The sequence below is a fragment of the Lytechinus variegatus genome, chromosome 11, assembly GCF_018143015.1.
Source record: "Lytechinus variegatus isolate NC3 chromosome 11, Lvar_3.0, whole genome shotgun sequence".
Lineage (NCBI taxonomy): Eukaryota > Metazoa > Echinodermata > Echinoidea > Temnopleuroida > Toxopneustidae > Lytechinus > Lytechinus variegatus.
The window spans coordinates 17953133-18059146 of NC_054750.1; the positions used below are offsets into that span (position 1 = coordinate 17953133).

At 37.2% G+C, this 106014-nt stretch overlaps 3 protein-coding genes across 3 annotated transcripts; 1 reads left to right on the forward strand and 2 right to left on the reverse strand.

Annotated features, from left to right (window-relative positions):
* Positions 1 to 853: 853 nt before the first annotated feature.
* On the reverse strand, positions 854 to 38055 carry LOC121424020 (U6 snRNA-associated Sm-like protein LSm4). The gene is made up of 5 exons (XM_041619592.1): positions 37931 to 38055; positions 33153 to 33194; positions 31905 to 32003; positions 31226 to 31397; positions 854 to 1507 (listed from the first exon to the last, which is right to left on the reverse strand). Exons 1-5 carry the CDS (start codon positions 37931 to 37933, stop codon positions 1425 to 1427), a joined length of 399 nt encoding a protein of 132 aa, XP_041475526.1. The 5' UTR covers positions 37934 to 38055; the 3' UTR covers positions 854 to 1424.
* Positions 38056 to 38268: 213 nt separating this feature from the next.
* Positions 38269 to 48775, forward strand: LOC121424292 (diphthine methyl ester synthase-like). The gene is made up of 6 exons (XM_041619921.1): positions 38269 to 38488; positions 41037 to 41161; positions 42712 to 42820; positions 43588 to 43748; positions 46470 to 46576; positions 47301 to 48775. Exons 1-6 carry the CDS (start codon positions 38354 to 38356, stop codon positions 47519 to 47521), a joined length of 858 nt encoding a protein of 285 aa, XP_041475855.1. The 5' UTR covers positions 38269 to 38353; the 3' UTR covers positions 47522 to 48775.
* Positions 48776 to 55004: 6229 nt separating this feature from the next.
* LOC121423893 (zinc transporter 7-like) lies at positions 55005 to 85809 on the reverse strand. Its single transcript, XM_041619424.1, has 11 exons — positions 85616 to 85809; positions 72926 to 73027; positions 71949 to 72062; positions 67324 to 67411; positions 66021 to 66141; positions 61498 to 61623; positions 60593 to 60664; positions 60224 to 60359; positions 58960 to 59050; positions 57141 to 57290; positions 55005 to 56719 (listed from the first exon to the last, which is right to left on the reverse strand). The coding sequence occupies exons 1-11, from the start codon at positions 85690 to 85692 to the stop codon at positions 56672 to 56674; spliced, it is 1125 nt and encodes a 374-aa protein (XP_041475358.1). The 5' UTR covers positions 85693 to 85809; the 3' UTR covers positions 55005 to 56671.
* Positions 85810 to 106014: the final 20205 nt, after the last annotated feature.

Here is a 106014-nt window from a genome sequence, read left to right on the forward strand (position 1 = left end):
GTCCTACACCACACAGGTTGAGATCTTGCATTATATTTAATACAAAAACATATATTTACAAAAGACAGTTGACACATAATGTATACTTCTGATACCACGATTCACATCAGAGGAATAGGATATGATTGAAACTGTGTACTGAATGTCAAGCAAATGAAAAATGTTTTGGGAAAACAATGAATACACGTGTCTCTGACTTGCAAGGAAGTACACATTGAAATAAATCAAAATATTAACCCATTGCCAAAACATTATCTCTTCTATCCAGGGGGGGGGGTGCTTCATATAGCTGTTAAGAACAACTGGTGGACCTTTTTTATGCCCTAAATAATCACCAATGAACATTTAATGGTGAACATCATTTATACAGAAAGGATCATCAGTCTTTCTTAAAGTAACTCTCAGCATATGAACAGTTTTATGAAACGGGGCCACCTGGTTTTTAACAAATCAATAATTTGATCCCATGTCATATATCACATTGTAAGGGAGAAATATGAGGATTCCTATTTGGTCCAAGTGCAACTTACTTAAAAAGGGATTTCACACTTGGTTGTGTGATCATTGGTTACAATCTATAACAAACATAATCACAATGGTCGCAAATGATTGCACAATCAATTGTGTAAGCCCCTTAATTTTTTTGAAAAAACAATATATAGTTCTTACCTATATCATTCAAAAAAACTAGATTCAGTATAGAAAAAAGTAAAAATGATATTTGAATAATGAATTTTCAGATATTTGGTACTGGGTTTCTTCTGCACCGGTCGCAAACTATGAGTAATTTTTAAAGAAAAATTTGCTAACTTTTCCCCGAAAATAATTTACATTTTTAATACTCAAAACGGAATACCTATCAATTGTAGCTATCTGGGTTACTTTGGTACAAGCAGCTATTGGGTCATTACACACTCGTATCAACCAAATATGATGGTGTACATTTGAGATCTTACTTTTAACTTGCATTGGAAAGATATGAAATAGGCCTTAAACCTTGGCAAGAATGCCTTTTGAAGTATGATTAAAGGTCAACGTCATCGTGTCGTTTCTGTTTCATTTGGGTTGGCAGTTACAAATTGTTCTGGTTAGTAAGCAAATAATCACTGTTGGTGAAGGTGATGGGTAAGTCACAATCATCATTGATTTTTATCTTAGGGGTCACAGATGATGGAAATCAAAATTATTGAGAATATGATTTGGCACCACAAAGAGTTACTAATCTTGCGTAAATATGGGTATTACTTTCAATCAACTATGAAACATTACCTAACTGCAATGTGAAAGATTTATAAGGGTACCTCTCGTTAATACTGTCCAAGTGTTCAGACTGTTACCCAAGGGGAGAGGAATTCCTAAGGATGGATCAGAAGTATTCAAGCTAACATAAATCACAAACTACACTGATAAATGATGATGATCTGCTATGACTTTGGTGGTCCTCCTCTTCCACCCCTCTTGCCATCACCTCGTCCTCCTCCACGACCACCACCTCGACCAAATGCACCTGCAGCAAGGGAAATAAAAACAAGAAAAGATGGAAGTTGTCATTTAGTCTCATTGAGTTAAGAATAGGTTGACTTTGGCAATTCAGTTTTATGGAGTCCCCATTTTCGACTCAGTCACCCTTTTTGATCATGCAGTGAAAGCTTTCCAAAAGATTTGCTCTATAAAAAAGGCTTTTAGGGAAAGTTTTAGATTAAAAATGAATCAACATTAAATGCTTTTACAGTGCACACAATATCTTTTCTACATGGGCATGTGTTAGTCCCAAAATGAACTAAAACAAATTCTTGTATATATTTTGTGTGTGTGTGTGTATATATATATATATATATATATACATATATATTTTTTTTTTCTTTATTATTATTTTTTTTTAATAGGAAGAGGACAACTAGCATTGTATAGAAAAGTGGACATGAATTCATAATCAGTCTGGAATCAGATCTGAATTAACATTACTTATCTCTCACTATTTGCTCATTATTTCCATTTTCATATAAAAAGTTTCCTCTCTTGCTCTCTTTATATGTCATTGGGACAGGGTTGCAAGTTTCATGATAACTTTTGACACAATGGACGCCAAGGTGCAAAGAAAATGCCTTCTTGAATACCAGAAGCAGGTGACTGCCAAAGGGGTGAGTGAATCATCAGATTCTAACACTTTGATCCTAACTTTTAGGTTGGTCTATGAAGACCACTCTCCGTGATTAGTCACTGTCCAAATAGACCCAAGACCCCAGGAAAGTATGAAGAGGGGAAAGACCCCTCCCTTTGACAGTAGCTTATCACATTGGTATAGAATACAATCACCATTTCACATTCTGATTCCAAATTTGGAGTTGGTGATGAAGGCCACTCTTCTCCATTAGTCATCATCTAAATGGACAGAGACTCCATGAAAGCACAAAGAGGGGAAAGGACCTAACCCTTTGACAGTAGCTTCATTTATAACGATACCACCTCCTTGAGAAAAAAAATCAAAGTTTCATATTTTTGACTCCAACTGAAGTTGACCATGAAGTAAGCCAAGTTTGAAGTTAACCACTTCCCTCCTGATTCATCATCTAAAGAGAAGGAAACTCCAGGAAAGGAAAATACTAGAGAAAGGAAAGACTATCACCCTTTCATATTAGATGATAACATTCACTGAGACGGCAACAATCACTTGAGAGTAGAATCATCATTTGACATTTGTTTTCTAACCTTAAAGGGGTGGTCCAGGCTGAAAATATTTATAGCTAAATAAATAGAGCATAATTCACTGAGCAAAATGCCGAAAATTTCGTCAAAATCGGACAACAAATAGCAAAGTTATTGAATTTTAAAGTTTAGTAATATTTTGTAAAAACAGTCATCATGAATATTCATTAGGTGGGCTGATGATGTCACATCTTCACTTGTTCTTTTGTATTTTATTATATGAAATTAGGTTTATTCAATTTTTTTCCTACAAGAACTAGAAAAATTGGATTGACAACTGATTTAGTGCATTAGATATTTATTGCTGCAACTTTTTTCATCACAAGGGAGACATGCTATTCACACAAGTATGAAATAATGAAAAAATATGATGTTATGTAATAACATAAGAAAACGGAAAGTGGAGATGTGACACCATCAGCTCGCCTAATGAATATTCATAACGACTGTTTTCACAAAATATTGCTAAACTTTAAACTTCAATAACTTTATTATTTGTTATCCGATTTTGATGAAATTTCAGTGTTTTGCTCAGTGAATTCTACTCTGTGTATTAAGATATAAATATTTTCAGCCTGGACCACCCCTTTAATTAATATGGACGAGGAGCCCACTCTTCATCATTAGTCACAGTTCAAACAGAACAAGACTCCAGGAAAGTACACAGAGGGGGAAGGACCTCACCCCTTTGCCAGTAGCTTATAACATTGACCAAGATGGCATCAATTACCTGAGGGATTTGTAGTTCAACATGGGATAAAAGAATGGCTGGATTGTTTGGGGTGGCATTCAACTTCCCCCAAACATGTCAAGCTCAAGACAAATTGCATCCACAAGTCAAACAGAAGTAAATGGACAAATGACCACTGGTGTTTATTAATCAAACAGCTCCAGGAAGGAGGGGTCATCGGGGGTCAAACATGGGGAAAAGCTGGATCTGGTGGACTTACTGCAGCATGCAGAGGACTCTTTCCTCTTTATACATATAGTACATACAAGACTCTCTTACCAATACCATCACAAAAAGTTGCATTTTGAACAATGTTATTTCCATAAAAATTACATATCTTGCTCCTATCTCATATAACAAACACTAGAAACTTTTTATTTCACTTTTAAATTCCTTAATTTATTATAAAGAGATCAATCAACAAAACAGTCAGTTGTCAACAATTATCATCATCACAGGAACAAAAACTAAGGTAGGTCGACCACAGAAATAACATCTTATATTTCTAATGTGATATACGCCTACAATGCAAAATATCAATCTCCGAATCAAGCTTTTCTCTGATAAAAATATCATTGTGTTGGTGCAAGAATGCCCTTATCACCACAATTTTGTTCATCGCATGCACACAAAAAAGCCCTAAGCAGCATGCATAAGGGCATTGCATAATGGCATTTCTGCCCCGATGGGGTGTGCAAAAATGTTTTGTTAAGGGCGTTCTTGCACTGACACGACGGTATAATCAAGTCATAACATAATAAGAACAATTAATTGGAACAAAATAAATTGGATGACAAGTTTCTGTATGTATAATGAATATTGTGCATAAAATGAATTTTGTAGGAGGGACAAATCAAATGCATTTTGTCATTGAACAAGGCCTTTTTTCAAGTTAAATGATACATATGTGTGCACTGGTGGGCTTATGTGTGATAGTGATTTCAAGTTCAACATTCTAAATTATCATTTGCTCAATCCTTGTCTGAAGTAATACCCTTTTTACACAGTACAGGGTTAGCGATAGTCCGGGGCTAAGAAAATCCTGTGTAAAAAGGGTATATCTTGATTTATAGCTGTTAGATATAACTGATTCACCAAAATTGTAATGTTATTTCAAGATAACTTGGACTTCTCCAGATTTCTAAAATACTGGAATTATCAATCATAATATGCTCCTACTGCACAAGCGTATTATCAGAAATATGGCCAATATTGCCCTCTGTTTTTTACTAAATTCCCATGGGCAAAACCTGGGGAGGGCAACATTGCAAATGTTTACCTCGTTGGTCTCGGATTGAAAGTAACGAGTGAAATATGACTTTTATTTATCCGTTAAATGGCTTGTATAGGTAATTATACGATCTAAACAGATAAAGAAAAATCAGACAAAACACTGAAAATTTGATCAAAAGTGGACAAGGAATAACAAAGTTATGGTATTCTAAAGATTTACATTATTTCGGTGAAACAGCCCTAGGCATGTCTTCATGAATATTCAGTGAGCATATTGATGTCATATCCACACTCGTTTCTTTTCTATTATACAAACTTAGGTTTATTCACTTGATTCTATCATGAACAGAAAAAAAATTGATTGACAACTGAGCATTAGATATTTATTGCTGCAACTTATTTCATTATAAAGGAGACACCTTGTTCACACATGTATGAAAAAATGAAACACCATTGACTTCATGTAAAAATATAAGAAGGAAAGTGGGGATGCGACGTCATCAGCCCACCTATAATGAATATTCATGATGATGTGCATAGAGCTATTTTCATTAAAAAATCATCAAAGTCATAATAACTTTGTTGTTTGTTATCCGATTTTGATGAAATTTTCAGCATTTTGCTCTGTGAATTTTACTCTATTCATTAAATATAAATATTTTCAGCCCGGACAATCCATTTAAAACAAGGAAGTGAGAGTTAGAACAAGCCATAATGCTAAATGATACCTTGGATGTTGTCTGGTAGAACCTTGTGATGACACTTGGCACCACCCTTTCCTTATTGAGTACTGAAATCAGGTGCCCCCCCCCCCGAGTGTTGAAAAAGCACCACCAAAATACAACTCCTCTGTGAGATATTTTCCAGGGGGGGGGCACCTCCATAGACGAGTGGATACCATGCGCAACCATGAGGTCTCAAAAAGCACCCTTAACATGTATTTTCCATATTCTGAAAATGCACCCCTTCCCAAGTATTGATGTGTGAAACCCTACCCTTAACAAGTATTGAAACAAAATGATACTATTGGCCAATATTCCCTGAATTAAACCCCTAAACAAGTACAGCAATATTTCAATTGTTATGTCACGGACGTCGGTCGTCTGTTTTACCTTTACCTTTGCCTACATCAATGGGTTTAGTACAGCCCCAAATCGTACTCTAAACAAGTAGTGTTGACTGTTGGGGCAAAAAAGTACATCCTTCATAAAACTTATTAGTTTTTTTATACCCTCGCAAATTTGACCCTAAACACATAACTTTCCTAGCGAAACTGACACCCTTTTTTCATTATTTTAGTGTTTTGACACCCTTATTACGTTATGTACGTAACATGCCCTATCTTGAAAAAGACATCCTTTTAACGTGTTTTTCTGGTCGCGCATGGTATCCACTCTTCAATGTAAGTGGCACCCAGGGGGGGGGGGTATTTTCAGCAAGAACATGGACAAGTACCAGTAGCTGCTTGAAAAAAAAGACTGTATAAAGATTCATCAGTGAAAACAGAGATACTGTATTTCAAGATGCCAAAAAAATAGAAATAGAATATGTTTCCTCCCTGTTCCAAATATAATACAACTTGACCCATCTAAAGCCTTTCATAGGTACTGGAGCAGAATTCATTCTATTCATATCATCAAGCCACTGCCATAGCGATGAAAGCACATCATCATTCCAAAGGAAAAATTCCTTTTTCTGACGTTCCTACGAGAACTCTAGCCTAATAAAGAATTTGTTTGTACCTGCCTCTATCGAGCATGGAGATCTCCATAATCTCCTCGTAATCGACTTAAAATCCTGATATAATTGCTGTCAGGTCATACAGTATCAACTTATAATCGATGAGAACAGATGATCAAAGTCAAAGAGGGGAATCATCATTGGAATTCGAAGTATAGGTTAAACTTGGGACTGATAATAGTGGTTACTAAGGAGTTGATATGGAAGCTTACAGTTATAGGTTACTTAAAATAACACTTGCTTCAAGGGTATAGTATTTATCTATTAAAAATACAAGAATTTTAAAAGTCTTTGATCTTAACAACACATTTCCACTTTTCATGTCTGTTTTCTTGCATCAATGAGAAATTATGCCTATATGATAATAATCCTTATAAGGTAAACCATGTGCACATGATTACATATTACAAATCAATTTAATAATCAATAACATTAGCAAATGCTAGAAGTCTCTTAAAAAAAAATCTTCGCAAATTGAAATATTAATTAAATAGTTTTTAACAGTGGCATGTCACTGACAATAAGCTTCATGAAATAGGTCTGGGGTTCACAGAGTTGCTCTTTGCTACATAAGCACCATCAATAAAAGTTTGCAGATCATTGTCTAGTTTGTACCTATCTTTCTGGTGTTAAACTTAAAGTTTATTCACCCCTCCCGATGATCTGTTACCCCCATCTCATCCCAATCTCGTTCCCCTCAGCCACCACGCTCATTTCTGGTCTTGAGTAACAAGTTTGCTCTCCCCCCCGCCCCCGATTCCGTCATCCCCATCTCGTTCCGCTCAGCCACCAACATATGTCTACAAGCTGTCCTAACATGCGATCTGAATTTCAATTGGTTTCTGAAAGGGGATCCTGGCCCGGGACTTGTGGTCGGGTTCAGCCCAGTTCGAGAGGAAATAATTGAACAAGCCTTGAACTTTGTGCTCGCGTATGATGAAATCTGGTAGCCTTAGAACTTCTTCAAGGGATATATCTTAGCAATGAAAATATTGTATTTTAAAATATAATATGAAATACAAAGTAATATCAAAATATGAGAAATAATCTCAAGTCAATTGGCTGGCCTGAAAATATCCCACTGCAACAACAGTTTTCATCTAACGTTAGAATATTTCACTGCCTTGAAGTTGATAGAAGCTCAGCTACCTCGGTTGGTAGAGTATGCATGTCAGGTCCTGGGTTCTACTCCTGGTTGGTTGGAACAATAACATTTTCTTTTATTTTCTATCTTTGAATATACATAACTTTTTATCAAGCTCATGATTTTTTTTTAAATACTGCTTTGTGTCAGCACCTGCTTGTTCTCCTTCCCAGTAATGAAGATTCTCTGAATCTCCGGGCCAAGTTCTCCCCATTTTTTGTAAAATTATTAAACCACTTCTCCCCCAAAACTATGATTTTACCAGTGTCTAGTCCAGAAGAGGGCTAGTCAGGTTAAGGACACCGCACACCTTACGACCCGACTGGTCGACGACTGGCTTGCGACTTGGTGTGGGGAAATGTGACGTATCACAGCTCTTGTCAGCTTGAGCATCGCAGACCGGTCAGAGACAAGTTGCAAGGAAAATCGTGAGGATTTGACATGTTGAATCCTTATGACTGGATCGCAAGCTCAATCCAATCAGTCAGCAGAGTTTCACGATGCTTATATGATAAACAACACGCACACGCAGTTGTAAGCACTTCCTCAGTTGCAGTGCCAAAAAGCAAAAAGCGCATGTGTGAGTCGCAGATCGAATCGCAAGGTGTGCGGTGTCGAGGCTTATGACTACCTTGCGATTCATCTCCCCCACTCAGTCGCAAGCCAGTTGCTGACCAGTTGGTTCGTAAGGTGTGTGGTGGCCTTTAGAATATTACTCTTCTTAAGATAGAGCTAACTGGGACTCATCATTGACCATACTCCGTAGTAGGGTTCATGATCTTATATAGAGAATGATAAAAATAAGGTAGTTTTAAGGCCACCGCACACCTTACGACCCGACCGGTCGCCGACTGGCTTGCGACTGGGTGAGGGGAGATGTGACGTCACGGCTCTTGTCAGCTTGAGCGTCGCAGACCGGTCAGAGACAAGTCGCAAGGAAAATCGGAAGGATTTTACATGTCGAATCCTTATGACTGGATCGCAAGCTCAATCCAACCTCCAGCCAATCAGACAGCAGATTTGCATAACGCATATTATGATAAACAACGTGCATACGCAGTAGTAAGCGCAATATCTCAGATGCTATGCCAAAAAGCAAAAAGCGCATGCGTGAGTCGCAGATCGGATCGAAAGGTGTGCGGTGTCGAGGCTTATGACTGCCTTGCGATTCATCTCCCCTCATTCAGTCGCAAGCCAGTCGCCGACCAGTCGGGTCGTAAGGTGTGCGGTGGCCTTAAGACAGATTCAATCACCAATATACCTGTTAATTTACCATAAATTGTTCAGGTCTCAAAATTATTTTTTGCAACCATACCCACCTGAACCAGACCCTTTCAGAGAAAGTTATCAAAGTTATGGCCATTTGCAGTTTGATTCGAGGTTTGAGCAGCAAGAAGGGGCACACAATTCAAAATCTTTAGTTCAGCAGAACAACTCACAATGCCTGGGCCGCTAGCATAATCACTGGATGGGATAATTCTTGTCATTCTTGTTGCCGGCTTTCACATTGTGAGAATGCAAGCAACCTTGGAAAAAAATGCCTACGAAAGTTCTTGCAATTTTGCATATATACCCATTTAACAAGTATTTTCCTTTAAGGAAAATTACAAGTTATTTTCTTTTGGGAATATTACAAGTAATTTGTTTTTAGGAATATAACAAGTAATTTAATAATAATAATATTCCGCATTTATATAGCGCTTAACACATTGGAACAACGTCTTCAGCACTTTACAGATCTTACCCCAGTCTTCGGATCCTTGCATGCCCGCATAGAATGTATGCACCTTCTCCACTCCCTGGGGAGCATTCCAACAAGCGTTCCAAGATTCAATTGCTAAGCATACTACATAGGCTTTCGCATCCTACTGGCACCCATTTAACTCCTGGGTGGAGAGTGGCAAATTGTGGATTGACAACTTGCCAAAGGACGCTAGGCCATGGTGGGATTTGAACACACGACCCTCTGATTACAAGGCGAGAGTCAGAACACCACCCCAAAAGCTATAACACGGCACTTTCACAATATACAATCTGCGTTCATATTGGCATTAAAGGAGAAATATATTGATTATGAATGTGGTCTTATTATATATCAATGGAAAGGTAATGATGTGGGGATCATCAGTGGGTCATTCAAAAATACCGAAAATAATACAAAAAGGTGAAAATCGCCGATTAAAAAACGCTAAAATGCCCCTCCGAAATATGCCTCGCATCGGTCTCTGAATTGACTGGAATTTGATGACGTCACTGTCTGTACGAGAGGCGTGATTGGCTCTCCCACGTGAAGCTCCACTTGCATGCAAAACCTGTTTCGTGGGTACGTTTTCTCCACACTGTAACTGAATACTTCTACCACGAAATGAAAGAAAACCCAGAATTTTATCCGAGATTTGGATTTCCAAATTGATGATTTTAAAGATGAAGAGAATGATGATGAAGTGAACAACACAGTGACGTAGTTGGAGGTAAATTTGGGGGAACTATGCCGATGATGATGATGAAAATTCAACTTGCCTGACGATCACAAGTCATTCGCTACCAACTCATGCAGCTGCTGCTACAAGTGCTAGCTATACACCACGCGGGCCAAATTAAATCCATGAAAATGAATAACCACATCCAGACAGAGTCTATCATAAGAAGGAAAATAATGATATAACTGTACTTACAAACAAGTGAATAATCCGAACCTGAAGGCAAATCAACTCAACGAATAGCGATATGCACCGACGATAAACTTCATTTGGCTGGGATAGATTGTCACTCGTTCTGTTATATGTAATTTGTAACTCATTAATTTGACAAAATTACGAAACTCGGGGAATTATTTATATATATAGAAATATAGTAACATCTCTTATTATTTTTTGTATTACGATAAAACCTGTTTTGAAGGAAAAAGTTGAGGTAAACTAAAATTACATGTAAAAGATCATCCCCCAACATGCGTAGCTTGTATGTCATTGCAAACAAACCATCTCAAACATGCACGTATTCCTTCCTTGCTCGCCTTGCTGATTGAGAGCTGTGCAACACGTGCATAGATCTATTCTCTCAGTCTCAGCCAAGGCGAGCAAACAATACGGCATGTGTTGTTGTGATGGTTTGTTTACGATCACATAATGCTACGCATGATGGCCGGGGATGATCTTTTACATCTAATTTTAATTTACCTCAACGTTTTCCTTCAAAACAGGTTTTATCGTAATTCAAAAAATGATAAGAGATGTTACTATATTTTCATATAGATAAATAATTCCCCGAGTTTCGTAATTTTGTCAAATTAATGAGATAAAAGTTACATATACAGAACGAGTGACAATCTATCCCAGCCACATGAAGTTTATCGTCGGTGCATAACGTCTGCTGCTATTCGTTGAGTTGATTTGCCTTCAGGTTCGGATTATTCACTTGTTTGTAAGTACAATTATATCATTATTTTCCTTCTTATGATAGACATGATAGACGGTGTAGTTAGCACTTCCAGCAGCATGAATTGGTAGCGAATTGGCATGGACATGACTTCACTTGTGATGGTGTTGCAAGTTGAATTTTCATCATCATCATCGGCGTAATTCCCCCAATTTACCCCCAACTACGTCACTGTGATGTTCACTTCATCATCATTCCCTTCATCTCAAAATCATCAATTTGAAAATCCAAATATAGATAAAATTCTGGGTTTTCTTTCATTTCGGGATCGAAGTTATATTCAGTGACAGTGTGGAGAAAATGTACCCTTGCAACAGGTTTTGCATGCAAGTGGAGCTTCACATGGGAGAGCCAATCACGCCTCTCGTACAGACAGTGACGTCATAAAAAATCCCCAATTTCGCGGACGTAATTCTGCGTGTTTGAAGCATTCAGAGAGAGAACTTTAAACTATCAATTAACTGAGTTTCATCGGTCTCCATGATAAATGATGTACACCATCGTGTTCTCCTTATTTTCTCCTTCATTGTGATATATGATTCTCCATTTTTACGATTTTCAATATAGTTCTACTTTAAATACCTGGTATTTTCTGATCGGGGTAGATCAGGGTAAATATCCTGATCAGTGAATACCATTACCAAGTATTCTCCAGATGGTTTCAGACCGCCCTGGAAGTTCGTCACCTGGGTGGAGAGTGGCAAATTGTGGATTGACACCTTGCCAAAGGACGCTAGGCCATGGTGGGATTTGAACACACGACCCTCTGATTACAAGGCGAGAGTCAGAATCGCTACACCACGGCGCTTCCACAGGATACAATCTGCGTTCATATTGGCATTAAATACCTGGTATTTTCTGATCGGGGTAGATCAGGGTAAATATCCTGATCAGTGAATACCGGGTATTCTCCAGGTGGTTTCAGACCGCCTCGGAAGTTCGTCAGTTCCAGGTATTCTCTGATTTACCTCGATCAGAAAATACTAGGTAAAATGTGAAAGCAAATTACGCGTAATCTCCCCGAAAGAAAATACCCACTAGGTACTTGTAAAATTTACAAGGACTTTCGTGGGGATTTTTCCAAGGTCGCAGGTAGTTTGGCAATGTGAAAGCAATTTACGGGAACTTTTAGCCCAGCGGGTAGTTGGGCACGGGCACCGTGGGTGGCTGCTGAGCTAGTGATTTTGAATCTTGCGCCTTGCCTGCTTATCAGACCATACTGCGCATGCTCATAACTTTAGAAACTTATCCCGAAGGGTATGTTTCGGGGCGGTGTGAATTCAGGAATAATTAATGGGTATTTTTTAGCCTAAAAAGTTCTCGTAATTGAACAGGGATTCTTATGATCGAGGCGGTTTGAAACCACCTTCTGTTTAGAGTATACCAAGTATTCTGTTTTTAGATGGTCTAAAAACACCGATATGGAGGGGACAAAAATATTAGGATTGGAGAGCAATATCTGTCCCTCCTTGTAGATGTCAACGAGGGGACAGTTGAGCTTGAAACCCACTTCCTGAAGACCCGCTGGGAACCCCAGCCAGGGTCCAGCCAACACCAGGGATATCCTGCTGACTTGGACAAACCAACTGACATTTATTAGAGGATTGTGCAATCGGGATGGATTACAGTTCCATATTCAGGGCTTTCCTCACCATCTCAAAAAAAGACCTTGGAAGATTTCCAGTGTCAAGTTTCTGTGAATGGATCTGTAAATACTTTCCTCAAAAAACAAATCAAGCAATGTTGGTTTGATTAGATTTTGTTTTATTACAGAAGTCACGTCATGAATTGTTTGTTCATGAATTGAATATTTCTGGTATAAACTCCAGTTTCCACCGCGAGTTTCCAGAGTTGTAACATTAAAAACAAATATTTCATACTCAAAACCAAACTTCATTAAAAAAAGGGATTTGTTTTAAAAGGTGCCAAACCTACTTTCTTCATTAGAAAAGTTGCAGGTGCCTGCAGTCTCTATGGCAGTTGAAAAATTTGTTTGCAATTTGTTTGTCTCAGGGATCGCATAACAGTTTTGTAAGCATGTGGGGAGGGGGCTGACCATGCAAAAAAATCATAGCTACATGATCAGATAGCACTTTCACACTAAACACAATTTTGGAAAAAAAGCGAGGGGATGAAGCCCACAGCCTCCCCCCCCCCCCCCCCCCCCGTTTCCGCAGCCCCTGTGTCTCTCTTTAAAACTAGTTAGCTTGATGTTATAGTAACTCTCAAATATTCTCAATTGGCAGCAGATATTTCTTCATCTCCTCCAATCACCCGCTTCCCACCTGAACTTTCCAGCAAAGCGCCAGAAGATGTTCGGAGGAAAGATTAGAGGTACCTTGATCAGGTGAACCTGTCTGAAAACAAGTCGTCAGACACAAAGGGCAAGAGTAGCGACTTGAGTTTCTTGAGTAAGAAAAGAATTAACCTTGTCTCTTTGTTACAGGAGAAGGGGCTCGATTATGCTTTGAGCACATCAACAGAAAACAAGCATGTCTGTAAAACTATACTTGTATAAAGGTGGTATAGGGTTATAGCCCTGCTTTTTCAAGATGGGTCATTAAAGGGGAACATCCATCTTAAAATTACCGTACAGGGGAGGGGTAATAAACCCAGAAATCTACAAAATAACCCTTATAAAATGTTATAAAAAAGGGGTCCTGCCTTGTAAAAATAGACTTGTAGGTATTGGTAAGGGGATAAAAGGGTATAGCTAAGCTTCGGCAAGTTTCATGCCAATTATCCTTCAGCTATACCTCTGCACATGCTACTTTCAGAAGAGCATCAAAAACAGCAGATTTCTTTCCATCCTTGGGCATAGATACAAAACAGATGATATTCATTTTGGTGTAATTTATTAAATTTGAACTCAACCTTGAATGAAACATCAATGATGGATACATTGTGACAAAGTCCTACTAACAGGTTGTCAAAAATAGGAAAAGGCATCTCCGTATATGCGCAATTCAAGTCTCAGTAATTGGCCAAACTCTGCATGAAATTCAATTTGTATTAGCTCTAGCTGCTGTGGAAAACCTTCACAGATCAGGTCGGACGAAAACCAAAATGATACTTTTGGGGGGAGGAAAAATAAACTTGTTAAAAAACATTTTATCAGTGATATGTGAATCAGTTAATATAGGGCCGTCTGCACCATCCCGAGTTTTCAAATTAGCGCGCTATTTCTGATCTGGCAAAATATCCTGATCTGAACAATCTCGAGATTATTTGCAGTGGAGACGCAATTATCGCACTAGTTCGTAGGATTAATCTCGAGAATGCATTCTCTAGTCAACTTGGGATTATTTGCAAAATAGCGCGCTATTTTACGAATTATCGCGGTAATTCGTCGGTGCAGACGCACTCAGGAGTATTTATTCACGGCGTCAGAACATAATGCATCGATGCCTCGCTCGAGCAGGAATCGCTCTTCTTGCGATGGTGGAGATGGGGTTTCTTGAATCTCGAGATTAATCGCAAAGAGGGCCGATCGGGCTAAAATCTCGAGACTGAGCAAACTCGGGATGGTGCAGCACTGCTTAAAGAGTCCCTTTTTAAATGCATCGTTCGATTGACAACCAGTATACCATAAATTTTTTTTTTTCAATCTCCCCAATAAAATTTAATTCTTAAAAAAAGATCATAAAATAATGACTGCTTTCTATGAAGCTTGGTAATAATACATAACCACTAACCAGTGACCGAGATGTTATCTTTAAAATTTAATTAATTGAAATAGCACGTGAGTAAAGAACTTCTGATGAATGCATGAGTTGCTAATTTGATAAAAATTTGTTACTTTTTCATTTCACCCACCAGAAATTCTCATTTTCTTCTTATTATAAAACACCAATGTCACATTGAGGAGTGACATCCCTAAAGTGAGATTGGGAAAAGGGTAGCCAAGATATGAACCCACAATGCCATCATTTTTTTCCCAAATATGAGCACATAATTTACATGCATTTTCAAGAATTTTGTGTAAGTCTAAAAATGTCTACTAATACTATTGACCTGATCATAATTATTTTCATCATTATTATCATCATCATTGTCATCATCACCACCACCAACATCATCATCATCGTGTGCTGTACACTCCATATCCTTTTCTTTCATCCATTAAAGGAAATCACATTGTCATATTCTTCTGTCAGGGCTATGATCCACAGGGTGATTTATAAAGTCATGGAAGACGAAAGGGTGATTTACCTCTGATAGGGGAAAAGAATGTATTATTCCTCCAGTATCTCAGACAGGTAAGGGAATAATACAATGAAAGAAATCTCTTGTCAGAGAAGAATGATACTCCTCCAGACCACCAAGATACACAATAGAGACAGAGACATCAAGAGAATACAAGAATTCTTTGTTCCTTGACAAATGTACCTGGTGTGGAGTCGACCATTTACCCACTGTCGGAGCTTTCACACAAATATTTAATCTGCATAAAAACATTCAAAATTCATACTGAATCAGTTCTAATGATAAGGACAATATATAGTTGGCACTGGTAGAGTGCCCAGCTCATGAACAGGAGGTCAGGGGTTCAGTTCCCAGCTGGGTCAAACACAAAGTCTCCACACAGTCTAACAACCCAGCCGGGTTCACTCACTGTCAAACATTTTGTGTACAAACTACAAAGCAGAGTATTATTTGTTGATCGGTGACCTTCCTGGTGCGACCTTTCAGACAATAACTTGTAGCATTCTCAAATTGATTAATGATAATTTACGGCTAAGCCTTGTATTGTAGGAAACCTATCAAAATCACATAATTCGCATTTCATCTCATTTTCCATTCATATGCAGTCACTGACTCTCTTGTCCTTACATCCTTTTCTCTAAATTGAATATTGTACCACACCTCTCCTTTTCTGGTGTCAATATTCTTAAGAAATCTCTCCCTTTTGACTCTTTGGAATACATTCTCCCTCTATTTTAATATTTTGTTTATTTTTACCCCCATCTCCTTCCTTCATATCTCCTGATTCTATGTCCTCTTTTCCTTGTTCTTTCTGACCGTCCTATTCAAACATTTCTTTCCTTCCTTCCCTCTTCCTTCCTTCCCTCCTCCTCCTTCCACCTCCTCTTCTTCTTCTTCTACTTCTTCTACTTCTTCTTCTACTTTTTCTTCTTCTACTCTTCCTTCTTCTATTCTTCTTTTTCTCCTCCTCTTCCTTCTTTTCTCCTCCTCATCCTCCCCTTCTTCTTTTCCTTCGTCCTCCCCATTCTCTTTCTCCTCTTGCTCACTCTCTATGTCTGCCTTCATCTCATCTCCAATATACTTTGTCTATCCTTTCAATAATTATGGACCCCGTTGGTTAATTTACTACTAATACATGACATTGAAGTGTTTCTCTTCAAAATGTTGATCGGTGTTCAAATCCCATATCAAAGGTAAAACAGTATATTTCATTCAACACCTGTTAAAAACACAAAATAAAAAAATAAAAACAATTATTTTCTGAAAGAAAATTCTCCTCCCTCAAGGGATCCAATTAGCACTTGAAATATTCTTATGAGTGACAGACAAGCAAGTCAGAAGAGAAGCACTCTTCATCAAAATACAATCCACCAAACGATTCTCTTTAAAAAGTATGTACGGCACTTACGTTGCTCTAACACTGACTCAAAACCAAGAATACACGGTATTCTCTGATCAGGAAATTTACCATCAGATAATACATATACAACATATTTTTGCTAAAGTGTGATAGCAAAGTACTTGTAAATTGTAATATTCCTAAAAGAAACAGAAAATAACTGTTAATCATTTAAGTACTTGTCAAAATTACGAGAAATTAAGAGAATAATCATGGAAAAGTTTTCCAAGATTTGCAAGTTTTCTTTATTGTGAAGGCAAATTATGAAAACTCTCTAATTCAAGTGAGTACATTATGCTGAAAAGGGTCGCCACGCTTGGTTGTGGCTAGCTGAACATGCAATTTTTAATAATGTGTCTCTTGAACTACTCAGACAATAATATTGTGGTCTTTGTGGATGCTCAAAACTTGTAAAACTTAAAAAACAATTTATTATCAAGCATTTTGAAGCCTGAACAAGTTCTTTTAAGTTTAAAGGCATTCTGGTGATTAAGTCGGTCTGAAAGCACCAATATAACTTTTCCTTTTGCCTCAATAGACTTTCAATCAAGAGAAACCATTTGAAGTGTTTTTCCCTCAATTCTAAGACAACCGTTTCTATTTCTACATATTTCCAGATTATATAGTTTCAAACTACACAAAAATATGCACTTGAATATTTCTACTGCCAAATTGATAGCTTTTACTACAAAGTTATACAGATTTCAAGTGTCTGTATGACAGCTTTCAGTATTTTTAAAGATCCTTTTTCTATTTCTACATATTTCCAGATGATATAGTTTCAAACTACACAAAAATATGCACTTGAATATTCCTAATACCAAATTAATAGCTTTTACTACAAAGTTATCCAGATTTCAAGTGTCTGTATGACAGATATCAGTATTTTTCAAGATCCTATTTTGCTATGCCATATAACTATCGCAAGAGTTTATGAAGCCTTCCAAGACTTGATAAAGTACTGTTGTATTTCATTGATAAACTGAATTTAATAAGTTTTCTTTTCTGCATACAGTATGTAATGTAATGGAACCCCTTGTACGCCATCAAATTTGAAATAAATTTTGCAATCAAATAAAAAAATATTGTACAACGCCTACTTAGCTTGTTGTAACAACATTCGTACCGTTGCACAAAAGACGTACCATCCAAAATGTACTGTTGCATGGCTTTAGGAGGTGACGTCACAATACGATTTAATTCATTGCGCTCAGTAAAAATGAAGGAACTATATGGAAATTTAAACTATATTTTGAATACCGGTAATCAAAGTTAACTCACTGAAAAAAAACAATGGTTCTCAGATATGTGGTCTTCTATAAAGCAGATCTTTATGATTTTTGTTGTTCTGATTTCATATTTTCCTCATGAAAAGACATTAAAGTTTCCTTTTTTATGTATACACCTAATATACATCTATTTTTTTTTAATTCTGACATTCATGAGTTCCAATGCTTTATGGCATGTTATGGTGGCTTGAGCACCTTTAAAAATTGTGAAAGCTCTGAATCACTTCTGTGTGGTATTCATCACTATCACATTCATGCATGCTCACAGGTCCACATCCGTTGAAGAAAACATGCCCCCTCCTCTCTTCTAACCCATCCCACCCCCATCTCTTTCTCTCGAACCCTCATTCATCATTCATACTCTCTTTATCATTATGAAGCCAGGGCCCCATCTTACAAAGAGTTGTGATTGATCCTACCAATCGCAACTATGGATGGCCAGCAACATCAACATGTATTTATATGCATGTTTGTTTAAAATATTTTCTAGCTACATGTATAATGTATATTCATGCATTGTTTCCTTAAAAATTCACTGTGCTTCTCTTTGTTTACAAAGGACATTGTGCAAATTTCCTGTAGAAAAATTTATGACACTGATGGATTTCCAGAGTTACAATTGATGATCAATCGTAACTCTTTGTAAGACGGGCCCCAGGTCTATGTAACACAAAGATTAGTGATCAATTGCTAAATGAACCGACCAATCAATATCAATGTTACATGCGCATTTGGTTTATTATTCTAACCAGGAACCAATCAATGTGGTTCTTTTTCATTTGCAATTCATCGCAAACCTATGGGTTATGAAGCCCAGATTACCTTACGCTAGAGCCCCCCTTCTATCGTCATCTATTATTTGGACTTATCGTTTCTAGAGTAAAACCATGCTCTCTTTCTTTTTCTCTCTTCCTTCCTTTCTTCCTTTTCTTTTTTTATATACACATTTACTTGTTTTCTTCTCTTCCCCTGCTTGTTCTTTCCCCCTTTTTTTCTGTAGTTATGATTTTTGTTTCTCTTGTTTTTTTCCTTTTTTTTCATTTTCTTCTCTTTTATTTCTCAGCCTCCACTTCATCTCTTACTTCTCTCCCTCCTCCAATCATCAAGTTTCTCTCCCTATCTGCATCTTGAGAAATCGATATTTCTCACATTTTCACACCCCCCCCATCTTCCTCTCCCCTTCCCTCCCTCCCTATTCCTTTTCCTAACGCAATACATCCTTGTCGCATACCATCATGTCCATATGACACCGGTCCCTGGCTTGACATCGGCATGCCCAGATAAAACAATGGAGAATGATGGGATTACATCCATGGCTGCTGCCCTCGTGTGGGCTTAACACAGCAGACGAGAGGAGGCGGGCAAGCTGTAAAATAGGCGTCTTAGCTTGGATATACCACTAAACCCCTGTGTCGCATTAGATGGTGTCCCCCAAGGCAGAATACGACCATGAACATATAAATAGGAGTATGAATCAGAGCAGTCAACGTGTAAAAAGAAAAGGTATCTTATTATAATTCAGAGCTCTAAGATTTGGTTCTTAGGCAAGGCAACTATCTACATATTGCTACTCTCCACCCAGGGGTACCGCTATAAGGATGCGAAAGTTAATGTAAAAGCCAATACAGCATACATAGCGATTGAGCTTGGAAGCTACTAATGTAATGCTCCTCAGGGAGTGGAAAAAGTGCATACATTTTGTGCCGGCAAGACATAAGAATTTGATTACCAGGGTAGTAATACACCTGTAAAGCATTAAAAGGCATGGTTCCAAAGTATCAATCAAGCATAGACATCAGTTGCCATGGTGTCATGGCGGCCTGGGGCCGATTGCACGAAAGGGTCTTTGCAAGGACCGTCTTTCGTGTCGCCCATCTTTTATGATGCGCCATGTGAAACGCATGTTAAATAAATCATCTGCAAACACATTTCATTCGTCCGTTAAAATAAACAAAATATTTGTTGATAAAATGATGTGATATATCATGAAATTGTATAAAATTTGATTTAAAAGCTAACGAATCTTATTCTTTATCATAAATTTCAGAAACACCCTGCTTATAGCGTATCATAAAAGATGGGTGACACGAAAGACGGTCCTTGGAAAGACCCTTTCGTGCAATCAGCCCCTGTTTCTTAACAAAGGTAAGCAGGGCCGTTTCATAAAGCTGTTCGTACGTTACGAGCGACTACAAGAATGAATGGTGATCCTTTCTTACACGCTATTAAAACCATCGCCAATTTATAATACCATTTACCACAAGAAAGGATCACCAATCGTTCTTAAAGTCACTTACGAACAGCTTTATGAAACGGCCCCATTATGACTCTCAGAATGATGGTAACAACCAGGGACAAAACACATCAGCATCTTTTTTCAAATACAAATGTGTATAGACGATCGTGCAGCAGCAACTAGAACCAGCCAGTTCGTTGTCATGACATCGTGATGTCACACTTTGGTATTCTATGATATAAAAGCATAATATCATGATTTATTAATGCCACAAAAAAAGGCCAGTGCAGGCCACACAGAGCTCTAACAGTAAACCTAGTCACATTTTTCGTAAGTAATTTATTGTTGTAAGATTAGGCATCATTGCCACATTACCAATTGTAAAAGGGCTCTGTTGTTGACGTACTGTTAGCATTATTAATGTTTCTGTTAAAACTTTGGTAAAACATTTCATCAAGTGATAAAATGAAATCAAGTCCAGGTGTTACTACTTTATTGAACAAATGACAATCCAACAAATACATTAGGCTACAAATCAAACTTAAATAACCAAAGTAATGTCTGGTAATATAGACTAATGGTATTTGGCCTAAAGACTACAAATACAATAATTAAGGAAAAGATTATTAAAAAGGCCACTGACATTGCCTGTTTTTTATTTTATTAATTTTCTTTTTTGTAGTGCAATCAATGTTGCTTCAAGCTCTTAATTGCAGACTATTTTCTTCTGTCTTGCTACCAACCTGCTGAAAACAATGGTAAATTGCCAACTCGTCCACTCACCACATAGTCTTCTTTCATTTAGTCTAATGCCGTTCTGTCCATCGACATTTCGTCTAAAATCCATTTGGTCCAATCATCACTCTGTCTAATCAGCATTTCGTCTATGACCATTTTGTCTCATGACCAGTTGGTCTAATATCCATTTCATTTTCATTCATATTGCACAATAAACACTTAGTTCAATTAGACCAAATGGTATATGGACTAAATGGCCATTAATTGGACCAACTGGTTATTAGACGGAGCAACATTAGACTAAATGAAAGTAGACCATATGCTGAGTGGACGAACTGATGGTAGGATAGTAGACGAGTTGGCAATTGGACAAATCAGCATTAGACAAATTGGAAATAAACCATAACAAGGAGCTGTAATGCAGGCCCATCTTGAAGGCATCAAATGTGACTTTAAATGCTATTCTGTGATCCCTATTGTTTTGTTTTACCTGAAACACAATAACATTCTTATTGTCTTTAGGGTAAGAAATCGAGAAGGGGAGTGGTTGAATGTTATCTCAGTGAAATAAAATATTATCCTGTTCTGTTGCTTTTTGTCTTACTTCTGACCAATTGAAGAAGGAAAAAGAAACCAATAACAAAAACAAACTGAAGGTCTCACCAACATAAATTGGAACTTTTAATTGCTATTATGCCTGGGTGTGATATTGTTTTCACCTCCTAGGCTCTCTCATCTTGAACCGGGCATAACATTCTTATCTTCTCTGAAATAACTGGGTCAGAAAATGAGATGGGGGTAGAATGTTTTCTCAGTGACATGAGATGTAGCGTTATCCTGACATTCATCCTGTCTCTATCGATGAGTTGCTAGGTCTGATTTCATCAAGGCATACCATACAGGACAGTGTCCCTGATGCACAGATACTGTTCCAACCCATGTCAAGCCCGTCTTAACCCGTCGTACAAACCCTGTTCTTACAAAGTTGATGAAAGGATCTATGTGAGACCGGTCTACCAACAATGTCCCTGATGCATAGATACTGATCCACCCCATGTCAAGCCCGGTCTTAACCCGTTGTACAAACCCTGATCTTACAAAGTTGATGAAAGGATCTATGTGAGACCGGTCTACCAAGAATGTCCCTGATGCATAGATACTGATCCACCCCATGTCAAGCCAGTCTTAAAGCATTGTAAGACACTGTACAGACCCTGTTCTTACAAAGTTGATGAAAGGATCTATGTGAGACCAGTCTACCAACAATGTCCCTGATGCATAGATACTGATCCACCCCATGTCAAGCCCATCTTAACCCATTGTACAAACCCTATTCTTACAAAGTTGATGAAAGGATCTATGTACGACCGGTCTCCAAACAACGTCCTTTCTGCATAGATAGTGAGCACTTTTAGAAACGTACGTCGACATAGACGACTGGTACGAGATGACGTAATTTTTTGGCCTGCCATATGCCTCAGGTCCTCACACACATCCACTTTCAGAATAAAGAACCTCGCCACACCCATTTTGCGGTTCTATCAAAGTCAACCTGCATGTGAGTGACTTCATTTAATCGCTCAAGCTCAGCATGAAGACCAACCTTTCCCTTTTAAAACACAGTTTTCAGTGACTTTTCTCAAAATTGATGTTAGTTGTACGATGCATTATGTTTATATTTGAAATTGCTTTCTGATCTCCAAAATATATATCCTAACTCGCGTAAAAAGAAATCAAAGCAAGTGAAAGGGCAAGTGTGTACAAGTTGCAACTTCGCATCACCCGACCGGGTCGCCAGGTGATGGTACGCCAGATCTTCCGGGTCGGGCAGCGTGTCATGACCCGCTGGTTATCGCGCTGTTTCACGTGGACGTACGTACACGTACAAGTCGAGTGAAATCTAAAGTATTCGCATCTGTAGTGAACGATGTTGACTCAAACGATCAGACGACTGCTACGTCGTTCTCATTCACAGCTCCTAAAACTCTCTACTATCCCACCCTATGTCAACCCATCTTATACCCCTTTCATAAACCCAATTAAAATGAATTAGGCGGCTAATAGCAGCATAATTTGGTCGTAAAATTGGAGGAGGACAAGAGTTATCCGCATTACTCTGATGCTGCTATTATCCGCATAATAGCGGCATCGGGATAAGATTTTGAGTTTATGAACGCATTTCCAAATAATGCGGATAATTGCCATGGTGCGGTCACAAGGTCACCCTTTTCCAACACAACCGCATCGGAGGGGGCGTGTCCAGTTGTCATGGCGATTATCCGCCTTTTTCAGGACGGGCGCTCGTAAAAATAATGCGGCTTATTTTCGGAGTTTATGAAAGCAATTTTTATTGAATTATCCGCATTACTCTTAGGCGGCTAATTGGAGGATAGGTTTATGAAAAGGGTATTAAAGAGAAATGCCAGTAGTTGCAGCAAACACTGATTTCATGAGAAAGTCTGAAAAACCAGGCTTAATTGTCAGAATATCATCGAGGATCTAGATCTGGTACAGTTACATAAACTGAACTTTGTGAAATCTTGAAATCCATGCTGAAAAATGTTCACACTGAAGATCACTAACACAGATAGGCTCTTGTGGGACAGTGTATCAATATTGCTGGAATAAAGACCCGACGGAAGTGACCGAATCCGCTCTTATTTTGCTTATTTCTCAGCAATTACACAATTTCTCCCAGAATCCTTTGGCACATATTTTTCATTCATTCAAACAGACACTTGGGTGGTCATTATATTAGATTCTGTCAAAAGTCATTTTGAGATCGTTACTAAAACTGGAATTTATCTTTAACCTATCATGCAGAGAAGAAAGGTGCGAAAGCCGTGAACCCACAGCATATCACCCTTTGCCAGCCAAGCAATGAAATCATTGGGTTTTTTTACAGTTGTGCTCAAAGTTAGTGAATCTCACCATAAAATGCACTCCTTCATGTTGAGTGTTGAATGGAGACAACACTACAATATTTGGCAAGCCTAGAAAAAAAACTTGATTATCACCTGATTTCACAACTGAATATCTAAAACATGGTAGAACTTGAACACTTTTAAAACTATATGTTCATTTTCTTGTGGGTTGTGGGGTACACTAACTTTTGAGCACTGTACCTCAATGAAGATGGATATTTACAAAAACGATTTTAATTACAATCTTTTCAACCATATGAAAATATTGCTGCTTTTGTGGCAAGCATCTTGACCAAACTTTAACATAGAGTGATCATAAACCAATATAAATTTCATATAAAAAATATCCCAGTCTGCATCTCAAAACAGCAATGAAATTATCTTTAGTACAAGTGATAAAGATAATTTGATTGAATTTATACATTCCATTACTTATGCATTGGATTCTCACCTCAGGTTTGACGATGAGATGAAAACAAATCAATTTTCACAGAATAATTTGTTCTGGGCCAATCAAATGCAAGGATTTCGGTAGCTTATAACAGCCGCCAATAAAACTCGCTATCTGTTATTCTGTTTCATGAGATGTTCCCCATAAATGCTTATCGAAAAACATTGTCCATGTATTAGGTGGTCTGTTGTAATCAACAGATCACTTCTACAGTATTGCTTTGGTTTTGTAATGTCATGTAATTTGGCATGAACATCAAACGTCAACGCTCAGCAGACCTCGCAAAGTACTGCAGATCACAGAAAAGAGTCTCTTGACCAAAAGAAAACAAGTTTCAGAAAAAACATCTTAATTCAGTTTGCTGACAACAACTACTAAAACAAAGAAAACAGAAATTAGTGGATTCAAAGGGTGGTATTCTGGTAAACTGTCATAACTTTTGTCATAAATTGTGTCATTTCTCTCCGAGATGTGACACCGCAATGATTGTAAAAAATCGGTATTCTGAACATTGTCTTTTCCCTGTTATATCTCTAAAAGTTCCCGCTCAACTTTTCGGAAGCAGTCCAATCAAAATCATCGTTAGTTCCCAGTGGGAGCCTTTCTAGCCAATAGGAAATGGCTGTGACAAGTTGGGCGTATCCCCAATACAGTTGCTGGCATCGCGCAACTGTGCGAATATTGATGCGCTTAATTACAAAGAGAGACAGGGAGCTGTAAAAGATTTTAGAGGAGAAGTAGAAAAAGAAGGAAAACTGAGAAAAAAAGAGGAGGAATAGATATGTGGGGTCTAACTATAAATTGTAGCATGAAAAAATAATTTTGAAAATTGTCATGGATGATGAGTGAAACTAATACCACAATCTAAAATAACATCATTACATGTATATGCTTGACATTCAGTCAACAGGGTATCAAGATATTTGGTACTAAAAGATATGACAAAATTTATGACTGCTACCCCCCCTGTCATAACTTTTGTCATATCTTTTGCTTGTATAAAAGGATTAGCGGTATGCGCATTTAAAGCCGCGTGTTTTTGGTGCGCGCTGACGAGAAGAGACAAAATTTATGACAATTTTTGTGACAAAGTTATGACATCCACCAGAATACCATTTGGCGATTTTGTCATATCTCTGAGATTAAATATGGAGAAAAGACAATGTTCCGCATACCGCCCCTGGTCACTTTCCTATCCTCTCATCAGTGATGTCAGTCAAAAGGAAAACTGATGGCATTTTTAATACTGAACGTACATGTTCAATGCTAAATTTGTCCATTTCTTTTGGAATTTGAGTACCTTCATTCAAGAGTTTTTACATGCTTTGCATCTAGCACTTGAATTATTTTTTGAAGATGAGTGAGTGCTTAATATCAAACTTTTATACAAAAATAATTTTACAAGTCGTGAGTATTCAGGTACTTCCATTTGGATCAGAAATATCCTCCCCCACAACCCAAAATCCTCAAAACAGGTAGGCCTAGTTTTTATTTTCACTTATAGTGCTCAGATACAACATGTAGTCTCACATAGTCTAATACCACATGGACTAATTGGTCTACTATCACTTTGATTGCAATTGGGTCTGTACTAAAACATTTTGGCCTGACACCAAGTTAGTCCAATCACCATTTTTTTTAAATTCTATCGGTCTAATTTCCATTTTGTCTCTGTATCATTTTTTTACTTTGTCATACAAAAAAATGTATGAAAATGTGGTTCATTTAATCTAAAAAAAAGTCTTTAAAAAATCTTTTTAAATATATATTAAAGGACAAGTCCACCCCAACAAAAAATTGATTTAAATAAAAAGAGAAAAATTCAACAAGCATAACACTGAAAATTTCATCAAAATCGGATGTAAAATAAGAAAGTTATGACATTTTAAAGTTTCGCTTCATTTCACAAAACAGTGATATGCACATCTCGGTCGGTATGCAAATGAGGGAACTAATGACATCACTCACTCACTATTTCTTTTGTATTTTATTATATGAAATATTTGGATTTTCTCGTCATTGTCATGTGAAATTAAGTTTCATTTATCCCTGAACACTTGGAATTCCATTATTTTAATATTTCGTACACCAGGCAAGGAGGTCCTAATCATCAAATTCGTAAAAATTGAAATATTGTATAATTCAAACAATAAAAAACAAAAGAAATAGTGAGTGAGTGACGTCATCAACTCTCTCATTTGGATGTAACAGGCTCGTTCATATAACTATTTTGTTAAAAATAAGCGAAACTTTGAAATGTCATAACTTTCTTATTTTACATCCGATTTTGATGAAATTTTCAGCAATGTGCTTGTCTGATTTTTCTCTATTGATTCAAATCAACATTTTTCTAAGGTGGACTTGACCTTTAAGGGATACTGTCGCAAGAGGATATTAGATGAAATCTGTATAGCCGATAAAATAGAAGTTGGACAAAATGGTGAATGTGCTACAGGGCAATTAGACCAAATGGTTAGTAGACTAAGTGGGTATAGATGAAGTACTAGGATCAGACCATGTGGGATGAGACAACACAGAAAATAGACATATATGCTTTTCACACTGCACTTTTTGTCCTTAACCCCGGCAAATTGGTGGGGCAAAGGGGGGGTCTTAGCCCCACCAATTTCCCGGGGTTTAGCTTAGCCCACTTCGTTTTCACACTACGTTTTAGCAAAGTGGGCTGGCACCGTAAATATTAAGGTACTATCTGGCCCTGCAAAAAAGCAGGGTTAGCCAGCTTATTGTGGTGGAAAGAGATGCAGTGTAAAAACAAAACAGGGCTAAGGAAAGTGGGGCTAAGCATTAGCCAATCACAGAAGTCGAATTGCACGTTAATCACGCTCTGTATGGTAAAATCATCAATATTCATGAGCTGAGGGGATAGTACGGGGTTAAGGCCTTAACCCCCGTTGGTTAAGCAGATAGTATGGGGTTAAGACAGTAGGTGGTTTCAAACCGCCTCGATCACAAGAATCCCCGTTAAATTACGAGAACTTTTTTAGGCTGAAAAATACCCATTAATTATTCCTGCATTCACACCGCCCTGAAACATACCCCTTCGGGATAAGTTCCTGAAGTTACAAGCATGCGCAGTAAGGTCTGATAAGCAGGCAAGGGCGCGAGATTCAAAATCACTAGCCCAGCAGCCACCCACGGCGCCGCACCCAACGACACGCTGGGCTAAAAGTTCCCGTAATTTGCTTTCACATCGCCAAAATACCTGCGACCTTGGAAAAATCCCCGCGAAAGTTCTCGTAATTTCGCCAAGTACCTACTATTTAGCGGGTATTTTCTTTCAGGGATATTACGCATAGTTTGCTTTCACATTACCAAAATACCTGGTATTTTCTGATCGGGGTAAATTTACCGATCAGAGAATACCTGGAACTGACGAACTTCGAGGCGGTCTGAAACCACCTACAGTGAATCGGAAAAAATGATAGTATGGGGTTAAGGATAGTCCGGGGTTACGGAAAGTATGGGGTAAGGAAATGCAGTGTGAAAAGCATAAAAGTATGTATCGGCCAATCCGCAATTTATCTCCAAACATTCTGCACGATCACATGAATTTGTAAGGTTTCCCAGAAAGGAGGATTGCATTGTACCTAAATCCCCTTTAACTGATGCCAACAACATATTTCAAAGGCTTCCTACAAGGACATCAATTAGTGTGTCAAAAGACATCAACTTTTCCTTGGTAGAGTACTACTAGACTATTTTTTCCGGGGAAAAATAACACTTTATAAAAAAACATAAGCCCTGCTGAAATCCTTTGAATTATTAGCATTCTTTATAGTTTACTTGTCAGAAAATACCAGGTACTTTGCAAGTCTTAAAGCAAAATTATTCTACATTGTATTAAACTGATATCCCTGAAATAATAACTGCAAAGTGCAATATGTTTACTGTTCAAAATTGAGAGACTGAAAGATTTCTCCAAGGTCATGAGACATCATTTTGCAGTTTAAAACAAATTTTCAAGAACTATTGATTCATGCAAGGTGAATTTACCATAGCAATGAGAATACAAGCTCATTACTAGTGCAGGCAGGCAGATGTGAATGCCTGAACTACAATTATCAGGTATTGTAAGCCTGAACAAAGTCACAAAATTTACAGTTAATACATTCCTAATGAGACAGATGTAGGCAAACCTATAGTATGATGTTCCAATCAAGCAGGAAGGACAGAGCTATAAGAAATCTTTATTTTGTAATCATTACTCGTCTCATCTCTCCAGAAGCTAACTTTCCACGGAAAGCTGTGCTTGCAATCGTCATGGTTTCCCTTAATGAACTCCCATGTCAATTTTGTTGCAAGTAGCCAAGTACGGAATGCATTATCAAGCTTTGCCTACAACAGAACAGTGCACCCTACCCAACAATCGTAACATTTCCAGAGATTAGTAGGTTTTCTATCGGCGACATCAAACAGTCCCAATCAAGGGCGACCCAGGTGGCAGGCTCATCAACCTGCCCTAAGCACCCCTGGCGAAATAATTGCCTAATTTCTGATGAGTTTTTGACGATTATTGGCGGGACAACCCCCGCGCTATTCCAGACTTCGTAATCAGGGGAAATTTCTTGATGAGTTTATAACGATTATTGGCGGGGGAGGGGGGATGCAACGGAGCAAACATGCAGATTATCAGACAAACTAATCAGATCATTTTTTTCTTGAAACAATCTCAAAACAGCACATCAACAATTTTTTTATTGATTTTGGGGTGGTGGAGGTAATTAGAGGAAGGTGAAGAAGAAAACATGGTCTTGATGTCGTATAAAAACATCTGATAAATCATGGTAAGAAGACCAAGTTCTAAATCTAATTAGTAAAGAATCAGACTGCAATAAATCAACCCATCAAATAGTCATTGTGCTCCAACTTATTCTGAAATTGAATGTAACGATGTGATGATTTTAGATGCATTCCTGGAAAATCACTTTAAGGTGCAAGCGAAAGCAGGAACGCAAATAGTGCAGCAGGGTTGATTAAATGTACATTTCATGTACATATCCACATTCTGCTAAATTGTTTATTATTGTCTTTCATCAGCTTTGTTTTGGGCCATCATGACCTTCAAGCACATAATGACAGTCCTAAGTTTACAACTTATTACAATTAATTAAATAAATACATGTACTGTAATTAATCTGTACATATCATTTGCACCTTTGAAAATTACTGAAGACATTATCGGCCTAGCTTTAATTCACTATATCACACACGAAAAACTTTTTTTTAGAATAAATTAATAATGTACATTTCAAAAGTAGGCCCATTGTATTTTTTAGAAGAAAATAAAAAATCAAACAGTTATGATGTAACCTGTAATGTACAGGTGTGCTTCAGGCTTAAACCTCATAATTACATTGTTCACGTACCATTATCTTGGAAGAAATACCAATTTATTTGAAATGCAATTGTCAACGACTCGAAAAAAAAATACATAGGATTTGCTTGTAGGCAAGATATTGAAATAATTTGCTCTAATAGACATTTCAAAAGCCATATTTTTGTTCTCGTAAAGTTGCATACGTGATGTAAGTTGAATATCGGTCTGGGAATTTTGATAATCATTTCTGATATTACATTGAAGAAAACCACATTACAAGCATGCACAAAGATGCACACCCCATCCAAATCTTCTGTCTTCTCCTCATATAAATCTATCCTCCATATACATGTATATACCATTCATCCCTTCCTCTTGTTGGCACCCCCCCCCCCCGAAAATAAAAAAAAAATTGTACAAGTTGTCTGGATTTTCATACCATAACAGTCAAATGAGGATCGTTTACTGTTACCATGGCAACAGTGCTCAGCAGCCAATCAAAAACAAGTATACCATGGTAACTGCCATAATGGCAAAGTTACAACAATTGCAACTCTTCACAAAACGAGCCCCTTAAGTTGGGAAAGTGGTTGCTTGCAAAGGTGTATTTTTTTTTCTTGTACAGTAATCCTTAAAAAATCAGCTCCCTGGAGGTGACAAGGTGCAAAATGGGACTGTGCTCCCTCAAACTTCTTAACCAGGAGCCCGTTTCATACAGGACTTGCAACTGTTGTAACTCTGCCATGATGACAACTAACATGGTAACAAGGCTCAGCAGCCAATCATAATCAAGCTTTCCATGGTAGTTTCCATAATGGCAAAGTTACAACAGTTGCAAGTCCTTAATATGAAATGGGCCCCTGGTCTCAAAACCTGCTTGGGTATCATTGTGTTTGTGACTACACCCCCCCCCCTCTCTCTCCCACTTTCACCTAATCCCCCTCTATCTAATCCTCTCTTCCCATTGTTTGTTACTCATTTCATTTTCCTCTTGCCCCCCTTTCTCTTTCTCCCCTCTCCCCCTCTTCCAGTTTCTAAAATCACTTTCCAATCTCTACTGCAGCTATTAAAATATACTATGTATACAATCTTCTTGAACTACATTTAGTTTACAATCATTTTCCCATTTCCTGAGTCATAAAGAACAATTTTTATTGACTGATATCTTGCATGGAGAGATGCATACACATGAATGTCAAGTTTGAATACAGTTTACTACCATCAACCCTCATATGACGATACAGCAGTGACAGCACGTGTGAGTAAATCTAACAGTAGAGGGAGACATTTTCCTTCAGGAAATGGAAACATTGATAAATAACAGTGAGGGCAACATTTGTATTACAGAATCCTTGATTTGGAGAGAAGAGTGGCCAACCAGCCCAAAGTTCGGTTAATTGCAGCATTTATACCGATTTGTAAAATGCAAAATGCAAATGGTTCCACCATATTGCCTTTCCAAACATATCATTTTCACCATTTTCTGTTTGCATCTGGGGAGACAATTATTTTTACAATGGGCAAAATGTGATCAAAATCATCAAATGCAACCGAGGTTTGAACTAAACATCTGATGAAGTACAACCTAAATTGATGACTAGAATAGGTACTTGAACGAAAACTAAAGAAACAAGTATTAAAGCAAGAACTTACCTCCCCTGCCAGATCCACCACGACCCCTTCCTCGACCACCGCCTCCTCGGCCACGACCTTTAGATACGATGTCATCCTTGACCATGTCAATGACCTCGTCTGGTATCCTAAGATATTTGATAGTGCTTCCTCTGATGTAACACTCTGGCATCTTCCAGAACCGGTCCCCATCCTAAGGTCAAAATGGGGGGGGGGCAAGTCCAAGAAAAGGTCACTCTAGAAGTAAAAATTTCATCTATATTCCAATAAGTTATCTTTGGTTGGATATGAAGGCTCAAATTATGATTTCTAAATTTCATTGATAAAGAAAAAATTGAAAATATGCAAATTTGGAGCACCAAATTTATGCAACTTTGGGGTACCAGATATGCATAAGTGGTAAAATGGGTTTTTATGTATCGCACAATTATAAAAGATCATAGAAAATCAAAATTAAAACTTGTGAGCTTTTTGTTCCATCATTATCACATCCTCATCATCACCACCATCTTCATCACTACCATCATCCTCATCATCACCATCAACATCATGATCCTCATCATCACCATCAACACCATCATCATCATCATTACCACCACCATCATCATCATCACAATCATCATCAGAATCATCATCACTATTATCACCAACAACATCACCACCAAATCCAAAATCATTTCATCAATAGAGTACTCCTTACCCTTGATGTGCAGATGACTTCTCTAAGGTTGATATTCATCCAGTTATCACATGCAACAAGATGACCGTTGTATGTCTCACCATTTTTCAGTTCCACCAGCTGCAGGAATATTAAACAACAGATAGACAGGAGAAGTAAAACATTTGCAATGAGCTCCCAGGGGGGGTACTCAAATTAGATGATACCAATGTGCTCTTGGATCAACGATTGCTAAAACTACAATGCTCTGGAACTGACCACATCACAAAAGGGTCTCCGGAACTCAGAAGGTAGGTGTAATTGGTAGCGGCTATGGAAAAAAACACACGCGCGTCTTGCTAGATTCATATCGAGCTGTCTCAATCTAGCTCCGGGTGCGGTCGGGAGCTTTGGGGCTCGCCACTCCAACCGGTTGAGTAGTTAATAATGGGCGTGCATTGGAATTAGAAATCACAAATTTGAAGTGCTACGGAACGAGAAAAATAGAAATTTCTATGGCTTTCTGAATTGGCTATGCTCTGGAACAGAAATGGGGGTCTCAACCACGGCACATATGCATCATACATTTATACTACATGTAAGTACCCTCCCCCTGGAATGAGCTACCCTATCGAAGACATCTAATATTCAACTAAATACATTTCATTCCTCAGGAAGTTCTTATTAGATTTGAAAATATAATATTTATGTTATATAAAAAGACATATGCACTATCAAATAATGAATAATAAAACATGATCATAGTTTGATTTGATCCTTTTACTTTCACATTAAAAATGAAACTTTTTATTTATAATATTTGACAACACTAATCATCACAAAAACAATGAAAGTCAATAGGACTGTCTGCACCAGCTGGAGTATTCAAATTAGCGCGATATTTCTGATCCGGCAAATTATCCCGATCTGAACAATCTCAAGATTATTTGTAATGGGGACACAAATATTGCACTAGTTTGCTGGATTAATCTCGAGATTGGAATCCCAAGTCAACTTGGGATTATTTGCAAAATAGCATGCTATTTTACGAATTATACCGCTAATTAGCTGGTGGAGATGCACTCAGGATTATTTATTCACGGCGTCAGACCATAATACATCGATGTCTAGCTTGAGCAGGAATCACTCTTCTTGTAATGGTGAAGATGGGGTTTCATAAATCTCGAGATTAATCGTGAAGAGTGCTGATCAGGCTAAAATCTTGAGATTGAGCAAACTCTGGCTGTTGCAGCACTGCCTGAAAAATGGATTTACTAGAATGCGACTTACCATAGGGTGGTTTTGAGCAGTTCTTAATAGAGAAAGAGGCAACTGTAAGTGGAAAACAAAGATACCATATCATTAGAATTAATATGGCATACCATGAACACTGTCGTTGGTGTGCATGTATTATGAAACTCGTAAAGTCTGCTGTTTTGAACATCTTCAAACTGATAGAATATTGAGTCTATATCAACCCATACTGCCCCATTCTGAATCAATGTCATATTTTCAGTCAACTTGAATTTCAAATTCGATACATGGAAGAAACTTAAAGAGGAATGAAACCTTTGGAATAAGTAGGCTACAAACTCTTTATCCATGAAGTATTCCTTAAAAATCTGTATTACATGCCCTCCTATAAAAAGAACACATGATCCACCGATAGATGTGATAAAAGAGGCAATTTAAGTGAAATATATAATGAAGTCATGGGGAGAGCTGTTCACAAGTGACATCACTCATCTTTGTCACACTGCCAATGGGAGGATCTCCATTGCAATAGTGATCGCAATATTCAAATGCTCATAACTCATTATTTGCCAATTTTCCTCAAACTTTCGTTGATCTGTTTGTTTGATTTTTTCTGTATTCACACAAGCTATCTTGTTCCAAAGGTTTCATTCTCTTTTAAGTCAATGGAAGCCTAGGAGGCATCAAGCAGATGACATTCTTGGACTAGTAAACAAAGAATTTCGTTTTCTTGGCTAGTCCAACCCCCTCCCCTCCTCCCAACATGCCCAAAAGCAATTTTTATTGTGCCAATATTTAATATTATTAGTATACCAATTTCAGCTCAATTAATGACTAGGGCCCCGTCTTACAATGTCATGTTTGATCCAATTGATCGTATCTCTACGGAAATCCATCAGTGTCATAATTTTTTCTGTAGACAGGAAATTTGCACAATTTCTTTAGTAAAAAAAGAGAATCACACTGAATCTTAAAGAGAACGATGAATGTATTAATATAGATCATACCTAGAAAATGTTTTGAACAAATTTGCATTTTACATGTTGACATTGCTGGCCGTCCATAGTTGTGGTTGATGAGATCAATCGCAACTCTTTGAAAGACGGGGCCCAGATTTACTCTCCAATAGCTCATTTTGATCAGCTGTACATGCAAATTTCAGTTACATCAGTTGGAGTGCCGGTCTGGAAATAAAGATTGCCTCATTGGGCCCATTTACAGGCATTTTTTTACTTTACTTTTACGTAACTGACGTGATCGCAGAAGAACCTGGCTGATCCTGATCTGTTTGTCATCAAAATTCGCTATTTTCCAGCATACTTTCAGAAAGGTTGTAAGCTGATTGTATTTGATATAAATTTATCTTCATTATTTCTATCTTGTCCTTCTTCCCCCGTCAAAAAGCAAAATCGAGTAATCGAGGAGGTTGCAAAAGCGCACCCTTCCTCCATAGACCTTGTAGTTAAGCAGCGGTTGTTTGCTCCACCATTATGAGCCCAATGGCCGTCATCCGTCTTACACATGTAGGACAAAAAAATCAGAAAATGTTGAAAAACTCCTCCAAAAAACAGCAGATTTATCAGTCTAGGCCTAACCTTCTACATGTTTTTACTTTCAATTTTAGTGGGGGTGCATATGGAACTCTTGCCCAAATTGTTTTTTACTCTCTCTGAGCCTACTGCCTACCTCAACCCAGGACCACGCCAGCGCAACGTTACAGCATGGGATTGGGACTGGGCTAAACACTCTGAATGCCCAGTGCCGGTGCCATGGTCCATGGCATGGGCATGGCTACCTCAACTTCAAGTGATGTTCATGTAGTCTCCACTCCACTTCAATACCGCTACACCTACCCAAACATCAAGGTACAAAACTCGCTCTGAAACACGTGACAAAGGTGGAACTTTATGTGGGGGGTAAGGGAATATAAAACTTATGCAATAAAATTACCTTACAATTAATTTTAACGACTCATATTTCACAAAGTTTCACTTCTTTCCAACGCTTCTATCAGTCTCAAAATTGGTGATTTAATCTTAGAGCCAGTATTGGTTTCCTCACACGTATTAATTCACAGTGAATGTGTGAATTTCACTGCAGATTCCAAAACATCGCAAACGCAAATTGCTCATATGCGCAGAAATCGCAGCTCAATTCCTGGCTATATAACCTTGTTCCTGGATGAGTGCTCAATCCATGATTATAGTACAGGAGATCGAGATCTGATGCAAAACAATAACAATCTTTAGTCCTATCATGAATATTCACGAATTGAGCTGCTTTTTTTTGTACCTTGATGCTCGGGCAGGTGTGTAGCGGTAGACCAAAAGCTTCGGTCTCTGTTCTATTGGTTGTTCCGCTGAACTCAGTTGGCTCCACTCACCAATTACAATGGCCATATGTTTATGTATTAAGTTCGGATAAACCAGGGAGTAGGAGTCCCAGTTTTGACCAAAAAGAATAATAATCTTTATTTAGGTTCAGTTCTTTTTATATATTTTTATGAAATGAAGACAAAAATCAATGAGCCCCTTCAGGGGGATTTTGCATTGTTTACCCCCTAAACTAAATTATGGCTTATAAATTCATAAATAATACCACGCGCCCTCTTTAGGCAAAATTGATTTCATCGCTGATCGAAGGGCATCTACGTGAAGATCGAGAAAAATATATTTAACAAAAAAAAACACACTGCAAAGTGTGTAAGTACATCATGTGTATGCAGCCCTATGGAATGGGCATCCATGTATTATGCCGCTAGCGCGGCCTCCGCCGGGTGCGCTCGCGCAGAGACGATGGTCGGACAGCGCTCTGCGGCCGCTTTACACCAAAATTGCAGTAGATCAATGCGACCTGAACGGCGTAACAAAAAAAATATGCGAAGCTTTGGAGCGGATTTCTTTCTTCTTTTTTCACGTGGTCCGAAAAATAATTCCTTCGGACTGCATGCGGAAGTATCGATAGCGATAACGATATCTGGTCATGATGTGTACGCGGTAAATGGTCTTGGTTCGTGATCGGATCGCTCCGGTATCGATCGAAAATTATCGAAACTCTGCAATTTCATGCATATTCACGCGACGCTCCGAAACCCGGAAGCCAATTGACTTTGTGCACGTTGCGATAGACTCTACAAATTCCAACGAACACGATGACATATAGATGCTAATTTGTAAGATTTTGACGGAAAAGCAAAAAGTAATCGAAATTCTCTTACCTGTGCGGTATCGGTGAGAAAATAGATCCTCCGAGAATACCTTTCATAATTCATATAAAATACGCGAAAGTGAAATTCTAGGTCGATTTTGGTACGAGGTGATAGAGAATTGCACACTTGTTTTGGTGGAATTCTGTGTGGGGAAATAAAAGGCTTGCACTGCGCATGCTTACTATATTTTCATTCATAAATTGGTTCTTGGCAGTGGCTGGATGACGTCATGTAATAAGCAAAAATGTACACGACCGCTACGTTCACGCTCCGCTATCCGTTGTACACAATTTGTCACTGTGCCTTGGACTTGGAGCGGCTTTCTTTGTATTGTTTTCTCCATTAGACAAAAATGCTATGCCTTGGAACGGAAATTTGGGTGTAAAAATGGGGGTCCCCTCTGCGGCACATAATAATAATAAGCATTAATTTATAGGCAGTGTATACAGCCACACGCGTGTGTCTTTACCATCCAGCCACACGCGTGTGGTTATATCCAGAACACCTATCTGTGGATACCGCCACACGCCGCCAGTAATAACAGTAAAACACGTACCGTATGTAGGTCTGACCGTCTATATCACGATCAAAATAACCTCATTTCTTCATTAAATTCTTACATTCTAAACCCCTTTGATATCCTTAGATCGTTTCAATTTCATTCTCACCGTCTTCTCTCCTTGCTTTTCTTGTCTTGTTACAAACGGTCGTCTGTTTAACAGCAAATTCTCTTTTTCTACTTGTGTCGATTCTGGCTTCCTTCGCGGTGGCAGACCCATACAGCGTTAGTGCAGCGCAGTAGTAGACATACACAGTTTGGGTTTACGTGAACCCAAACTGTGTATGTCTACTACTGCGCTGCGCTAACGCTGTATGGGTCTGCCACCGCGAAGGAAGCCAGAATCGACACAAGTAGAAAAAGAGAATTTGCTGTTAAACAGACGACCGTTTGTAACAAGACAAGAAAAGCAAGGAGAGAAGACGGTGAGAATGAAATTGAAACGATCTAAGGATATCAAAGGGGTTTAGAATGTAAGAATTTAATGAAGAAATGAGGTTATTTTGATCGTGATATAGACGGTCAGACCTACATACCGGTACGTGTTTTACTGTTATTACTGGCGGCGTGTGGCGGTATCCACAGATAGGTGTTCTGGATATAACCACACGCGTGTGGCTGGATGGTAAAGACACACGCGTGTGGCTGTATACATGCCTAATTGATATAGCGCAGCTTTTATATGGATATATTCAGCTGCACTTGTTCAGAGCTCTTTTTACTTAGTTATTTTGGTCTACATAGCATATTTTCTTAACTAAAGAGATATGTTTTTAATTTTGATGTGAAGAGAGCCAAGGATGGGGAGTTTCGTATAAGCAATATATACTGAGTGTCCCCCCCCCCCCCGTGTACCGGTAGTGAAGTGGAGTGGAGCCTTCGCTCGAGGTAGGCCATGGCCTTGGGCATGGCCTGGGCGCTGCGCCGCTGGACTGGACCGTCCGGCGTCCGTGTTTCACCGTGTCCGTGCTGAGCTCCCCTTCCAAGGCCAAGAATATAAGTAACATTCCAAATTTATTGCACGTAAACATAAACAAGTCATCTCACCATCACGATGTAACAATTCAAAAAAGTCTAGGAGAAAATGAGTATGCCAAATGTCTTTCGAAGATGAAGATTTCGTCCTTTCAAGATTTACAAAAATTCCTCGGGGCCGGGCTCAGCTCTGTCGTCAATCAATCAATTGATCTCACGTTACATATGAGGACAATGTGCTCTTATCTATTAAATTTATTGATCAAATAAAAATTTTGGTAGCTTGAGCGCTAACAAATAATATTTTTGTACTACAATTGTTATTATTTTGAATAAAAACGAAAATAAATATTACTAAAAAAAATCAGTAAAAATATAATTTCACATGAACTGAGTGAGGTTAACGGTAGGAAAAGGGAAATCACCTTTTGTTTGATGGCGGAGTTTTTGTTACTGGCACGTGAAGACTGAAAACCTGACACGTCACATTACAAAATGTTGTTTCTGATCGGTTTGGGCCTCGGGGATGTTAAAGATATTACAGTGAAAGGATTGGAAGCCGTAAAGAAGGCTAAACGTGTTTATTTAGAAGCTTACACATCTATTTTGACCGTAGGCAAAGATGCACTGGTAAGTTATGGCATTTGCAGCTAGCTCCAGCAGCGTCAAGGTAGACAGCTGGCAGCCGTCTGTTTCGAGGAGTTTTTAAACATTTTTTTTTTTAATTTCTCCTCGTACACAGACGGCTCGCTATCGTGCAGCCACCATTAGGGGACTTGCAATGCAAAATCCCCCCGTCGGGGCTCTTCAATTTTTGTCTTTAATGAATAAAAATTTTGAAAATTAATGCGACCAAAATGCAAATTAATATTCCCTCTTGGCATTAATTGCCAAAAAACAGAGAAAAATCAAGTTAAAAGGAACAAAAACAGTGACTTACCTCGGCTGTCGCGCAAATTCACTTCCCCGTTTTATCCGATCTTAAGTACATAAACATATGGCCATTGAGTCCCCTGTACAGATCGCGCTAGAACTTCGGTCTCTGTATTTGGTGAGTGAAGCCAACGGAGTTCAGCTGAACAACCAACATAACAGAGACTGAAGCTTTTGGTCTACGTCAAGGTTGCCCTGCCTGCCGCACCCGCCCGCAATCGCGAGGTAGGTACTGCCTACTGGCGATATGTGCACGACCACGGACTGAGTCGAACTTGACAAACGGATTCGCATTAGACTTTCTTCTTCCTGTTACTGCAGGCAAACTCCCCAATCGGGATATTTATTGCTGCAGGCATGTGGTGTGTAGACCAAAAGCTTCAGCATGTCAGTCTCTGTATTTTGGTTGTTTTGCTGAACTGCGTTGGCTCACTCACCAATATTATATAGACTGATCTTGGTCCTTGACTCCTTGGTCGGAGGCCCGCATAGCCAGGCGGCTTCTTGACAGTAAAAATTATTTACTGACGTAGGCTTACTCTCATTGAAGCCAGGTCTTCCTTCTCATTCACTTACACGAAGGACGCCAAAACCTGAAACTTTCACCCCCAAGATTTCTACTTTCCTTCTAAAAGATCTAGCCCTAAATCATGTACAGGGGATAAAACTTCATTTCCGACATTTCTACGCTCTCGTTGTTATTTTTGAACAAGAATTCATCAAAAAAATGAGAAAAATATTGTGAAAAGACGGAAGAGACTTGCCCGATGTTTATGCCGCCATCTTGTTTCCTATTGTTCTTCGCCAACGTTACAGAGTTACTTAAGAATGTATTATTAAATTAAGTAGACAGCTGGAATCCGTCTGTTTCAAGGAGTTTTTTTAACATTTTATTTGTTTTATTTCTCCTCGTACACAGACTGCTCGCTATCGGGCAGGCACCATTAGGGGACTTGCAATGCAAAATCCCCCCGTCGGGGCTCTTCAATTATTTGTCTTTAATGAATAAACAATTTGAAAGTTAACACAACCAAAATGCAAAGTAATAATTCCTCTTGGCATTAATTGCCAATAAACAGAGAAAAATTAAGTTAAAAGGAACAAAAACAGTGACTTACCTCAGCTGTCTCGCAAATTCATTTCCCCGTTTTATCCGATCTTAAGTACATAAACATATGGCCATTTAGTCCCCTGTACAGATCGCGCTAGAACTTCGGTCTCTGTATTTGGTGACTGGAGCCAACGGAGTTCAGCTGAACAACCAACATAACAGAGTCCGAAGCTTTTGGTCTATAAATTAAGAAGAGATGCCTGACTAATAGTAATTGAATTCATGTTTTTTGTTAGTCTGACCAGATGCTATATGTAGCACAATAAAATGTTGCCCATTGACTGTGTGACACAAACAACTGACCTCCGTACAGTTCACGGCAGCAATTTGGAGACTGCTGATTTACTTATTACACAAATCATGATCATGTGGTCTCATAAATAATTTGGCCAAAAAGTTTGCGCAAGTATCGATAGCGATAACGATATCCAGCCACCTTTTCTACACACTAAATGGTCTTTAGCTCGTGATCGGATCGCTCAAGTATTGTTCGAAAATTATTGAGATTCTGTATATCCGTACATCTTCGTGCAGCGCTCCATAACCTTGCATGCCATTGACTTTGTACGTGTTGGGATAGATTCTTCAAACTCTAATGAACACGATGGGACTATGGTGCTATTCTGCATGATTTTACGGAAAAGTGAGAAGTAATCAAAATAAGTTTATAGGTCTATACCTGTGCAGTATTGGTAAGGAAATAGGGGAGACCGGGGTTAGTTGGAACATGGGGTAAGTTGAAACAATGCAATTTTCTTTAACGCCTGTAAAATAAATTTATGCAATACTGCCCTCAATTTATTGCTATTATATAATACAACAGTGTTGAATTATTGTTGCTATAAATTGAGGGCAGTATTGCATGAATTTATTTTACAGGCGTTAAAGAAAATTGCAATGTTTTCAACTTACCTCATGTTCCAACTAACCCCGGTCTCCCCTACATGTAGATGGTCTAAAAATGCCTGTCATTATTCAAATAAAATATGCTAATGTGAATTTGTGAAATTCTATGTCGATTTTGGTACAAGGTGATAGAGAATCAAACTGTTCATATTGAACTTGTTTTTAACATAGAAAATTCTATCCATTGGGTTTAACATGTTTCCTGTGACAATATTTTCCTTGTAACAGGAGCAGTACTATGGACGTGAAATCATTTTGGCAGACCGTGATCTGGTTGAACAAGGATCAGATGAGATCTTTGAAGGTGCTCGGACAGAGGATATCGCATTTTTGGTTGTTGGAGATCCATTCGGGTAAGACTTAAAGTTAGGGGTGTTTAACCAGTGAGGGCATAACATTCTGATCGGACAGAGTTATAAAGTCGAATCATTTGATAATTTCAAGTTTGGTGTTGGTGCTAGTGTCAATGTTGGAATCGCAATAAAGATTGCCTTCCCTCGCTTCAACACTAATAATCTGAGTTTACAATGATGATCTGAATCACATTATTGAGTGCTCAACACCTACTGAGATTCATCCCAGGACCATGTTAGGTTTGGTGCTGTGTTCTTATACAAATAGGCACAACTCCAGCACCAAAAGGTCAACACCAGAGTTGAAATCCTCGATTGCCAACACAGGAATCTCTATCAATACACAATGACTGTCAATGGCTTTACACCTTCTAAACTTTTGTCCTATCAGAATGATCCACTTCTCCTGTGTTTAACAAAGATTTAGACAGTTTCCATAGTGCTTTTGGACTGTGGCAGACCGTGCCCCGGAGGAGACAATTGATTGGAAGGGCACTGTATTGTTAGTGAACAAAGCTGTGCCCCTCCAATGCTTTGTCTCCTCCGGGTCACGGGCCGCCACTGCTTTTGGAAGCAAAGTGTTGCAAATCTTACTGCACTTTGCCATAAATTACTGTGTCAGAAACCATATATGGCATTTTTTTTTGCATTCAGATTCTTTCCGGAGACCATGTATTTTGATAGTCACGGACCCCATCTAACAAACAAGTCCTATTGATATGTCAGCAACACCATCATGTAGAACGCATGTGCCCTGGCTTTCAAATTATGTCATCTAAAAAATATGAAATAAATACTTAAAGTGCATTGTCATTATTTGGGTTTACCAGCATTCTCGTTCTTTTTTTTAGGATTAGACCAATGTGGAGTTAGACAGCTGGCAGCCGTCTGTTTCGAGGAGTTTTTTTTAAACATTTTTTTTTTATTTCTCCTCGTACACAGACAGCTCGCTATCGTGCAGCCACCATTAGGGGACTTACAATGCAAAATCCCCCCCATCGGGGCTCTTCAATTTTTGTCTTTAATGAATCAAACTTTTGAAAATTAATGCAACCGAAATGCAAATTAATATTCCCTCATGGCATTAATTGCCAAAAAATGGGGAAAAAATAAAGTTAAAAGGAACAAAACAGTGACTTACCTCGGCTGTCGCGCAACTTCACTTCCTGTTTTATCCGAACTTATAATACATAAACATATGGCCATTGAGTCCCCTGTACAGATTGCGCTAGAACTTCGGTCTCTGTAATATTTGGTGAGTGAAGCCAAGGAGTTCAGCTGAACAACCAACATAACAGAGACCGAAGCTTTTGGTCTAATGTGGAGTGAGACCAAATGAAACGTAGACAAAGTGGATATAGACCAAGTGACAGTTATCCAACTGGTCTGTGAAACTAAATGAATATTCAAAATACCATAATTTTTATCATATTGCATTGAATCTTGAATGACATTGTTTTCTTTTCTCTAGTCATATCAACCCGTTGGGGGGGAATCAATTTTTGAAATATAATTCATATTGAGTTTAATATTATTGGGTTTTTTTGCAGAGCAACTACACATACAGACTTGGTACTGCGAGCCAAGCAGGAAGGGATCGATTACAAGGTCATCCATAATGCTTCCATCATGAATGCAATTGGTTGCTGTGGTCTGCAGGTTTGTATTTAGGTGTAATGCCGACCTATCGTATGTCATTGGAAGTGACCTGATAGCTTTGATTGGTCTAAAGTCGATTCACAATTGTAAACTGCATAAGTTGGAACTTCGTCTGTCCTTGCACGGGGTGCAGGTCCTTAAAAGTGGTGGCAACCGTGATATTGGAAACTATGCCATTGAAAATGACACCTTGGGCCCGTTGCATACAACTTTTTTACCTGAGAAAACTTGGGTTGTTTTTACTGGAGTTTTCGCCCTGTGTTAAAGTCAATGGCAGAAATCAGACTAACCTTAGTTTTCAGTTCTTACCAGAGTTTTCTCAGTTAAAGAGTTTTATGCAACAGGCCCCAGAGTTAATTTCACCAGACTCTTGACCATGTGGTCAGGGTTTAACTCTTTAAGCACTGGACTATCGGGTGCGACCACCCCCTTTTTCTTAATTTTCAAGTAGGAGGAAGAAAGAGGAAAAAAGGGGGATTAAAATGGATATAGAAAAGAGAAGGGTATCAGAAGAAAATTCTGGGTCATCAAAGTCTGAGACAAAAATATGTCACCTTTAGGTTGTCCCCCCTATTCTCATCCTGGTGCGGGGTGGGGCACCAGACATGATTGCTTTCTATGTACATATGTATGTAAACCATGAAACAATGACAACGAGGGGAGTCTAGTTTTAGTACTCATAAAACAAGACAAGTAGATGTTATCCATGCCAAAATACATGTACCCAGATATAACAATAATGGTCATTGATTATGATTTACGTGCAGCTCTACAATTACGGAGAGACCATCTCGATAGTGTTTTGGACGGATACATGGAAACCGGATAGTTACTATGATAAGATAGCATCCAACCGATCAAGAGGCCTTCACACGCTCTGTCTTCTTGACATCAAGATGAAGGAACAGAGCGTAGAGAATCTTATCAAGTGAGTTTGTCAATATTACACCCCTCTTTCATGAATTCATGGATGCAGGTTTGATGCAGGCGTGGCTTAAAGGTCTCGACCCCCAAAAATATCAGATTATTTGAGAGCTGCTATTTGGAGCAGGGGCTGTGGAATGGTTTTATAAGTTGAAAGTAGGAAGGGGGGCTGACCATGCCCAAAATCACAATCATGTGGATGTTTTTGTACAAATACTTCTGCTACAACAGTTTTGTACAAACAGTTCCTGTGGAGGGAGTGCTTGATTTGCACTCGATCTGTTCTTGATCTCGTCTTTGAATTCATGAACAGGATTCTCAAATAATGCTGACAATTTCATAAGCCATGAGTGCAATTTTTTGTCATATCTGCACTATTCTGGTCACCACTGAATTTGGACTGTTTGAGATCATGAAGTTTGAAGTCATGAAAGTGGTATTAGCCTGTCATTAGTTACCAGTTAGGGGGAAAATGATTTAAAGGGGGAACTCCAGCCATGGGAAGATTGATACAATTATTATGAGCTGTCCAATTGTCTGGGAAGAAAACCATGAAAAAATCATCTGTTGTCCGCAAAGGATTGCTTTTGAAATACCCTTATATTCCAAGTATAACAAATAACAACTGTCAGGATAACAGATGGAAACCCCAGAAATTTCAACGTATCCTTGATTTTTACACCAACAACATTTATTTGATGATAAATTGTGTAATTGAGAGATCTCTCTTGCTTAAAATATCAAACATTTTTCATGGAAATTTATCTTGCAACTAAAGGCGACCTCACACCCTACGATTGGTCCAGGGTGACCAGATTTCACAAAATGAAATACGGGACAATCGACAAAAAGATAAAAAAGAAGGCTACACAGTGTTAGACTTGTGAAAAATTTAAAGAATTGGAATGGAGGGTGAACGAAAGAATGAAGGAGAGAAAGAAAAAAAACGAAAGAAAGGAGATGAATATTGAGAAGAAAGAAAAAACATGAAGGGGAAAATGAAGGGAAAAAAGAATAAACGATAGAATAAAAGAGAGAAAAGGGTCACCGTCATTCTTTGAATTGAATATAGAAGGAAAGGAAGGGAAGATCGATAAATGTGTAAATTGAAAACAAAATAAAGGAGAGAAAAACAGTAAGAAAAAAGGAAGAGGAAAGAAAAAAATGAAAGAAAGTCATTTTTTCTTCATTCTTTAAAAGTAAGAAACAAAGGAGAAAAACAGGAAGGGAAGAAGGAAGGAAGAAGGGAAAAAAGAATTAGGGAAAAGAATAAACGAAAAATAAAATAAAGAATGAATGAAAGAAAGAAAGAAAGAAAGGAGGAAAAAGAGGGAGGAAAGGATGAAGGGAGGAGAGAATGAAAAAAGAAAATGATGAAAGGAGAGAACGAACGAAAAGAAAACGGAGAAGGGGAGAAGGAAGCAAACAAATTTTAAGGAAAAAAGAATGAAGGAAATAAAAATTTGAAAAAGGCAGGTAAGAGAAATAAGGAAAGAAAGAAAAATGAACAGAGAGAGAGAGAAAGGATCAGGAAAGAAAGATAGGAAATAAAGATAGATGAAACCAAAAAGGTCAAGCAGGAAGGATAGAAGGATAGAAAAGAAAGAAAAGTTTAAACTTCAAGCAAACAAAAAAATCCAATCATCTAACAAAAATCATGATATTTGGTGCTTTCTTATATATCTTTCAAATAAATGTTTCAGAAATGAATACAATTTCAAAGTGAGACATTGTCAACTTAAAAATTAAATGAAACATAGATCGCGGCATGATACACAACAAGACTAAAAAACGAAAGCTGTAACAACTAGATCTATTTATGAAAACTCATAAAACTTCTTTCTTCGATCACATCTCCAAATCAGTAACCTGAGAACAATTTTCCGCCGATTTTGTTGGAAAAACTGTTTACCATGTCATTGTTTGCATCAATGAGAATCTGCTCCGATCCTAATTGCCTATAGCCAGTACCTGCCACACACAGGCGGGAGGCCAGTTTGCAATGCATTGGGTTAGCAAGAAAATCACCGTAGGACTTGCAAAGGTTTCATTATTAATTTTATTGTTGCCTCTGCTTCGTTATCTGTTGGTTACTTGATGAAAATTCGTCACTTTTAAATGTATTAAGTACATTTTGTTCAATATTCTGAAATACGGGACAAATAGGCGTCCCGGGAAGGGTTTGTCGGGACGCCGGGACACAGGAACAAAATACGGGACGATCCCGGGAAATACGGGACATCTGGTCACCCTGGATTGGTCTGCGACCCAATTTCAGAATAAAATGTAGTAGAATTTGATGCTAATATTGAGACTTGGAATATCTTATTGTATAATGTGCTAAATCATCATACGAATACCCCTATGTTCAAATCTGTGACTATGCTATAATCCTTAGAATGATAGCATAGCAGTCGTACAATTGGCTATGATTTGAAAGTAATTTGGCCTTTACTGCTAAATAAAGGCTTGCAATCTTTCAAAATGGTTATATTAATATTCTTCCAATTAATTGAAACCTCAAATAAAATGATATGTTCCATTCACATTTTCAGAAAATGAGCAAAATGCAATTTGTTCCAAAATCGGATTGCGAAAAGTCGTAAGGTGTGCGGTGGCCTTAAGGCTATATGCACTCAAAGATGAACATTTGGGACAGAAACACCCTTGATACATGCTAACGTGAATACTAATATGCTTCATGTTTCTCATTTATTGTCTGTAGAGGGCGCAAGATCTTTGAGCCTCCTCGCTTTCTCACAGTACCACAGGCAGCATCTCAACTTCTTGAAATCTTGGACCAGAGGAAAGAGAGGGGAGATGATTATACAGGTGAGCATGATCAGTTTACCCCCTCCTTCCTTCAAATATTTTCAAAAATCTGAAAAAAATTTGAAGGCCTGTAGAAATTAAGTGACTTTATGGTTGATGGTCGCCATAGATGTTGTCAGAAATGAAGGAGTTGGGTTGCCCTGGTTTTCTATTCATATGCAAAATCAAAAGAAATGACCAATGTCATTGATGGTCTAGATAGGAATCAGCTGCATGACTTTCAAATTTTCTTTTGCAATCATGATCCAAAAAAATCACTTTTAAAGCACTTATATCAGCATAATTTTTGTGTTTTCTTTCAACTTGTAAGAACACTATAGAAGACTGTTGAATTGTATTTCCTTTAATTCAATTTATCACAATTCTCTGAATAATTTGAGTAGAAAATGATAAAGATAAATGAAAGAAAATTACCGGTCCTGTGAGAAATATTAATCTCATTTGGGAAGTTCAATAGCTAAACACTGATTTTAAGTATGGTTTCATTAAGTAAACCCTTTTGATATAGGCTATGCCTCAGTTTCTTAGATTTTACACTCGAGATTATACATCTTATAATATTTATAATAATAGGAACAAACATCCACAAAATAAATCTATAATTTTAGGCTACAGAAATATGTTTTGATATTTAAGAAATAAATGGTTTAAGATAAAGTCCCATTTCAAAATATTATTTTGATTATGATTAAGCATTTCACCTGTTATTTTTCTCCACCAACAGCCTACACTGAAGATGCAATTTGTATAGGAGTCGCCAGAGTAGGTTCCGACACCCAGCAAATCATATCTGGGACGCTACGAGAGCTGACCTCTGTTGACCTCGGGGATCCTCTTCACTCATTGGTCATCGCTGGTCACATGCATCCCGTGGAGCTTGAAATGTTGAAGCAGTTTGCTGTTACTCCTTCGATTTTTGATGCATTACTTCAAGAAAGCAGATAGCATAGAATATAATTGTAATTTATATGTGTATTTCTTTCTTTTTCCTCCTTCAATGTTTTTCCAGTACTCTGACTTTCTTAAATTTATGTCAAATTCTATTCTCTACCTCTAGATATAAATATCTCATATCCATCTTCTCTTTTGTTTTCATCACTCCTTTATTTGACCGTATCCCATCTCTCTCTCTCCCTCCATCTCTCTTATTCCCACTTCCTTTTTGTTCCCCCCCTCCCTCTCTCTCTTTCCTTCCCCCTCTCTTCCACTCTTATTTTCCCCACTCTTTCTCTCCTCCCATTCTTTCTCTTACATTCCTCTCTGTTTTTCATTCTTCTCTCCTTTGCCATTCCCCCTTCTTCAAATATCCAAAGTTGGCATTATCCTGGTTGAAGTCACCAGTCCATTCACTGCCGTTTATTTCGTCAGCGGTGGCGACTTCTTTCCTTTCCCATTGACTTTGTACATGAGAGCACACAAACAAAAAGAGAGGCGACTAATTTCACGATAAGGCCCTAAAGTTTGTTTCAATAAACATCTTGGTTAAGTATACATTCATATTCTTGTATTTAAGTAAATATGTTGATTACCAATTTTATTGTAAGAAGAAAATTCACTTTTTGTAACACCCCATGTCCCCCTCCCCTCCTTCTCTCATGTCCCTATTTTACTTTCTTGCTCCCCTTATCCTCACTGTGTAATGGGCCCTTTCATGTCCAGTGGTATTTGGTGTTGCTATTGGGTAGATTTTTCCATCACTAAATTTTCCACCAAATTTGAAATAAAGTTGGTTTTGGGATGAACCTCACTAGGTTTTGAACTTGTGTGATTTTGATCATTTTTGGAAAACTCAGAATAGGGGGGGGGGGGGTGTTAGAGCTAAGAGAGTAATCTCAATCACGACTCCATACACCATAACTAGCTCTATCACCGAACTTAAAATCCCCCACTGCTGCATATTCATGTACTTCTTTCCAATCTTATTTCCAATCCACATATAGGCATAACACATTATCAATGAATAATTTATATACAATATGAAGTTTTCTCTTTAATAGATGTTAAGTATTTACAGCAAGTTCATTGTGAAGGCAGATACATCATTTAGGTCCATAGAATCAGAACAGTAGGAGTATACTGTACACACATAGGAAGTCCCTTGAACATAACTTTACTACTTGTAGTCAATGGCCCGTATTCAGAAGTCGGGTTTAACTTAGACCATGGTCTAACTCTGTGCTAAAATTATGGGAAGCCTAACATGTCAAAATTTTTATTAAGATGTGTGTTTCTTATGTTTACTGTGCTCTTTCCTAATTCATCAATGGTGAAGACAATCATCTATTTATACTTCCTAGACAATTATGAATGATTTGAGAGCCAAATGAGCTGAAATGCGATATCTCTTCCGTTAGTGATTTATGTAACACTTGGCTATCCATACTTAAACCACAACTTCTGAGTTTAAGTTAAACCCAACTTCAGAATACGGGCCATTGAAACTTTGCAAAGAGCATGTAATTACAATGCAGATTCATGTGATTAGTTTCCATATTAATCTTGTCCAAGAGTGATCTACATTCTGATTGTATATGTTCAACTCAAGTATAAAATCTTCCTATAGATTTAACAACAGTAAAACATGATATATTTAGTCCACTGTAGAGATGGCATAGATCAAATATAAACTAAATTTTGTTCACGTATAGATCACATGATAAAAAATTAATTCATAAAAATGTTGAGAGAATATAAATATATCTAAGAAAAACTGAAGAGTAAATCTGTTGTTTTTTTATGCTGTCCTGGCAACCTACATGAGCAAATACTAAGACGGTGTTGCAAGAAAATATTTGCTATCCCAAATATTCTGTTGTAATTTTACAGTTGATTGATCACTTTTAACTTTAGCTAATCAGATTCCTCTCCTTGTTTCATGGAGCAGATTAGCAATCAATCGCAAATTCGTAATTAATTGCACAGCATATGCTTGATTTTGGGAACGAAAATAGACTTGCGATTGATCGCAAGTTTCTTGCAATGCCCCATAAGACTTCTTTTAGTCAGTTTCATGAATCAATTAAAAGAAGCAGTTACGGGTTAAAATTGATTTGATCAATCCTAACTGTATGGAAATCCATCATTGTCATAATTTTCCCACCAAAATTTTGCACAAAGTGGAGCACATCAAATTGTCAAGACAAAAATGAATGTATGAACATACATCATATCCAGAAAACGTTTTGGACAAACATGCATTTATATTTTGACGACGTGGCTTTCCATAGTTGTGGTTGATCAGATCAATCGCAACTCTTTGTAAGATGAGGGCCAGGGGCCCGTTGCAGAAAGAGTTGCAATCGATCGCAACTCTAAAAATCATGTGCAACTTGATTTTCAACCAATCAACAGCGCGCATTTGGGACTTGCGTTTGATATTTTGACTTGCGTTTAAACGCAACTCTTTCTGCAACAGGCCCCAGATCGCACAGCTACCATTCAGTCACACCATCAGTACGAGATGACAGAAATCATCAATCCCTTCACTATCAAAAATTTTATTTGTCCACAGATTTTGATGACTGAAAGCTCCCGACTTTGTACACAGAAACAAAAATGGTGAGCTCTGTTGCACTAGAGCCCTGTTCCAATAAAAGAGATGTAATCGATTGCAATGGAAGAAATCAAATGGAATGGTTTAGAATTGATATGCATTTGATTTTTGGTGTTGCATTTGATTGTAACTCTTGCTGCAACAGGGTCTAGGTTTGAACAAGGTTAATTTTCACATGTTAAAGCACAGTGTCATGGAATGAATTGAAATACGATACACTGAACCTAAGGCATGGTCACACCGCTCGAGCGTTGTTGGAGCGGTTGTGGAGCGGAAGGGAAAGAGGGTCGAATTTCGCTCACAAAATTTGGGGAAAAAAATAAAAAATGGTGAACGGTAGCGAGCGGTGATTTTTTTTCTCTCCGCTCCACGACCGCTCCAACAACGCTCGGGTAGTGTGACTATGCCTTTACATAAGTTGACCATTCCACAAGTAAATTAATCGCCAAAACAGAGGGGCTGATCTTCAAAATAGTAAAGTGTGACTTACAGATTTATGGACATTCCATGATTAGAATGAAATGGAGATCATTTCCACAAAAATACGAAATTATCTTGGTACTTGCACAAAAACAATAATATATGTCCATATTCTTACATTTGATTTATTATTGCAATTTCACCAAACTGACACTAGGGTAGCATTACACATCAAGAGACTTGGGCCTCCATCAAACCTCATTGGATCACAATGTAAAGTTCAAATCCCTATTTCTATGTTAGTCATGAGAGCCATTGTTAGTGCCGGGATAAGACCAAACACAAAAACATCCACTTTAAATTACATTCTCACTAAATAACCCACCCAACCACATGATAATGGTCTTGCTTCGGACAGGAGTAGACAAAAATATATATTTTAGGCTAAAGAAAATGCTTTAAAATATGTCTTTACAACCTCTTTGAAGTAAAAATAAGATAAAAATGAAGATAAAATTTATGCCTCAACTGCCTGGATATGAATCTTAATAAAAACACTACAGGTCATGACCATGGGAGCCATTTCATAAAACAAATATCCAGTGATATTCACTGACAAATGTACTATCAACCAATCAAATGCAAGGATTTCAGTAGCTGATAACAATAGTCAGTGAAAATGACTGTTTCATGAAAATGCTCCCCATGAGGTTTATGTAATATCTGATTGCACTTTGAGTGAGTAATAATACATGTGTATGATGATAATAAAACCTGGCATACACCTTTTTGTGAATAATAAAAGTTATAATTCATAAAATAATTAGAAAATTGAGAAGTAGCATTGTAAATTCAGTAAGGAAAATTAAAATTATTCTTGATAGTGTATTCAGAAATATCTATAAAAAAACATGAAATTTCAAGATAACAAGTAATCAATGAAACTGTACCTGTCTCTCTCTTTTTTTAGAATTCTCAAATTCAAATTAAAGCACCACAGATATGTTAACAAAAGGAATCTGGAAACTGCCACAAAAAATATGGATGAGGAAAGAAACACCTAAAACAATGTAAAACTTAACATAAGATAAGCCAGTATTTTTCAAATAGTACTGAAGGTCTAATTCTATTCAAGTTACAAGAAAAAACAGAACAGTACAAATGGAAATTCATAAGGGTCAAGGACAAAGGGGATACATATATCTTTCACATAGAAAAAATAAAAGTTTAAATAATAAAGATGATGCAAATGATAAAGCGCACTTATCTTTTCTGTTCAGTGATAATCGTCATCATTACCTTGGTTTCATGTGGCCCGGCCATCACAGGCAAACATTATTAAGGAATAAATATTTCTGCCAGGTACCCATTTACTACACCTGGGTAGAGAGCGGTAAGATTGGGGGTCGGGTGTCCGGACACTTTATCTTTTTGAAGCCTTCTTTTTTGTCTGTGGATTACACTAAAAATATGAATGCATTACTTGTAATCATCTTCTATTTTGTTCTTTATAATATTTCCTAACATTTTGTACTAAAAATTGATGGAACTTCGCTTGTAAATTTTTCCAAATGACTTTCTAAAATTGATCGTCCGGAAACACAACAACTAGGTATAAATTATTTAAAATCAAATATATAACTAACTTGATATGAAAAACTTGAAAAATATCTGATATAAACGGGACCACAAAACACTGAAAAGAAATGACATTCCCAGTTTTTTTTTTGTACAAATCAATAAGCTGGAAAAAATATCATTTGAATATATTCAATAATAACGTCAAATGATGTCTCGCATGGACATTTCATGGAATTTAGAAAATATGAGAGCACTTTTGATCAATTTTATGCCAATTATCCCAAAGATGCCACTTCCTGTGGTTACATCATCTCTTGTAAAAAAAAAAGGAGGGAGAAATATGTGACCATTAAAAATTTCCAGTATGTTCCCTGTACAATATTGTCACTACCGTCACCACATTCAAGGCTTTTAATCAGTCAAGAAAACATTTCAATACAGCATTGTTAAATATTGAACATCAGGTTAGAACAAGAGAGGTCCGACTGCTTGAAAGCAACATTCAGGGGTGTAAAAACTGATTTATAAACACTGATCTTCAAATTGGCAATAAAAATACTAAAATGTTACTGACATATTGAATAATAATATTGTCATGAAACCAAAAAAAAATATGGATGAGTTGACATACATGCAGCATATTTTAAGGAACCTGTATCTTTAGCCATAAACAAAAAATTGTGAAATGACCGTTTTGAAAGAATAAAACCAATATGAACTATGCTTTGATAGATTTTACATGGGGAGGGGGTGTTTAATGAAGAGTTAAACCTAACGACATCATGAAGTGCAGACATGACAAGTTCAAAGGCCAGAATACGTGTGATTTCAGACAGGGAACCAAGGCTTGGTGTGAGGTCACCAGGCATTGTGTATGATTACATTATACGAGTATAGGCTGTGATACAGAAAGAGATTTGCGGGGATGAGCGAAGAGTCCAGTATGCGGGAGTCCCGTGCTCAACGGTGAGACTTGGCATGTGTAAACATGTAATATTTGTCATCGTCTTCATATTTCTTGGATACCCACCATGATACCCACAGTATCCTGGGCCCGTCTTACAAAGAGTTGTGATTGATCAAATCAATCGCAACTATGGAAAGCCAGCAAAGTCAACATATAAAATGCATGTTTGTTCAAAAAAAATTAAAGATATAAATGTATATCCATAAATTCATTGATTTCTTGACAATTTGGTGTGTTCTACTTTATTTACAAATGACATTTTGTAAATTTCCTGTAGAAAAAATTATGACACTGATGGATTTCCATAGAGTTACGTCTGATTGGATCAATCGTAACTCTTTGTAAGTCAGGGCCCAGGAAACCATTATGCAGTGGTTCATCTGGATAACCCCTATTCTTTGTACATGTTTAGGAATGAAATGCCAGAGCTAGATAAATTCCTAGGCCCAGATTACGCCACATATCCAGAATTCTAAAAAGAATAAGGATTTGTATTTCACTACATGCAGAGAATTTCTATTTTCAGTTCTAACAAATGAAATTTACAATATCACTGTAACAAAGAACGCCACAGTCACTGTTGTTTTGAACTAAACTTTGACCTTATTAGCATTCACCCACACCAAAATATATATTGATGTTAAAAGGCATTAAAGAATAAATATGAAATATATGTATAGCAGAAAAAGAAGTATCTTATCAAAATGACAGAAACCAAGGATGTTAGTAAGAATAATGATCACGATGTTAAACACTCCTACAGAGGTCTGTGCTCAAGGTGCTATTATCATGAGGGAGTTCAGGAATGGCAACACCCATGTCAACACCAGTATTGTGTTCATACACACATTTCATTCTTCATCAAGTCATCCTCTCATTCTATCATGTCATTCACTCATGCCTCATTATGTCAACTGCTATTTTGCCTCCGTTCACAGGCTCACTTTCACCCATCTCCATCCTCCAGACCTATTATGCAAACATCGACCATACTGTATTACCCCAATCAAAAACAGCCCCACGTTCTCTTCATCGCGTGGAGCGTTGTGGCCCAGTGGATTTGTCTTCTGACTATGAAACAGAGGGTCGTGGGTTCGAATCCCAGCCATGGCGTAATTTCCTTCGGCAAGAAATTTATCCACATTGTGCTGCACTCGACCCAGGTGAGGTAAATGGGTACCTGGCAGGAATTTATTCCTTGAAATGCTACCGCGCTGTAAAAGGCTGCGGGGCTAAAGCCAGGGGTATAATCCAATTAAGCGCATAGGGACGCATTTGGCAGTAATATGCGCTATATAAGCATGTTGGTATTATTTTTATTATTCATCTGGTTCATACTTCCATTATCACCATGCCACCCTGAGAATATTATGTAGCCATGTACAGTGTATGTAGTTTAGTGGAGAATAAAGTCAGTTGTGATTGTGAGTCCAAACCAAGCAGTCGTGCTCAGTCAGTAAGTAGTTATCAAAATCGTGTGTGTATCAGATAGAGTACACATATAAGAGTCGGTTGGACCCACTGACTGGGCGTTGTGGCGTGCGCCTGTAATCCAAGCTGTGGGGAAGTTACAAATTGATGCAGAGGTTCGAGCCCTGGTCACGTCTTTCGGATGGTGACGTTAAAGGTCGGTCCCAGACGTAAATAATCATATCTGATTGATCACGTCTGACAAAACTCAAATACACACACACACACTGACTACAGTTAAAACCTTTCGATTACTTTCAACTGTTACAACCAAGGGACAACGGCTTACAATGACGTCACACATGTGAAAGCCTGTAGGAGGCGCGATAGCTCAGTCGATAGAGCGGGGGTTTCGGATTTCGGTGACCCGGTTTCGATTCCCAAGTGGTGCGCTAGTGCCCTTTGGTAAGGCAATTATCCTCATTACCAGGTCCCTCGGAGAGGACCTTAAGCCGTTGGTCCCCTGGTTGCTTGCTCACAGGCATTCGTGCTTTCTTAGCAGTCAGGTAAAAAACCTCGATATATATAGATGCTAGTGAGTGCCCAGATACTGTAACACGAGAATCATTGTTTCGCATTCTTGATTTTGATAGTGGACGAGGGAGAAACCAGTGACCTCAGCACCTTGAGATGATATCACTATATAGCAGTTCATTATATGTCCACTTGCAAATCTAAAACTTTCTATCACCATCTTGGTACACAAGCATATCAAGGAATTCCAAATATCTTCCAGATACCGATCAACTATGAGTCCGGTGCAGTAAGATGTAGATAATTTTTTTACTGGTGGAAAGGAATGACACTGGAGGTACTTGAACCCATTACCTTGTAATCATACCACATGGCTACCAAAATAATAAGTTTAGAAATATCTTGACACATAGGAACATTATTTCTGAATTCAACAAAATTCTTCCTAATATTTAAGTATAAAGTTATGAGTTTAATCAACTCGGCCCCCATCACTTTCACTGAAGTCAAATATCAGATCACAGACTTATATTGATTTAAATATAATCTTTACATTCTGTTGTTTTCAAACTCACAGTTTTTCCCCTGAACTGAGGCTAATTCTGTTATTCCATCAATTCAGCTTTAATATGTCGAGTTGAGGACACCTATAAAATTCACAGGCACAAACAACATGAATTTTGAATTTATCTGAAACTGATGCAATTTCTGTGGTCACATTAGATTTAACTTTGGTAAAGATGACTTGTCAAAATAAATACAAACAGTCCAACATTTGAGGAAGCATCTGTCGTTTATAAACTTGGTCTATAAGCAGTTGGTCTACTCCTCAGATAGTCTAATACCACTCGGGCTAAACCCATTTGGTCTAATTGCTGTCTGGTCTACACTACACTCGTTCTAATACTCACTTAGTCTAATTCCCATAAGTGTAATGCCCAGTTGGTCTAATTTCCACTTAGTTTACTTTATATTTGTTTAGTCAAATGAAAATTTGGTTCCAAAACATTTCACCAAACCATGTGGACTAAGTGGCGTTAGACCAAGTGGACAACAGATGAAGAGGGGGAAAGCTTGTAGAGGTGTTGCGGCTCAGTGGATAAGCCTCCGCACCTTGAACCACAAGGTTTGTGGTTCAAATCCCACCGCAGCACTCGCATCCTTTGGCAAGGCGATTATCTACATTTGCCACTCTCCACCCAGGTGTAGTAAATGGGTAGCCGATAAGAAGGAATTCATTGAGTGCCCGATCAGGATAGCCGTGCTGAAGTCAGGGTTATGGTATGCAGCGCTTAGAAACATTTGTATTAAGCACTATATAAATGTTACATATTATTATTAAAACTTATCTGGAAATTAGACAAAATGGTAAATGGGCTACATGGCAATGAGACCAAATGTAAAGTAGATTAACTGGTTGTAGACGAAGTAGGACCAGACGATATGGGCCGAGACAAAAAGGAAAATAGATGAAGCAAGTGCAGACCAATCATCAATCTACCCATCTGTCTTCCGGTCACAGTATATGTGTACCTGAAGAGCCGAGTCCACTATATGACATTGTTTACAGAGGTATCACTCATCACGTTGTTATGGGCAAGCATTAAAAGAAGATTGGTCGGAGGTATCATCATACGCTGCTGTAATCAGTCTGCACATAAAGCTGCCTAACACCGGCCTAGAATGTAGGAAATAATGAAGAGGTTTTTATAAAACGAAATCAACTTCTACTGTCTTTAATTGTCTTTTAGAAGAAAAAAATAACTTCCATTATTGTATTTCTTAAACATGATGGACAATGTCTTAATAAATATTACAGTAATGCTAAAATTTACTTTTAATTCACAAGCATTGAACAATTTTCATGTTAGCTCAGTTCGTACTGAAATAATGGAATAAAACCAAACAATATGGTTTCCATCTTCAATACTACATTTACTTTGAGGAATCTAACTACATAAATCAATACCATTCGGATGGATATTTAAGATATGATGGACATCTAGGGAAGGACATAGGAAAGATATTATAAAATGCAATAAAACTTTTATCTATCTTGCTTTATCACCACAAAAAAGGACTAAATTCTTGTTGCTTACCTGTGAAAAAATGTTATGAGTCTGAGTAATGATGTATTTGATGTCTGCATTGGGTCCAACCTCGAGCTTCATCGTACCAACATAGATGTCGGTGCAGAGAGTCCAAAAATGTTTATCTTGAATACTGTACACACCCTCGAGGTTTGCTACCTGTGTGTATAGAACACGAGAAATTGAAGTTGAATATTTTATTCCATCTAAGATAAATACCAGTTGTGGTAATGATCTCAAAATGAGTCTGAACAGAATCCAATGAAATTAACCAAAGTCTTTGTATGTATAAATAAAAAAAAGTGCCCAAATATCTGGAAGAAAAAGCGTAATAGCTGAGAAATGAGCAAAATAAGCACAGAATTCCATCAAATGTTGGGTATTTTTTGAAGCAATATTAATACACTGTCCCATATATGCTTTTCTGCGTTAGTGAACAACAGAATTATCAATTTTGAGCTACGATTTAATGATTTTACGAAGATTACGAAGTTTACATTATTATACCAGATCTAGATGTATAATAATAATATTTTGACACTTAACCTTGATTTAAAAGACTTTCTCATGCAATCACAAAGTGAATTCTAATTGAATCTCACGATTCAAAGGTCATCTAACTTTCAATAGAGGCACATTGTCATCAGTTTTCAAGGGGAAATAAGACCCAGTTCTCATGTATTTTCTTGAACCAGTTTCCCTTAAACCAGTTTAGGAAACAAGATTAAAAGATCAATTTACTTGCGTCCTAGTCACCATCTCCTAGACTGGTTTACAGAACCACTTCACGTAAAGTGGTTTTGTGGCTATGGGAAGGCTCTCAGTGGAGTCAAATCTTTCGCACATAATTTGAAACTGCAGCGTAGGACAGTTATGTCCTCATCTACACTAAACGGTCAAGTCCACCCCAGAAAATGTTGATTTGAATAGTTCGAGAAAAATCAAACTAGCATAATGCTGATTTTCATCAAAATCAGATGTAAAATAAAAAAGTTATGACATTTAAATGTTTTGAATATTTTTTCAGAAAAGTGTTATATGCACAACTCAGTGATACCAGTATGAAAATAAGAGTTTGATGATGTCCCTCACTCACTATTTCTTTTGTTTTTTATTGTTTGAATTATACAATATTTCATTTTTTACAGATTTGACAATTAAGGACCAACTTAAAGGTCAAGTCTACCTCAGAAAAATGTTGATTTGAATCAATAGAGAAAAATCAGACAAGCACAATGCTGAAAATTTCATCAAAATCGGATGTAAAATAAGAAAGTTATGACATTTCAAAGTTTCGCTTATTTTTAACAAAATGGTTATATGAACGAGCCAGTTACATCCAAATGAGAGAGTCGATATGTCACTCACTATTTCTTTTGTTTTTTATTGTTTGAATTATACAATATTTCAATTTTTACGAATTTGACGATTAGGACCTCCTTGCCTGAAGCACAAAATGTAAAAATAATGGAATTCCACGTGTTCAGGGAGGAATGAAACTTCATTTCACATGACAATGAGGAGAAAATAAAAATATTTCATATTTCATATAATAAAATACAAAAGAAATAGTGAGTGAGTGATGTCATCAGTTCCCTCATTTGCATACCGACCGAGATGTGCATATAACTGTTTTGTGAAATGAAGCGAAACTTTAAAATGTCATAACTTTCTTATTTTACATCCGATTTTGATGAAATTTTCAGTGTTATGCTTGTTGAATTTTTATCTTTTTATTCAAATCAAGTTTTTGTTGGGGTGGACTTGTCCTTTAAAAGAACTTGGGGGTGCTTGGCTTTTACACTACTGGGTGTAGAGACCAACTTACCTTCTGATAGCAGCTTGGTAGCTCTAGCTCTATTTCACTTGGAGTCCTCATCATTAGAATACTGACTGTATCAACCAGCAATGGCAAGACACTGAAATAAAAGAATTAATCATCATAACAATAATTGCGATTGATGGTAGTGGGTCATGGATGATGGCAAAGGTGGTGGAGGGGGAGGAGGTGGCAATGGTGGTGATTGATGGTGGCAGGTCATGAGTGATGGTGAAGGTGATGTTTGTGGTGGGGGTGGTGATGACAGTGGTGTGGTGGGGATTCAGTGTCACCATCAGCACCACCACTGTCATGATACTCATGATACTGATGATGATGATGATTCTCATACTTCAACCTCATTTCTCCTTTTTCTTTGAAGCTCTCACTGAAAATCTCCTACATTTAATCCAGTACTTGTGTGGGTTATATTTAATCAATTTGACAGATTACAATATCTGCAAACTTGATAATGATATTTCAGTCCATTTTGGCCAGTTTTATATGGGCTTTGAGGTAAAAAGTCACATACAAAATCAAATCACATTACACAGGTAAATAGCTGATTGGTCTACCGTAGTTTTTTTTTACTTTCTGATTGGTCTCATCCCATCCCTCTCATTTCACAAGATCATCTACTAACAAGTTGGTCTAATTAGCACTTTGCCAATCTACCATTTTGTCAAATTTCTAATTAGGCTATACCAACATGTATTTCATCTAATATCAACTTGGCCATGAACCATTCAGTCCCTATGTTCTAATGAACTGGTAGTGAATCAAATTAATATTTCATACACAAAATAAAAAACTAATAATTAGGTGAAGTGGATATTAGACCAACTGGGCATTAGACTAAATGGGTATTATACCTAGTGTAGTATCGACCAAATGGATACTAGACTAAACAGGATAAGTCCATGTGGCATTAGACTAGCTGAGAAGTAGACCAACTGCTTAAAGACCAGGGCCCCCGTCTTACAAAGAGTTACAATCAATCCGATCAATCACAACTATGGACGGCCAGCAACGTCAACATCTAAAATGCAAATTTGTTCAAAATATTTTCTAGATAGGATGTACATTCAAACACTTGTCGTTCTCTCGAAGATTCAGTGTGATTCTCTTTGTTTTCAGGAGAATGTGCGAATTCCTAGTTGAAAAAAATTATGACACTGATGGATTTCCACAGAGATACGATCGATTGGATCAATCTTAACTCTTTGTAAGACGGGCCCTGGTGACTATAAACTCTTCCACATGCAACACTTACCTGATCATAATAAGTACAGCTATAAACATGGAACATACTGGATCAACCCACATCCAGCCAAAGTACTCTATGAGAAGGGCTGATATAATCACACCAACACTACCTAACGTATCCGCCAAAATGTGAAGAAATACACCTGCAAGAAGATCAAATGAGGAGAATAATGCGTAATTATTAAATACGGATGGAACTTTCATTCTCTGCGATATACATGTAATTCATGGTTCATTAAAACAAACCCAATACTTTAGAAGAGAATTGCTGCATTTCAGATGGAGTATACCTATTGTGTTCCCGGGGTCATGGTAGCTTTTAGGCAGATAACATTAATTATCACTATCATCATCAGATTTTATTCAAACATCTTACCTTTCAGGATTTGTTTTGAGCTTCCTTGTGGTGTGTGCTGGTGTTCTGAATCTTCATCCTTGTATCCTAAACCTGTTAGTCACATCGATTAAAAAAAAAAGATCAGAACAGAAAAACAAACAAAATTACAAAATAACAACATCATGGTATGAATAGCAGGTAACATCAGTGAACAATGTTAAGATGATTGTGATGGATTTCAAAGTGTTATGTACCTCTAAAATCTTTTCTGCTTATCTTCATTTCTTCTCCTTCTCCTCCTCTTGCTATGATACGAATCTTACCTCCTTCTTCCATGGATACTCCTCCTCCCCATTCCATCTCCTCATCATTCTTCTCCTTTTCATTTTGCTCTTCCTCCTCCTTCCTCTTCCTTCTCCCCCTCAACGACTTACTTCTTCTTCCTCTTCTTCTCCTCCTCTTCCTTTTCTTCATCCACCTCCTTCCTCCCCCCCTTATCATTATCCTTCTCAACATTGTCTATTCCTCCTCCTCCTCCTCCATCTCATTATCCTTCTCCTTTTCATTCTCCTTCTCTTGCTCCTTCTCTTTCTCCTCCTCCTCCATCTCAACATCCTTCTCTTGCTCCTTCTCTTTCTTCTCCATCTCACCATCCTTCTCTTTCTCCTCCTCCATCTCACCATCCTTCTCCTCTTTCTCCTCCTCCATCTCACCATCCTTCTCCTCCTTCTCTTTCTCCTCCATCTCCTCCATCTCATCATCATTCTCCTCCTCTTTCTCCTTCTCTTGCTTCTCCTTCTTCTCTCCTCCTCCTCCTCCTCCCCCTTCCTCTCCTCCTCCTTTTTCTCCTCCTCCTTCTTCACCTCCTTCTCATCATCCTTGTCCTCCTCTTCCTCCTCAGGATAAGAGCATTTAGTTGTATGGAACTATTCGTGGTCACTCACCATGACTATGCCCATGTCCACCATGCGAATGACCATGACTATCTTTGGCCAAAGAATGGCTCAAGCTCTCTACGTGTGAGTGACCATGACCTCCGTTGGCTGGGGTGTCGTGACTGTGACCATGACCTGAAGAATTCAAGAATAAAATATGAACTATCTATTAAAGGCTTACATGTAGTCCAAGCTGACTGAATACGATATAAATAAAGAGATAAAGATTAATTACGAAATGGGTACTTCAGGCTGAAGAAAGGGACAAGAAAAATTAGCATACAATCAAACATGAAATAGGTACTCCAGGGGCCGTTGCATAAAACTTTTTACCTGAGAAAACTCAGGTTGTTTATACAACAGTTTTTTTCCCTGTGTTAAAGTCAATGGCAGAAATCAGACTAATCTTAGTTTTCAGTTTTTACCAGAGTTTTTTCAGGTAAAAAGTTTTATGCAACAGGCCCTGAATCAATGTCATCAAATAAACAAAACGCTGAAAATGTCATCAAAAAAAAGGAAAAATACTGAAAATTATCGAATTGTAAATGTTTTGCATTGTTTTGGTGAAACATGCTTGTCAACATGAAAAACACAATAAGTGAGCAGATGATGTCACATCCCCATATTCCTGCCTGATGTCTACATGTATACCTTGATAATCTGAAAGGAAAATTTGCACATGTAGACACAATTTCATCAAATCAGAGAAATGATCATCTTACACAATAAAGCAGAAATCTACAGTCAATGATTTTTAATGTTTTTGAGCAGAAATAAGAATTTCTTTATGACACAATACAAAATAAAAGGTGGAGAGGCATCATTACAGTTTACTCCAGTTCTTCAAATAATTATTTCCTGCCTAAAGCACCCCTTTTTACCTTTTTTTAATAGCGTCACCTTTCAGTTTTGAGGACAATTTTGATTCTCAAATCTCAATACAACACTCTAATGACTGGGAGTCTGAGACCCATATCACAAAGTAAGGCAGCTGATCTTATGGTCTTTTTTCCATGATTGATGAAGGTATCAATCATTCTGTGAAATCAGTTGTTCATATGAAAAATTTAACCAATCACCAAGTTTTGTGTTACAGGCCCTCGCTTACAAATGCAGCATATTTCATTTCTATAATTCTCCCTTTAATTCGCCCATATGACTAAAAAAAAGTATGCATGGTAATGAGGTTTATGTAAGTCTGGGAGAGAGAGAGGGGAGAAGGGGAGGGAGACAGACCGAGGATTAATGAATACAAAACGAAGAGAAAGAAAAACATCAAAACAAAGTTAAAAGAAGGAAAGCAAAAATGGTCCATAAAGAGAGAGAGAGAGAACAAGAAAAAACAGCAAGAGAAATAGACCTAGAAAAATTAAAGAGATTATTAAAAAAAGAGAGATAAAGAAAGGTAAACGTGTGAAACGCCTCTGGCAATTTTGCCTGCATTACATGATTCAATATAGCAGTGCTGACTTTGAAACCAACTAAGATAAATAATTACTCACAAAAATACCATTCATATGATAAGAAAATACTAGGGTTATTGACCCTAAATGACCTTTGACCTAAGACTCATGCAAGACGATCAGTAATACCTGATTACACTGTCACCGCTGGAAAAACGTTGCTTATTGCAGGCGAGACAAAAAGAGAAAGGAAGGAAAAAGAGAACAAGAATGAGAACTGACAAGAAATACCGTAAGTAACGGTGTATTAACCGCACCTTTTTCTCGGCGGGATAGAAGCAAAAGTCGGGGTGCGGTTTACACGGTGACGGGTTTGAGCCAGTCAGCCGTAACCCCTCCCGTACATGTACGATGTCTGCCAGTTCACAACACATCGAGTGGCCGGGCGTAGCCGCCCAGGCAATGTCGTTTAGAGGGGTATGAGCCGCGGGTAATGGGAAGCGATTATTACGATCTTAATTAAATATTGTCCAAAACAAACGCACCCACCTTCATGAAACTAATTTTGACTTTATTCTCGATTCAAAGTAGTGAAGTTCCCTAGCTAAGTTAAAAGAGACGCCAAGCATACTCGGTAATATTTTGTCACTGCTGAGCGAGAGTTGAGTGAGCTTGCATTGTAATATGGTTATAGTGCAACTTAAGCTGGCGCTATTCAAAGTTCCGTTTCGCGCCAGCTTGTTTTTTTTCCTTCCTGTTTGCTTTTCATAAGATACCATGTAAACCACGCACGAGAGAGACGGCACGAAGCCGTAAAAAACAACTGGAAAAAATGTCAATTTCTTTGTTTCTTGAACCTTCCTGTAATCCCATATCCAAAATTCATGCTAAGACATCAAATTTCTGAAAGTGATTGTGAGGTTGTGATGCAAGAAATGTGAATGTTTCTTCCTCCTACGCTGGGAAAGACACAGATCATAATTTGATAAGATGTACTGGCATGACTGCTACTGTATCGTAGTTTGCAATGTAATGGCAGTGCTGTGTGTGTGTACACTGTGACTGTGAGGTGAGTGAGTGTGTAAGTGGCCAATATTGTCGGGACCGTTCTTTCTTTCTAACATTTGTAGATGAATTGATCAAGAACAGCAGATTTCCGCATACCGGTAATCTCTTTGGATACTTTGAAATCTTAAACTTAGTTTTTGTTTCTTCGTACCTCAAATATGCACGTAAATGTGAGAAAAAATTTTTTTTTTAAATTCCAAAGTTGGGGGTGCGGTTTATACACGGGTGCGGTTAATACACCGTTACTTACGGTATAACAAAAATGAAAAAGAGAGAAAAAAATGAAGAAATATGAAAATAAAGAAAAAAAATAAATGATGAAAATCATAAAATGAAGAGATAAATATACATGTTAAATGAAAAGTGATCACATATACGTACAAAATGCACAGCATGAATGCATTTAATACAAATAGTTTACATGTAAATCAGCATTAATCCTATTAAGAATCTACACGTCATGTAGAGTGATATCACTTGAAATCCATACCATCAATCAATTTTGAACTTTGGTCACATATCTACAAACAGCATTCTAAATAAAAAACTCTATTTACTCATTACAAGTTAGAACAAATATGTTAACTATGTACTTCATCAGTAAAAAAATGCTGGTAATTATGCTATTTTTTCATACACAGTACTCCTGTTTAATAAAGCCTGTTTAAAGTTACGCAAGAGTTCATAAAGACTTGAACAGCTTCTGAAAATGGGAAATGTCAAAACGGAACGTACACATACCTCATCATACATGAGTGCCTTTCTCCGATTCGTTGGAGCAAAAATAAATTCTATAATCAAATTCATTTCCATCAGCTAAAGATAAAATGTAATCTTGCAGATAAAAATCCTTGTTTTAACAAGTATTGAATGCAAAGTTTGTCAAAATTTCATTGGGGTTCTAGGAAAATTAGTACAACTTGGAACACCAGGGATAATTTAAGGTATTGCAATGAGCAAAATAACATGTTTCAATCTCTTATAAACTCTTGCATGACTTACATGGAGGCCTACAATAGCTTTATTAACCCTATCCTGGTATTGAGTTATAAGAACAGCATATTATTCAAGTCTGAAAATAGCATTAAACACAGATATACTGAAGCTCAGCAGAGTAAAATCACATGAATAAAAAATCTCATGAACATTCTGATCATCAATGCCATTTCACTCCGATGAGTGCATGTCGAGTAGCTCCAGCATGTCTGTGTTTAATGCTATTCCCTGAATGTGCAGCACCAAACATTTATTCATTATGCGAGTCAGTGGCAAAATCTAAGGAAAGCTTTCTTTCATGAGAGTTCTTTGCAATGTCAGAACAAAAGCAATATAAATCTGAAGCGGACAAATTTGCTTCGGATGGGAGTATAGTCAACAGTACCTGAACTATCAAAACGTGCAGCAAGCAATCACGGTTCGCCATACAACGTGACTGCGAGCACCCGGGCAGGCATATCGCATGCGTGGCCCAGCGCAGCAGCATGCAGCACACGGTCACCATGCCTGCCAGACGAATTCTTAACGGTACCCTTATCAACAACATCACAGACATCTTGATGATTACGTGACTGCTTGTCTAATACAGAGCTGGTCATTCCCGTCTCACCTAGAGGATTGTAAATACGATTGAATTACATGTAGCAGCTGAATTGGTAATTTTGATTTTCAATCCAGAACAACTAACTGCCTATAAACACATGCATATTAAATTATTTTGATTACCTTTTCCTCTTTCTGACATTTTCTGAATAAATGTTTGGATTTGATGCATAAACAAAAGATACAACAAAATGCTTGACACACATGGCACCTAATACATCTACGTTCAATCTGTCACATTACAGATATGTCTTAAATTAGCAGATAACCTATTGTGAAACTGTGTTATCATGAGGTTAGTGTATTAAAAATCAAACAGGGTACCATATCACAAAGCTTAGTGAATGAGTCTATGATTGATTTTTACAATTGAGAGTAGGCCTATATCATGGTCATTGCAATCAATCACAAAAAATTGTGCTACAATCAATTTCTTTGTGTAACAGGGTACGTGAAGCTTACCTCCTCCACCGTGCGAATGCCCATGACCGAAGGCGAAAATACCAACTAAATTCACGATGAGCCCGAGGACTGAGACGATAAATAACCTCTCATGACGGACTTCAGGCGGCTCCACAGCTCTCTGTAAATTTAAAAAAAACAATACAAAAGATTGAACATAACAGATTCTCCTTATTCCGAATTCTAGCAATCATACATGGAATATGATAGTGTGGAGGTGTCATGGTGTAGTGGTTCAGTTATGTGACTTTTAAAACAAAGGTCAAGGGATCAAATCCCACCTGGCGCTAATGTCCTTTGGCAAGGCACTTATCCACGTTTGACACTCTCCATCCAGCCTGACCCAGGGGTTAAATGGGTAGCTGGTAGGATGTGAACATCAATGTGATTAGAATGGCATACATGCACCAGTAAAAATTGCTGCCTAGCCAGGATGCTCCCCAGGGAGTGGAGATGGTTGACTTTCTTGTGAGGAAGGTCAGTAATGGATCCAATGACCAAGGTACAGTGTATAAATAAGGATTTTAATGTTACACAGTGTTTGGAAACACAAAGTATGAAGCATTATATAAAGGTAACTGTTATTTTAGAAAGACAAAAACTTTACTAAAAATCCTTATACCATTTATACTATGTAATGTTTGATGTTATTACTCAATTAGCATGTAATCCATTTACAAGGAGTTAATCAATACAGTATACAAATATACCAGATGAGGTTGGACTGACATTACTATTTTAATTCCCTCTATAATTCGAAAAAAAGGCCTGGAATATTTGATTTATATCCTACCTTTATGATGAGTTAGAACAATAGATCTTGATTACATGTATCTAGTTCTTGTACACATAGTACATGGTAATTTCTTTCAGTGGGCATTTCATGTCAATATCATCGCAAAATAATGAGAATATGTTTGGTCACATGCTATTTAGACCAATCAGCATACAGGATTTAATTTACCTAGGAGATATTCTAAAATAAAAATACAGCAATGTCACTATTTAGAAATGCAAATTGGCAACTTATTAATACAATTTTACTATTTTCACTTATTTTGAGTACTCATGTTGTATCCATTTTTCTTTAAAGTATAAAAATAAATACGGAAGAAAAGGAAAAAATCGTTGCCAATTTTAGGCGCATGTATATATACATGTATATCAAGTCGAGAGCTGTGACAGACATAAATTTGACGTTTTAAAAAGATCAGAGTCTAAGTAATATACTTGACTCCATCCTCAAAGTGAATTCATTGTATTCTACAAGAAGCAGAAAAGAAGAACATTTCTTGAGACTTACCTCAACTGCTTCAGAGAAAATGAAGAATGCAATGAATAGAAGGAATAGAGCGTTCACAAATCCAGCTAAAATTTCCATTCGAACATATCTGCAGGAATAAAGAGAAGCAAATATAAAATATATATGTATATATATATATAAAAACCCCTCAAAAAAAGTTCTGCAACCCAAGTTTGAGTGCTAATAAATTTCTTCGTGAGCCATCATCATATGTAAAAGTTGTACCATTGGAAAGTATGATTATTCCTCTTTACAATCATGTGTCATTTGTAATGCTTGTGTTATCATGAAATACACAGACATGATAAATATGCAGCAATGTAAAAAATGAAATGTTGCAAAATTCGTTGCCATTTCATGTTTGAGTTCTGCAACTCAAACTGCAAGTTTGAGTGCCAATAAATTTCTTAATGTGCCATTACATGTATCATGTGTAAAAGTGATATCTTTAGAAAGCATGATTATTCTCCTTTACAATCATGTGTCATTTGTAATGCTAGTGTTATCATGAAATACACAGACATGATAATACGCAGCAATGTTAGAAATGAAATGTTGCAAAATGCGTCGTTTCCAATAGCGAATTTCCAATTGTTTCGAGGATGGACCGAGTGCATTCACTGTCACCGGCCGGCCTGCATGGTGGAAATTCTATAGAAATGGAGACTCTTGTTAGAAATCAATGCACTTTGCAACATTTCACTTCTGACTTTTCTCAATGTTCATGGTGACTGCATATTCCATGATTACATAATCACAGCAAATGGCATGTCATTGTAAAGAGGAATGATTCAGCTTTCCAATGAAACCAGTTTTATCTTTTATACTTCATTAACCAAACAGATATCATCCCCCAAAACTGAGTTGCAAAACTTTTTTTGAGGGGTTTATATACCAGGGTTTCTCAAACTTTTTCTTTGAAGGGCCAGATGAGACTCCAAGTAAACCTGAAAGGGCCCGGGTGAAGTGGATACTAAGAAAAAAATGTGCGCGAAGCGCAAAGACCCTTGTGGTCGGGGTCCTAGAAGCTTTCTTGTGCAATATGGCCCTTATTTTGGGAGCATTTAATCCAACAAATTTAAACAGTTTCATATGGAACGCAGGCAAACTTAGAAAAGATTTCAAAATACAGCGAGGGACAATATTAATGATAACAAAATTGTAGTACTTTGTTAAAAGGAATCTAGATTGTACCTGTAAATACCTGGTATTGGGGAGACAGATAATGTCTTGAAGTAACATTATTTTTTTGTAGTCAAAGAAGAATGAATGATAGAGCATGTCTATAATAGACTCTAACAAGGATGTCAGTCTCCTTGTCACTTTCAATATGGAAAATTTGACAGTCTGTCAGCAACAAGTTGCTTGAACCTTGGCACAAACGGTGTAATTGCCAGACAAAGGCACTGGTGCAATTGTTCACTGGTCAAGCAGGGGCCGCAGAAGCGGGGGGGGGGGGGGGGGGGGGGGGGGCTTCAGTCCCCCACTTTTTTTCCAAAACCATGAACAAAAACGTAAAAATGACCATAAAATTATGATTGCGATTTTTTTGCATGGCCAGCCCTCCCCCCCGCACGTTGAAAACCGTTTCGCGGCCCCTCTCAAGGTACTTCGGTATGAGTTAGTTCTTTAAAAATGTTCATTGTGGAAAATGCACTTTTGCACCTGTATGTAGATCCAAACATGGTGAGAACAGCGCTGGTCATCTAATAAGAAAGTAGATCGAACAGACAGAAAAGAGTCCACTAAACTTTGTTTAAAAGTCAAATTAATTTGACTACCATTACTTTTATTACGGTTAGGTCTACACAATGTAACCTTATTGAGCCATATTGTGACTTAAAAGTGATTAAAAAAATCCAGCAGAGTCTCGCGGGCCAGATTGGGAAGCTCTGCGGGCCGGATCCGGCCCGTGGGCTGTAGTTTGAGAACCCCTGATATATACACTGTCCTCAGGGTTTAAAAGTACAATTAAGAATGGTAACAATGTACATCAAAAAGGAGCCACTGTGAGGGTGATCCCCCTCCCCGCCATAAAATAGTAGGGAATAAAAGGAAGAAATGAGGGAAAAAAGAAAAAGAAAAGAAGAGTTAAGTGGAATGCTTCTGGTAATTTTGCCTGCATAAATATGCAAACCAATATAGCAGCAGTGTTGACTTTGAAAAAAAGTATGATAAAAAACATTTTATTATAAAGTATGACATGGACATTTGTTGACCTCAAAAAAATTAACTTTGATCATGTTACTTGAAATATACAAATATATCAATAGAAATGTGTAGAAAAGGGGAGGAATAATGAAGAAAGGAGAGTAAATTGAAAAAATCATCATGTGTTATTCAACATCATAATGTCATAGTTTTGTCTTCAAGAAAAAAAATAAGAATAAGAACAAACTTTTGGTATTCAACCCCCCCCCCAACCGTATACAAATACTCATGGCACGGTGAGGCACTACCCCTAATACATAGACAAATGTGTAAATATCCAGCAAACTGATAGAAGTTAATCTATTTAAAGCCAGTTCATTCCATCCTAAGCCACATAATCCCTTTATATGGGAATCTATTCAATCTGACCTTTAATGAAATCAATACCAATGTTGGCAGACCTTACTCACACACTACAGAATCCAAATGCAGAAAATATCCATCCATTATAAGGTCAAGTCCACCCCAGGAAAATGCTGACTTGAATAAATAGAGAAAAATCAAATTAGCATAGTGCTGAAAATTTCATCAAAATCGGATGTAAAATAAGAAAGTTATGACATTTTAAAATTTCGCTTATTTTTCACAAAACAGTGATATGCACAACTAGGTGAATCAGTCGATGATGTTCATCACTCACTATTTCTTTTGTTTTTTACTGTTTAAATTATACAATATTTAATTTTTTTTAGATTTGACAATAAGGACCAACATGACTGAACCATATAGTATTTAACAATGCTAATTCCACATGTTCAGAGAGGAATTAATCGTTTTATCTCTTGACAATGAGAAAATTAGAATATTTTCATATAACATGATACAAAAAAAAAATGTGAGTGGATGACGTCATAGTCTCCTCATTTGCATATCAGCCAGGATGTGCATATAACTGTTTTGTGAAATTCAGCGAAACTTTAAAATGTCATAACTTTCTTATTTTACATCTGATTTTGATGAAATTTTCAGTATTATGCTTGTTGGATCTTCTATTTTTATTCAAATAAACTTTTAGTTGGGGTGGACTTGTCCTTTGACAAATGATATCATGAATTATCATCTATATAGTGTTTTAACGATGCATTAAAAACATGTATTTTGGTCTGCATCAATTGCCCTTGCAGCATCAGAGCGTATCCCTAAAAAGGACAGAAATCTGACGAATATCCCATAGGCTCCTGTACAAAATTTGCTATTGAATATGAGAGCATATTCAACAGTTTAGGGCGCGTGAGCGAATGCGTGAAATACACAAAAAAAGTACTCCAATGAAAGCAATGCGATGCGCAGCATAGAGCACAACTATGCTCAATGACATCAAAATGAACTACATGTGAGTCACATGTCAAACTGAACGGATATATACATAAAACTGGTTATATGGTATTACAACTGGATATTAGACAAAATAGTAAATGGGCTAAAAAGCAATTTGACAAAATGGTTAGTATACAAACAGTAAATTGTCAATTCGTCTATTGCCAAGAATGCCAACTCATCTACTCAGGATGTGGTCTACCTTCATTTAGTCTCATGCCATCTCGTTCAACAACAATTCGTCTCTAACAACCATTTGGTCCTATCATCACTTCATCTCATAACCAGTTGGTCTAATACTTTAATTCAATTCAATTCAATTCAATTTATTCACATCCATTAAAAGAAAAATATACAGCATACAATATTATATGAACAATAAAAAACAATACATAAACAAATCAATATAATTACAAAATAGAAAAAGTAAGACCAACATGCGGTGGATGTGGGGGATTGGCAAAGGCCAAAGACCTATCGAGGCCAATCCCCCTTGGTTCCGCGCGTTGGTTAAAATAAAACAAATTAATAGCGATTAAATAGTTATAACATCAACATAAACAGGCAAAAGAGAAAAAAAAACATTAAAAACAAACATTCTGCCCAATTAACATGTTAATAGTCCATTTAGACTAAATGGTACATGGATGAAATGGCTATTGGACTAACTGGTTATTAGACGAAATGATGAGTGGATGAAATGGCAATTAGACCATGTGGATAGGGGACGCACAGATGATAGCAGAGGAGATGGTAATTGGATGAATCGGCATTACACCAACAAAAAATACACCATAGAACCAGAGCTGCCAACCTGAACAAGAACATTTCAGTATTTTCAAGGCTGAAAATCAGTATTTTGGTGAGGAAATAAGTATTTTCACAGGAATACCATAGGACAACACATAAACTGAAACTTAAGAAATTAGTATTTTGCATGAAACCATCAGTATTCTTCTCTATTTTCAGTACTAAATACGGAAAATCAGTACTACTTGGCAGCTCTGTAGAACTATAAACTAAAGTTAGACCAATTAGACAGCAGAGAAAGTAGACTACATGGGTGTAGACCAAATGGCGATTCCCCCTTTTCTTACCCATAAGAATATTTATCATTGGCTCTCCACTTTGAGATGATAGAAGCAACCAGACCGGCGAGTAAGGCAGTGCAGTCAAAGAACATATGGAAGGAGTCGGAGATGAGGCCAAGGCTAAATGAATAAGAAAAAAAAAGAGTGTTCATAAATATTTCTAGCATGAGATTTCATGAATGTACACTTTAAAAATACCGGTGTTAATTTAACACCATCCTGTTATCTATATTGGAAAATAGAAAAGTGTTGAATTACTTTGTAACACCAGTTGAGAATCAAACCGATATTGGTTTAACACAAACTGGTGTCGCTTAAATGCCACATTGCGCTTAGCCTAACGCCAAACCACTGTTACTTTCAACACCTCTCTGGTATTTTCCGATATATACCAGATTGGTGTTAAATTAACACCGGCATTTTTGCAGTTTAGAACAGATTTCAAAGTAAAGTTTCGTGAACATATTGAAGTGAAACAAGGCAACTGATAAATTCCTCAAGATCAATACTCCCAAAACAAAAGATTAGATTACTGGAATTATCTCAAACCTTCTTTTTCTATAATACATGTCATTCCATAAATATCTTCGATCTTTTCCTCGTATACCTTTTTTTTTCGTGGGCCAATAAAAAAAAATCAGCCAAATATTGCTCTATCCACTGTACCTCATCATTTTTTTTATATTTTTTAACTGAATCCAACCAAAGTTATCTAATGAATAAGAATCAACGGAATAAAAGGGGAATACTTTTTCTCAAATACATGAGTAAAAATCTTTAAAATGTATGGCGAGGAATAAGGATGGCCAAATTTACAGTTGCTACAAACTTTGTTTAGTGAAATATGATGTTGATATGTGATGTAAATCTGCAAAAATTAAAACTACACTTTAGACTAGAGGTCAAACTAATTCCATTGGAACTTTAACAGACACAAATGAGGAGGGTGAAGTAGTTAACAAAATAAAATTAAAACAAATTACCTGTTTGACCAAATGCCATAAGTCAGCTCTACAAATGCAAACGAGAGATTCAGAACTAAGAAGAAAAAGAGATTCCGGGATGTCACATCTGAGTAGATGATCCTGAATTGGAGCAAAGAAATTTGGAAAAAAAAAATTTTATAAGAAAAAAATAGACCAAAATCTATATGCAGACTGAAAAATGTCTGTTTTGTCAGTTGTTATGCTGGACTGGAGAATGTTTTGCTCCATTACACCTCCTCCACGAAATACTTGCATCGGTTGATAAATATCATAAAGATCGCTTTATGATATTTTTTGACCGATGCAAGTATTTTATGATTCATGATATTTATCAGTCAATGCAAGTATTTTTTTAATCCAAGTTGGCACAGCTCATGATATTGTCGCCCTCTATCCACGCGTCTGGTATCTAAGTATCGATGACAAAGACGGCAAGATGGCGACAATAACAGACTGGGTAAGTAAACGCTCGTGCTCTTAAAGGCCAAGTCCACCCCAGAAAATTGTTGATTTGAATCAATAGAGAAAAATCAAACAAACATAACGCTGCAAATTTCATCGAAATCGGATGTAGAATAAGAAAGTTATGACATTTTTAAGTTTCGCTTATTTTTCACAAAACAGTTCAATGCACAACTCAGCGATATGCAAATGAGAGAGTCGATGATGTCCATCACTCACTATTTCTTTTGTTTTTTACTGTTTGAATAATACAATATTTCAATTTTTACAGATTTGACAATAAGGACCAACTTCACTTAACCATAAACCGTTAAAATGATGGTCATTCCACATGTTCAGGGAGAAATGAATATTATGAAAAGAGTCAAAAGACGGAAGAGACTTGCCCGATATTTACGCTGCCATCTTGTTTTCTATTGTTCTTCGCCGTTATGCAACGCACGCGTCCGTAACGTTGGGGAAGCACAATAGGAAACAAGATGGCGGCGTAAACATCGGGCAAGTCTCTTCCATCTTTTCATATTTTTCTAATTTTTTTCTTGTTCAAAAATATAATCAATAGTGTAGAAATGTCGGAAATGAAGTTTTATCCCATTTACATGATTTAGGGCTAGATCTTTTAAAAGTAGAAATCTCGGGGGTGAAAGTTTCAGGTTTTGGGGCCCTTCATGCATATGAATGGGAAGGAATACCTGGCTTCATTGAGAGTAAGCTACAGTACGTTAGTAAATTATTTGTACTCTCTAGAAGCTGCCTGGCTAAGAGCTATCAAGTCTCACACATTGTGCATGAGACTCACACATCCAGGGTCCGTCTCACGCATCGCACCCATTTTTCTCACATCGGGACCCAACAGAAAAAGTAGCATTATTCGCTAGATTATACGCACTGGCCGACCGCCTTCGCACGCCGTCGCGTCTATCCTGGCACACGAGACGAATCGAGAGTGCAGTCAGCGCACAGCTAGTACGGTATGTGATACGATGAATCGCGTGCGTGCATCGCATGGTTTTGTAGTATGGATCGATATCATGATGAAGCCCATATCTCGCGCATGCGCCTTTTTGAAATGTACAAGTGTAAGTACTGGCCACGCGAGCGCAGAGATCCCGAGTCATGAATATCTCACGCATAACCACTCTAGGCGACACCGCAATACTTACCCGTGTTAAGAAACTGGGACTCCACTCACGCGCATTTGGGCCGCCCTAGCTTAGAACTAAGCTTTGTTTCACGAAAAATTGAATATTCTTATAATTCAATAAATGTTACTAATTACATTAGTACTGTTAAATCGGTACTCACCGGTTCTTTTCTTGAATTTTCTGGAAATTTCCCACGCTTCTGGCTGCAATTCTGCGATAAATTCTGTCGCCATAGACAGCTACACATGCAACTTTATTTATAAATGGAGCGCCCCTTACGAGAGTCGCTAATGCCGCGGAAAAATTGTTAGGCATTTTGGCCTGTGGTCAAGGCGTTCTTCTGTTCTATTTTTTTTAGGTATGAGATCGAAATCACAGCGACTATTCACACTGTTCCATAATGATTCCGAAAGGAGGTGCAACACCCCCACCCACATGGGCGCAAATCCCAGGGGGACACTTCCCCCTAACCCAAAATAGTAGGGGGCACATTATCAAATGTCCCCCTACTATTTTTGTTCTTTTATATATGATGGAAAGAAATAGGCCTACATCATTTAAATCGAAGTAAAACATGTATTTTGGACGAGACAACCTTCTTTTGGGGGTGATAAACCTTCCTTTTTGTTTTTGTTTTTGTTAGTTTGTTTTTGTTTTTTTTTGCCTGTTTTCCAGCCCCTGGTCCCCTACCTTAGATTTCCGCCCTTTAATTGCCTCCCACTACTCTTGATATTGTTTGCGACTCTGTTTTGTAAATTAAAGGGGAATTTCACCCTGATAAAAAGATGATGAAAATATGAAAAAAAATCATTTCAAAATATCGATGAAGGTGTTATTTGACAAAAAATGGAGTTGATAGAATTTAGAATGCTTGATTTATTGTGACGTCTTTAACGAGCAGTTGCTCTATCCTAAATATAAAATGCCCAAATTTCCCATTTTTAATGGTCCGTAACGACCCACTTTTTTTCTTTTTGATAACAAGTATGAAGTTATCTATTGATATACTAAATGTACCATAAAAATCATTATCATGTATTTCTTGACATTTCATTTACTTTTTTACCATAATAATAGCTGCTTGCAAAGGCCTACGCCGTCACAAAAAAAAAATCTTACCTTTTAAAAAAAATTGGTGGGGGATGGATTTTCCTCGAACGCATACCAATTTTTCATTTTTTTTTGCTATTTTCATAATAAACTTTAAATGAATTCAACTTTGCACTACTTAATTTTTTCAAAGACAAAATAACAAAATTACATCTCGTCATCATCATCATCACCACTATCATTAGCATCACCATCATCACCACAACCGTCACCACAACCATCATCATCACCAAGATAATTTTCATCATCATCATCTTTCTTTTTTTTTCCTTTATTTTTTCCCCATCCCTTCTTTTTTTTCTTCCAATATTCCTCCTTTTTTTAGAGCGGCACACCGTCACGCTCCCTCACTGATTATCCGCCTCTATATGCTTGGTGTTGTATAAATTGGCGGATACCTCATAAAATGAAATAAAAGAGAAAATAAGGAAAGGGAAAAAGTAAGAAGAAAAAGAAGATGAGGAGAAGAAAAAAAGAAAGCCAAACAAATGAGACAAAACAATGTCAAAATTTCGTAATAAAGTCTTCTACGTCAGTTTAATAATGATGTTTTCATTGAAATGAGAACAAAAAAAGAATTGAAACCATAGGCGGCGGAAGCGGGGGGGACATTCCCCCCTAAATTTGTTGTTGACCCTTTTTTTTTTTTTTTTTTTGCTTGTCAATTTATTTTCCTACGTCCCCCCCTAAAATGTTTGGGTTGAGAGCCTTTTTTTTTTTTGCTTGTCAAAATTTTTTGGGTTGTCCCCTCCTAAAATTTGGGGCTTCCGCCGCCAATGATTGAAACAATGAGGTAAAAAGGACTACATCATAGTGTAAAGAAATAGAGGGAAGCTCCGAGACAATATTTATTTATTTATTTTATTTATTCATGTTTTCTTTATAAAAAAGCAGGGTAGTCCCATTCAAGCCAGAGGCCTGCTTTACAAGGGAGCCCTGCTGTCAATCACAATTTGAACATTATACAATAACAATTATAACACACAAGATTAAGAAATACAATACAAAAATGATATATATACATAATAAATAAATAACAATAAGAACGGGGGGGGGTGTAAGGCCTATACACTCTATGACAAACAGTAGAAAAGTTAGCTTGCTTGGAATTTACGGACGTTTCGTTTAAAAGTAGGAAGTGAAACAGAGCACTTAATTGGTACTGGTAATGAGTTAAAAAGTTTGGATGCTATATAGGAGAATGACTGTTTTTTAAACTCGGTTCTTGGTTTTGCGAGATACAATTGTTGTGATGAGATTGATCTAGTAAGATAATAATTAGGTCTCAGAGGCATTGTTTGCAATAAATATCTAGGAGCAAGACCGTTTAAAGTTTTATACATAAGTATTTGGTAATTATAATCCACCCTTTTCTTGACAGATTGTAACTTCAGAGAGCGTAACATATTCTGGACTGGGGTATAGTAGTCTGCATCCAATACCAAACGACAATATTTGTTTTGACACTTCTGAAGTCGTTGCAAATCTTTCACTTTTAATGTTCCCCAAACAGTTGAACAGTAATCGATATGAGGAAGGATTAAAGAAAAATACAAATGGGCGAGTACGTCTTTTGTCAGACAGTGCCTGATTCTCCGCATGCATATTATAGAATTCATAATCTTTTTAATAATGGAATTGATGTGAAAAGACCAGTCCAGAATATGACTGAAAGTAACACCCAGATATTTAAACTGAGTTACATTTTCTATGGATTTACTATTCATGTATATCTGCATCTTGACTGGGTGTACCTTCCTCCGACTTGAAAATAACATAACTTTCGTTTTATCTGTATTAACAACCAAACCATTTTCTTTTAGCCATTTACTTAGAACATAAACATCACTTTGCAACTGTGTTTGAACAGCTTTAACTCCAAATCCAGAAGAAAATATTGCAGTATCATCTGCATACAGAGAAATATTAGTATTGGAATGCATAGTTAAATTACTAATGTCATTAATGTACATACAAAACAGTAGAGGGCCCAAAATTGAACCTTGCGGTACCCCTGAATGAACAGGCAGAAAATCGCTAGTAGTACCCTTATAGGACACACATTGCTTTCTTCTAATTAAGTATGATTCAAACCATGTCAACTCTAAATTTCTTATGCCAAAGTAATATAATTTCTTGATAAGGATATCGTGAGGGATAATATCAAAGGCCTTTCTAAAGTCCAAAAACAGAGCACCTATTACTCGGCCTTTGTCAAGGTTATCGTATAACATATCAGTAAACTCTGTTAGGCACGTCGAGGTGGAATGTTTACTTCTAAACCCTGACTGCCGATGAGACATCAATTCTTCATGGTGAAGATATTCAATTAATTGAGAGTGGACCGCTCTTTCTAAAATTTTGGAAACGATCGAGAGAAGGGAAATAGGGCGAAAATGGTTGAGTTCGTTAGCAGTCTTTGTTTTGGGGATAGGGACTACTTTAGCCAGCTTAAAATCATTGGGAACTTGTCCAGATTGTATTGACTGATTGAAAATGCGCACAAGAGGAATGGCAACCGACTGTGCGCTGAGTTTCAACAATCTGGGATGGACGTCGTCAAGGCCTACAGATTTTGTACAATTGATGTTATTCAATTCCTTTCTTACAAAGTCAACGGTTATCTCTCTAAAAGTAAAGCGTGAATGTACTTCACGAAGCCTTTTGATAGCATCATCACTCTTGTCTTTTATTTCGCTCGGGTCTTTACCATGAATCGATTCAAAAACTTTGCTAAACATTGTGTTGAACTCTGTTGCTATTTTAAAAGGATCCGATTCAATAGCACCGTCAAATGACCAAATGAGAGCCTTCGCTCGAGTTGTTGTTAGGCAACAACCCTTTAACAATATCCCAGGTTTCTTTCATATCACTGGTTCCCTCTATCTTACTACGATAATATGACCTTTTCAGTTTTTTGTTGAGAGTATTAGTTTTGTTTCTGAGTTTAATATATTTCTCCCACATAGCAGTACTTTCATATTCATTTTTATTTCTATCATATTTCATCTTATAGAACTGCCTTTTGCAGTAGTCTCTGTCTCTTGCTAGTTGTTTATAAGCCGACGTAATCCAAGGAGATCCTTTGAATTTTTTACGCACTGATACATACGGTGCATGTTTGTTTGAAAGTTCAACAAAAGCTTTTTTGAATTTGTTCCACATGACGTCAACATCAGTTTCATTCACAAAACAATCATTCCAATCGATACTTTCAACATCACTAAGAAATGCATTTTCATTAAAAAACTTGAAAGATCGGAAGCGTGAGATCTGAGGAGGTGATCTCTGTGTTTTCAATTTTGTAACAACATAGATTAAGGAATGGTCACTAAACCCCAATAGACTGCACACCTGAATATAGCTCACCTAATGAGTTTGAAACATAAATCAGATCTATGAGGCTTTTACTAAAAGGGGTCACACGAGTTGGGTCTTTGATAAGTTGTTTTAAACCTAGTGATTGACTAATTTCTATTAATTTGTTAGATAGTGAGTTAACTGTGAGCATGTTGCAGTTAAAGTCGCCTAGTAATATCATTCTATCTGAGAATGAAAATACTTGATCAAGATTGTTATCTAATTCATCAAAGAAAGATGTGGTGGAATTTGGTTTTCGATAAATAATGCCCACATACAAACTGGCTTCATTTTTAGGCTTTAGTTCAATCCAGATCAATTCTAAATTTTCACTTTCAAGATCGTGCCTCCTAATATAAGGTACACCCTGTTGAATATAACAGCAAACTCCGCCCCCTAAACAACCTCTGTCTTTTCTCTCCAAATAATAACCTTCAATATAGCATTCATTGCTGCCAATAGTCTCATCTAACCAGGTTTCAGATAATGACATTAGATGATATGGACAGCGTTTAAGAAGACGTCGTATATCAACCATTTTATTGCGAAGACTTCTAATGTTTAAATGGGCAACTTTAAGTCCCTTTCTATTTGGAAACATAAGTGATTCGGGTTCAGACTCAATCTCATTATGGGCTGATATGTTCACTGTATTGTCCATTAGATTTAAGTCTGTCTGATCTAAATCAGAATTATTCAAGCTTATTAACACAGATTGATTCGAACATTCATGAAAGGGTAGCTCTTTCCACAGACAACAATCGCATTTCCAGTCAGCATTTGATCTGAAAAATGGAAATGACATATCAGAGCAATCTAAATGTCCCCAGTTTTTACAGCTAATACAAAGCATAGCATTCTGATTATTTCTAACTGTTTTCTTACAATAAATACATGGATATTTTTGAGGCATAGTGATAGGCAATTACAATAAAGAAGTAAACAATATATAACAAAAAGTGCTAAAAATGTTACTCAAGTGTTTTGGGGAATTGAGGGTAACACTATAAAAAGTTTTTCAATCAACAAGGAAGCAAGCTTACAGTTTTGAGTCAATGTCAGCTAGACTTGTGATCGAGATCTTCGTTCCGTGAGCATTAACAACCGTGATCCTCCCATCAAGTGTCCAGACTTTTTTGACGTTTTTATTCGAGCAAAGTTTGCTGACGATGACTTGTCTGCTTGCGGTGAGATCTTCATGAATGAAGATATTAGTGCCCTTAAGTTTAGATCGAGCTTTGTAGATCTCTTGTCGGGTGTTGTATCGGGTGAACTTAATGATGATCGGACGAGGTTTCTGCGGTGTGTTACTCCTAGATCTTGGTGTGATCCGATGGCTACGGTCGATATGCACGGGATCAAGATTGATTCCAAGATTGCGACGAACAACATCGATGATCAGCTGATCTGTATTTTCCTCTTGATTCTCAGCGATTCCATGGAAACGAAGACACTGCCTACGCGAATATTGCTCTTGGTCGTCACTCAATCGTCGGATTTCCTTCACTTGTCTGGAGAGATCATCAACTGAAGATCGAAGAGTCGCGATTTCTTCCGAGAATTTGTGAAGATCCAGTTGAATGGACTCGTAAACTTGTTTCGTCACCTCCTCTTTTACTGCGTCGATAATTGCTTGGATGAGTCGAGAATGTGTTTCTTCGCTGATCGCTTTGTCAACCTGAGTGCGAATATTGCGTAGCAATGTGGGGTCATCAGTCAATACGTCCACGGTTGGATGGTCACCTGAAATCGATGGGGATCTGTTGGCTGAATCCATCGGGTGCGCCCCGGGCGTTTGTTTGATCTGGCCTCGTACTTCAGAGTCCCCTTTCGGTGATAGCTCAGTGGCTTCAAAGTTACCTTTCTCAATCCGAGATTTGGACCGCATTTTCATCTTTGAAGTGGTAGGAACACTCATTGTGGTTGTAAGAAGTATGATATATAAGTTGAAAATGACAAATCCTGAAATATATCCAACAGAGAAAGCCGAATTTTGTTCACACTTTGGTCACACTGCTGACTGTTAAGCTGTTCGAGCCCCGGATGCTACTCTTGTGACAATAAAAAGGTTGAAAAAGAAAAAAATATGAAAACACAAAGCTCTCACAACATGAGCATAATAACAAATTGGGAATAAGCGAGGACAAGTAGCTGAGGGACCCCCCCCAACTCTCTCTCTCTAGTTATCTATCTATCCGACTCGATTATATAAGAGAAGAATTTACTAATCAAAATATTATGAGCAAAAAGCACGAGCTGATATTTTTTATGAATATTCAAAACTGATAGAGAGACGCAATCGAATTATTCGATTGCGACAAAATTGATGATCTGAGAATTTAGTGTTTTTAGGAATTCATTAAAAGCATAAAGTTGATCAACATTAAAATATGGCAGGCGCAACGCATGAGCTAAAGCTTTATAGGCCTACACCGATAAAAAATTTTAAGTATTTTTGGTAATCATGAAAAAGATTGATATTTCATGAAAGCTCAAATCCCGAGGAGGAATATTTTTATGAATTGACTTTAAAAAAACTGTGGTAAGCCCCATTTAATATTTGATTATAAGTCGAATAAAACAGTAAAAGCTGAAAAACGTTCGCGTGATATTTGGCAACCCCCCCAAAAAAAAAAAATAAAAAAAATAAATAAAAAAAAGTTTTTAACTATAATTATGAACTGGACAAATGAAAAAAAGATTGTCACTAAAAAAATGAAGGTAATTTTGACCCACGTAAAATTTGGCGAGCCCCCCCCCCCAAAAAAAAAAAGGAAAAAAGGTTTTAACAAGCAAAAAAAGGCTAAAAAGAGAAAGAAGAGACAAGAATATGAACGAAATATCCCCATTACAAATAATGCTGTGATCATCATAAGGGAGGGGTCGCATAACTAGTATGAACAACGTATTTAATTCCAAAATATTTACTACAAATCTCAATAGGGGGATCGGGCAGAAATGCTCACCCCCACCCCCCCCCCCCCCCCGATCCGCCACTGATTCCAATCAATAATGACATTTATCTGCAATACTGATACTTTGAAATCAAGATACTGAAGATTGATACGCTTTACATAAATTATGAACGTCTGACAAAAAGATAATCTACCGATCACCTGACCGATCAGCTGACCAGTTCGCGTATCACTTCGGAGTTGATCACTCGTCGCAGCTGTGTGGAACGCTCACCGAAAATCAACAAAAAGGGCCTGAAATGTAAGTTTAATAGTAATTCATTTTAATTTCAACTCATTTTTTTTAAGTATTGAAAGTCTTCCCACCAAATGAAAGTCATATCGCATAACTCCAATTTGTATTAAGGCGTAGATTTACCAAAGTCTTGGGTTTGAAATCAGAACTGAATTGTCTAACCCATAATTTTGGGTAATGTCGCCTATGCTATGAGGTCCATACATGTTAATGTTTGGACCTCATTGGTACTAGGAGTGCGCATAACATCTTTTTTAACTTGGCATCTCTGACAAGGTACTGACAGTGACATAACCTTGTTCATAGAATGAGTGTTCGGGGTAGATATTGTTTTGGCCCATTTATTTTTATGTAAGTTTGGCCTCAAAACCCTAAGTAACAAATATGCTCAAAATTCCAAGTTTTTGAGCGCTCTGGTCAATAAAAAAAATTATTCGAAGTTAATGATGAAAATTGAATTGCAACTGTATCATGTAGGTATGTGACAAAAAAAATGAAAATCCTCAAATCTCAATGAATTTGGTACCATTTGAAAGCCCTTAAAAAGACCTTTCAAATGATACCAAGAACTCAAATTTTCATCAAGAAATTATAAAGTTATTCCAGTTTAAGTCGCGCATATTTATCCAAATTTGTGGTCATTGTCTTAATGTAAAGTCAATGGAGTGCATAACCGATTTTTGTGACCATTTTGTGACCATTTTGAACCCAAGTTTTCAACGGGCTCTAACTTCTTTGTTTTTGAGCCCATTGAAGTAATTTAGGTATCAATGGAAAGGTGAAAGAAAACTCAATTGATGTGTAATCATTTCACTTGGTAATTTTTCTTCTTATGTGTAAAATAATTTCTTTTAATTAATTCTAATTAATTATGCAAATTACAATTACTCGCCTCTTTTTTTTGCCAAATGAAAGTGATAATGAGAGATAATTTGTATATAATTTAGTTGGCATCAAAACAGCATCATGTAGATAATTTCCTAAATGAATTTGTTTAAAGTATTGTTTTTGTAATTTCTAATGTATTTCTTTGTTTTTCTGATATAAATTACAATTAGCTCTTTTTCAACTTTAGTATTGTGTACATGTATGTATGGGGTCTTTTTTTTACAAATGAAAAATATCATTCCTTTTGTACATGTACTTTGTATGGTATAAAAATACAAGTGTGCTTTTCTGATGTATTTGATTGTTTCACCAATTCTTTATGTATTTCATTGTTTCAACAATTTGTTTATAGATGGATAATGTACCTTTCATTTTGGAGACCGTGGGCATTCGATTACAATTTTTTTTAGGAAGGATGAGCAGCAGAGTCTGAGGACTGAGGGTGTAAAGATGTAGCATTGCATGTAATTCAAGTATCAAGAAGGAAACATAAAAATTAAGCTTTAATATATGCATTTCTTGGATATGTATGATTACAACAAAGGCCATGTTCGAGCACTCCTTTTTTAATGAAAAATAAGTTCATATTCTAGCATGAAATCACTGCACATAAATAAAGCTCTGAACAGCAACAAAAACAGGCATCAAAGCTCCAACACTCAAAATAAGAGAACAAAAGTGACACAAAAACTTATACAAATCCCATCCCCATTTCAACTTATGAACATAACCCTCCCCCCCCCCGCACCCTTCTTGAAAAAAAAAAATAATTATAATAAAATAGAAAAAAAATGAATAACATAAAAAAAATAGACAATAGAGCCATGTGGAAGTGAAATATTTCCTCTGAGAGTGAAAAATTAAACAACAAATTTTTTGCATTTTAATCATGGGCGGAAATTGGCCCCAAAGGTAGGGGGACGCTGGCATCGGCGGCGAAAGCCAACAGTTTTAGGGGGACCACCAAATTATTTTGATAATCAAAAAAATACACCAAAGGTTATCAACCAAAAATTATAGGGGGACGCAGAAAACTAAATTTGACAAGCAAAAAAAAAAAAGAAAAGAAAAAAAAAGGTTATCAAAAAAAAAAAAAAAAAAAAATTGAGGTGGGGGGATCGTCCCCCACCTCAAATTAAGGGCGGGGGGGTACACTTCCCCCAGCTTTCGCCGCCTATGGATGCTGGCAACTCTGACAAGTTAAAAAAAAAAGTTTATCCCCAAACTGTTGTAAGGTCATTTTCACCCCAAAAAGTTTGACCAAAAAAGAAAAAAGAAAGAAAAAAATGTATTATTGTTACATGTCCCCCTATTATTTTGGGTAGGGGGACGTGTCCCCCTGGGATTTCCACCCATGAATTTAATTTTAGAAAAGTCAACATTGATATTCCACTGTCAAAAGCAAATCCAGTTTCCAAATGAAACGATAATCAACCACCTAGACTCTTGAGTCACATAACCTTGGGATGATAAAATCTTTCTGTGACAAATGAATGTATTAAAATCAATATCAGAATAATTATCTACGGTATAATGAGAGATTTCCCAAAAAAGGCACAACATAATCATCAAGTAAGCAATTTACGATCTAGTTCAATCCAGCATGAACGACTCACTATCGACCGCTCCCATCACCCTGCCAACCGCAGGCGCATCGGGCAGCTCGACTGACGAGAGACCGGCTGTGACAAGGGTAGCATCGCCCTGCCAACGGCAGGCGCATCGGGCAGCTCGACTGCCGAGAGACCGGCTGTGACAGGGGTAGCTGGCATCTCTTATATCTGGACTGCGCAACGTCAGAATCGCGTAAGTTTGGATTTTTTGATAATTCAAATATATTTCCAGTCAAATTGTATACCTAATCGGATTCTTGTTTTACTTACCATTAAAAAATTTCGAACATTTACGCGTCCAAAAATTTGATGAACTTTCAAGCTCCGATATCCACACTTTACAGGCGAGTATCCACATTGAAACTTATATGTACAGAAAGAGCACATCTTCAGCTGTCTGTTAAAAGGCACGAGATTGCACCTACTATGTGCGCATGCGCATTAAACCCCATTTTCAATGAGCCGCCCAGACAGAGGCGATGCCACTCGTAGCAAAACCCGCGCGAAAACCGTGCCACCAAAACCAGCGCTCGCGATGCCCCGTATTCGCACATAGCTATATCATGGAAATTAATAATTTGGTCACAAAAAAAGTGGCATTTTAATGATTTTTAAAGTGTGTGCTCAATACAGCATTAGCAGCATACCATATATAGTCCTACCTGACAGGCAGGATGGTAGCAGTAAGCCAGTGCATGCTCTCCAAGAGCCTCTGACAGCTAGGCTAATCACACATGCACAGTATTAGCAGCAGAATCGTTGCCACCACACGATGGGACTCTAACCCGGCGGGACTGGCTGGCTGCCACCTGCGCTGGCATGGTCTTGCATGCTGAGGACTGCCCAATAATAAAAAACACAGCTGTTGAGAAAGTTAACATTTTCGATGAGATACTTACGTCCACCACGCTTGAAGTTTCGCCCATAATTTGAATCTAGGCTTGTATAGCTCATCGTTCTTGTGTACAGGTAGCATGAGTCCTTTGAAATTAATAAAAAAAGACAGAAGATATTTCGAATTCAACAACTCTTTCGGCTAGCAGAATGGATTCCTCACTTATATTATGCACACGTTGCATGAAAATACTTCCGCTATTTCGCCGGTCGCGTTGACATCATGCGATTAGGCTATTGACCGAATCCCTGTTTAAACTATCCTCAAAATTACATGATCATTTGCACAAAAGTTATCATGTTTTATTAATCCGATATTTTTCAATATTTTTTAATTTAGAAAAAACTCTTGCATGATAATTCAATATCCTTGTTTATGTAAAAATTCACGTATCCAAACGTTTTACAAAGTAAAAGAGGTAGGAATTAGTAGAATAATTATGTAAGTCATTTCCTCTACACTAGTTTGTCGGTGGCTTGTATTCCGACTTTCTCAGAATAAGGCTTAGAATATCAATAAACTGATGACATTTGATTTAATGTCCAATGGAATAGTTGAACATCCTGACAACATCTAACATATTCACCATTCCATTTACCCCCCCCCCGGTTCCTCCCTCTCACCCACTTTCTAGAATGATTCGAGGAATCCTCAATCCCGTCCCCAATGAGCTACTCAATCTATAGTGAGACCCCCGGTTTAATTCAATTCAATTCAATTCAAGTCAATTCATTTATTATCTCTTTCAATCTTTTTACATTTACAATGATAGTTCAATAGACATATTTACAAAATATAATACATAAATCATTTCTATAATACAATAATGCTATGAAATCGAAAGAGAAGGAGACCAACTAAAAAGCAGAGCTTGTAGGGTGAAGGCCCCCTTTCATAAGTACATTTTATGAATAAAAATATGATAAAATAAAGAAATAAACAATACATAATACAATGAATAAAAAATAAACAAAAAATAAAAATAAATAAAAATAAAAATTAATGAATCAGTATACACTGTATACAGAAATCATAAAACGATTAAACATATATACAAAGAGAAATTAACAAACACATTTACATATTAAGTTCTGAGTTACATAACTTTGTGGGAAAAAAAACGATAATCTAATATGAATCCAGAAGATATTTTTTCAGTTTTCCTTTGAAATTTTGTATTGAATTACATTGTATAATATCCTTTGAAAAAGAATTCCATAATTTTGGACCAGTAAAAACAAATGTCTTCTGTGCAAACGATGTTCTATTCAGAGGTAAATGAAAGGAACTCGCCTGGCGAGTAAAGTGCTTATGAATTGTATTATTTTTTACAAACATATTATTAAAAGGTAACGGTAATTGTTTATTAATAAACTTGTACATTAACTGTCCGAGTTGAAAAGAATATAAATCTTTAACCTTCAAGACTTTATTTTTCAAAAACAGAATATTTGTATGTGCCCTGAATTCTGCATGACTAATAATACGAATCGCTCTTTTTTGTAATATAAAAAGTCTATTAATTTGAGAATTCGCTGCGTTACCCCATGCAACAACTCCGTAATTCAGATAAGGTAAAATTAACGTTGAATATAATGATAACAAAATATAATGGGGTAAGAAGTGACTTAATTTTCTAATGACACCAATATTGCGAGCAATGATTTTACAAATATTATCAATATGTGTTTTCCAAGAAAGTTTATCGTCAATGAACAGTCCCAAAAATTTAGTAGATCGCACTCTTTGAATAACAGTATCATTTAAAATTACATCTTTTGGTACAGTCGTAATCTTGTTGCTAAATAGCATGTAGCTAGTTTTTGCTAGGTTAAGAGAGAGTTTGTTAGCTGTTATCCATTTAGAAACATTTTTTAGTTCGTCATTGAATATTTGCGTCAATTGATCTGGGTCGGGGTGTGACAGAAATATATTAGAGTCATCAGCGAAAAGTATAAATTGAAGCAATCTTGATGACATATCAATATCATTTATATAAGTAATGAACAAAAGTGGGCCAAGAATGCTGCCCTGTGGAACTCCACAAAGAACAGGTTTACGTTCAGAAATATTACCATCAAGTGAAACGAACTGTGAACGCCCGGTTAGATAATTCTTGAACCACTTTAGTGGTTCCCCTCTAATTCCATAATGAGAAAGTTTATAAAGGAGAATATTATGATCAACTGTATCGAATGCTTTAGAAAAATCTAAGAACATACCAATCGTATTCGAAGACTTGTCATAAGCTTTGGCAACTGTTTGAACTAAAGAAAGTATTGCATGGGAAGTGCTACTCTTTTCTCGGAAACCAAATTGAGTATCGGATAGGATGTTGTGCTTTTTAAAAAAACATATGGTTCGTATGTGAACCAATTTTTCAAGAATTTTAGATAAGTTTGTAAGCAATGAAATGGGTCTGTAGTTACTTGCTAAAGAACTGTCACCCTTTTTGAAGACTGGTATTATCTTAGAAATTTTCATTGATTTTGGAATATTTCCCGATGATAATGACAAATTGAATATATAAATAAGAGGGTCAATTATATAATTCATAGTTTTCTGTAGAAGGATGCTATCAATGTTATCGAATCCTGCACTTTTATTTAATTTTAGGCTAGATATAATTTTAATTATCTCCTGTGCGTTCGTAGGAGAAAAAAACATAGAACTTTGATTTCTATCTCCCAGATATTGATGAAATGAATGGGAATTTGTTGGTATACTTCTAGAGAGCTCAAATCCAATTTGTGAAAAATAATTATTGAAAATATTTGCCATCTGAACTTTATCTTCAATAATAGAATCATTATGCATAAGCTTAGTTATCTTTGAAAACTTTGGTCCATTATTGATGGTAGAATCAATTTCCATGTTTTTTTAAGATCATTCTTGCATTGATTAAATTGAACATTGTAATATGCCTTTTTGGCAGTACGGATGACCCCTGTTAGTATATTCTTATAATTGGTATATTGGCTCCGAGTATTTTCAGTTAGTCTTGATATATATTTATAGTATAATCTATTTTTTTTATTTATTGAACGAAGAATTGAATTCGTTATCCAAGGTAATCTAGGTGATCTTTTATAATTTTTGGACTTGGGCTTTGTAAAAGGAATATTTTCATTAACATGACTCATGAAGATATCAATAAATGTTTCGTAGGACTCGTCAACACATTCTGTACTAAATACATCATCCCAAGTTTCTTCTTCTAAACTCTGTTTCAAACGAGATATATTTAGATCACTGTATACACGCCTCTTAGGTACATTATCGGGAAAGTTGTTTGGCTGATATTGATTAGAACAATACATGAAAATTGGGAAATGATCAGACATGTCTGAGATAATTATACCAGCTTTAAATTCTGAACGAATATTGGAGAAAAAATTGTCAATCAGAGTTGCGGAAGTATTAGTAATTCTAGTGGGTCTAGAAATAAGTGGCAAAAATGAGGCAGAAAGGAATGTCTCTAAAAAGTCATTTGCAAAAATATTAGTATCACTCGCTAACAGGTCATAATTAAAATCTCCCATTATGATACATCTTTTGTTTTGAACAAAATGATAATGTAGTAAATTATTCAAAGTTTCTAGAAAATCAGCACTATTGCTGCGAGGGGGCTTATAAACAACTCCCAATACAGTTTTTCTGTTATCACGATCACTAATTTCAATGAATAAAGTTTCTGCAGTTTCATTCATTAAATTCATGTCTTCAATAATAACATACTCAAATTGACTCGGCACAAAAATTGCAACACCACCACCAATTTTATCAACACGATTATTTGTAAGTATATCATAACCTGGGAGTGTATTCATATTAATACATTTATCTGACAGCCATGTCTAAGTTAAACCTATTACTGTATTTTGGGAAACACCTGAGTTATCTAAAAATAAGCGAAATTGCTCAAAATTCTTGTTAAGGCTTCTGATATTAAGATGCAAAATAGACAAGCAGGAAGAAGGTAAACCTTTGAAAATGTTTTTGGCTGAAGCCTGAGTGTAGTAGTTTGAGGATATGGCACTCGAAGCCTCATCATTTGGATCTAACTCAATTTTAAGTTCATCATTATTTACACCAATATCATAAATAAAATCATTGGAATCATTTGAAATATTCGTAATCATATCAAAGTCAATCATTATTTACATAAAACATCAACAATATATACATATGCGTAAGAGAGTTTTACTTAATTTTGTTCAGATCCTCTTCTCGATGAATAGCAACCGGTGGAACATTCGGGCTCTTCCTCACCAGAATGGTGCCATTCGTTGTCCATAAGAACTTGTATCCCGCCTTCTTCCTCTCGTCATTCGCTTTCTTTAGGAGAGACTTCTTAGCTGGGGCTAGATTTTCGTTGAGGAACACCTTTCCTTCATCTCTTGAGAATCCCAGTTGACGGGTTGATGTTTCCCTCAGTTTTTTACGGCCTGAGTATAGAGTATCCCTCATCCTCCTGGTTGTGAATCGAACGATGATTGGTCTGGCTGGACCATCTTCTCTCCTCTGACCAAGTCGATGTGTCACATCAATGTCGTCGTTGTTACCTCTGGTGAAATTTTCTTCATGACGTGAAGGACAGCCTCTCTCACATTCTCACCTTCCTTCTCAGGAACACCTGCCACTTCTAAGTTGATCCTTCTATGATATTGATCCAATTCATTCACCTGGGGCGGTATTCTGAAAACGTTCTTATCTTAATTTTGTTCTTATCTACGTCACTTTCTTAAATTCGTATTCTGAAAACGTTCTTATCTTTTTCTTATCTTTTGTTCTTATCTTTGTTCTTATCTTGCTCTCCACCCAATGCTGAGCGCGTAAATTTACAACTCGCGCATATAATACCAAATCGCGCTAAAAGATAACAGAATTAGACTGTGGGATGGTCGCTAAAATTGTGACTTTCCGTGGGGCGGCAAATACAACCACGGTTCTTGGACATGATAATATGTAAAATATTATGAGTGAATACATGCACAATGTTGCCATCGGTAAATTTTGCTCCTGACCTCAAAATTAAAATAATAATATGCAAAATCGTACCATTGATTCGACTGGAAATTCCGCCATTCACCCCGTGTGTTAAGGACTTCCGTGAACGCGCGCAAGCGTGCACAATGCATGTAACCTCGTTCGCGTTTTATTTTTTTTTATTCGCTGTACATGATATACCGGTACGTTATAATACAGAATGTACGATGGCGGATAAGATGTCGTCGTCTTCGTCGTGTTTTGACAGCGAAAATGACGATTTATCACTAGCAAATATATGCTACATGCACGTCTTACCCAAGGAAAGAGGGCCAGTAAATTCCTTTCAAGTAAAGAGCTAGAACAAATTTAAGCCTTTGCTGCATTCGTTGATGTAGACTACCTGGGACTTCAGAATAAAAATAGCTATTCGTGCAGCAGAGAAGTTTGCGATTGACTTGCATGCAGCCCGGCCCCGGGAGACCAGGCCGACGTCCGACCAGCATTTCAGCAAGATCCGAATGGATCAAAATAAATATAGATGTTCGATGTAGGCCTACCGCGTTTACATCTTGCCCAGAGCCAGGTCAAACATCGTTCGTATCACCAGCATTGAGCAATCAAGCGATCGAAGGTAATTTGTTTTCACTTTGTGCTCTTGCATTTCACTCTCTGCAAAAGTGAAGCGGTGCAAACTTTGATGATTTTTGTATAGGTCTACATCTAGATTTCTTAATTGAGTCGATGAATAATGTGACTCATGACTTACTTCGTCTTCTATTCATAGGCTTGTAAATATGGCGGTGAAGTAAGTCATGACATGAGTCACATTATGTATCGATTCAATTAAGAAATCTAGACCTATACAAAAATCATCAAAGCTTGTACTGCTTCACTTTTGCAGAGAATGAAATGCAAAAGCACAAAGTGAAACAATTTTGGCATGGACAAAGATCGCTATAACAAGGATCACCATCTCAAAATCATCCTCTGTATCTTTTTCACCTTCGATAGCTTGATTGCTGGAATGCTGGTGATACGAACGATGTTTGACCTGGCTCTGAGCAAGATGTAACGCGTTACATCTATAAGTTCGGATCTTGCTGCAATGCTGGTCGGGCTGGGCAGGAGCGTAACGGGTCGGTGGCCATGCAGGAGGGGCAAGAGCAAAAAAATCTCCGGTCTTATCAGGGGCAGATCCATGATTTTCCAAAAGGGGGCTAATTTTTCAGAGGAAAGTTTCGACCAGCCCCCCCCCCCCCCAAAAAAAAAGTTTTTCAACCAATTGACAAGCAACAACAAAAAAATAAAAATACAGGTTTTCACCCACAAATGAAGTACTAGTATATTTCGTACACGAAAAAAAGGGTCTTCAATTTCAAAAGAGGGGGCACACCTTTGTTTTAATGGCATATTTACATTACAAATTTTAGTATTTTGCTTCTCAAAAGGGGGGGGGGCAGGCAATGGCGTCATGAGGCAACATTTTGAGGGGCGATATGGTGTATCGGGTAAAAAAAAACAATGCGAGTGAGCAAAAAATTATACATTTTTATTACAAAAATCCAATTTCAGATTTTGACAATGTTAAAGAAGATAACATATTTTTCACCCTTCTCTCTTTCCTTTTCCTTTTTTTTTCTTGGTCTGTACGCCACGCCCACGGTAAACAAGATTTTGTTTATGATTTTGCATGCTTATTTTAAAAAAAATAAAATCAACTTTTCATGACAATCTATCTGTTCTTCTTTCTTTCCTTTTCCAGTTCCTCTTTTTCCCTTTCATTCTCCCCCTTTTCTTTTTTCCCCTTTCATTAATTCTCCCCCTTTTCCTTTTTCCCCTTTAAGTTCCCGGTGAACTCCGCCAGGGGGGATAGCTTGCCCCCCCCCTGCACTGTTAAGCCACTGCTCCCTGGGATGGGCCGGGTTGCATGCAAGTCAATCGCAAACTTCTCTGCTGCACGAATAGCTATTTTTATTCTGAAGGTAGTCTACATCAACAAATGCAGCAAAGGCTTAAATTTGTTCTAGCTCCCTACTTGAAAGGAATTTACTGGCCCTCTTTCCTTGGGTAAGACGTGCATGTAGCATATATTTGCTAGTGATAAATCGTCATTTTCGCTGTCAAAACACGACGAAGACGACGACATTTTATCCGCCATCGTATATTCTGTATATAACGTATATCATGTACAGCGAATAAAAAAAAATAAAACGCGAACGAGGTTACATGCATTGTGCACGCTTGCGCGCGTTCACGGAAGTCCTTAACACACGGGGTGAATGGCGGAATTTCCAGTCGAGTCAATGGTACGATTTTGCATATTATTATTTTAATTTTGAGGTCAGGAGCAGAATTTACCGATGGCAACATTGTGCATGTATTCACTCATAATATTTTACATATTATCATGTCCAAGAACCGTGGTTGTATTTGCCGCCCCACGGAAATGAAAAACTAGAGACATTTTCCTTGTCCATCCCACAGTCTAAATGTAGATAAGTGGTATTCTGAAAACGTTCTTATCTTTTTTCTTTCTTATCTTTCACGATATTTAAGATAATATTTAAGATAGCTAGAGGGTTATCACATCTCACGATGTCCGCGTTTTTCTTGCTCAAAATCGATGGCCTCTAGTAGTAACAAGTACCCACAAGTATTCCTCCCACCATTTATTTCATTCACCCTTTATTTTGCCCGTCTCTTTTTTCTATCCCTTCTTTCTTTTCCATTTTTTATTCCTTTCTATCTGTCTGTCTTTCTTCCTTTCTATCTGTCTGTCTTTCTTCCTTTCTATCTGTTTGTCTTTCTTCTTTTCTTTCATTCTTCATTTATATCTTTACTTTTGTTCTGTTTGAATCTTTTAATTTCTTTTTTTTCTTTTGCTTTGTTTCATTTATACTTCATCTTTCTTCCTTTTTTATTTTCCCTGTTCGTTTTATCCCTTTCTTTTTTTTACTGAGTCTTTTTTCTGCTTTCCCCCCGTTTCTCTTCCTTTTTTCTTTCTTTCTTCCTTCACTTGTTTGTAATCTTTATTTTTCTTCCTTATTTTTCTTCCATTCTTTCGTTTTTATACATGCTTTTCCTTTTTTAATCATTCATTTCATTTTCCCCCTTTTTCTTCCTTCCCTTTAATAATTCTTAATTTTTCTTATTTCTTTATTTCTGCTTTCTGACACTTTTGTGTCTTTTTTTACTTTCTTTTTTTTTCTTTATTTTGCTCATTCTTTTTTCGTTCGTTCTTTATTTACTCTTTTTCTTTACTTTCTTTCTTCTCTCTGTCTTTCTTCTATTAACTTTTTCTTTATTCTTTCCATTGATTTTTTTTCGTTTTTTTCCCCAACTTTTTATTTTCCCTTTCGTTTTCTTTTTCTTTCTTTCTTTCCTTCTTTCTTTCTTTTTTTCTTTCTTTCTTTCCTTATTTCCTTTTTTCTATGAATTTACCTTTCTTTCTTTATCTTTTTGTAGTCTTCATATTTGCGTCAAATTTCCTTTCATTTTTTTCTCTCATCTTTATTTCTTTGTTTAATTTTCTTTTTTTTCTCTCTTCCTTCACTTTTTACATTTTTATTCCCTTTTTTCTCTTTCTTTTTACCGATGACGTCACAATGACCCGACCTGATGAGATGGATGGAGATGGATGTTGCGCTTCAAAGATGCCTTATTTTAGCGTAAAGTCATGTGCGTCTTAGTGATGCGCGTTAGTATCTCGCGCGTGATGTTGATTTTCAAACAATATTGAATATTGAAATTGACGAAAATTAATGTTCTTACCGACGATAACGTCGCGGTCTTCAAGAGTCAAACACTAAAAATCACATCACTGTCTCTGGTGTCCGATCAGCTTTCATACGATCTAAAATTTAACTGTTATTTCCATGTGCTTTCGGCTATTTGTTGACAATATTCAGAGCAAAGCAAAAACACGTCTTCTCCCTTCAAAATCAATCAATTAAAACTAATTTTTAATTAATTTAAATGGGCTATACATATTAATCAATAAAAAATTATATAGCTTGTGAAATTCACCTGTTGATTTCGATTGCTTCCACGTAGAATATCTTGCACAATCGAATAATGCAAGCAGACGATATCATTTGTTACATATATGAATAATTGTAAAAGAATTTTAAAAGCAATTACATTTATCTATTAGTTATTTCCCTTTAAGGATAGCCAAGAATTGTAAAGAACATTCCAGGATGTCTTTTTATTATGCAGGCCTTGCCTATTTAAAGGCCAAGGAGTTTTATTGTTGAATAAGGAAAAGCCAAACAATAGAATTGTATTGGTAGTGGAAATGAATAGGCTTAGGTATTTTGTTTACACTGTTGATTTCAATGAGGTCATTCAAGAGTGTTCTGGATTTTGACTGCTCCTGAAGGAGAAAGTTCTTTTGGAAGACAATTCTAGAAGCTTGTAGATTAGTCGAAATTTGAGAATGATCTAGAACACTTGTAATTAGTATAAAAGCTGCAGATTTTTCAAGATGATCATCACATCATATTAGATCACACCATCACATCATATGAGAGCAGGAGATCACATCACATCATATGAGATCACTTCACCAGATCAGATCAGAGCAGTTTATGCATCAATGAACTGTTTGCAGTTATTTTGAGAAATTATCAGTTCTCATCGAGATCATCAACATCATCAACCTGTTCAATGAACACGCTTCAACCCATGGATTGCTGAAATTGACTGTTAATCATCATCAACATCGTCTTCACGGACATTTCAACTCGTTGCAGTGACTCTTATTATTCATCGGACTTCAACATCAGTTTCATCATCGCCATCATTGTGAATTTTCGCCAGTCAACTGGGATTTTATCATTTGGATTATTACTTGGATATAATATCATCACTTCGGGATTTTACATCGGACACTTCAAGAGATTAATGTAAGATCATTATTTGTTTTATTTATGTATAATTATTTCCTGTAATAAAAAAAAGGAAATTTAAATAAAATTTCTATTGTTATTTGTTGCAGTATCGTAACAAATAATTTTGGGGGCTTGTCCGGGAAACGAAAACCAAATTTGTATAAGCCAATTTGAAACTGAAAACAGATTTCCGGGAAACGAAAGCCAAATTTGTACAAGCCAAGTCAATTTGAAACAAAAGCCAATTTGAATTGGAAACATTTTGGAAAGTTCTAGAATATACTGTACTGTGTTATTACGTGCTTGTATTTGTGTATATTCACTATGGCTACATTTGATGTTGAAGAATTTCTTGCAAAGACAGAATTGTCATATGATCATTTGAAGTCACTGAAGAAAGATGATTTGATAACAGTTTGTGATCATTTGGGTGTATCTCTAGCCCCAGGTTTAAAGAAGGCAGAGATAATTGACTTGTTAGCTAGTCACATGAAGCTTACAGAGGAGTCTGAAACTTCTATCAATATGTCAGAGGATGCTCAGATCCAACTGGCAAACATTGAATTGGAAAAGGAAAGAATTAAAGAAAACCTTGAGAAGGAAAGAATCAAAGAAAACCTTGAAATGGAGAAAATAAACATTGAAAAGGAAAGAATCAGAGAAAACATTGAAATGGAGAAAATGAGATTGGAGTACCAGTTAAAGTTGAAAGAAATGGAGTTAGCTCATGCAAATACTAACTCTGTTAAAGATAAATCTTCCCAAGGCTTTGATGTGGCGAAGAACATTCGCCTTGTGCCAAAATTTGATGAAGAGGGAGTTGATACATATTTTGTGTCATTTGAAAAAGTGGCCAAGAGATTGAATTGGCCCGAGGAATACTGGACTCTTCTCCTCCAAAGTGTTTTCGTTGGAAAGGCTGCAAAAGTCTATTCTTCGCTCTCTGAAACGCAATCATGTGACTATGCTACAGTGAAAGAAACAATTCTCAATGCATATGAGTTGGTACCAGAAGCATACAGACATAAATTTAGGAACATGCAAAGACAATCAGGCCAGACGTATGTTGAATTTGCTAGGGAACAAGAAATGATGTTCGATAAGTGGTACAGATCACTGAAAGTTGACAAAGATTTTGTTCACCTTAGGGAAGTTGTCCTCCTAGAAGAATTCAAAAAGAGTCTTCCTTTTGGCATTAAATCTCACTTAGATGACCATAGAGTTACTGAAGTCAGTAAAGCAGCCATAGTAGCTGATGAATTTGAGGTCACACATAAAGGTAGTGGAGATAGGCCTCCTTTCAAGAATTATTGGAAAAAGAAAGGAAAAGGGTCATTTGAATCCCACAATAAACCTAGTGAGGGAAAATATGCAAGCAAGGACAAAGACACTAACAAGAATCAGGCTAGTGGGGGCACAGAATCAACCAAAAGGTCTGAGAGTCGTAGTTCCAAAATTTGTACTCATTGTCATAAATCGGGACATTTGAAAGAATCATGTTGGAAATTGGTTGGAATGCCAACCAAGGTTAAGAAAGACATGGGTTTTGTCAAGCAATCAAGTGTTCCCTCGATGGAGTTTGTTCCATCAGAGCCCAATCAAGATGTTGAGAGTGTTTCTCTGGTATTTGCTGATAAAGTCAAGCAGGTTGATGAAACTTTTAGAAGTTTTTTGCATGATGGTGAAGTATCCCCTTGTTCGACTGGTGCTGCTGGTAGGTCAGTGGTGATCCTTAGGGATACAGGGGCTGCACAGTCCCTGATGGTGCCAGGTGATTCGGCTCTTCCTCCGGAGAGTTCAGAGAATGCCAACGTCTTAGTTCAAGGTATTGGCCCAAATTTCATGTCGGTTCCTTTGCATAAGGTCGACTTAAAGTGTGACCTAGTTAGTGGTCCTGTGACTGTTGGTGTCGTTCCAGAATTACCCATGAAAGGTGTTGATTTCTTGTTAGGTAACGACTTGGCTGGAGATAAAGTTGTTGCATCTCCAGTGGTTTCGGAAAAGCCCGTTGAGGTAGCTGAAACTGAATTGTTGCAGGAAGATTTTCCAGGGATTTTCCCGGATTGTGTTGTTACTAGGTCTCAGACTCGTAGAGCTGAAAAGGATGATGCGGAATCTGCTAATGTAGAGGAGAGTACTGATGTCTGGTTAGCTGAAACCTTTTTCAAGGATTTGAATGGGGATAGTGTTGAAGGCTCTGTTGCTAACAATGATAGTTTGTTTAGTAAATCCTCCCTTGTACAGGCACAACAGGCAGACCCAGAATTAAAAAGCTTGTCACAAAAAGCATGTTCTGAGGCTGAGGCTGATAAGGTTCCTGAGTGCTTTTATGTCAAAGATGACATTTTGATGAGGAAATGGAGACCTCCCCGGAGACCAACTGATGAAGATTGGTGTATAATTCACCAGGTTGTAGTTCCTCCTTGTTACCGCACAGATATTCTGAAAATGGCTCATGAGTTACCTATGGCAGGTCATGTCGGTATTCGGAAGACAGAAGATAGAATTATGAGGCATTTCTATTGGCCTAAGATGCACAAAGATGTTGTGCATTTCTGTAAGACATGTCACACATGTCAGATTATTGGTAAGGCACAGCCTTCTATCAAGCCTGCTCCATTGATACCAATTCCTGCATTTGATGAACCTTTTACTAGGGTTCTTGTTGATTGTGTCGGACCCTTACCCAGAACGAGGTCGGGTCACAGATTTCTCCTGACGATTATGGACTTGTCTACACGGTTTCCAGAGGCGATACCTTTGAGGAGTATCACTGCGAAGACAGTGGTGCAGGCGTTAGTGCAGTTTTTCACTAGGTACGGTCTGCCGAAGGAAATTCAATCTGATCAAGGGTCAAATTTCATGTCAGGAATATTTCAGCAAGTTATGAAGGAGTTGGGAATAAAGCAGATTAAGTCCTCTGCTTATCACCCACAGTCCCAAGGAGCGTTAGAACGCTATCATCAGACTTTGAAGACCATGATTAGGGCTTATTGTGAAGACTATCCCGATGACTGGGATAAAGGGATCTCATTCCTACTGTTTGCAACTAGGGATTCCCCGAATGAGTCCACAGGTTTCAGTCCATTTGAATTGGTCTATGGTCATGAGGTTAGGGGTCCTCTAAAGCTTATCAAAGAGAGGTTTATGATTCAGGATGATGATGTAAACCTTCTAGACTATGTGTCAAAGTTTAGAGAAAGGCTCTCAAAAGCTTGTGATGTGGCTAAGGAACACTTGAAAGAGTCGCAGGGAAAAATGAAAGCTCAAGCTGACAAAAATGCAAAAGAGCGAAGTTTCAAGCCTGGAGACAAAGTGTTAGTGTTGTTGCCTTTGCAAGGTGAGCCCTTGAAAGCTAGGTTTAGTGGTCCCTACATAGTCAAAAAGAAATTGAATGATGTCAACTATGTGATCAGTACCCCTGATCGAAGAAAGTCTCAAAGAGTTTGTCATGTAAACATGTTGAAAGAATACTTTGAGCGAGAGGCTAGTCAGCCAATAGGTACAACACAGGTCAAAGAAGAAGAAAAACATGTAGATGTACATGAAGAAGAATGTTATGGAAAGACAGATAATGAATTGTCTTATACAGATGTATCTAAGAATGAACCATGTGGTGTAAAGTTGTCTAACTCAGAGATGTTAGGAAATATGGATGAGGCATTAAAACACCTGCCTGAAGATCAAAGAAATGATATATCTGGCCTGTTAAGAGAATATGAGAATGTATGTAAAGACAAACCAGGTCGTACACCTTTAACTGTACATGATGTAGACGTAGGTGATGTAAGACCTATCAAACAGAATCCTTATAGGCTCAATCCAAGCAAGTTGGAAATGGTGAATAAGGAAATACAGTTTATGTTAGATAATGACATAATTGAACCGAGTCAGAGTAGTTGGAGTTCTCCCATTGTAATGGTTCCAAAGCCAGACAGCTCTCAGAGATTTTGCATTGATTACCGAAAGGTAAATGCAGTAACTAAGACTGACTCGTATCCAATTCCTAGGTTAGAAGATTGTATTGATAGGGTTGGAAATTCTGCCTATATCACAAAGATAGACTTGCTTAAAGGATATTGGCAAGTGCCACTGACTGACCGAGCCAAAGAGATATCAGCCTTTGTCACACCTGAAGGCTTGTTTCAATGCAAAGTCATGCCTTTTGGAATGAAAAATGCACCAGCAACCTTCCAAAGGTTGACAAATCAAGTGATTGCCGGACTTGACAATTGTGTCGTATACATAGACGACATCCTAGTATACAGTGATACTTGGAATGATCATCTGAATCATTTGCGAGCACTGTTTGAAAGGCTGGACAAAGCCAATCTAGTAGTGAATCTGATGAAAAGTGAATTTGCCAAGGCAAAGGTCACATATCTTGGTCATGTGGTTGGTCAAGGGCAAGTGCTACCAAGAGAAGCCAAGATACAAGCTATCTTAGACTTCCCAATTCCCACAACTAAGAAAGAATTGCTCAGATTCTTAGGTATGAGTGGCTTCTACAGGAAATTTGTTCCAAATTTCAGTACAGTGGTTAGTCCTCTGACAAACCTGCTGAAGGCAAAAGTGAAGTATGTTTGGTCTGACGAATGTCAAAGATCATTTGAGAAATTAAAGGCCATTTTGGTGAATGAGCCTATTTTGGCAGCTCCAAACTTCACAAAGCCATTCAAAGTAGCAATTGATGCATGTGATGTTGGAGTAGGAGCAGTATTGCTCCAAGAAGATGAAGAAGGCATCGAAAAACCAGTGTGCTACTTCTCTAAGAAACTCAATCGGTTTCAAAAGAAATACTCAACTATTGAAAAAGAGGCCCTGAGTCTCGTACTAGCCCTTCAGCAGTTTGAGGTGTATCTAACCAATGGAGAGATTACAGTCTATACAGACCACAATCCTCTTGTGTTTTTGGAGAAATTCAAAACAAAGAATCAAAGACTGTATAGATGGAGCCTAATGCTCCAACCATTCCCTTTGAAAATTGTACACATAAAGGGAAAGAATAATGTAATTGCTGATGCTCTATCAAGAGTATAAAAAGTGAAATTATTCATGATTTTGACCAAGTGTGTCATTTGAAGAAAACATTTTTGATGTTCATTTATTTTAACATGTTCTTTAAGTACTATATCTTTGTACACGATAAATGTAAATGATTTATCAAGATGACTTTGAACAGTTAAAAGAAAAAATAATCATAAAGAAACCTTTACTACGGTAAAGCTTTCTTTTCCCCGGTGGGGGAGGTGTTACATATATGAATAATTGTAAAAGAATTTTAAAAGCAATTACATTTATCTATTAGTTATTTCCCTTTAAGGATAGCCAAGAATTGTAAAGAACATTCCAGGATGTCTTTTTATTATGCAGGCCTTGCCTATTTAAAGGCCAAGGAGTTTTATTGTTGAATAAGGAAAAGCCAAACAATAGAATTGTATTGGTAGTGGAAATGAATAGGCTTAGGTATTTTGTTTACACTGTTGATTTCAATGAGGTCATTCAAGAGTGTTCTGGATTTTGACTGCTCCTGAAAGGAGAAAGTTCTTTTGGAAGACAATTCTAGAAGCTTGTAGATTAGTCGAAATTTGAGAATGATCTAGAACACTTGTAATTAGTATAAAAGCTGCAGATTTTTCAAGATGATCATCACATCATATTAGATCACACCATCACATCATATGAGAGCAGGAGATCACATCACATCATATGAGATCACTTCACCAGATCAGATCAGAGCAGTTTATGCATCAATGAACTGTTTGCAGTTATTTTGAGAAATTATCAGTTCTCATCGAGATCATCAACATCATCAACCTGTTCAATGAACACGCTTCAACCCATGGATTGCTGAAATTGACTGTTAATCATCATCAACATCGTCTTCACGGACATTTCAACTCGTTGCAGTGACTCTTATTATTCATCGGACTTCAACATCAGTTTCATCATCGCCATCATTGTGAATTTTCGACAGTCAACTGGGATTTTATCATTTGGATTATTACTTGGATATAATATCATCACTTCGGGATTTTACATCGGACACTTCAAGAGATTTATGTAAGATCATTATTTGTTTTATTTATGTATAATTATTTCCTGTAATAAAAAAAAGGAAATTTAAATAAAATTTCTATTGTTATTTGTTGCAGTATCGTAACACATTATCCAACTGATATCATCAGCATTTCTATATACCGAATATATAGGCCTAAATTATGTGTAATATTTCTTGCCATCCCCAATTCGTTCTGTTTGCACCCAAAATGTCCCTTATGACATGATTGCCAGTTTTGTGCCAAGGCATCTAATAAAAAACGTAAATTTCAGTCATTATGCCTCGGCGAAATTTTGCCAAAAGTGAAAATGAACAATATATGAACAGTACAAAAGTAAAAATAATTCAAGCTGATGTATGTATGGTCAGTTCCCCCATGTCTGCGCGGTCTCCCAAGTCTGCGCACCAACGTATCTGCGCGATTTTAGTTACAGAAGATACGCAACGTGCACGAACTTTACACATGCACTACATAGACAGATATTCATAAAAAAATCCGACTCAAAATGGTGGAAAAATAATGAATTCAGGGCATTTCATGTGACAGCCTCAAAATACAGCTTTTGTCATCAAAATCCTCGAATCGTGTGCAAAGTGAATGAGATTTTGCCCCCCCCCCCAACGTGCCCCCCTGAAAGATGAAAAATGATAAATTATTTAAGGACAAAAGTAAATGAAGGCATTTTTCTGCCTGAAAATTGTCATTTCCATTTTCAAAAATGAAAAAAATTTGCCCCTGACGGGGCAAATACATTATCATAGTAAGCCTCGCGTCTTTTGACGAACAGTTCCTCTGTGAAACATAGCTTTGATAAGCCCCCTTTCCATCTTATTACAGTGTGATAACGTTTAACCTTTTAATGAATACATTTCAGACTAAAAGCGAATGGCAAATTGATAGTGGTCCATCAATGATTAGGTTTATAATTCTATGATGCTGGCTGTGTCGTCTAACAAACGCGCGGTCGCCCAGAAACGCTCAGACCGGACCCGATATCACTAACGCGCGTGAACACTAGTTACTCGAGCAAGATATGGAATCTATGTCATAGCTGTCAAGCCCATAAACCATAACATCTCGAGAAACTTGTTTCAATTATTTCATTTTCAACTAAATATGAATTGAGTTAATACAGTGATAACAAGAGAGCGGTGTTGGCTCAGTCGGTAACGCGTCTGCCCGTCGAAGTCGAACCAAAGATCGTAGGTTCGAGTCCACCCTGGGCGGATGACTGAAGTCAGTGCGTTGTGTGTAAACGTCTCTCCCATGTTTCATAGATGCAGGCTATGTTACAATGGAAAACACTCCGTCCCTCGGATAGGACGTTAAATGGAGGCCCCGTGTAGAGGAGAGTCACCACCCTTGCACGTTAAGAACCCACTGCACTATTCGTATAGGGGGAAACCCCGGTGTCGAGGTCCACCTGCACTCCCCCCCCCCAATCAGTTATATCGGGAGGAGAGACCTGTGGATCATAGTGATTCAGTTCGCTTTTCGCCTCCCAGGCACAGGTGACGCCAAACAAATAATAATAAAAATTCAGCGCCCTAAAGAAAATACCAAGGTCATTCAAACTCAATATAGACATGTTATCAGAAAATTACACTCAGAATAATCATGTGTAGAGGATTATAATTTATTATTTGTAAAAATGGTGAATCCAACTCGAAAGCAACTTAGAGATAATGTTTAGACATGAAAAACTAAAATCATCTGTGAAAGTGTCTTCTTGACCGGATTCATATTATCCGAGATATGAATAAAAATGTAAAGAATATAAAAGAAAAAAAAAGCGTTACAGTTTTGCTCTACTATATAAAAAAAAATCTTAAGATATTTTCACAGCCCCGTATTTTCCTCTATTCCTTTTCATTGGCATGATTGGAAGGCGTTTTGTCCGATACTATTTCAGCTCATATATAGCACTTATATATGTATTTTAGATTCCAAAACTTCTTCCCATTACCTGTTACTAATCAGATCGAGATGGCAGCTATGTTCTCTGGTTCATCCCAGCTTTTGTTATTCATGGACGTTTGCAAAAATAAAAAAAAAAACAACCCGGGAGTGGGTGGGGCTGCAAGACCTAAATTTTCGAAGAAACGTAAGAGCGAGGGGATTTGTGATGGGGGAGCTTTTGCATTTTCTAGAATAAAATTGAAGGATTTCGTGCACACTTTTGGTGAATTTTGTGAATTTTGCCCTCTCGATCGGCGGCCCCGGCTCGTACGGTCATGTTTGTCATCTTAAAGTCTTTAAAAGGCCTATATAACATTTGTTTGAAACAGTTTCGTTTGCAATAAGGCTCGTAATTTGCTGGAACTGCGACCCTGGTCATGAAGAAACACCAGGCTGGGTCAGAAGGGAGGAAACAGAAGGAGCAAAAAGAACTCCAAGACTGTTTAATTCTCAAGAAATTCATTTTTGAATGCACTTAGAAACGCAACTTTTATACTAAATTTTTACACAAAATCCTTACCGTGGGGGGGTGGGGGTCCCATAGCCTCTCCCGCTCGATCGCTTCGGTATCTCACGCTGTCAAAAATATTGTGCCCCCTTCGGGATTTTGCCCCCCCCCCAAAACTGAAAGTGTTCCGGCGCGCCTGTGGGTCACAATCTCTTACAAAAATAACAACAAAATGTTCTTGCTCGGCCACCGCTTTCTTGCATGCAAGCCCCATGCAGTAAGTTTGTGGTATATATAGTGCCAAAATTTTCATTGCGATCTAAGTAACGGTGCGTATATAAAAAGAAAGTTTACACTTTGAAAACGCCCTGGGAATTAACAAATATACAACATGTGGGTGATTTTTTCACACATAATCATGTTTTTTTTAGTCTCATCTATCCAATGACAGTAAAAGTTTTGACAGAATGTTACACTTGAGTGAGCACTGTCAATTTTTGTAAAACTCGCAGAAATCTGTTTGCGCAGTCGCAGAAATGATCGTTTTCACGCTGTGTCAAGGGGAAAGGGTGAAATCAAACTTATCCTGCATGCAAAACATTTGTCATACCTTGCACTTTTAGTCAATTGAAATTAAACAGATACATTCAGTCATTTTGTAACAATATTGCCACAAAAAAAATGAAATTTCAACACTTAGTAAGCACAACCTTTATACCCTTTTTGTGCCAGCTGGATCTGAGGACATTACTGAATCTGAACAAAAGTTTATATCAGACATCTCCAGCATCTTTTTTTTCACTAAGTTTTTATCATTTAAAGTGAGTTTACATTTCATTTTTTATTTAGTACTTGTTTCTCCACACTCTTCCCAAGCTTGACAACGATTAACAAAATGAAAATCAAGCCTAAGCCGTTTCATGTAAACAGTGGCGTAGCTAGGATTTTTTTCCCGGGGGGCACTGGGGGGTCCTTGCTTTTTCAGGGGGGGGGGGCACCGGCCATTTTTCCGATGTGTGTGTGTGTCCACAAGGGCGGATCCGACTTTCGCCAATAGGGGACAGGGCCCGAAATTATCTTCACCTATATCAGTCACTTCTTAGTTTTATTCTTATAAAACAACATAAACATAAAATAATCTAATAAGCCTTATAAAAAGTGCGAGCGCGAAGCGCGAGCGATTTTTTTTTTTTTACTTTAATGTATTTTTTCCTGAAAATTTCATTTTTTGGGCAATGTTATGTGTGATCCTGAACAAGATTCGTTTGTACCCCCAAGCGCGAACAGAAATTTTTATCATTAGTTCTAGCATTATCAAAAAGGGACCTGTTAAGGACTGCTTACAATTACCCACGAAGACGGTATATATTTCAATAATGCGAGCGCGAAGCGCGAGCAATTTTTTTGACATTCCGACCTAAAAAAAAAGAGGTCATTCTAAGCACTTTTTGTATTAATTAATGGGATAGGTATGTAACTAAACAATTGATGCGAGCGCGAAGCGCGAGAGGAATAAGATTGAGATTTTAGACCTAAAAGCGGGACACTCTATTCATATTTTGTAAGTCATAAATAGGATATAGTCAATTGGGTATCATGCGATCGTGAAGCGTGAGCAGACAATTATTGATATTCTGATGTGAAACTGGATAATTAAAGTACATTAGAACATGCACGCTATCGCGCATGTTTTATATATTCAGACCTAAAATCTGGGCATTCTGAATACATTTGTTTAATGGAACATTATGGAATACGCGTAGACAATATGAACTTGGCAAATCAAACAATGTGACCACTGCAGCGTGAGCTTAAAATGCTGATATGTAGACCATAAAACGGATATTTTACAGAGCACTTAAATTTGTAAATGGAAAAAAAATAATGAAAGCTCGATGTCCGAGCTAAAATATGTTTTGCATATTGACTTCAAAACTTGCTCCACATCAGCCTATTGAGCAAGATATGAATCCCATCGAACAGGCAATTATGGCGCGAAGCGCCAGCAAAAATTTTATATAGTAACATGAAAAGATTTTTTTAATTGCAA

Excerpts from the sequence above, each read along its gene's own strand:
- LOC121424292 (XM_041619921.1), top strand. The coding sequence starts at position 38,354 with ATGTTGTTTCTGATCGGTTTGGGCCTCGGGGATGTTAAAGATATTACA. Across the intron at positions 41,162-42,711 it reads GTTGTTGGAGATCCATTCGG|AGCAACTACACATACAGACT; the intron begins GTAAGACTTAAA and ends GTTTTTTTGCAG. Across the intron at positions 46,577-47,300 it reads GAGGGGAGATGATTATACAG|CCTACACTGAAGATGCAATT; the intron begins GTGAGCATGATC and ends CTCCACCAACAG.
- LOC121424020 (XM_041619592.1), bottom strand. Across the intron at positions 32,004-33,152 it reads CTGCTCAAAACCACCCTATG|CTGGTGGAACTGAAAAATGG; the intron begins GTAAGTCGCATT and ends ATATTCCTGCAG. Across the intron at positions 31,398-31,904 it reads AAGTCATCTGCACATCAAGG|GATGGGGACCGGTTCTGGAA; the intron begins GTAAGGAGTACT and ends TTTTGACCTTAG.
- LOC121423893 (XM_041619424.1), bottom strand. The coding sequence starts at position 85,692 with ATGCTACCTGTACACAAGAACGATGAGCTATACAAGCCTAGATTCAAA. Across the intron at positions 72,063-72,925 it reads TATGGCATTTGGTCAAACAG|CCTTGGCCTCATCTCCGACT; the intron begins GTAATTTGTTTT and ends TTATTCATTTAG. Across the intron at positions 66,142-67,323 it reads TTTTCTCTGAAGCAGTTGAG|AGAGCTGTGGAGCCGCCTGA; the intron begins GTAAGTCTCAAG and ends TTAAATTTACAG.